Source organism: Oryctolagus cuniculus, chromosome 18 (assembly GCF_051225735.1).
Source record: "Oryctolagus cuniculus isolate XC-2025 breed Fujian yellow rabbit chromosome 18, ASM5122573v1, whole genome shotgun sequence".
NCBI lineage: Eukaryota > Metazoa > Chordata > Mammalia > Lagomorpha > Leporidae > Oryctolagus > Oryctolagus cuniculus.
The window spans coordinates 27,193,036-27,314,931 of NC_142884.1; the positions used below are offsets into that span (position 1 = coordinate 27,193,036).

Consider the following 121,896-nt stretch of genomic DNA (forward strand, 5'->3'; position numbering starts at 1 on the left):
GAATCCAACCTGTGCTGCTGCCACGGACGGGAGGTCTGAGGGGAGAACACGTTAGTGGCAGGGACAGAGGTAGAGGGCAGAGATGATGTGATGATGGCGATGGGAGCCAGCGGTAATGACAGGACACGCAGTGGGATTCCCCGAGGACAGACGGTTAAATGTAACAAAAACCCAACTCAGAGACGAGAAGTTGCAGGCCAGGAGTATTCTCTTACTGTAACAATTCTAAGGTATATAGAAAACCATCAGGCTCCTGCAAACTCTGTCAGCGTCTGGGCAGGGCAGGAAGATGTCAGCGCACCGTGGGACATTTCAGGCTGTCTCCCTGCTCTGCTTCAAAACTCAGGATGCCGAAAGGTAATGGGACAACTATCCGTGTAATGGCGACAGAACCCTGGGAACCCACAATGCTGCTAATAAACGTGTGCTTTACAGCAGAGGATGGCTCAAGTTCTTGGCCCCCCGCCACCCCGCTGGGAGACCCAGATGGAGTTCCTGGCCCCTGGCTTCCACTTGGCCCAGACCTGGCCATTTGGAAAGTGAACCAGAAGATGGAAGCTCTCCTCCTCTTTCTGTCTCACCTTCTCTGTGGCACTCTGCCTTTCAAGTATGTTAAATAAATAAAATCTTTTTAAAAATGTATGCTTTGCGGCCGGCACCGCGGCTCAATGGGCTAATCCTCCGCCTAGCGGCGCCGACACACCGGGTTCTAGTCCCGGTCGGGGTGCTGGATTTTGTTCCGGTTGCCCCTCTTCCAGGCCAGCTCTCTGCTGTGGCCAGGGAGTGCAGTGGAAGATGGCCCAGGTGCTTGGGCCCTGCACCCCATGGGAGACCAGGATAAGTACCTGGCTCCTGGCTTCGGATTAGCGCAGTGCACCGGCCGAAGCGCACCAGCTGCGGCGGCCATTGGAGGGTGAACCAACGGTGAAAGGAAAACCTTTGTCTCTCTCTCTCTCTCCCTCACTATCCACTCTGCCTGCCAAAACAAAAATGTATGCTTTAGTTGATGGAATACATATTAAAATAAGAATAAAAACAAGAACTCACCGGGGCCAGCACAGTAGGTAAAGCCACTGCCTGCAGTGCTGGCATCCCATATGGGCACCAATTTGAGTCCTGGCTGCTCCACTTCCCATCCAGTTCTCTGCTATGGCCTGGGAAACCGTAGAAGATGGCCCAAGTTCTTAGGCCCCTGTACCAGTGTTTGAGGCCTGGAAGAAGCTCCTGGCTTTGGATCAGCCTGGCTCCAGCAATTGTGGCCAACTGGGGAGTGAACCCATGGGTGAAAGACTTCTCTCTCTCTTTCTCCCTGCCTCTCTGTAACTCTGCCTTTTGGATAAATAGCTAAATCTTTAAAATAAATTTAAAAAAGAACTTATAAAGATGAAGAAAGAAGTATATGATTTGTCTTGGATGTAAAAAGCAAAATTATTAGGTCTAAATGGCTGGAAATGATGCCCATAAAACCAGAATTTATTCATTATGATGTTATTTTTAGGTCATGAAGTTTATTGCAGAAATGCAGTAGATCACAAGAACTCCACCCAGTGCCAGCAGAAATAAGGGAAGGAGAGAAAGAAAGGAAAATATAGTGGTTTCTTCACTGTTCACATAAGGGGAATCAATAGATACTATTTTATTTTTAAAGCTGGCAAACGTACTTTGACCTCTTCATACCAGCTCCTCACTTTGGATAATCATTAGAAGCGCCTTCTGTAGCCTCTGTATCATTTATCTGCCTATCTGTAACATAACTGAATCTCTGTCCTGTACTCAGCTGTGCCCATGACCTGGCTGGTTTTGAGGCAAGGATGTTGTCTCCTGCTGCGGTGCTCTCCCCACGTGTATTCCCTAGCTTCCCCTCATGCATTTCAAAGCTCTGTTATTTGGTGCATGATGGTACAAGATGGTTCTGTGGAGGCCCCCTTAATCATAGAAAGTAGTACTCTGACTCACTTAACACTTTCTGTCTGGAACTTACATACATGGTGATAACGTTGCTTCTCTTGCTCTTGTTTGTATCAGCCTTGTATATTTTGATGTATCCTTGTATTTAAAAAAAATTTTTTTTGACAGGCAGAGTGGACAGTGAGAGAGAGAGAGACAGAGAGAAAGGTCTTCCTTTGCCGTTGGTTCACCCTCCAATGGCCGCCGCGGCTGGCACGCTGCGGCTGGCGCACCGCGCTGATCCGATAGCAGGAGCCAGGTACTTATCCTGGTCTCCCATGGGGTGCAGGGCCCAAGCACTTGGGCCATCCTCCACTGCACTCCCGGGCCACAGCAGAGAGCTGGCCTGGAAGAGGGGCAACCGGGACAGAATCCGGCGCCCCAACCGGGACTCGAAAGTGGAGGATTAGCCTACTGAGCCACAGCGCCAGCCATATTTTAAATTTGGGTTGTTATTTTGATCATCACATATACACAGCATAGAGTTGGATTTAATTTTTCAATCCTATTTTAGAAGATGTCATTCTATAGATTTAAAAAGTTTTTTATTTACTTATTTTTGTTTTATTTGAAAGGGAGAGAGATCTTCCATAGGTTATTTATTCCATTTTCTTTTTAAAAAATTATTTAAATTATTTATTTGAAAGGCAGAGTTAAAGAAAAAAGAAGAGACAGGGACAGAGATATCTTCCACCCACTAGTTCACTCCCCAGATGGCTACCACAACTTGGGCTGAACCCAGGAGCTTCATCTGGGTCTCTCACATGGGTGGCAAGGGCTCAAACACTTAGGCTACCTTCTGCTGCTTTTCCTAGAGAGCTGGATTAGAAGTGCAGCAACCGGGACACAAACCAGCGCCCATACCGGGTGGCCGGTATTACAGGCAGTGATTTAATCTGCTACACCGCCATGCCAGCCCTGACTTATTCAATTTTCATTTATCATAGCAACCAGTAAGATCAGAGCAACCAATTAATAGGACAGACCAAGAAGCTCTTAAGTAGCCCTAAATATATAAGGTAGTTTATTTTATGAGAAAAGTAGCTTTTCAGAGCCATGTGGTGTTGAAAGACACATACGTTTATTTTTTATTTTTATTTTTTTATTTTTTTGACAGGCAGAGTGGACAGTGAGAGAGAGAGAGACAGAGAGAAAGGTTTTCCTTTTGCCATTGGTCCACCCTCCAATGGCCGACGCAGCCGGTGCGCTGCGGCTGGCACACCACACTGATCCGAAGCCAGGAGCCAGGTGCTTCTCCTGGTCTCCCATGGGGTGCAGGGCCCAAGCACTTGGGCCATCCTCCACTGCACTCCCTGGCCACAGCAGAGAGCTGGCCTGGAAGAGGGGCAACCGGGACAGAATCCGGCGCCCCGACCGGGACTAGAACCCGGTGTGCCAGCACCGCAAGGCAGAGGATTAGCCTATTGAGCCACGGCGCCGGCTGACACACATGTTTAAAAACATAGTTGGGGGAAGCAGGCATTGGTACAGCGGTGTGGGTGCCCTTTGGGATGCCTGCGTCCCATTTCAGAGTGACTGGCTTTCCGTCTCCGCTCTGCTTCAGATCTGGCTTCCTGCTGACACACACCCTGGGAGGAGTAGGTGATGGCTTAAGCGCTTGGGTCACTTCCACCCATATGAGAGAACCAGCTTGAGTTCTGGGCTCTTGGCTTTGGCCTGGCCTAGCCTCTGTCATATGGGCATTTGGGGAGTGAACAAGTGGGTGGAAGTTCTCTGTCTCTATTGCTCTGCCTTTGAGATATAAACAAATAAATAAAACCTTAAAAATTAAATGGAATCCTCATTTTTCTCCCTATACCAAAATAACCTCCAGATTAAAAAAGAAACCAGTGAAATGCAGGAACTGGTGACCAATGGTCAATAAATATAAAACGAGCATACACATTAAAGAAATTCCAGCTGAAGCAATGAGATTGACTTATCTTTCCCACCCAGAGGTCTTGGGCTTTAGACCTTTATTTGTATCTGGTCATCAACAATTAAAATACTGATTACAGCAAGTGTTGGTGAGGGTGGGGGAGCTGAGACCCTCACGTGTTAATCATGGACACAGCACATCAGGATCAGTAATATCAAGTAGTTTTTAAAAGCACGTTTCCAAATCATCAGTAATTTTTTAAAAGTAGAAACCAATTCTACTTTTTTTAAAAAAAGATTTATTTATTTGAAAGGCAGAGTTACAGAGAGGCAGAGGCAGAGAGAGAGAGAGAGAGAGTCTTCCATCCGCTGGCTCACTCCCCAGTTGGCCCCAATGGCCGAAGCCAGGAGCCAGGAGCTTCTTCCGGGTCTCCCGCATGGGTGCAGGGGCCCAAGGACTTGGACCATCTTCTACTGCTTTCCCAGGCTGTAGCAGAGAGCTGGATTGGAAGTGGAGCAGCTGGGACTCCAACCAGCGCCTATATGGGATGCCGGCACTGCAGGTGGTAACTTTACCTGCTATGCCACAGCGCCGGCCCCCACTCCAATTCTGCTTTTGTGATTGTCTTCTATTGACATGATTCAGTCAGGCTCAAGGAACAAGGAAGTTTGTTGAATATCTGCAGTCGCCAAAATTGGGTAAATCTGGAGGCATCGATAGGAGACAGGTTATGTCAGTTATGGCACAGCTACGGTGTTGATGCCCGCAGGATAGAACGCCCCTGGGAGAAGTGTCTTCCAGCCGTGGGGATCTCTAGGGAGGAGCAGAACTGGGATGGGGATGCTTCCACGCGCCTGCTCCTCACTGCACACTGGCTCTGTCTCCCCGCAGGACCACTTTCCGTGAACACGTTGGAGTACCCTCATACGGACAGTGCCTAGCAGCAGTACCGACAGATGGCAGACACTATATAATCGTTACACACAGTCAACACAATTGGAGTGGAAATACAGGCAGTGTCTGTGAGCCTTCCACTTTGTCCCTTTCAGAAGGGTGTGTTGATGGCAGTTAACCCCCACCTGTCCCTTCCTGGCCGGGCAGTAGCTTGGCTCTAGGTTTCCGGGTGTCTGGATGGAGACAGGGCCTCTTTGACCCACCGTAGAGATTCCTGCATTTCACCCAGGGGTCCCTGGCCGGCTGAGTGTGGAAATCCTCGGTGCTATTTGTCAATACTTAGGCTGCTCCTCTCATCCAGGCAAGCTGAAGGTTGCGCTTTCTGGGCGTCGGCCAATGCAGTGTGAGCAGAAGACACTGTATCGCTTGCACTGCAGCCAGTGGTGGGAGACCCTCAAAAGCTGCCTCTCCCTGATACAGAGTTCCGGCAAACCTGCTGGTTGCATAGCAAAGGAGGGGAAATTATTCTTCGCATTGTAAGCCACCAAGACTTTGAGGGTGTTTGTTATAGCCGTGAAATCGAGCCTATCCAGAAGAACAGAAATTGTGCAGGGAAAATGTCACTGCCGTGGAGTCACCTTGCGCTCTGTCTCCCTGTTTCAGGGCCAGAAGCCTTGCTGAAGACCAAAGTGGAATAAGCACGATGCTGCCTGCCAGCAGGTGGTTTACGATTGACTGGTGGATGTCATTTTTTTTATGCTAGAGATTTGCTTCCATTGGACCTGTAAGGGCTCCACTTAGCTATTATTAGAAAATAAATTGGAGTTGACGGCTCTGTAGTGACGGGAATATGAAAGTTGGCAACTTGGTGGCACTTTATTCTGAACCCATTTGGACAGCTCACACTCAGGTCTTACAGCAGAAGGCTTGTAGGAAAAAGATGCGCATGGGGACAGCAGGTATGACAAGTTTCAAATGCTGCTGGCAGAAATCCTTGGAGGGATCCCAGCCCTCTCACTGTCCACTGTGTGATGAGTGGTGAAAGGAGGCACCTGCTTCGTAACATCTGGTCCCCGTGACTTTGTTTGCTTAGAGACTGAAGAAGGGGCCCAAGGAGGTCAATGTTATTAAATCGTTGGGTGCAGATCAGGCCAAGTTCAAAGTCATCAATTTTTATAGTGACTTCTCTTAGCTGTCTCATCAAATGTCTGTTGTCTGCTGTGTTCCACCACCTTAAACGCCTCAGAGTTGCAAGTTGATCCTCTTATTCTGAGGTTTAGGCATTAATCCATTTCCTAAGAGCAGTGGAAAGGTGGGGGGGGGGATGGCGGTGGGGGCAGCACTGCAGATCTCTGTTTTCAGACAACTCTGCTGCACCGTGTGGGTAACGGGGGTGAGTGGGGGGTGAGGGTTGGAGCACAGGCATAGCTGCAGGTGGGTGGAGGCTGCTGTAGGCCCTAGGGGAGAGGCAATGCTGGCTTGCATCAGATTGTGTTCAAGAGGGAGAAGTGGACAGATACCAGGCATGCTGAGTAAGCAAAAACACCTTGTAGGTGCGTTGGCTACTGGGAGCAGGAGAAAGGATAGCAGTGACACAATTATGGGATTTAAAGAAAAATTATTATTTGGGGGCTGGTGTTGAGGTATAATGGGTTAAGCTGCCGCCAATGCCAGCATTCTAAATGGGCACTGGTTTGAGTCCCTGCTGCTCCACTTCTGATCCAGCTCCCTGGTAATGCACCTGGGAAAGCAGCAGAAGATGGACCCACTCATGGGGCCCCTGCACCCACGTGGGAGACCCAAAAGAAGCTATTGGCTCATCCTGGCTTCAGCCTGGCCCCTCTGTGGCCACTGTGGCCATAGTTAGGCCATCATCGGCAGCCTCCAAGGCACGTTAGCAGGAAGCTGGATCAGAGGCAAAGCAGCGTGGATTCAAGCCAGTGCTCCAACATCACAAGCGGTGGCCTAACCTGCTGTGCCACAACACCAGCCCCAGAGATGGGAGAGTTTTGATTGGTACAACGGACGGGGTGAGGTTGTCATTTGCTGAGCCAGACGCAGTAGGTTGAATCTCCCAAAAGATACGTCTATCCCGAACCTGCGAATGTGACCTTATTTGGAGAATAGGTTCTGTGTGGGTATAGTGAAGTTGAGGATATTGAGGTGAAATCATCCTGTGTTATCCGAGTTCTTGTAAAAGAAAGGCACAGGGAGATTTCAGACACGCGGGAGAAGAGACTGAAGTTTGCATCACAAACCAAGCACCAGTAGAGCCAGGCAAAGCTGAAGAGCAAAGACAGGATCGGCCCTGAAACCGAGCCCCCACAGGGACCTGGACTTCTGGTCTCTAGACATCTGAGGATAAATTTCTGTTGGTCTAAGCCATCAAGTTTGTGGCTGTTTGTTACAGTGACCCCAGGGAAGTAATACAGTAGGGAACACAGAAAAAATAAAAGTTTAGTGGTGGGAGTCACGGGATCTGTTTTGGACATGTTGAACTTGAAATGCCTTTGAGACATCGTGAAGAGGTGTGTGGTGGGCTGAGATGCACACAGATCGGGACTGGAGAAATTGGTTTGTGAGCCATGTGCATGTGGGTGGTCCCTGATACGTGTATTGAATACATGTATGTATATGTATATATACATGTTGAAATGTTCCCCAGGAATATGTACAATTTCCATGTGTTGAATGAAAACAACAAAAGTATATTTTTGAAAAGCTGCTTTGATGTGGGCTGACAAGTGATAGACTGTGGTGGAATGAGAAGGCCATGCCAAGATGGCCGCTGATGATGGAGACTGCCTGGCAACAGGCTGTAATTAGTTAGGGCATAAACCGCCTCTTGACCAGATTGGCTGCCTTGGCTATATAAGCTGCTGTACCAACTGAAATAAACAAGTCTGCGGGCTGCTCCCTCTGGCCTGCTTTCATCCGGCTCTGGGGGTCTGTGTAGTGACTCCACCTCTCTTACCCCACCACGTTCCTCCTCTCAGAACGAATCCACAACAACAATAAACAGCACTTTTTTTTTTTTTTTTTGGCAGCCAGAGCATATTCGGACTATTTAATGGAGAAAAATAGAGTAATGTTGGAAGATGAAGACATGTGAGAGTTTACATCAGGCTTTTGCTGACTTGTTTCTGTGGGAAGAGGCCTGAGCCCACTGCAGAGCTGACGGGAAGGAGCCCACTGAACTGAGAGGAGGACTGTGCCCCAAAGGAGGGCTGATCACTTACCTGGGCTTCCTGGGAACAATCAAAACAGGACCAGAGGCACAGGGAGAGGGCGGCACAGGAGACACACGAATGAACGTTCTCAGGCCACGGCTTCTGTCTTTGTCAAACTGCAAGTGGAACGCGGCAGAGGCACTGCTGAGAACCTGTGCTCGTGGTTTCCGTCTGCAACCAACCTGTCCTCTTGAGTGGGGTCTGGAGCCTGGAAACTCACTTCTGCTACAACATGGCGGGGTAACGGGGTGCCACTGCTGCTATTTGGGCGATGTCCCAGGCAGTGGCCTCTGACCTTGGCGCCCTTGGGTGCACCTGCATGTTGAGGACAATGTGCTGCCAGGCTGAGCTGCCCGACAGAGAGGCTCTCGGGGCAAGGAAGCGAGGGCAGCCTCTACTAGCCCTCAAGGTCATTAACACTGCCAGCAGCCATGGGAGCAAGCCGGGAAGAGGCTTCTACCCAAGCTGAGCCTGCAAAAGGGACCTCAGACCCCGCAGACAGCTCACCTGAAACCTAACGAGAGGCCTGGGGCCACAGGCAGCCAGCGGCCCACGCCTGGATTCCTAAACATCAGAAAGTGTGTGATAGTGAGTACAGGTGTGTTTTCAGGCCCTAAGTTCTGGAGTACTGTGCTACCCGACAACAGATGAGTGGGGTCTGGAGTTACACTCCCTGATTGTAACTACTGAGAGTGTGGTTCTCAGGGAGGGTCTGGATGTTCAGAGCAGGGAGAGCATTGGAGGAACCATGTTAAAAGGAGCACCTCTCGCCGGCACCGTGGCTCACTAGGCTAATCCTCCGCCTTGCAGCGCCGGCACACCAGGTTCTAGTCCCGGTCTGGGCGCCGGATTCTGTCCCAGTTGCCCCTCTTCCAGGCCAGCTCTCTGCTGTGGCCAGGGAGTGCAGTGGAGGATGGCCCAAGTCCTTGGGCCCTGCACCTCATGGGAGACCAGGAGAAGCACCTGGCTCCTGCCATCGGATCAGCGCGGTGCGCCGGCCGCGGCAGCCATTGGAGGGTGAACCAACGGCAAAGGAAGACCTTTCTCTCTGTCTCTCTCTCTCACTGTCCACTCTGCCTGTCAAAAAAAAAAAAAAAAAAAAAGAGGAGCACCTCTCTGCCTCTCTGAGCTTCGCCATCTCGGCTTTGTAGTAGAACGTAACCGCACTGTGCCGGTCCAAGGGACACGGTGCAGCCACACCCGCGCCTTTGCTCACGGGCAGCTTCACTCTATTGTTCTTTGATCAGCTGTGGGACACACAGCCCTCCTGGGCAGTCTTTGCCCGACATCTTCCAGGAAGCAAGTTCATCCAGCACATCTCCTGAGGGTCTAGTAAGGGCCAGTCCAGCCATTACCAAGTGTTTATTGTGTGTCTAGTTGGTGTCAGGTGCTCGAGACAGTGGGGACACAAGGCTCGTGTTCCAGTGGGGAACGTGGGACATCAGCAGGCAAGGTGGCAACGTTCGCTAGAAAGAACAGGAAACCAGGGTGAACAGAGGCGGGTGCTGTCTTGCCCAGGGAGGCCGGGGCAGCCCAATGACCATGGGTTCTGGAAGCAGAAGATAGAGCCAGGCGGAAGATAAAGTTGTCGCCTTTGAAACTCAATGCAGTCATGGGTGCTGGTAGACAACACAAAACTGAGTTAGGGTGACTAAAGCAGGTCTCTCTTGGAAGGCAATATTGGAACAGAGAGGTTGAATTGAGGAGAAGGCAGTGAGAGGTGGGGGGCAGGGGTTGCCATGAGCACCTGCTCTCGCAGTGGCCGCCAAAGCTCTGTGAAGTCTGAATTGCCTTTTTTTTTTTTTTTTTTTTTTTTTTGCTGATGGCACAAAGTGTTGCAAAATAGGCAGGGAGTAGGGGAGGGCAGGGGCAGGTCTAGTTTAGCCGCATCCAGGGTAAACATTTTCTACCAGAGGGTAAAAGCAATCATTACACAAGCCAAAACTCCCTTTTAGGAAGTGTCAGAATTGTGCTGATAATAGCAATAAATATTTATTAGGTGCTCACTCCGTGCCCAGCGCCGTTCTGAGAGCTTTAAATTATTAACCAGTTTAATCCTTTCCAAAAGCCTATGGGTTAAGCCTATTGATTTAATCTATTTACAGGTCAGGAAGCTGAGACAGATAAAGTGCCCAAGGTCACACACCCGTGGTCAGTGGCAATGGTAGGGCAGAACCCTCACGCTGGCAGGGGAAGATACTAGAAACTCCTGTACATTGCCACTTGGGTTTCATGGAGTGAACTGTATGTGTGAAGGGAAAATTAATTTCACATATCTTAGTCCTAAGTACCATTAGATGTTTTGATAGCAAGATAGAAGGCAGCTTCAATGTACAGAGGACTCGCTAATTGTTTTTTGTGTGACAATCAAACTATCACGCAGCGAGTGGGCGTGTTAATCTACAACATCACAGGAATATCAGCGGGTTATGATTTATGTTGGATTCTCAGCTGCTAATATGCTCCGTCCTTTAAAACACTGTCAATCCAGACAAACCCAAGTAGGATCATGAAGAGCAGTTATTCTTTCTGTTTTATAGTGTTTTTATAAAGACCACAATACTCTGCATTTTATTATTATTTGATTTATCTGAAAGGCTTAGAGAAGACAGAGATGGAGAGAGCAAGCTTCCATCTGCTGGTTCACGCCCCAAATGCCCACCACAGCCAGGCAGGGCTGGGTCAGGCTAAAGCCAGGAGCCTGGAACTTAATCTGAGTCTTCCACGTGGTTGGCATGGACGCAGGCACTTGAGCCATTACTGCCACCGCCCAAGGTGTGTGCTAGCAGGAAGTTGGAATCGGAAGTGGAGCTTGGACCAAATCCAGGCGCTCTGATATGGGATGTGACTGTCTAAACGCGGTATCTTAGCCAGTGCACCACTAAGGGCCTGCCCCTGTATTTTATATTCTTTGTTAGTTTTAAGGTCTGTAAATTAACACTTTTCATTTAATTAACTTTAAAAAATTGACTTTTTGTAGAAGTGTTAAATTGACAGCAAAATTGAGAGGCAGGTATAGAGACTCCTCATTTACCCCCTGCCTACACGCGTGCACAGCCTCCCCCGTTGCCAACACCTCACACGAGAGTGGTGCCGTGGTTAAAATGTTGAGCCTCCACTGACACATCGTGGTCGCCACAAGCCCTCAGTTCACACGCGGGGTTCACCCTTGGTGCCGGGCAGTCTCTGAGTTTAGACAAAGGTGTGATGACGTGTGGCCGTCGTTATAGTAGGATTTTGCACTGCCCTAAAAGCTCTCTGCCCCCTGCCCTTGAGTCCTTCCCTCCCCTGCAGCAACCCTGATCTTTTTACTATCTCCGAGACAGCTTTTGCCGAAATGCCTACGGAGCACGGAGCTGGCACACTGGCTTTCCCCGCCTGGTAACTTAGACTTAAGATTAGATCCCCAGCGCGGTGTGCCGGCCGCAGCGCACCGGCCGCGGCGGCCATTGGAGGGTGAACCAACGGCAAAGGAAGACCTTTCTCTCTGTCTCTCTCTCTCACTGTCCACTCTGCCTGTCAAAAAAAAAAAAAAAATTAGATCCCTCCATGTGTCTTCACCCCTCCAATGCTCAATTTTTAGTGCTGAATAATATTCCATTTTCTGGAGGTACGCTCGCGTATTTATTCCCACGGAAACATTGTTGTTGTTGTTATTTCGAAGTTTTGGCACTTATGAGTAAAGCTTCTGTAAGTATCTATGTGCGAGTTTTAGCGTAGATTTGAGTTTTCAGCTCACTTGGGAAAATATCAAGGGGCTAGACTGTACGGTGAGGGCAGACCTAGCCTTAAAGAAGCTGCCGCATCGCCGTCCCCGGTAGCTGTCGCATTCTGCAGTCCCCAGTGATGAAGGAGAATTCCTGTGCTCCACATCCTCACCAGCAGGTGGCGGTGTCAGCGTTTTGTATTTTTGACATTCCCACAGGCACGCAGTGGTAGCTCCTTGTTTTACTTTGTAATTCCGCGATGACAGATAATTAAAATTTTCTGGAGCTTATGACCACTCACTTGAGTCCAAGGATAAAAGGTTGTCTGACACGAGCTAGACTCTAGACTCTGGAGGGGAGGGGAGTGCTTGAGGAGATGGGACAGGTAACATTAGCAGAAGGTGACTTTTTTCTCTCTATGCATCCACACTATGGTGCACCCAGGGGCTGCTTGGCTTGTCTCTATGATAGAAAGCATTTTGGCCAAGTTGTCAGTTCAACAAGCTAGAATTCGCCTGTGTAATCTGGTGACTTTATTCGACCTCAGCATATTCTTCAGTTAGGTCTTCAGGCAATTATCTTTCATGGTTAAAAAAAAATGCTCAACAAACCAGGAGTAACAGAAAATGCCTCAACCTTATATAAGAAATTTATGAAAAAAAAATAACAGCTAACATAATTCTTAGTGGTTAAAGACTGAATGCATTCTCCCCTAAGATCAGGAAAAAAAAAAGTCAAGAAGGTCTGCTTTTGCCTTTTTCTTTAACATTGTACTAGAGGAGTCCGGTGCTGTGGTGCAGTAAGTTAGGCCATTGCTTGTGACGCTGACATCCCAAGCAGCAGCCGATGCTCCGCTTCTGCTCCAGTTCCCAGCTGATGCTCCGGGGACTGTGATGATGGGCCAAGTGCTTGGGCCTCTGCCACCCACTTGAGAGGCTCTGATGAAAGTCCTGACCCAATCCTAGTTGTTGGAGCCATCAGGGGAGGAGCCAGCAGATGGAAGATTGGGGTGTTTCTCTTTCTCCCCTCTTTGCCTTTCTCTGTCACTCTGCCTTTTGAATAAATAAATCCTTATAAAAAATTTTTGCCCTAGAGGTTCTGGCCAAGGAAATAAGGGGAAAAAAAAAAAGAATGACAAATCATCTGTATTAGAAAGAAGTGAAACCATATTTGCAAATGGCGTGATCATTTATTTGTAAAATCCTAAGGAATCCACTAAAACAACTATTAGAATGGACAAGAACTAACCAGACTTCATCAAACATGCAGGCAGCAAGGAAAATACAAAAATACCATTAGTATTACTGTATCCTAGCAATGAAAGTTCTGAAAATGAAGTGAATACAATTCCCTTTAGAATAGTATCAAAAAGATGAAAATACAGGTGTGTAATCATTGCTTCATGCTGTTACCTGTGAAGTCTGATAGGAGGCAAAGAGTTGTACCTTTGTAGGACACAGAGATACTTTTATTCTATATATTGACTTATGTAGTTATATTTCAAGTGGTCCTCAATTCTCCTTGTGGATTTGAGTTACTGTGTTCTTTCATTCTAGCTTGAAGGGCTCGCTTTAGTGTTTATTTTGTAGGGAAGGTCTGCTGGCAATGAATTCAGTGAGTTTTTGTTTCTTTGGGAATGTTTCAGTTTCTCCATATTTTGAAGATAGTTTTGCTGGATGTAGAATTCTTGTTTTGTTTTGTTTTGTTTAACACTTTAAATGTCAGCCCACTGCTTCTGGTCACTATTGTTTCTGATGCGAGGTCAGCTGTTAATCCTGCTGGGGTTCATTTCTGTGAATCAAGTAGTTTTTGTCATTGTCTTCATCCTTCAGTGTTTTTACTCTACTGTGTCTCTGTGTGGATTTCTTTGTGTTTAACCTACCTGGAATTTGTGAACCTTCTTGGGTGTGAAATGTTCTGTTTAATCAGATTTGGCAAGTTTTCAGCCATTGTTTATTATATCTTTTTTAAAGATTTATTTATTTGTTTCAAAGGCAGAGTTAGAGAGGCAGAGGCAGGGAGAGGTCTTCCATTCACTAGTTCACCCCCCAATCAGCTGCAATGGCTGGAGCTGATCTGAAGCCAGGAGCCAGGAGTTTCCTCTGGGTCTCCCACTTAGGTGCAGGGGCCCAAGGACCTGGGCCATCTTCCACTGCTTTCCCAGGCCATAGCAGAGAGTTGATTTGAACTGGTGCCCATATGGGACACCACAGCACCAACCCCTATTATAAAGTATCTTTTCCTCTCTTTCTCTCTCTCGTTTTTGATTCACCAGTTATGCATAAGTTGGTGTGCTTTAACGGTGCCCCATAGATCCCTAAAGCTCTGTTTATTTTTTCCCTCAGTCCTTCTGGCTGTGTAATCTCTACTGATTTATCTTTGTTGATTCTTTCTTTGGCCAGTTCAGATCTGTTGAACATCTCTAGTTAATATTTTAAAATTTCAGTTTTCACTTTTCAGTTCTGGAAATTTCATCTAGCCCCTTTTAATAACTTCTCTCAACTGATTATTTAATGAGGCACCATCATAATACTTACTTTAATTTTGTTTATTGAGAGGCAGAGAGAGGAGGGGGAGTGAGTGAGCACCCACCCAACCACTGGTTCATTTCTCAAATGCCTGCACTGGCTGGAGCTGGGTGAGGGCTTGAGCCAGGAGCTAGCAATACCACCCATTTCTCCCACATGCAATAGGAACCCGATTATTTGAGCCATCACTGTTGCCTCCCAGGGTCTCCACTGGCAGGAGCCAGGAACTGAACCCAGACTCTCCAATATAGAAATTGGGAATCTAAACCACTAGGTAAAACGCCTACTCCTTTCACCATACTGTTAAACATGATTTTTACTTCTTTGAGCATATTTTAAATGGATGCCTTGAAATCTTCTGATAACTGGGCTATCTCACAACTTCCGTTGCCTGTATTTTTATTTTGTTGACGATTAGACATTTTAGATAACACAGACACTGACTCCCCTCCCAAGGACTGGCGGGACTGTTTGAATGAAGCGGTGGCCCATGGCGGCAGCCTCAGCAGGGCTTCCTTTGACTGCCTCTTTCTAGGATCACACCCATCTATGGGCTCCACTGATTGCTGACGGACCACTCTGTTTTTTTTTTGTTTTTTGTTTTTTTTTTTTGACAGGCAGAGTGGACAGTGAAAGAGAGAGACAGTGAGAAAGGTCTTCCTTTGCCGTTGGTTCACCCTCCAATGGCTGCCGTGGCCGGCGCGCTGCGGCCAGCGCACCGCGCTGATCCAATGGCAGGAGCCAGGAGCCAGGTGCTTTTCCTGGTCTCCCATGGGGTGCAGGGCCCAAGCACCTGGGCCATCCTCCACTAAACTCCCGGGCCACAGCAGAGAGCTGGCCTGGAAGAGGGGCAACCGGGACAGAATCCAGCGCCCCAACCGGGACTAGAACCCGGTGTGCCGGCGCCGCTAGGCGGAGGATTAGCCTAGTGAGCCGCGGCGCCGGCCCACTCTGTTGTTTTCAACAGTGCCCCTGGACACCGGTTGCTCCAGTCTGATCCTGCGGAGGGGTGGTTTATCAGCCCATGCTGGAGGTCAGCTTTGGTCCCAGGAACACTCATTTTTCTTTAATAAAATAAAAAAAAAAATTTGAGAGGTAGAGTTACAGAGAGAGGGAGAGACAGAGAAAAAGGTCTTCCATCTGCTGGTTCACTCCACAAATGCCACAACTCCCCAAACAGATCAGAGCTGGGCCAATCTGAAACCAGGAGCCAGGAGCTTCTTCTGGGTCCCCCACGCAGGTGCAGGGTCCCAAGCCTTTGGGCCCTCTTCCACTGCTTTCCCAGGCTTTTAGCAGAGAGCTGGATCAGAAGAGGAAAAGCCAGTGTTGGGCCTATAGTTCAGCTTGTGTCTCACCAGAAGCCACCAGCTTCCCTTCACCTGTTTACCACCACATCCCTGTTGCTCTTAGACTTAGACATCCCTGCGGCCTCAGAGACTTCTTAGTCTACCTCCGACCCTGGGCATAAGATAAGCACATTGGTGAAGTCAGTAGCGTCTAGTCTTCCCAGTTTGCTTCTCCCGGCACTGAACTAACGAAAAGCCTGGGGTAAGGATTGTTGTGACCGACTGGTGTTGCCCGTGGTGAAGAATTTACCAGAGCAGACAGAGGGAAGAGTTAGATTTACCTAACACACTGCAGGAGGGCAGCAGGCAGGACAGGCAGAAGCTGACTGGTGCTATACACTGCAAGGCAGCGGTGGGCAGGGAAGCCAGTGGCTGTATCTGATACAACATGGACTACAATCCAACAAGCATGCTTCTAACTGCAGTGTCTTTCACTTAGGGCAAGTTTCCCATGGTGCAACAGGCTTGCACAGGATTTGCATGTCTGGGCAGAGAAGGGGAGCCTGTGCCTTCCTTCACTTTGGGACTGTCTCAGTGCCTTGCAATAAGCCTCCACAAGGATGACCAGAGCCCAGTATTCTCAGTGTGAATAGTTAAGAATCTCCATTTTATGTGGGGCGCTGGGTAGCAGAATGGATCCCAAAACTGCTTGGCCAGATTTGCCTGGAATTTAACCTCTGCAACATGTAGTTAGAGTTGGGAGTGGTGAGAAACACTGGTGGCCTGTCCCTCCTGGAAAGATACAATATTCAGTGACTGTTAGCTGGAGGGAGAGAGGGAGTCCTTTATTATGGGCTGCAGGGGGCTGGAGGGTGGGGGTGGTTTCTGTCTGCTGGACTGTGAGGGACAAGGGTGAGAAGGAGTTGTAGTTCCAGTGCCACAGATTCTGACTGTTTTTACTAAGTGTTAGTTGCTTTTCTTGAAAGAATGTTTCTCCGTTTGCTGTTTATACCCTTAGGACAATTTTTAGAGACACCACGACTGTTCCCTGGGTATACTTTTCCCAGTCAAGTTCATTTAATTGAGAAACAGCTCTTCAGAATTCTTCATGCTGCCACTCTAGAATCAGAACATTCCAGAAAGGCTTTCAAAGGCAAATTCAATTTTATTAAGACATAGAGTCCCCCAAACAACCTGATTTAAAAATGGGCAAAGGCTCTGCATTACACTTCTCGAAAAAAGATGCGGAAAAACCCAACAGCTACAGGAAAAGGTGTCTGCCATCACCGATCACCAAGACAATGCAAATCAAAACCACAGTGATCTATGACCTCACACCCGTTTCAGAGTATTATTTATTAAAAGGTCAGAGGTAGCCAGGATTGCTGAGGATGTGAGGGAAATCCGTGTACACTGTTGGCGAGAATGTAAAGGTGCAGCCATCATGGCAAACGGTGCGGCTGTTCCTCAAAAACGGGAAAGTACAACTACCATATACTCAGCGATCCCACTTGTGGTCCTAGGCTCACACGGAACCAGGGACAGGAGTCACCTGTCCATCTGTGTACATTCTCACACTGTTCCTACTGGCTGCCGCTGGTTCACCCTCCAATGGCCGCCGTGGCCGGCACGCTGCAGCTGGTGCACTGCGCTGATCCGATGGCAGGAGCCAGGTGCTTCTCCTGGTCTTCCATGGGGTGCAGGGCCCAAGCACTTGGGCCATCCTCCACTGCACTCCCGGGCCACAGCAGAGAGCTGGTCTGGAAGAGGGGCAACCGGGACAGAATCCGGCGCCCCGACCGGGACTAGAACCCGGGGTGCCGGCGCCTCTAGGCGGAGGATTAGCCTGTTGAGCCGCGGCACTGGCTTTAACTAGCTTCTTAAGGTGGAAGCCTATAGGTGTTTTTTAAAAAAAGTTATTTGAAAGGCAGAGTCAGAGAGAGGGACAGACAGAGATACCTACACAGCGATCTCCCACATCAGCCAGGAGTCCAGAACTCAGGCTGGGTCTCCCACGTGGGTAGCAGGAACCAGCTACTGATCACAGCTCACTGAGTGCCCCTCGGTCTTCTGACCTCACCCGTAGAACCCGTGCCCTAAACCCACATAGCACACTGCACTCTGAGCACCCACTGAGGGCTCTAAGAGGAAAGAGACTCCTGTCCCTAAGGACTTCAGTGCACAGTGAGCAGCACAGAAACACGGGGATACCTCAGCCAGGTCAGGGGCAGGTGTTTGGTTCAGGGGTTAAGTTGCTGCTTGGGAAGCCTGCATCTCACATGGGTGCGCCTGGATTTGAGTCCCAGCTCTGCTTCCAACTCCAGTTTCCTGTTAATGTGCACCCTGGACAGAGCAGGTGCTGACCCAAGGGTTTGGATTCCTGCCACCCACGTGGCATGTTTCTGGCCTTGCCAAACCACAGTTACTGTGGGCTATTCCAGTGGATGGGAGAGCACTCTTCTCTTTCTCTGTCACTCTGCCTTTCAAACAAATCTTTTTTAAAAAAGAAAAGATGCAACAAGGGCCAGTGCTGTGGTTTAGCAAGTAAAGCCACTGCCTGTGGCACTGGCATCCCACAGGGGCAGCAGTTTGAGTCCCGGCTGCTCCACTTCCAGTCTAGCTCCCTGCTGATGGCCTGTAAAAGCAGTAGAAGATGGTCCAAGTGCTTGGGCCCCTGCACCCACGTGGGAGACCTGGAAGAAGCTCCTGGCTCCTGGCTTCATAACAACCCAGCTGTGGCCATTGTGGCCATTTGGGGAGTAAACCAACAAATGGAATCTCTCTCTCTCTCCTTTCAAATACTTTTTTTTTTTTTTTTTTTGAAATGCAGCCAAGAGACGACACAAGGACTGCAGAAGTACAGAGGATCAATGCCCTCCCTGTTACTGGCCCTGAGGCACGGTGACTATGAGCAAGGACCAGAGTCTCAAGGAGCAAAGAATGGAGGCCCTCTGCTGAGAGCAAGCAAAGCGAGAGCCTGAGGCTCCATAAAGCGCCAGGCCACGCTCCACCTGGACTTCCGACCCCAAACCTTAGGACAATGTACCTGCTATGTGCGGCAAGAGAGAACTGGCAAAGCCTCTGTAGACGTATTAGATGACGTCGCTACTCGGCTCATAATCCCATTTAGAAAAAAGGTCAGCCTCTCTAAGGGGGCCTGTGTGGTCCCACTGGTGCACACCCCTCCTGTCTCCCTGCCCAAGAGCCCGGTCTCTTTCTTACTCATGCCAAGCTCCTTGGCCTAGCTGAGCACTTGAGAGCAAGGACCACCCAATCACACTCTGTGACGGCATTTTGCTAATTCTCTTCAAACATCAGGGGCCTCTTATCAGGTGTCTGTTCTCCCGTGGGAACGCAAGCTAGCATAGAACCTGTCTGTCTTGTGCCCTGACGTGTCCCCAGTGCCTATACACGTCAGTGAATATCACTCAGGAGTTCAGTCACAGGGACATTCAATTAAGCCTTACCCGAAGCCTAAGAAACAGTTAAATGTGCTAAAAAGTTCCCATAATGCTTAAAGCTGGCCTGGGTTAGGTTTGCTGTACCTCACAATCGGAAACTTCCTAGCTGGTACCCTGTTGTTTTTCCTTAGAGGTCATCATAACTACTTCTATTTGATGTTAGGATCTGTCGCGCCTTTGTGTCCTAAACATCCTCCTGCGTGGCGCTCATGGCCTCGCCTCGGTTTCCCTGTGGCATGGACCAGGTACCCAGTGCGTGCTCATGGGATCACTGAGCCGGATGACACAGAAAAGCTGTGTTCACGACAGTCGTCAACAGGCTCCTTTGGACACGCGAAGATTCTGAACCATTTCCTTCTATTAGGGCAACAGAAACCAAGCACACAGCCAAGCAACAGCACAGTAGGTCCTCTGCCTGCACTCCACTGTTCCGATCAGCAATCTCCTAAGGACTTTCTTAGCCACAGACAGTAAATCCAGGGAGAGATCCGGTGTTGGAACAAATCATTAACAGTCGGGAGTGCTAAATGAGGACAACTTATGTAAATAATCTTAATAGCAATAATAAGAGAGATAATTGTTCACAGGTGTCACTTTCTGGGGGGGGTGGAATTCCACCTTTTCTAGTAAGAGGAAATGCTAATGGTTTCATTAGATTTATGAGCCTTAATTAGCATACTGCTGCTTTAATGACTGCAGTAGTCCTGAAACACTTCCCTGCTTCCCCTCCTGGAGCAGATTCACAATCAGCCACTTCGACTTCTGTCTGTGTGCATCTCGACAGGGCGTCCACATTCATCATCAACAAGGGTCATGTCTCTTCTTCAACAGTGAACTGGTCTTTGTCCATGGTTCTGCAAACCCCTCCCCACCCATACACACACACACACATTTTCTTGGGATGCAAATATATACCTCAGGAATTGCTAAGTGAGTTTCCTTACAGACTGTTTTGTTAGTCCCTTCTCAATCCTCATTCTTTAAATAAAAAGATACTTTCTACGGAAAAAATAATTCACTTGAAATTACTAAGTACTCATTAGTATCTCACATGTGAGTTTGCTTTCTTTTTCCCGTTCTAATTCTGGTGATATCCTGCAGCTTCTACCCACTGTACTGATCACAGGCCTGCCTGATCCCTACTGGGATCCACCCCTTAAATGTCACCTCATTCAATCTGCACAGAAACCCTGTATATAGATTACTCCACTTTCACTGCAAAAGAAGCATAAGGCTACAAGTCGTGTTGTGGTTTGAATGTGTTGAATGACAGTGTGACGAGGTGGGGCCCTAAGAGGTGATTAGGCAGTGAGGGCTCTGCTCTCAAGAATGGATCAATGCTGTTCCTATAGGGGTGGGTTCCTTCTGAGAAGACGGTCTCTCCCCTCCCCCCCCCCCCCCACGCCTCCCCTCCCTCCACCCTTGATGATTTTCACCATTAGATGCAGCAGGAAGGACCTGTTCAGTGCCGGCACCTTGATTTTGGACTTCCCAGCCTCTTAAACTGTGAGGGTTCATGTTCACTGTCACCCACCCAGTCTCAAATGCTCTGACAGCTGCACAAAATGGACGAAGGCACAGAGCTTGCCCAGAGTCGTGAGCGCCCATTCTTCTTGTGGGGTTTCAGTTACACCTACAGGATACAGTGAGATGGTCTAAAACACGCTCCATGCTTTCTCCTTGGTTTCTTATCTACTCTCGATCTGGGTGCTTTAGATATTTTCTTTTAAGCTATTATCCAGTTGAAAAATTCTCTCTTCAGCTGTGTCTGATTTGCTGTTATCCACATTGAGAATTTAATTTGTTGCACTTTTTGGTTCTAGTCTTTCCATTTTTTAAAAATAGTTTTCAGTTATTCATTTAAATTCTCTACCTTGCCACTTAATTTCCTGAACAGAATTAGCAAATTACACGAAAGTCTATGCTTTAGACTCTAATCGGATTCACCTATGGCTCTATTTCAAACACAATTTTGTTTGTCTTATTTTTAAAAAATTCCTATTTTTATTCGGATGCTAAACAGTGCTGTGAGTCCCAGCTGCTACACTTCTGATCCAACCTCCTGCTGATGCACTCAGCAGGCAGCAGATAATGAACCTGCATCTTTCAGTCCCTGACACCCAGATTGAGTTCCAGGCTCCTGGTCTCAGCCTGCTCCAGCCCTGGCTGCTGTGGGCATTCGGTGAGTGAACTAACAGATGTAAGACCTAGCTCCTGTTGTCTCTCTGCATTTCAATAAACTGGAAAAAAAATTCTAAATGTAGAGATAATTTGAGGTCGTGGGCCAGATTACCATTCTTCACAGCAGACTTACACTTGCTCCCGGCAGGTAATCTGGATAACAATAACAGTCTCTGCGTGCAGGATGAGAGGCACCCTTCCTAGGGTTTCGCTTGGATGACCAGGAGATTCACCATGGTCTTCCCTCTGGTCGGGGCCCACTTCCACTGCCTCAGCAACTTAGCTCTGTTCAACTTCCTGCTACTCACCAGATGTTCTCTGCTTAACTGTACCTTGCAAGTTAGGAATTAGCCAAGGATTCAACAGGAAATTTCTCAGGTTTCTACTGGTTGCATATCTTTTTAGTGCCCTGCTCCTTGAACCCCTGACAAATCCCAGCTGCTCCAGTAGCCATGAAATCGTTTCCTCCAGTCAATCTGCCAAATCCTGTTTGAGCTCCATGTTCCTTGTGCCACAGTTTGGGAAACACTCTAAGGGAGACAGCCAGTGTGAATACTGGCACTTGGCTTGTGGATTTCCCTTGAGTTTACTGCCCTGTGGTAACTGCTGCCATATTTTAAACCTCTGTAGGAGAAAGAATTCTAAGATGGCCCCCAAGATTCCCACCCCATGTACAAACTCCTCCATCTGAATATGAGTGGGAGCAGAGAGCATGACACACATCATTCTCCTGGTTAGGTTATGCTCTATGGCAATGGTGAATGGACTTAGAGATGCCATTCAGGTCCGAAAGCAGTTGACTTTTAATTCACAAAAATGGAGATTATCCTGGATGGGCCTGACTTAATCAAGTACACGCTCTTAAATGAGGAACTGGATCTTTCCTACAGGTTTCTGCTGGCCTTGAAGAGACACAAGACTGGTGGCCTCTAGGAGCTAATGGCCTCAACCCTGCAAGTGTAAGTAAATGAATTCTGCCACCAGGTTGTACGACCTTGGAAGAGGTCTCCAGACTTCAAGGAGAGTGCAACCCAGCTGACATCTCAACTGTACCTTGTAAGACCTGGAAGAGCAGCCAGGTAAGCTGTACTCACCTGACCCAGTACATTCTGAGATAATACACATTTGCTGTTCTGAGCTACTGAGTTTGTGATGACCTGTTGTTATGCAGTCACAGAAAACTAATGTACTATTTGTGTGGTTTTGGCGGTAAAACGGACTAGTTTCCCGAACAAACCTGACAGCTTTCCTTATTGTTCTAGGGCTGACACTAAACAAACTTGGAGTCATTCCTTCTTAAATAGTTAGAAATACTGGGTTGTATACCATTCCTGTCCAAAGGTCCTCTGCAAGCCTCCAAACCCCCTTTCCAAATGTTCTATGATTCTTTTCAAAATTTATTTTTTAAAGATTTATTTTATTTATTTGAAAGAGAGAGAGAGAGGCAGAGACAGAGAGAAAGGTCTTCCATCTGCTGATTCACTCCCCAGATGGCCAAAAAGGCTGGAGCTGCGCCGATAAGAAGCCAGGAGCTTCTTCCCAGTCTCCCATCTGGGTGCAGGGGCCCAAGGACTTGGCCCATCTTCTACTGATTTCCTAGGCCATAGCAGAGAGCTGGACTGGAAGAAGGGCAGCTGGGACTAGAACTGGAGCCCATATGGGATGCTGGCACTGCAGGCCGGGCCTTTAACCTGCTGTGCCACAGCACCAGCCCCTTAGATTTATTTTTTTTTAAAGATTTATTTATTTCAGAAGCAGATTTATAGACAGAGAGGGAAAAGAGAGAGAGAGAGAGAGAGGTCTTCCATTCACTGGTTCACTCCCCAAATAGCTGCAATGGCCAAATCTGGGTCCATCTGAAGCCAGGAGCTAGGAACTTCTTCCAGGTCTGCCACGTGGGTGCAGGGGCCCAAGCACTTGGGCCACCTTCCACTGCTTTCCCAGACCATTAGCAGAGACCTGGATGGGAAGAGGAGTGGCCTGGACAGGAACTGGTGCCCATATGGGATGCTGGTGCCACAGGCATAGGTTTAACCTATTTGCCACAGCACTGGCCCCTATTTTATTTTCTAAAGATTTATTTGAAAGGCAGAGTTACAGAAAGAGGGAGACAGAGACCTTCTATCCTTAAGTTCACTCCCTAAATGAACAGTGTCCGGGACTGGATCAGGCCAAAGCCAGGAGCCTGAAACCCCACCCACATCTCCCATGGGTGACAGGGGTGCACACACTTGGGCCACCTCCTGCTGCCCTCGCATGCCCATCAGCAGGGAGCTGGACTGGAAGTGGAGGAGCTGGGACTCAGACCTGTGCTTATATGGGATGCCGGAGTCACAGGCAGCGGCCTAACCTGCTGCGCCACAGTGCCGGTCCCATTATGGTCCTTGTTTATTCAAGTTTTCCAGTTCTACTGGGGACCATCTTGACAATTTTTTAGGAGATCATCCATTTCATGTAGTTTTCCAATTTACTTTTGTATAAAATTGTAGACATTAATTTTCATCATTCCTGATTCTAGGATTATGTCTTCTTTCATATTCCAAATATTTTGTATCTTTGCTCTTTTTTCTTAATCAGATTTATAAGGCATTTATACACTTTGTTAACAGTCTTTTAAAAAGAAGTAGATTCTGGATTTATTTATCCTATTTCTCTAATAGACTCACTTCAGCTTCTGCCTTCTAAGTTTTACCTCCCTAGTTTTTTATTTATTGGTTTTCTTTTTTCATTATGAAACATTTAACACTAGCTTAAATTATGTCATTCATCTATTTCATCTAGATGCTCCACAAAATGATTTTGATGAAAACCCTGGAATACAGTTTTATGTGAGTACTTCTGTATGTATTTTATCAGATAAGGACTTTTAAAAAACCTAACCAGATGTGCACTCACATCTAAAACTGTAACAGCCCTGTAGTATCACTGTGTTCACAGTCCCGCTAGAGTGAGTCCAGGACAAGCAGCGGGACAAATGCATGGCTCCCTCTCGGAACTCCCCAGGCTGCAGGGCTGTGAGCCACAGCTCCTGAACTCTGACTGCAAGTCAGAGTAAGAACTGCATTCTGTATTGTGCCCCGGGACACTAGCACCTACGTGTGTAAGTGAAACCAACCATCCACGAGAGCGCACCTGCCTTTACCTCCTGCCCTGCCTTTCTTCCCTTCAGACGCTGGCTGCGGCCCACTAGACGGAGTTCACACTCTGCTGGAGCTCTCTTATTTGCTTTCTGGGAAACAGTCCTATAAAGCCAGCTTCTGAACGTTAAATTAACAGGCGGTGGGGCGTTCCTCGGTGGTGAAGGTGCTGCTTGGGAGGCCTGTATCTCACACTGGAGCGCCTGGGTTTGAGTCCCTGCTCTGATCGGACTCCAGCTTCCGGGTATTGCACGCCCAGGTTCAAGTCGTTGGCTCTCGGCCGGCGTTCCCAGCTCCTGGATTCAGCTCGGCCAGGTCCTGGCTGCCGCAGGCATACGGGGAGTGAGACAGCAGGTGGGAGCTTTCCTTTTCAATAAAATAATAATTCAATATCAACAGGGGAGGTTTATGAAGGCGAGTTTCAGAAACCTTGTCTGAAAGGAGGGGCAGCAGAGTGTTTCACCTGCCCAGCGCCTGGTGTCCTGCACGAACCCATTCCCCGTCTGGTTCCTTCTCATCCCGAGACCCTCACACACCTTCACTGCCTGCGGTTCTGACTGTGCCGGACGCTGTCTGAGGGCCCGGAGTGCGCGGCGGCCCACCGCCCGCATCTGCTTGTCTTTCTGATGATTTCTGCCTGGAATTTCAACTTCTCTTTTCAACACAACAGTGGAACACGTTTGTTATCTACACTCTCTTAGCAAAACTGGGGAGTGAAGCAGCGGATGGAAGATCTCTGTAACTCTGACTTCACGTGAATAAATAAATCTTTTAAAAATTACCTCATAAATGAAAATGAAATTTAAAAATGATAGACATCATCTTGTGGAATTTAAAAGAGCTTTATTTAGTATATAATCTCCATACAATTCAGTACAACAAGTTATAAAAGCTCTTTGTAAGATTTCAACCCTAGGATGTTAAAAACAGAAAAATCAATTCCAACAAGAAAGTCTCTCTCATCTTCAAAGCTTTGTTCTTAGACAAGCACTCTCTCCTAGGCCAAAAAGTTATCATGGATAAAGCAAGATGTATAATCTGAGATTTTATATATCCTAGTAATTCCAAAGTTTTAAAATTAAATATCTCTGTTAATTCAGGTAGATTCTGGCCAAAGATGAGCTAAAACTTTTACAACTTAGAGAAAGTTATTGTGGAGTGAAAATAAACTTTTTTTTAGTTAACAGTGAAGTAAAAATGCAGACTGGATGTAATATCTACACGTGCCCTGTCACCTGGCAACAGCCACCCACACGCACACGCACACGCAGACACAGGCCAGGCCGGATTCACACGGCAGGAGAATCGTCTTCAGAGACCACAACTGGCCTCGATAGTGTCCTCCTCCGTTCCCGGAAATGAATCTCTCCTTCCAAAGGCTGGAATACAGTGACTGGGCTGCTTCAGCTCGCGGGATCTCTATTAGCCACTGTGATCAGTGTCAGTAGTGGGTCATTTAATGAAGTTAAGTGGGCTAAGGGAGGGACATGTCACCTGAAATGTATAACTCTACGTCCATCTGCTAACTTCCGACCTGAAGCCAAGGACTATCTGCCTCAGGACGCAATGATCACCGTTCTACTTCTGTGTGACACCAGTGACGTGATTTGCGTACCTTCTAACACCTTCCCACTGGCTTAGATTTTTCTTAAAGATGGAATGAGTACTTAGATAAATCCGTGAAGCACAACTCAAAAATCTTCTTGACTTCTTTTCTCCCTAGTATTTTACAATTTTCTCAATCACTCCTCATTTCAAAGTAATTTTTATTAGTTTCTCAAAGCATTCAAGTTAATTTTTACAGAAATAATGTTCTTTTTAAAATCATATTCCCTAAGTTTCCATAAATGGTTAACTGAGATGTGTACTTACAACATAAGTAGAACCTGCACAGAGAAGCTTGGTGGGGGTGGGAGCACAGGTGCCAGGTGCAGCCGCCGGCTGTGCAGGGCAGGCAGCTCCTAGAGGGTGGAGGCTGCAGGGCTCTGAGGAGTCCAGTAAGAGCACTTCTGTTGGACTGAGAGGTTCTTTTGACTGCTGAGAAGCAAAAATCAAGTGGTTTTCCTATTGATAAAAACCAGAGCCATGCTTGAGGTTACTACCAAATGTTAAGACAGCCACTAAGGCCTGTGTGGTGGGGAGCTTAAGCCACAAGTCTCTTGCTTTGGCTGGGTGGGCCGGACACCAGAGCCAGGTGTCAGGCGCTCGTCCTCTCTCTCTCTGCCTGCATACTCCAAGGAGAAGGTCATGGAAGAAAATACTGATGAGTGCACGAATCCACTGAGGGATTTGGTCATCAGGAAATAGAAACTTCTACTGTACATGGTCACAGTGTCTTGGGAAGAGTTGATGTATGGACTCTGGCTTGCAAAGATTTTTTTTTGGCACTTTGTATTTTTCACTAAAAACTGAACAATAAATATTTTTGGCAACACTGGCACCTAAACTGTAAAAAAAAAAAAAAAAAAATTCACTGTAGGCCATCAATGCAGCGATGATAAGCATAAAAACTTCAGTGGGTGTTCCTTGGATAAGGAGCCTTCATATACCCAAATGCTTAGACTAATACATATTTAAAATAAATTTAAATATATCCCAAAAAGCAACAGAGGATTTTTAAAATCAAAACCACATCATCTGACTGACTGTACCTTACATGTGCGTGGTTTCAAATAGAGTCAGGCACTCGCTGAAGGCTGTACCGACCCGTGCTGTCAGCCAACAGACACGCATCATTACTGGCTTAATTAAAGTTTTAGTGCTGATTGAAATGTTTTATTATTTTATTATCCTAAACTGCAGTGGTCTCCAACCTTATTAAGGGATACAGGAAATATATAACCTAGGCGGTTTCAGTTACATAATTCAATAACCCAGTTACTGTCAATTTTTATTTTAAACGAGTTTTGATTAAAAACTGAGTATCCTGGGTTCTGACGTGACAGTGTAAAAATCTTCTGAACGCTCATTAGTAAGCAGTCACTGCGTACAAAATCGTGCGAGCACGTGACGGGTCTGTCTTGACGCCTATAGTAATTTACTTCAACACAACTGCGAGGAGAAACGTCTAAATCATTGCCCACTGGTAAGGGGAGGAGAGAAAGTTAATTTCATTAGCCATCTTGACTTAATTAAATGGACACTATGCTTTTATCAGCAACTTTTACATGTCCCCATCATTAGAAATGAGTTATAAAAGCAATTATCAAAAAATTTTGAGCAGGTTCACATGATCCTCTTCATTGTTTACAAACGAGCAGGGCTTAGAGGCACTTGGTTACCTTCTAGCAAGGAAAAGAAAGGCCCCAGGGCCCTCGCAGTGAAGACGGGAGACCACGGCAAGCTTGGTATGCAAATGCTGTCTGCCAAAAATCAGATACAACATTTAAAAAAGTTTCAGACTTTGCAAGGGTCTAGGCTGTAAAAAATACAAAGGCTAAAAACACAAAAAGGTTACAAAATTTTGCAAACCTAGTAAATTGAAATGAGTAAGAAAGCAAAGTTGCTTGCAGGAGAAGATTACAGAGTATCAGGTTTTTTAAAATGTAACACTGAACAGTAACAAATTCCACTTGACTACATACCTTTCTGTCCCTTTAAGGACTCACAACATGAACTTGTAATGGTTTTCTGTGCCCATTACTAAAAGACACACACACACAGTTAATACACGACAGGTAATACTGAACGCTATACCTTACATCTTAGACGCAGCATGACAAAATGCTTAAGATATATACAAAGACTTTGCATGATGTGGGGTTTTTTGGGGGGTGGGAATTAATGTTAAAAGCATGATGACTGAAAAACATCATAAAATTTCAAGGTGAAACAGGATAATAAAGAGCTTTGTAAAAAAGCCACCAGTGAGATACTACTAAATAACTTAATGCTGCGTCCTCGCTGCGCCACACAACCACTGTGGCAGTCTTGGTCAACTGAAAATGTGAAGGATCCCGGGTCTTGATCACACTCTCATTTCCCGTCTTTTTCCGTGGCTGTCCAGACCATCCACAGAACACACAATTATCTTCTCAAAACAAACAAACAAACAAAAGCAGACAAGACTCCTGCTCACTCCGAACGCTGTGAACACAGCGCTGAAGCACATACATGGAAAGGACAAACGAGACGTCAGCCTGAAGAGGAAGCGTTCAAAGGTGGCGACGCGCGTGTAAACATATGCAGAACTCACGCATCACAGCTTTAAGGTGCGGCAGCCTATTACAGAGGACACGTCACCTACTGAGTTTGATTACGACGCGGTCTCGCTGCACCAAAACCTGCTACTTATTTCTGGACAGCTTGTAGACGTGGAAGGTCTTGTTCTGGAACACTCGGGTGAAGTGGGCCACATAGGAGGGCAGGTTCCTTTTGATCTCCTCACAGAAGCGAGGGTGGTCCGCGGGTTTCAGGTCGGGATCGTTCTCTCCTGGGCCGTCCATCGTCTACAAGGCAGGTGCAGAGGACAGTTATGCATCTCAAATCCTGTACAGTCAAACCTCCCCCACCCCAGGATTCAGGCTAGGTTGGTCATTTTGTCCCTTTAACTCACAAATATCTGTCATTTCAACACTGGCACACCTCTAAAGTGTGAAGATCTTTTTGCTCTATTTGAGACCTGGCACAGATCCAAGATCTACTCCTGAGAAGAGAGGAGACGGCACTGCTGTTCTGATCTGGAGTGCAGGCTTGGCTGCAGAAAGCCACCTTGGGGGTCGTGTGCACCGAGAGGCAGCAGGAATCTACCACCGCACCTTGGAGGGGACGGTGGCCCTGCTGACGGTCGCTCAGGGATGACACAGAACACTCTGAGATTTTGTTTTTAGCAGCAAAATCTTTTTTAAAAATAAACTTTAGGCAGAGCCCCATCATACAACTAGCCAGAGGCAGGGCTGCTCTGCTTGATGTGAATCTGGGGACCTGGAGCGCCCCCATTCTTCTCCAGCCCCTGTGGTGGTCACTAAAGTGAAAATGGGAAGGAAGCGGGGAGACCATTAGGATGGCGAAGAGAAAGGACCTGCACCCACCTCAGCCAGAAAGTTCCAGAACAATGAAGGAAGTCATGTGAGCAGGTGGTAAACACCTATCTTAGGAGGAAGCAAGCAGCTGCGTTGCTACCACAAGTCCTCAGAGACATAAAGGCACTTGCCAGGGAAGACAGCCGGCCCCTGGAACCCTGCAGCTGCAAGAGTTCTGGGCACAAGCCCGAGGGCTACACTTGCCAACCTGTGCCCTCATGAAGCTCCCCAAGGCTTCTTGGGGCTGCCTGCCAGCAGCAGGCTATACATACTCTCCTTCTGCTGTTCAAACAGGGTACGCGGGGCCAGAACATAAACCCTAGCATCACCCTGCATGCCCTGTGGAAACTGGGGTCAGTTCCCTCTACTCTGGAACCAGTACCTGCTGCTGCTGGTGCTATAACCCCTGCAGGACCTTGCACTTACCTGTGGTATCCAGAAGGATCTGCCTACATCTCTCTGCCTCAAGCTGGTGACTGCCACTCCACAATCTCCAACATAACTGGCACTAACAGTGTGTGACGTGGACAAGGACCCCACTGTATCCTGCAGATCCAGGACTGTGACTGTTAGCACTACATTCCCCAGTCACTGGAACATTGCCTGAAGGACCTAGGAAAAAACCTACTTGCATTTCAGATCTCCAGACCCACACCTGCCGGTGCACTATCATCGGTATAACCTGTATTCACTCTGTGGGGCTGGCATAAGGTTCCCTTAGCATTCCCCAATGCTGGGACTAGGGATCTCGTTATTCTAAGAAGCCCCGAGCCCCAGCATTAGCCACGCCCGCACAGCAGGGCTGGAGAAGCTCCTATCCGTATCATACAGTCCAAGGGCCGAGCCACGGGTGCCAGCAGCCCTGGCACCTCTCATGCTTGCCTGCTGGGACAAGGGGACTTCTCTCTCTGCCCCAGAGCACCAGAAACACGGTTACAGAACCAAAACCCTAGTGTGACTGACACCCAGCCCTCGGGGGACTAAAGACACACACGTTCGGAAGCTCACATCCACTGCAAAGTCACACCACTGCCTCCACAAACTACTGCAGACACTGCTGACTCAGATTAGCACTGTAGAAATTACTCAGAGGTTACATTTCTGGGCTCCCCTAGAACCAAAGACTAATCAACAACCCAGGTGTCAGTTCATATTCAAGCTAAACAACTTTTCCAGCAGAACCTAGTCCATTAAAAGGAAAATAAACTATTACACCAGATGCACAAATGTCAATGTAGGGAGACAGCAAACAGGAAGAAGCAAAGGAACACAACAGTTTCCAGACATAGATCCTAGATCCTAACAGGAAGGAAATCTACGACATGCCTGGAAAATATTCACAGTAATGATCCCAAGGGAACTCCATGAGATGCAGGGAATATAAAGACGTGAGGAAAACAACAGATGATATGAGAAATCCAGTAGAGACAGAAATCACTTACAAGAGCCAAATTCTGGCTCTGAAAACGTCCATCAACAAAATAAAAGGTACAGCTGAGGGAGCTTCAACAACAGAACAGACCAAGTGGAGGAAAGAATTTGGAAATAACCCAGTCAGACAAAAAGAAAAAGAATGAAAAAGCATGCAGACAGCCTTTGCGACACATGGGCTGTCATTAAGAGGACAAATATTTGTATTATAGAGACACCTGACGGAGAAGGAAAAGGGCACTGAAGACCTACTGAATGAAGTAACAGTTCAAACTTCCCAAGTCTTGACAGAAATATGTACATCTGAAAAAGGAAGCCCAGAGGACCCCAAAAAGATTCAACCAAAAAACATCTCCTCCAGGGCACATTATAGTTAAACTGTCAAAGTTAAGGAAAAGGAGATACTCAAGACAGAGAAAAACATCAAATTACACATAAAGGGAAATGAATCAGATTAAGATCAGACTTCTCAGCAGAAACCCTTCAGGCCATAAGAGAGTAGAATGATCTATTCAAGGTCTTGCAAGAAAAAACAAACAAAACCAAGAATACTATATCCAGCAAAGACAGATATGCTTTAGAAGTGAAGGAGAAGCAAAGTATTTTGAAAGTTCTTATTTATTGTTACTAACCTTGAATGTAAATGGATTAAATTCCCCAGTCAAAAAATATAGGTTGGCAATTTCTTTTGGATTAAAAAGAAAATAAGACCCAACTATATGCTGCCTACAAGAAACTCACTTCAGGGCCAGCAGTATGGTATAGTGGGTAAAGCAGTTTTGGCATCCCATGTGGGCACTGGTTTGAGTCCCGGCTGCTCCAATTCCGATCCAGCTCCACGCTAATGCACCTAGGAAAGCAGTGGAAGATGGCCCAAGTCCTTGGGCCCCTGCACCTACATGGGAAACCTGGAAGAAGCTCCTGGCTTTGGATCGGAACAGCCCTGGCTGTTGCAGCCATTTGGGGAGTAAACCAGCGGATGGAAGATCTCTCACTCTCTCATTATTACTCTACCTTTTAAATAAGTAAAACTTAAAAAAAAATCATTTCACAAAAAAGATACCCACAAACTGAAGGGCTAGAAAAAGATATACTGTTGCAGATGAAAACCAAAACCAACTGGGAATAGCTACAGTCACATCAGACAAAACCTACTTTAAATCAAAAACTACAAAAAGAGACAAAGAAGGACATTATATATTGATAAAGAATCTATTGAGTAAGAAGATAAAACAATCATAAATTACCCAACACAAGATCACCTAGATATATACAGCAAACAGACCTAAAGGGAGACACAGACTTTAACACAATACTAGTGGGGACTTCACCACTCCACTGTCATCAATCATCCAGAGAAACTCAACAAAGACACTTCAGAGGTAAACCACACCACTGAGCAATTTACAGAACATTTCACCCAACAGCTACAGAATATACATTCTTCTCGTCAGCACATGGAATATCTTCTAGGACAGACTATATATTAGGCCACGAATCAAGTCTCAGTCAATTTCAACACACTGAAATCATACCATGTATCATCTCAGATCACAAAAGCAAAAAACTAGAAACCAACAACAAGAACAAAAACTCAGGAATATATGGAAATTAAACAACATGCTACTGAATGACCAAGGGGTCATTGAAGAAATCAAAAAGGAAATAAACTTGCTTGAGACAAGTGAAAATGAAAACATATTAAAACCTGTAGAATACAGCAAAAGCAATATTAAGAGAGAAGTTTATAATAAGTGCTTATATTAGAAAAAAATAGGAAGCTCTTAAATAACCTATCTAGTGATTCATTTCAGACATAGAAAAAAAAGAATTTGGGGTTAAAGTCCAAATTAGCAGGAGGTAAGAAATAAGAATCAGAATAGAAATAAATTAAATTGAAACTTAAATATGACAGTTTAACAAAATAGGGAACTGGATTTTTTAAAGAAAATTAATAAGCCTTTAGCCAAACTAACAAAAAAAAACCCTCAAAATTAGAGATGAAAAAGGAGATATTACAGTTAAAACCACAGAAATAAAAAGGATCAGAAGAAACTATTATGAACAACCACATGCTAACAATTTAGAAAAACATGAAAAAATAAACTGGATATATATAACCTACAAAGGGTAAACCAGTAAGACAAAATCTAAATAGGTCCTTAATAAGCAACAAGATTGAATCAAAAATTGAAAGTCTTCCATCAAAGTTCAGGAACTGATGGCTTTTAAAAAAAAAGACATTTAAAGGAAAACCAACTCTCAAGATTTTTCAATCTATTCCAAAATACTGAAAAAGATGGAACTCTGACAAACTCTTTTTTTTTTTATTTTTTATTTTTTTGACAGGCAGAGTGGACAGTGAGAGAGAGAGAGACAGAGAGAAAGGTCTTCCTTTGCCGTTGGTTCACCCTCCAATGGCCGCAGCAGCCGGCACACCACGCTAATCCGATGGCAGGAGCCAGGTGCTTCTGGTCTCCCATGGGGTGCAGGGCCCAAGCACTTGGCCCATCCTCCACTGCACTCCCTGGCCACATCAGAGAGCTGGCCTGGAAGAGGGGCAACTGGGACAGAATCCGGCGCCCCAACCTGGACTAGAACCTGGGGTGCCGGCGCCGCAAGGCGGAGGATTAGCCTAGTGAGCCGCGGCGCTGGCCTCTGACAAACTCTTTAGGAGGTCAGAATCACTGATACCAAAGGTACCAAAACCAAAAATACAACACAGAAAGAAAACTTTTGACCTATATCCTTGATGAACATAGATGCAAAAACATTAGCAAGTCAAACCCAGCATTACATCACAAATGATCATGCATCACAATCAAGTGGGATTTATCCCTGATATGCAAGGATGGTTCAACATTTGCAATTCAATAAATGTCATAAATAATATCAAGAGAATGAAGAACAAAAACTGTAAGATCATCTCAATGCATGCAGAGAAAGTATTCACTGAGATTAAACATCCCTTCTTGATACAAACCTTCAATGAATTAGGTATAGAAGAACGATACCTCAAAATTAGGTGATCTATGACAAACCAATGCTAATCTCATACTGAATGGGGAAATGCTTTCAGCTTTCCCCCTCAGATCTGGAATAAGACAGGGCTATCCACTTTCATACTCACATTCAATACAGTATTGGAAGCATTAGCAAGAGTAATTAGGCAGGAGAAAAAGGGCATTGAAACTGGAAAGGAGAAAGTCAAAATATCCATGTTTGTTGGTGGCATAATGTTGCAACAAGAAAAACCCTAAATACTCCACCAAAAAACTGTTAGAACTGATAAACCAATTCAGTAAAGTTGCAGGATAAAAAAAATCAATAGACAAAAAGTAGTATTTTCATCCACTAACAATGGTCTTGCTGAAAGATAAATCAGAAAAGAAATCCCATTAACAATAGCTGCAAAAAAATCAAATATTTGTATAGAATAAATTTAAGAAGGATTTCTACAATGAAAATTGTAAAATAGTGATGAAACAAAAAATGGAAAGATACTCTTTGCTTGTGGATTGTGAAGAATATTGTTAAAATGTCTATACGACACTAAGCAGTCTACATGTTCAATGCAATTCTAGCAAAGTACTAAGGACACTGTTTACAGAATTTTTTTGGAAAAATCTTAAAATTCAAAAGACCCAGAATAGCCAAAGTGATGGGAGGAGGGGGGGAAATCAAGCTGCAGGCATCATAATACCTGATTACAAAGAACACTACAGGTGCCAGCGCTGTGGTATAGCAGGTAAAGCTGCCGCCTGCAGTGCCAGCATCCTATATGGGTGCTGGTTCGAGTCCCAGCTGCTCCACTTCTGATCCAGCTCTCTGCTATCGCCTGGGAAAGCAGTGGAAGATGGCCCAAGTCCTCGGGCCCCTGCACCTGTGTGGGAGACCTGGAAGCTCCTGGCTTCGGATCAGCCCAGCTCTGGCCATTGCAGCCATTTGGGGAGTGAATCAACGGATGGAAGACCTCTTTCTCTCTCTCTCTCTCTCTCTCTCTCTCAGCCTCTCTTTCTCTCTCTGTGTAACTCTGACTTTCAAGTAAATAAATAAATCTTTTTCTAAAAAAAAATACTACAAAGCTATAGCAATTATAACACTATGGGGCTGGAGCTGTGGCATAGCAGATGAGGATGCAGCTTGAGACGTAGACACTGATGCCACTAGCATTCCAAATGGGTGCTGATTAGAAACTTGGCTGCTCCACTTTCAGTCCAGCTCCCTGCTAATGTGCCTGGGAAAGCAGTGGAAGATGGCCCAAGTGCTTCTGCCCCTGCACCCCCATGGGAGTCCCAAATGAAGCTCCTGACTCCTGGCTTTGGCCTGGCCCAGCTGTGGCCATTTTGGCCATTTGGGGAGTGAATCAGCTGATGGAATACTTCTTCTCTCTCTCTTTCTCCCTCCCCCTCTCCTCCTCCCTGTCTCCCTTCCTCCCTCTCTCTTCCTCCCTCCCTCCCTCTTTCTCTCTCTCTCTTCCTCCTTCCCTTCCTCTCTCTCTCTCCTTCCCTCCCACCTTCCCTCCCTCTCTTCCCATTTAACTCTTTCAAATAGATAAGTAAATCTTTAAAAGAAAAAAAAAAAGAGCTGGCGCCGTGGCTCAATAGGCTAATCCTCCACCTTGCGGCGCCGGCACACCGGGTTCTAGTCCCAGTCGGGGCGCCGGATTCTGTCCCGGTTGCCCCTCTTCCAGGCCAGCTCTCTGCTATGGCCAGGGAGTGCAGTGGAGGATGGCCCAGGTGCTTGGGCCCTGCACCCCATGGGAGACCAGGAAAAAGCACCTGGATCCTGGCTCCTGCCATCGGATCAGCGCGGTGCGCCGGCTGCAGCGGCGGCCATTGGAGGGTGAACCAACGGCAAGGGAAGACCTTTCTCTCTGTCTCTCTCTCTCACTGTCCACTCTGCCTATCAAAAAAAAAAAAAAAAACAAAAACAAAACACCACCATGATACTGGCACAAAATCCAGTGCAGATTAACAGAATACAGAAATCTGAAATTAATCAACATATATAGAGCCAACTGATTTTGCCAAAGGTGCCAAGAACACACTGGACAAAGCATAGTCTTCAACAAATAGTGCTGGAAAAACTGGACATATATAAGTAGAAGAATGAAATTAGATCCCGACCTCTCACTATATACAAAAATCAACCCAAGACAGATCAAATATCTAAATGTGAGGCCAGCAACTATGAAATGTGTAGAAGAAACCATAGGGGAAATACTTCGAGACGTCAGTGTAGGTGATGATTCTCGGATAAGGCACTAGACGCACGGATCGAAGGGGCTGGAGGTGGTGCGCGTTAGGCTGCTGCCTGTGACTGCAGCACTGCAAATGGGAGTGCTGGCTGCTGTGCTTCTGAAACCGCTCCCGGCTAATGAGCCTAGGAAAGCAGTGGATGAGAGCCCAAGTACCTGGGCCCCTCCGTCCACATGGAGACTTGGGTGGAGTTCCAGGCTCCTGGCTTCAGCCTGAACCAGACCCAGCCACTGTGGCCATGTAGGGGAGTGAACCAGGGTATGGAAGATATCTCTTTCCTCTCCCCTCCTCTTCTCTCTGCCTTTCAAATAAAAAAATAAATAAAATAAGCTTAAAAAAAAAAAAAAGTGGGGCTGGCACTGTGGTGCAGCAGGTTAAAGCCCAGCCTGCAGCACTGGCATCACACATGGGCACCAGTCGAGTCCAGGCTGCTCCACTTCTGATCCAGCTCCCTGCTAATGTGCAGGCCCAAGTATTTGGGCTCGTGCACCCACATGGGAGATCTGGAAGAAACTCCTATCTCCTGGCTTCAGATTAGCTCAGTTCCAGCCACTGCGGTTATTTGGGGAGTGAACCAGAGGATGGAAAACCTCTCTCTGTCTCTATCTCTAAATTCTTTAAAAAAAAAAAATGCACAGCTAGATAAATGGGATTATATCAAACTCAGAAGCTTCTGTACACCAAAAGACAACAGCAGATGTCTAACACAATAGGAGAAAATATTTTCAAGCTACTTAATATTAATGTCCAGAATATGTCAATAATCAAAATATTCAACAGGAGCAACCACTCCAGTTAAGAAATGGGCAGAGGACTTGGACAGACAGGTCTCAAAAAAAAAAAAAAAAAAAAAAATACAATGGCCAACAAATGTATGAAACAAGGCTCAGAATCACTAGCCATAAGGAAAACACATATCAAAACCACACTGAGATATCACTCATCCCTGTCAGAACTGCTATTATCAAAACCAAAGCAACAAGGGCTGGCGAAGTTGTAGAGAAGGGGGAGCCTTCACACACTGCTGGTGGGAATGTAAATTAGTGCAGCCATGGGAAACAGCACGGAGATTCCTTAGTAACTATTAGTAGAGCTGCCGCCTGATCCAGCAATCCCACTAAGTGGGTGTACCCCCGGAAAACAAGAACATGCTGTGTGCAGGAGACAGCTGCTCTACTGAGTGGATAGCAGCACTGCTCACAGCAGTCACAAGACGGAATCAACCAAGGTGTCCACTGCCAGGTGAACGGATGAAGCAACTGGGATACATACACAAAGGGAGTATTATTCAGCTATAAGGAAGAGTGAGATTCCACCATTTGCAGCAAGTGAAATAAACCAGAAAGAAATTTACTCATGTTCTCTCCTACATGTGGGAGCTAAAATTAAACAAACAAACAAAAACTAAACAAACCCTCAATCTGAACACAGAATGTTGACTACTAGAGGCTGGAGCGGTTGGGAGGGACAGAACGTTTTTGGATAAAGAATAAAATGGAGGAGGCTGAGTGTGGTTTTTTAATTGTGACAGATACTGGTATGAGATGTTAATAGGGAAAATGGGGTGAGGGCTGTATGGGAACTCTGTATTATACCACGTGATTGCATTTTGTAAACTTAAAACTACTCTGAAATAAAGTGTTAAGGTGCAAAGGTACAGAGTTCTGCAGACTCTGAGAGAGAGTGAACACTCGATTCGTAATCGGATTCTTGTAAAGTATGAAAAGGTGACTTAGGAGCCCAGCAGGAAGCCCACCCGCCCAGAGCAAGAGGTCACGCTCACGTGTCCGTTGGCGACATCCAGCAGGTCCCGGAGCCGGCAGCCCCGGTGGTGCCTTCGCTCATAGCAGATGCTGTCTTCCAGGATTACGTAGTCAGTGCCGAAGGACCTCAGGAGGGCGTGCACTTCCTCTGGGGACCTCTTTGCATATATCTGGTAGACCTGCAAAAAGAGAGAAAAATGGTATAGGACAAAATAGCTCTAAACTGCTGGGCAGCGGATTCAGGAACATGTACGGTGGGACCTCCAGATGGGCTGAACTGAACCAAAACACCCAGGTGTCCTCCTCCCCTGCCCAGGCCACTGTCGTACGCCCTCATCTGCATTCCTGGAGCCTATGTAGGGCAGTGTCCAAAAGAACCTAACAACTACTTAGCCTTGGGAAGAGAAGGAGTGGGGCATGCCGAATACATGCGGCTTCAGAATTACGGACACGACCGTCAGTCAGTGCCAGTTCTAGGAAAGCTCCTCCCAGGCAGGCACACGGCTGAGGGGCGGGCATCTGTCCAAGCAGCAGGGACTCCCGTCTCCTCAGCCAGAGCCTGGCTCTGGGTTCCGGCTCCATTCCTGGTTCCGGTTTCCCACGGGTGCGTACCCTGGGTGACGCTCAAGTGGTTGGGCTCCTGCTACCAAGATGCGAGACCTGGACTGCATTCCTGGCTTGCAGCTCTGATCCCAGCCCAGCCCCAGCCATGTGGGGAATGAACGAGCAGATAGGAGTTCTCTTTCTCTGTGTCTCAAAGAAATTAATGAATTCAAAAGAAAACTGAGTACGACATAGTCTCCTCCTCGGACTAAAATGATCCACAGGGGTGATGGTCCAGTCTGGGGAGAGAGACACAACTGCTGGTAATGTCATGGGGGAGCGGATCCCTGTAGGGCCCTGGTCCTGAGCTGGGGCACCACAGGTTGCTTCATCGCTGCTCTGCTGCAGCTCCCCTGATCAGGAGACCCGAGACCTCATCTCTACCTCTCATTCTTCCTTCCAGCAAGAGCAACTTGCTGCACCAGCACCTTCCACCTGGATAGATGCAGACACTGGGTGTCCCACATTCCGGGACCCCGCACTGGGGAGAGCGTGCACACACGCGTGTGGTGAATGAAGTACTGCTTCCTTGCCTGCCCCCTGACTTCTAATGACAGGCTCCTGTGAAAGGGACTGGGTGTGAGGACCTAATTCAGTGTAATATGGTAGGGACGTGAGCTGCTTCTCCTGCAGAAACTGAAGTCAACAAGACCTCAGACTGAAAGCATTCCAAGGACTCGGAGATGTCAGTGTTAGGGCATAGCAGTGGGGACCTGGACAGGACTGAATCTCGGAGAGCGGGGTGCACAGGGCTCTCTCTGCACTTGATCTGTCCTATCTGCAGCTCTCTGTAGGGAGCACAGGCCACCTCCTCGTGCCTGGGGAGCCAGGGACACTGTCACCACTTGCCTTGATCCTTGTAGTTAGAGCTGAGACACGTGGGTCGGTCAATCAAAAAATCCACATTTTAGCAGGTCTCATCATTCTCATGAATTACTGGGTATTTGATACAAATCATTTGCTTTAAGGCTCATCAAACCCCACCTCAAAAAAGACTGTCTCAACAACTTTTCAACTACCTGCATTAAGAAGTGACAAGATGAAACCTTCACAAGTTTGAAACCTTGCTGGAGAGGAGCAGGGGAACAGTTACTCTCCTGCAATGGCAACAAGAACATGAACTGACAAGACATGTGCAGAGGGACTTGAGACAAATGCCTGCACCCTCTCACCCAGCGATTCCACACCCAGGAATCTGAAGCACAGATACAGACTGTGCTGAGAAAGAATGCTACAGACAGATACACAAGTTTAACATCTGGAGTACGTCTATAGAATTGCATAGACAGGAAATAGCCTGAACAGTTAAATAAAACGCACTACAATATCATAAAGCTTTAGAAATAAGAAGGGGAGGGGGACTTGGCATAGCAGTTAAGATGCCACTTGGGATACCTACATCAACTTCAGAGTACCTGCTCCGCCTCTGCTTCTGATCCAGCTTCTGCTAATGTGCACCATGGAAGGCAGCCTGGGCCGCTGCAAACCGCATGGGGGACCTAGACTCAGATCTGGGCTCCTGGCCATCACAGGCATTTGGGGAGTGAACCAGTGGATGGAGGAACCTCTATATCTTTTGAATAAAATGAAAATACATAAAAATAACAAATGCGCAATATTGCAGCATCATGTATCACAGTGCCAGTTTGAATCTTGGCTGCTTTGCTTCCTGTCCAGCTCCCTGCTAATGTGCCTGGGAAAGCAGCAGAGGATGACTCAACTACTTGGGCCCCTGCACCCGCATGGAGACCTGGATGAAACTGCAGGCTCCTGGCTTCAGCCTGGCCCAGCCCCAGCCATCATGGCTGTTTTCTCTCTCTCTCTCTCTTTTTTTTTTTTTTTTTTTTGACAGACAGCGTGGACAGTGAGAGAGAGAGAGAGAGAGAGAAAGGTCTTCCTTTACCATTGATTCACCCTCCAATGGCTGCTGCGGCCAGTGCGCTGTGGCCGGCGCACCGCGCTGATCCGAAGCCAAGAGCCAGCTGCTTCTCCTGGTCTCCCAAGGGGTGCAGGGCCCAAGGACTTGGGCCATCCTCCACTGCACTCCCGGGCCACAGCAGAGAGCTGGCCTGGAAGAGGGGCAACCGGGACAGAATCCAGCGCCCCGACCAGGACTAGAACCCGGTGTGCCGGTGCGGCAGGTAGAGGATTAGCCTAGTGAGCCGCGGCGCTGGCCCATCATGGCTGTTTGGGAAGTGAAGCAGCACATGGCAGATCTCTATCACTCTGCCTTTCAAACAAAATCTCATTTTAAAAATAACAAATATGCTATTAGTGTACTGATATAAAATGAACTAAAAAAACTAAGTATGTTGTAGTACGTTCCTTTCTGTGTTCTGGATGTAAGCCTGTTCCCTAAAGTTCCCTGTCTGGGGAACATGGTCCTCAGCATGGTGTCATGAAAGCTCATGGAACCCCGTAGAGGTAAGGTGGTGGGAAGACCACGCACTGGGGCTGCCGCAGAAGGGAGCACCGTCTCCTGGAGCTGAGCTTCCCAAGAGCAGGTTGTTGTAAAAGCCTGAGTCTGACCCCGACTCTCGCTGGCTTCCTGTTTCAAGACATGGCTTCTCCTCTGACATGTGCTGTGTCAGCTACAGTGGGGCCTTGGCCAGAGTCACGCTATATGGACTTCAAGCCTCTACACCTCTTCTTTTATTTTATTTTAAAGATTTATTTATTTGAGAGGTAGAGTTACAGATGGTGAAAGGGAGAGATAGAGAGAAAGGTCTTCCGTCTGTTGGTTCACTCCCCAGATGGCCGCAACGACCAGAGCTGTGCCAATCCAAAACCAGGAGCCAGGTGCTTCTTTCCAATCTGCCATGCGGGTGCAGGGGCTCAAGCACTTGGCTATTTTCTACTGCTTTCCCAGGCCACAGCAGGGAGCTGGGTTGGAAGAGGAGCAGCCGGGTGTCAAACCGGTGCCCATATGGGATGTCGGCGCCGCAGGCAGAAGATTAACCTACTGCGCCACAGAGCCAGCCCCTAAACCTCTTTATAAAGTTAGTCTGCCTCAGGGATTTAGTTATGGCAACAAAAAAAGACTAATACATTATGACTTCTGTTATTAAAAACAAAAGGTGGGGGCTGGCGCTGTGGCGTAGCAGGGTAAAGCCGCCGCCTGCAGTGCTGGCATCCCATGTGGGTGCTGGTTGGAGTCCCGGCTGCTCCACTTCTGATCCAGCTCTCTGCTATGGCCTGGGAAAGCAGTAGAAGGTGGCCCAAGCCCTTGGGACCCTGTGCCTGCATGGAAGACCTGGAAGAAGCTCCTGGCTCTTGATCAGTGCAGCTCTGGCCATTGCGGCCAGTTGGGGAGTAAATCAGCGGATGAAAGACATCTCTCTCTCTCTCTCTCTCTGCCTCTCCTTCTGTGTAACTCTTTCAAATAAATAAATAAAACTTAAAAAAAATTATCTGTCTCTTGGGAGGAAACCAGTAGCTGGAATAATATAGGATTGGGGGAGGACACTTTTCACTATATTCCTTTTTGCATGTTCTTAATTTGAACTTTGTGGCTGTATTATCTATTTTTTTAAAAGACATTTATTTGAAAAACAGAGTGACAGAGGTGAGCAAGCAAGCAAGAGCTCTTCCATCTACTGGTTCGCTCCCCAAATGGACACAACAGTTGGGGCTGGCCAGGTTGAAGACTGAAGGCTAAAGCCAGGAGTCAGGAACTCCATCTGGTTTCCCACCTGGTTGGCAGGGGCCCAAGCAGTTGGGCCATCATGGGCTGCTTTCCCAGGCACATTAGCAGGTAGCTGCATCAGAAGCGGAGTTGCTGGGACTCAAACGTGACACTCAGATATGGGATACCAGTGCTCCAAGCTGCAGCTGTGTCACGATGCCTGCCCTGAATTATCTATATTATCTATAGTTATCTAACAACAGAGCATATTAGAAATGGTCTATTACAAACGTGAGCAGTATGGCTTGACTCCCTTTCCTTCCCTCTCCAGTCAACAGCTCTGTAGGCCTGGTTCCCAAATGCTCTCTTTTGTACATCTCAAGGCTTCTACTGCTTTCCCAGGCCACAGCAGGGAGCTGGGTTGGAAGAGGAGCAGCCGGGTGTCAAACTGGTACCCATATGGGATGTCGGCGCCGCAGGCAGAAGATTAACCTACTGCGCCACAGAGCCAGCCCCTAAACCTCTTCTCTTTATAAAGTTAGTCTGCTAAACTAACTAAACTAAACTAACTAAACTAACTAACTAAACTAAACTAAAGTTAGTTTATCTTCTGTTTTTTCTCGAAGTCAGGGGAAGGTGTGTGGTGTAAGCAGCAAGCCCTTACTAGTGGGGGCAGCCTGAAATCCAGAAGCAGGAGACACAAACCCTGTGCAGTGACAAGCATGAAGCCCATTTCTGCCAAACTCAGAGCGGCCTACGAGAAGTGGGGAAAGGCGCCCGGGGCCCTCACCGCTCTGGTCCGCTCTCTCAGGCTGTTGTCCTCGTAGTGCGGGTGGTTGGTCAAGGTCCGTCCCGTGCACAGCTTCACTCCGGCCAGCAACTGCATGCTTCCAGCAAACACAGCCTTTCTTGGGGTGTTAGATCTAAAAGATTTTAGACTGAATTAACCCCACAACTAAGGGTTCCTCAAAGACATCAAAAAAGACAGTATCTCCCTTTCAGAATTACCCAGCCACGTTAGGGAACAGTAAGAGCTGCAAAACAAAACAAAGAGGTTGCTCGGGTCCTGATGTGCACGCAAACTACTTGACAACATTTTTGTGTCTGTTTCCAATCGGTCACCAGAGCAGCAGTCGGGAAGCTTCTATAGCAGTGACTGTGATGGGTCTGCTTCTCTAATGAACTTCTTAGGAGGCCTGCAGCACAGCCCCTAGGGTTCCCAGGCTGAGCCCACAATCCGTTCTCACTGTTGTCCACGGAGGAACAGATTCTAACAGAAAGAGTCAAAAACTGCTGCTGCTTCTTTGTATTAAACGTAAATAAAAGGGTGCCCAGGCGGATTCTGTCCCGGTAGCCCCTCTTCCAGGCCAGCTCTCTGCTATGGCCAGGGTGTGCAGTGGAGGATGGCCCAGGTGCTTGGGCCCTGCACCCCATGGGAGACCAGGAAAAGCACCTGGCTCCTGGCTCCTGCCATCGGATCAGCGCGGTGCGCCGGCTGCAGCGGCGGCCATTGGAGGGTGAACCAACGGCAAAGGAAGACCTTTCTCTCTCTGTCTCTCTCTCTCACTGTCCACTCTGCCTGTCAAAAAAAAAAAAAAAAAAAAAAAAAAAAAAGGGTGCCCAGGGTAAAGTGTAACAAATGATAAAGCCAGAAACTACAGGTGATCTTAATTCCAGGATTTTTGTTTAGGTCAGACCCCCCACCCCCACCAGATACCACCATAAATGACTTTAAAGGAAAACAGAATCAAAACAAAACGTGGAAAGAAGATGCTGCCACAATAAGTATCTTACTACTGAGTATGGAGACACTCAGGATTTCTGATATACAAACATACTTCACACATCCCTCTTCTTTAGTCCTGGATCATGAAAACCTGTATCATGTGGTTTATGGAATACAGGGCATCCTAGTATCAAATCATGTCTCACTTTCCAGCTACCACTAAGGTAGGATTCTCTGCCTTTGATGGAGAACCAACCAAAGGCTTCCAAAATGCAGTCAAAGCATCTGTCCTTCTCCCCCTCTGGAAAAAAGAATCCCAGTCACAAGTTTATTGCCCTGCAGGAGGTGTTATTTTGGCATGGAGAATGCAACAGCTCTTCCAGTAATTCTCCTCAATGCTAGGTCCATTGGTAATATTGTGAGATTAAGTGTTTAGCCTTGGGTTCAGAAAGAGGACTCTGCTGGGCTGAGCTAAACGACGCAGACAGCTGTGACGACTGCATCTGAGAGCAACAAAACCCAACGCCCTCTGCAGACAAAGCGGGGGCTGCTGCCTTCCTGTCTCTGCGGAGAACGAGGCAGGCACTCGCTCTGGTGCGGGGGACCCTGAGAAGCCGCGCCACGTGCATGCAGCCCACCGCGACGTTCTAGCCATTCCAACTGGACGGTGAGGCCACAGTGCGAACGCTCTTCAGTGGAGGCCTCCGGATGTCTATGAGCAGACAATTTAAGCTGTGATGCTTACAAGGAATTGACTTCTGAAAAATTCAAAGTTCTCTTCTACAATGACACTCTTGTTTGCTCATGTTCCAACAAGCCTTTGTAAGGGAGGAACAGAGTGGACGGAATGACAGAGCGCAGGGGCCTGCACCCTCCCTTGCCCAGGTCGGGTCTGGGATGTGGACTCAGTGGAGCAAGGCTCTGCCTGAGCGTGGCTGCACTTGCCAGGCTGGCGTCATTCCGACAATGAGGCCCAGGGGCACAAGAACAGACGTTTGCTCTGTCCCTCTTACATTACCACCTCTACCACAAATCTAACATTGGTCCCACCTTGTCAGAGAAACAGCAGGGTTTCCATGAAAACATGTGAAGGTGCACAGAGCTCCTTGGTGGAAGAGTTTATAGAAATTTTGTTAATTCAAATAACGTTGTCTCTGGGCCTTTATATACTGTGCTACCATCATTTACAGTGTACTGTTAGGTGCTAAAGAGAGTCAATCTGAACAAACGGGAATGAAACAAAGTGCCATCATTTCCCGAAGTCACTGTCCTATATGTTCCCAACTGGCACCAAGCACTCCACTGTAACAAATGATACAGTGATATCGCACATTAGTGCCAAAAAATGGCTGTCTCTGGGTCCTCTCAACTAGACATATTTGGACAGATTTAGAAGGTAGGCAGCAAATGAGTCTGGTTGCCCTGCCTGGCACTGTGGGAGCTCACGGGGCGCCTGATCCTGGCTCGAGTCTTTTTACGGCTTTAAGATGCCAAGCTGCTCTTTCCACACAAAAGACAAACCCAGCAGCTGGGCACACAACATCCATTCAAATCACAAGCCCGTCTTGGCATCGCTGCTTTGAATGCCCAACAGGAATCAGCACCAAGATGCACAGAGCTGCTCAAAGTGTGCATTTTACAATGACAGCAGCAGTGGCTGATGAAAGGCCTTGCTGTCTGTTCGCTGCCACAGACCAAGGCTGCAGCCTGCTTCCTGGGCTGTAAGTGTAACACCCGATGGACTGCAGGGGTCATGAAGGCTTCAGTGTCCAAAGTCCTGAGCTGCTCAGGGAGACTTACAAAGTTCTGTTACAAATATGACTTACAAAGTTATATTATGGAGGGACTACTATGTTAGGTGAGCAAACATGGTGGGATAACCTGTCTTCAAGAAGCTTACCAGTTAACAGCCAGACTCAGCTCCTGTTATAGGCAAATCCTTCAAAATACACCAGTAATGAGCCTATTGCATCTTACTAATGCTTGCTGTGGGCCTTTAGCTGTTCTGGAAATGAACAGAGCAGGCATTAGGATGCTCTCTCTTCAATACACTCCAAGAGCACTTCAGGGGCTCCTACCTCTAACCCCTTGGCAGGCATACCCCCAACACCAGCAGTGGAGCCACTGGCAGGTGGTGGGAGGTGCTATGCCATGTGAATGCTCAGAGAAAGTTAGGAAAACTGGAATTTATTAATTTTTCTTCTCAGCAAAAAACTCGGAAAGTTTAAAAAAATACTAATCCGTTTAAAGTGTTAGTGCAATAACCTTTTGGATTGTTAACATACTCTTTTCACTAAGACTCCTGGTTTAATTTGAAAGCAATAAAATCCGAGTTCCTTAACGTCTGTAAAATGAATTAGAAATAATACTTCTTTGAAAATTGTGGACTTCCGCAGATAGCACGGATGACGTCGACTCTGTTGGACCTGCTTTTACATCCTGGCCTCGTGGTGAATCTGGGCTATCACACTGCTACTTTAAATATTTAAATCTAGAGCAAAGCAAATGCAAAAGACAAAACCACAGCAAAGTGGAACAAAATGGAAAGCAGTCATGTATCTCTCTAAACTCTGGAAAACCTATATAAACTGTATGTTATGCTTTCTGCAGTGAACTTCACAGGCTAACTGAGAAGGGAGTCTGTCCTTAGCTTCCAAGGTGCACAATGACAGAACGCTGGGCATTCTTCCTCCACAGACACTTTCGCCACAGCTTGGGCTCCGTCTCTAAGGCGGCTAATGTGCTTTTAACCATTGAATGACACTTCTCTATTATGGGAAAACAAAGCAATTTTTACAAATGTTTGAATAAATGATGTATAAAATGAAAGGATAATTTGTTTTCATAGCTCTCTGCCAAGCTCCATAGCAGGCTGCCCAACCTGCAAACAATTTATTCTGCAGGAAATGTCACTAAAGGATGACAAGGACTCACAGGTCAAACGGATTTACATTATATAATTTAAATGTCATTCCAGGAAGACCTGATGGCATTTTGGACAAATAATCTCATTTATTTTTGAAGCTCTAAGCTTCAACAAGTTAATTACTGTTGAACTAATGGGTAAACTGAGCATTATAATGTTATTTGTGAACATTTGCTTTATCTACACTTCAAAAATATACACAATTATGCAAGTGCTACAAAATGATTCATTAACTATAAAAGAGGTTTAAAGGCATTGAAGGTCTGAACTTAGCTGCCATCATGTTTTAAATATACAATAATTCCTTCTGCCTTGAGTAGGAAATGTGAAAGAAATCTGGCACATTGGTTCTCAGTCCCACTGAGGAAACGCTGCACATGTGGCTTTGCTCCTGGAGGAAGCTACTTCTAGTGAAAAAAATCCCTGGACGTCAAGGAGTCAGAATATCAGACCTCAAAACACTCGAATCCGCAGACCTAGCTTTAACCGCGTAATGTCAAAGAAAATTTTCAGGAACCCAAAATGAAGTGCTCGAGGACACAAGGGAATGAGGGGTGTACCAGACTGTAGGCACGCTTGGCCTCGCGGAGCCAGTGTGCTCTCCAATCACACCTCAGCCCTGAGAGTGTGCTGCGCAGTCCACGGAAACACACCTGAGTCCTGACCTCTGACTCCAGGAAACATGACCAGCAAAGGGGAGGTATGACCTCAGGGAGGCTCGCGGGACCTCAGTGCACTGTGCAAAGCAGGCAGCCTGGCAAGCCTGGGCCAGCAGCATGGGAGGCACCTGGCTTCTCACAGGAGGGGCAGCTGGGGCGACCACATCCTGGGAGCCTGATTTCAACAAAATATTCTTGTAGATCAAAATGTCATTAATTGAAGAGTCAAAAATGTCCTTGTAAAAAAGAAAAAAATTAATTCCTAAAAATCCTTGGTTTTATACTTAAATCTCTGTGCCTTTAAGGAAGGCAGAAAACAGTATTTTGTATGACTAAAAAATTAGAACCCTAAAAAAATTTCCCACTAAACCTGTTAAGCCTCTGGAAATCTTAATCCACTGGAGACAAGAATACAGAAGAAAAGAATGAAGCCAGCAGCAACTGAGATGAGGCTCGATGTTGACGCTAATGAAGAGGCACTTACATTAGCTCGCTACCACAAGTTTACATGTTTAACATAGTGCCCCACATATACAATATGCAATAAATATATATGCAATAAATACCTATTGAACTATATTAAGTACAGGACTTCAGGGGCCGGTGCTGTGGTGCAGCAGGTTACGCTGACATGTGCAGTGCCAGTATCCCATATGGGCACTGGTTCGAATCCTGGCTGCTCCACTTCCAATCCAGCTCCCTGCTAATGTACCTGGGAAAGCTGCAGAAGATGGCCCAAGTGCTTGGGTCCCTGCATCCATGTGGGAGACCCAGAAGAAGCTCCTGGCTCCTGGCTTTGGCCTGGCCCAGCTGTGGCCATTGTGGCCCTTTGGGGAGTGAACCAGCAGATGGAAGATCTCTCTCTCTGTCTCTCTTCTCTGTCTCTCCTCTCTCTCTCTGTAATAAATAAATTTCTTTCAAATAAATAAATCTTTCAAAAAAAAGTACAGGACTTCAGAAGTAAACAGCTTCATATAACACAGCTTCAACGTTGTCACAGAAATTCAAATTCCACGGCTATGACCTCAGATTAATGTTGCCACCCTAAAGCGGTGCCCTTGATTTCTCCCTCGGGCCTATAAAAGATCACACTGGGCCCACAACAGGGAAAGAAAAGCACTAATTCTGGCTGAGGCTATGGCATCCTTCAATCTGCCCTGGAGGCAGAGAAGCCCTTGGTGACTACGTAGAAAGCCTGAATCTCCAAACAGAAGCCCAGCGTCCCTGGAGTACAACCGTGCTGCCTAATGCAGGTGTGAGGTTTGATCAAGTCCATGAAGCAGAGACTGGGAAGTGACAGATAATCTTCCAGTGCCTCACATCACAGTTGTCCTGGGGTTCCCACAGTTACTACTTCTCCAGTACAGTCCCCACCCTGACCCCTGTCCCGACCCCTGTCCCAACAGATGCCATCATGACTACTAGGTCGGAAGACAGACGGCTATGTGCACTTTGGCTGTCTGAGAGCAGAGTGGGCAGGATGCAGACACCTGAGATGTCCCAACTGGCAGTGCTGGGTCCCCGGTGGGGGTCTCGTGGCTGCTGTCAGACACACGCCTCAGCTTTTCCCCAGGCACAGATCAACCGCCCTAGCAGCATGCGCACTGTGCTACCAATCAAAGCAGCAAAGTCAAAGTTGAGGGTTGTATTCCATGTTTCAGAAACAGAAGAAATCATGGTGGGTGAGAAGAGTATTAAGTGCATTCACTTGTGTTTGGAACCGGAGCCAGACCAGAGCTGATTTAAATGTTGATTTAAACAAACATATTTTGTGTCTAAATAGACACTCTTTTGGCATACATTCATCATCACTTAAGCTTATTTCACAAACATGCCTAGCAGCTATTTTTACAAAAATGGCAATTTACATCTGAAGAACTTTAGGGGAAAACAGGCGAGACCAGAGTACAATGGAAGAAATTTGGGGAGTGCCTAAAAGGAACCGAGTCGGAGGAGGAGCTGAGGAACCAAGACCCCTTCCCAAGAGAGGAGCCACAGGCTAACATACTGTCGTCCTCACACGTGGAATAATCTCTCACCCGCAGTCTTTCGCAGCCAGACACATCACTCCTGGTACTTCCCTCTGAGGGACAGCACGGGAACAACGACACCGCAGCCGAGGACAACCTGCGGTCTGCTAGAATCCCTTCTTCACAACTCCAGTGAACTGCTCAAGGCTGTGGGTGCTCGCAGTGCGCATCCAGGTAGATCTGGAGGACCCGCTGCCTCCAGGATGCCCTCAGAAAGTGGGGGTCCCCCGGCATTAATTTCAGTCATATGCACACTTGCATCATATTAAAAACAGAAAATGCCCGCCTCCCCTGCAGGTGCACTTGTCATAAATCTCCAGCTGACTGTGGTTAATGCAAAAGTAATTAGCTCTCCTTCACACGAGTAACTTTCCTATATACAATACATACTGAAGGAATTATTTATTCTGTATAACTGTCTGCCATGATTTAAAATTAAATAAATAAATAAAGACAAAAAGCACAGCTTAGCAATTCTCAGTGCTGGAAATATGTGAAAAATTATTCTCATTGCATTCTGTCCAACTGGGTCCAACATTGGGACCAATGCCACATATATATTTTAGACATAAATCTCTATAAAATCTTGTGTATTGCACTCAAGAGACCTACGCTATCAAACATTTACCATCTCTTACTACACAAGCAGTGCTAAACTGTACTGGTTAGTAAACATTAGTCATAAACAAGTGCCAATAAGGCCACTAAAACTCTAAGGGATGGAGACAATGCAGCCACTGCTTCCAGATTCTGTCGCCCAAGATTTGCAACATCTATTTACACGTAAATAATTACACTGCTGCTATTTGGCTGTAAAGCAGGAAAAGACAGTAGTGCAGGGCATGGGAGGGCTGTTTGGGTAGAAAAGTTAATTTTTGCTGGTGGGAGGCAGGTTTCACAAACAAAGCTTTGGAACTTGTGAGTCTCATTCCAATGCTGAATGCTGAGGCACAGCAAGGGGGTGTAGGCAGAAATAAGAACAACAGGATACTAACCAAAGGGAAAGCTCCAGTTTTTGTATCTCAGACTTTCTAGGCCTCGGCTTGGGCAATGATCAGTTAAAGTGAAATCTGCACTCAGCTCTTCTGTCTCTGGTTAACTGTGCTTTCCAATGTGATTTTAAAATAGTTGACAAGGAAAGAAGACTTTCAAGTGTCAGCATTAACAGAAAATGTGAGTGGCATTAAAAAGAAAACAATACACATAAAATTGGGAGGGAGTAAGTAACTTTACCACAGGTGCTAAATAACATTTTATTTCCATTTCTGTCCAAATTCTATTCCCTGATCCTGTTTGCATCTCTAAATGAGTATTTTCTTCATGAGATGTTCTTGGAAAGAATTATTTTTGAATAGAAATGTTATTTCCAAATACAGTTTGTTAAAGAAAAATTCAATAAAAATGAATATTTCTTCACAGTTAGATTCAGGAAAAAACAAAAACAAAAAACCCCCGAAAAACAAGTAAGGTCTACAGTGACTCTTAAAAGGCACTTAAAATTTTAAAGATTAAAAAAAAAATCCTCTTACTTAATCCAGTTCATCAGCTCCACTGTATCTGGGTCATAGAATTCTCTCAACTCGGAGAGTTCATCCATCATTCCTGGCCAGAACTGAAATTAAAAACAAAACAAAAACAAAATCCACCCCTATACCCACAACTATCACTAAGAGTAAATGAAAACAAAAGAGAGAAACTGCATTTAACTTGTGAGCTAAATAAACATGGCAACTGCAATGTAAAACTACTTCACTCTGTGGTCAACTCTCCTAGCACAATGGGCTAGAATTCTGAGTAAAGTTCCTGAAATTATCTTGAGCTGAAGCTAATTAGGACTAGAGGTGTTGTCAACTTTTAAAAATGAGCTTTATTTTACTCTAATAAAAATCCTATTGCATGGGGGTTAATATCTAGTAGAACATGACTCTGCTTTGACAAGAGTACCAGCCACTGGAAAGCCCACGGTGTGTAATTAGCTAAAACTGTGCAATCTACCCTTAAATGCAGAAAGTACCCCACAGGAGACAGTACCATTTTTATAGCTGCAAAAATGCTTCTGAACACAGGATCTCATTCTGTCCTCAGGCAGCGCCATGGGGACTGGCTTCTCATTTTACAAGTTATAGAGGCCGGCTCAGACAGTGAGGTAACTTGGCCAGGTCACAGCACTAGGAACTAGACCTGACTCTAAACCCAGCCCCCCTTTCAATACACAACGTCACAATCACACTTTTTGCACTAGACATCTGGTCAAACGGTTTGGCATACATAAATGTGACTGCGGAACAACAGGAGAAGAAGTTCTGAGAGCAGGACTCCCTGATAGCTGCTGCTCTGATCACTGTGTTCACAACACTGCTCCTTCCTGCTCACTTTGACTTCCTTAAGGCCACGGAGATACAATATGAAAATTACTCTGAGTCCACTACTCAGCCAACGTAACTTAACTCTGTGTAATCCAACAGTTAATTCTTAAACAAGTCTATCAAATGAGAGTTGAACTGTTCAACTATCTACATCCCAGGTTCACTGTGGAATTCATTCCACCTACTGGCACACAAGACCAATGAGAATGTACCCATGCTTCACTGGTGTAGAAAATCCAATCATTTAATTGACGAACCACTAAGCAGAACCAAAGTAACAATGACTGGTTTGTGGCTGGGATTTGGCCTGACAACTTTCCTAGCCTGTCCACTCATGTCTGGCTGATTTTTACTGCTCCTTCACATCTTGTTTCCTAGGCAGGTGAATCAGAGAACTGCTGGGGATGGACTCAGGTGGCAGCCCTTCTGGTTCTAGTTTTTGGAAGAGATCAAATAAAGATTTCTGATTAGCTGATAGCTTTGTAATGTTTCAATAGTCCATTTCCCCTATGAATTTGAAAAATCAATAGAATACCAGCTTTATAATAAAATGCTCTAATTCTTGTAGGATAAAACATTTGAAATCTGTGAATTCAATGAATATTAGATACTTTTACAGTTTGAAAGTTGCTGGCATTAATTTTGACAATGTTAAAACCTATTAACAGTGCTGTGGCAAACTCTTTAAATGATGTGAAAGTAAGTGCTAGATTAACTAAATGCTGTTTTCAAGCAATCAGCAGTGTATGTGGGATTTTAGCAATCCAAAGAATTAAGGCCAGAATAATAATTTCATTAAACTCTTGACTCCAGAGAGGAGACCAGTACATGCTTTTCCTTTTTAATAGGATTACCCTAAAGAGAGATACAGCAAAATTGGCATTATGAACAAGAAATCTGGAAACTCCCATCACAAATGCTATGTAAAACTCAAATCAGGCTTTGAAATGAATTCACTTTACTTACATATAAATCAGTAAGAACTGGAATAGCTAAAAAGCAGATTTGGTTTCAGGGTAACCCTTAATACCCATGACATCCTTATTTTCTCTGAAATTTTCTATTTCACAGGTTTTGAGGAGATTTGCACTGTTTTATGTAGTGAAAACTGCAAACACTCGAGTCTCTCCTGAAGCCCGACGCTACGCTGAGGCAGATGAGGGTCCCATCCTTTGGAGGTTTCTTTAAAACACGAACTCCCCAACGAAGGGAAAATCTACAAGGACTTCCTAGACCTGATGGGCCTGAGTGCTATCCCTGGTCCATCTCTACAGCAGTCGTTCTCAAAATGAATGAGGGGAGGGCTTCTGTGCCTCTCAACCCCACCCCAACAGCACCCCGCCCCAGACCCTGGGGGATGGCTGGCAATGTCTGGAGACTTCGTGGCTGTGGCACCAGGCAGTATTATTGGCATCTACCGGGTAGAAGGTGGGGATGCTGCCAAACATCCTGCTACACACCGGGCAGCGCCCTGTCAAATGTCCACAGGGCAGTGCTGTGTCGCCCTGTCCACACTACAGTGGGGGCCTTAACCCTGACGGGGCATCAACATCCCTGGGAGGCCTGGTTCTAACCCGAACGTCTGCACTGTTTTTGGAGCTTCTGATTCGGCAGGCCTGGAGCAGGCCCTAAATGTGTGGCTCTAACTGGCCCTCAGGGGATGCCAATGCTGCTGGTCAGGGGCCATACTGCACTACACAGTCTGCTTCTTGGTCAGCGTCTTCCTCACTCTCATCCAGGAAAGAGACCTAAGTCCTAAGATAGACAGCTTTCAAGAAAATCAAGGCAGTTTCAATAAACAGCTGAGACATGAAAGAACTCGGCCTCCAGAGCTACAGACGATGACAAAGGCTGTTGCAGTTCACATGGAAGAGTTGTCTTTCCTGTGAGGGTGTCTGAGCCCTTAAAACCAATGTGTAGGGGTGCCTTGCTCCTAAACATAACCCTTTGACAGCTAAGTTGCTTTCCAGATGATTTCAGAAGTTTTGTTTTGAAATGACACTAGAGCAACACAATTCCCAGCTGCAGGGAGGTAGAGATCAATTTCCATGTTTTCCCACCTCTGAGAGTTACCAGGGAGCGCTATACAAGTAACTGTTTGGATACAACATGATTTTTTGAAATATCTACAATGTGGGGCCGGCGCTATGGCTCAGCTGGTTAATGCCCTGGCCTGAAGCACTAGCACCCCATATGGACGCCAGTTCTAGTCCCAGCTGCTCCACTTCCAATTCAGCTCTCTGCTATGGCCTGGGAAAGCAGTAGAAGATGGCCCAAGTGCTTGGGCCCCTGCACCCACATGGGAGACCCAGAGGAAGCTCCTGGCTCCTGGCTTCGGATTGGCACAGCTCTGGCCGTTGCAGCAATCTGGGGAGTGACCCAGCAGATGGAAGACCTCTCTGTCTCTGCCTCTCCTCTCTCTGTGTAACTGACTTTCAAATAAATAAATAAATCTTTAAAAAAAAAATCTACAATGTGATCATTACCAAACATTTCTTTTTAACCTAAAACCTTCCATTCACAAAATCTTACATGAAAATATGCCCAAATGAAACCAAAAGCTGAGCAGCTACAGCTGACCCTGACCCTTGCTCTGTTAGCCCTCATAGGCTAACCCCTCCCAAACCAGGGCCTTCTCAAGGTCAAGTTTAAAATCAGATTAAAAAAAAAAAAAACAAACTTAAAAAATTTTTTTTTCTTAGAAAGAGCAAGCACTCAGGTAGAACAATCTGTGCTACCTGCCCAGGTGGTAACTCAGGCTCTAAATCTCAAAGACATGACACAAGTCACAAATCAGTCAACTTGATCAGTGACCACTGTCCCTGACGGAGCAGTCTCAGCTGAAGCAGCTAATGCTGCTTTGGAAATCAGTCAGCTGAGAATACGAAGACTCTGTTACTTCCCACTGGAAGTGGAAGAACAGACAAAAAGGCCTAACCTTAGACTGTATTAATGTGTGTGCAGTTTTCTCACAAAGATAACATCTAATAAACTACAGAGTAAAGTAAGACACATTTTAAAATCTCCTTTACGATTATACAGATTGGGTAATGGAGGCAATAATTTTCCTACTTTATTTATTTCAAGGTAGGTATGAAAACACTGTATTTTCAGAATTTTCATTAGCTGAAAATTAAAGGTCAAAGCCAAAACTAATTAGAATGACTGAATAGTCGTTGCTGTTATAGACTTTTTACTTAAAAACTATTTGCGGAACATATCAGTTTTCTTTCCACTGTCAATTGCAACAAGAAGCTAAAGAGAGGTTCATAAACTCCACAAGCCACTCTCTTTGCCAAATAATACACAAAATACATGAATCACAGCAGCTATTCTGCTAAACAGATGAATGACAAGAATGAGGAAAAGCGGTCTTACCTTATAGCACAGATACAGCAGTATTAATATCGGTACTGAATATCGCATTATATATATCTATATGTAAGAAAGACATTATTTAGATTTCAAGTATTTTTTAACTCTTTTGGCTTACGGTTTCACTTTATAAACATAGGGCTCTCTCTTTCTTTTTTAAGCAACAGAAATACAATTTAGCGGAGCATGAGTCTCCACTGTGTAAAACAACTGACAGACACTTGTAGCTTCTACCATATCGCCACCTAGTGAATCTACAGGGCAGAACAACTCAAAACTGCATTTAGCTACTAAACATTATCATGCACTTATTAACAATTATTTTTAGGAAAGCATATTATAATAGAAAGTTGTAATTCCAAAAAAATGGACCAAGGGTGATTTTTAATTTTCCTTCTTGTCTTTTAAAATTCTGTATAAGGAACATATCTTATTTATGGTCCAGATAAAAATATTTTTAAAGTTATTTAAAAAATATTTATTTAAAAATATCGTAAATATTTAAATACTTAAATATTTAAAATAATTTAAATAAAATAATTTAAGTATTTAAATTATTTAAAATAATTATTTTAAAAACTTATTTAAAAATAATTCCTTATAAAATTTCAATGAATCAGTTATCTAGTTTTAGCTTCAAATTTTACTATCCATTTTGTTGAGACTGATATATGACTAACTATGGAAAACCAGAGAATTAGTACAAGAAATGTTAAAAATCATAAAAATTAGGGGCTGGTGAATAGTCAGTGAAGTCACTGCCTACAATGCTGGCATCCCATATGAGTACGTTTGTGTTCCAGCAGCTCCAATTCCAATCCAGCTCCTGCTAAAGTGCGTGGGAAAGTAGTGGAGCATGTCCCAAGTACTTGGGTCCCTGCATCCACATGGGAGACCTAGATAGAGTTCCTGGCTCCTGGCTTCAGCCTGGTTCAGTCCTGACCCACTGCACCCATTTGGGAGTGAATCAGCAGGCAGAAGATAGATCTCTTACTCTAACTCTGCCTTTCAAATAAATAAATTTTTTTTTTTAATTTAGAAGAAAAAGGAATAGCACTGACCCTCTTTGGGTTGTAAAGATGGACTGACTTTAAAAGTAACTCCCATATCTCGGGGCTGCACAAGCCAAAGGAGGCGAATACACACATGTGTGACGTCCAGAGGTACTTCATTCTGCAAGGACAGAGACAAGAGTGCATCAACCCAGTGTCGGGAACGCTGCAAAGCCAGCCTTACGAAACCTCACTTAACATCATACAGAGAGCATTCATCAAAGGGTTCACTATTACTTCCACTGCCTACTGGGATCTATCACATAAGTAAGAGATAGGGGAACTGGGGCCAGCGCCATAGCATGCCAATGAGCACCGGTTCTAGTCCCGGCTGCTCCTCTTCCAATCCAGCTCTCTGCTATGGCCTGGGAAAGCAGTGAAAGATGGCCCAAGTCCCCGGGCTTCTGCACCCACTTGGGAAGAAGCATCTAGCTCCTGGCTTCAGACTGGGGCAGCTCTGGCCATGGCAGCCATTTGGGGAGTGAACCGGAAGACCTTTCTCTCTGTCTCTCTCACTGTCTGTAACTCTACCTCTCGAATAAATAAATAAAAATCTTAAAAAAAAAAAAAAAAGAGGAACATCTGTAACTGGGGAAAAAAACTAACTGCAGGTAATATTTTTCAGTTGGAGAAGATAGTATAAGACAATTTTATAGGGGCCATAATATTTAAGAAAATGATTGTTTCCAAATTTTACTGCTAACTAATATCAAGTAAAGAGTGGTGGAATTAAAAAGTAAATCAAATAAAAGGATATGACAAAAATACCTCATTGTACTCAATGCCAAGAATCCAAACAGAATGGTATGGATTAAATTGTATGCAGTTTCTGGTTTCAGGTCCACTGTGCATTTTCCCGTTTTACCCATGGATTGCTGGTTTGTAGAATCACTGAAATACAAACATATAAAATTAAAGCTGTATAAATAATCTTTTTTTTTTTTTTGACAGGCAGAGTGGACAGTGAGAGAGAGAGACAGAGAGAAAGGTCTTCCTTTTGCCATTGGTTCACCCTCCAATGGCTGCCGTGGCCGGCGCACCGCGCTGATCCGATGGCAGGAGCCAGGTGCTTCTCCTGGTCTCCCATGGGGTGCAGGGCCCAAGCACTTGGGCCATCCTCCACTGCACTCCCGGGCCACAGCAGAGAGCTGGACTGGAAGAGGGGCAACCGGGACAGAATCCGGCACCCCGACCGGGACTAGAACCCGGGGTGCCGGCGCCACAAGGTGGAGGATTAGCCTAGTGAGCCACGGCGCCGGCTGTATAAATAATCTTAATTCAGCTAAATCTCTTTTAAAAAGAAGATATAAGAAAATTTATGCCTTATTGAAGAATGTATTATTTACTTAAGATGAAATTAAGCAGCCTTCATAGTGAATTTATGAGGCTTTGTGTCACAATATACTAGTAACTAGCATAATAAAAATTCAGATTTTCATTACATGTAAGTGTTTCAGTTCTTTAAATTAAGAAATAGCCGAAAGATCCTTTTGAAATCAGTGACACCTAAGAGATCTTTAAAGATGTTTTACAAGTTATTATCAGTATTTGCAAATTTTTTACAAAGAACCACAAACTTTTAACTTACCAATAATCTCTACAAACTGTATGTTCCACAGATGACTTTTATTAAAAGACAGCTACATTAAAGTTATTACAGCCAATAAAACTGACATGAATTCTTCCATGACCCCAACACCAGTGCACGCTGTGTTCCCTGCTGGCAGCACATGGGATCTCTGGGTGGCCTCTCGGACTCCAGGTCCACAGCTCGCACACGATGTGGCATTCATGGAGCTCTTTAAATTCCCTCCAAGTTAGAAGACGTGAACAGTTTGAGGGAACATAAACACCTGACCCGTAGTTCCCCTTCTGGATTCAGCTGTCTCCTTACAGTGGTGGTAACACACTCCTCCACTTCCATGTCCTTCTTGTAAACTTGTAATTGGATTGCAAAGTTGCTTAGAGTCAAGTTCATTTTTCTTTTTCTGCAAGAGCAGTTCATGGGGATCTGATCTACTCTAAGGTAGCACATTGGGAAGCACATGCTGGCTGGCTGGCTCCATGTTAGTGACAAGACCGATGAGCGAGCTCAGATGCTGCATCATTTGTTGTGGAGGGGAAAATAAAACAGTAAGGGCTGCAAGTTTAAGAGAAAAAGAATGTTTTCCTAAGGATCTATTCATCCCTCATACACTCAACAGGACTGGGTATGTGTGATGCTTCTCTGGGTAACTGGAGAACTTCTATTTCTCAGAAACCCTCCTTTCAATCACTGTAGATTCACAAAGAAAGTAAAATGATACTCTAAAGGCAATTCTCACCGTTGGCAGTAACCCTTACTTATCTGTTAACTATCACAACCTGAACACTGGCTTCTATACTGACACTACAAGATCACTCCAGACAGACACACATGCTCTTGCCTCCCCTTGACACCTGGCAGGATCCTGCAGAAGCTCCCTCCTCCCCAGCCAAGACAGGAGGTTTTTATTAATCCCACAAATATGAATCATGTTACTCCTATTAGTTCATCCTTCACACTAATGCTGTTGTATGCACCTAACAGTATCATCCTTCTGAGTACTAGACAGGCAGAGATACTTTAAATATTTGGCACTAACAAAATGTCCTTCAAATTACTTAAAACTTAATTCACAGTTTGATACTACAGTTCTTTAATGTAGTGTATTTCCTCTAAGAAGTCCTAATACCCCTACCTGGTGAGGAAGCTGCTCTGAAATCTTTACCTCTAATTCTACACAAGTCAGCTTCCAGGGATGGCTGATTCACCACCCTGAGCAGGGCAGAGACTTCACACAGACACCGCGGGCCAACTGAGCTTCCTGCTTCCCAGGCACTCCGGAGCGCTGTCGACACCTGGGGCGTCTGGAACACCAGTAAATTATGCTGTCTAGAGTAATTTCCATCCATTTTCACAGGCCTAAGTTTTATCTTGGCTTAGGTATAAAAGAACACTGCCGAAAGATACTAAAATAGTTTATAGTCAGTGAAATATTTTCATGGTTCAGTGTTGCTTCATTCTTCATAATCATAAAACACCTCAAGTGATTGGGACTCATTTTAGCGACAGCTCTCTCGTGGCTGTGAATCATGGTTCACCAGCACCTTAACTGGCAAGCAACCGATACAGAAGGGGTTCCTTGTGAGCTTCATTAAGTTTTCACAAATGATGGTAGCTTCAACTTCTTACACTTAATTTTCTTTCAATTTAACATGGATAGTAAATGCAAAACACCCCATCAGCTTGATGGGTAGGCATTCTACGAGTTTTAAGAAAGCCTTTCTATTCTGATTTTTTTTTTTTTTAACTAGACTGGCAGACATGTGGTTTACAAATTGGGAGTTATTAATTAAAACTTTTATTAGATAGTAATATTTATGGTCCATTCCAATGTTATGACCCTGAAACAAAATGCAAGAAAACAAATGAACACTAATTAACTCTTGATCATGAGATATAAAAAAGGCAGCTAGAGGAAGGTAGAAAACCACAGGAAAGGCCTAATGGAAACAAAATAGAAGCTCAAGGGTCAACAGCAACACTAGCTAAGGACAGCTAACATCTGTAAAATATCCCAGGCATGAGACCCTTTTGTGAGTATGTTATGTTGGTCAATTTATTTTTACTTCTCAGAAGAGGCTAGAATAAATACTTTTAGGATTCTCAATCTACAGAGAAGGAAAAGGAAATCCCAAAAGGTAACACAACTGGCTCAAAGATCACATTGTTGCCAAGAGTACAAGCCAATGCTTAAGCCAGACAAGTGTGTGTGGTGGTCACTGCTCTTGGCTGTCTCTTAGCTACTGAGAGCAGAGTCTTCCCTCTCAGATAAACAACACTTCTCCGCTCAGTGTTTGATATTTTGCTTTTCAGCTTCAAAAAAAATCTCCATCATATGAAAAGTTCATTAAAGTGGGTGTTAAATTTCTGAAATATGCCATACCTGAGATTATGAAAGGCAACAATCAATGCTGCAATCACCGTGATGGACAGAACAAATATGTAGGCATAAAAAAGCAGAGTATCGGAAAGCCTTTCGAATGTATTCAAAGGCAGGAGGCCAAAGGCTTCTTCACACAGATACAGATTTGCATCGAAATCCCTAGGAACACAGGGAAGGCAAAATCGTAAATTCACACAAGGCGTGGAAGCTACACTGTATTTTCCCCCAAAACGAGTCTTCAACTAATAGTTGAAGGCACAATGACGACTTAAGCTTTAAAATCCCTGCTGATTTAATATCCAACAGCAAGCAGATGTTCAATTCAGTCATACCTTGTTGCTCCAAACCCAAATTTTGCCTTCAGAAATTTAAATATATGTTCATCTGACCTCAGATTAAGGATTTTCTATAGAAGGGAGAGAAAAAAAAAAGCCATTAGTGCCTTCGGCACAGTTTCCTGGTAATTTCCCATTGAGTACGTACGTTCAGTGTCCAGTTTCAGGGGTGTGGGTACAGGGAACAAGTGCACAGCAGTGCTCAGGACTGAAGAATTCTAAAGCAGGGACTTTCAAATCCCCTCTTCCTTCATCCCCGTTCTAAAAGCACAACCCTCTATTCAAGCTCTTCTGCATTTATTCAATATGCAAAACAGGTAAAAGATGAGCCTTTTTGGCTTCTGGGACAGAGAGAAAACCTACACTACTCTGACCTGAAATGGGAATGGGAATGGAGCCCCCTCAGCCTTGTTTGGCTTTGGAGATTTGGGTCTACAGATAAAACCGGTGGCTGTTTCACTCAAAGACAGTTCAAGACAGCAGCAGTAGCCCTCTAAGAGGTGAACAAATGCCAGTGCTCGGTAGTGATTATAATTTTAATTAATACAATTTTAAATGTAGAGCTTATAGCAATCCATTAGGTCAGCCATGGAAAGAAATTACATTGGAAGAAAATGAAGACAAAAAAAAAAAAAAAAGATGAAGCCAGAACTGAGGCTAATACACAAAATATGCTTATTAAAGATGGGCCACAAATCTGTTCTTATGCATTCCACAAGCAAATGCAAAGAGGGAAACAAAAGAATTTATGTTACTCATAGGGTTGTAAGAGTCAAACAAACCAGTGGCTCTGAGGATATCCTCAGTTCTAGAACTGGGACTCAAGAAATGTTTCCTGTGGCTACAGTAAAAACAGTAAGGCATTTCATTTTTTCTAATTCCTCTCATGGCAGGTCACCGGCAAAACATCAAATGAAATCCAACAGATGTTGTTTGTGGAGTCAGAAATAGGTGGTCCACACAGCAGCCTTCCACTGGTTTAACCCAAGAACAGATCACTGAAATACAATGTCAGGTGGGCAGAAGGAGGCCCTGCACAGGTTTGTACAGAGGGGAACGGAGTGCAAGGATGCAGGTGTGGCTGGCTGAGGGAGGGGTCTTCCCATCTTTGATGGCTATGATCAGAACAGGGACCGACACTCTCTTAGTCTCAGGTCAGTACTGAGGGGAACAGAGTGTAAGAATGCAGGCGTGGCTGGCTGAGGGAGGGGTCTTCCCAGCTTCCACGGCTATGATCAGAACAGGGACCGACACTCTCTTAGGGAGAAGGAGTCTGCTTTGCCGATGACTGCCATCCTGACCCCAGTCTTCCAGAAGGGGCAAAATCATCTGAAAAATTTGTTGTAGTTTTGCTCCAGCATAAAAATAAATGGGGGCCGGCGCTGCGGCTCAATAGGCTAATCCTCCACCTAGCGGCGCCGGCACACTGGGTTCTAGTCCCGGTCGGGGCACTGGATTCTGTCCCGGTTGCCCCTCTTCCAGGCCAGCTCTCTGCTGTGGCCCGGGAGTGCAGTGGAGGATGGCCCAAGTGCTTGGGCCCTGCACCCCATGGGAGACCAGGAGAAGCACCTGGCTCCCAGCTTCGGATCAGCGCAGTGCGCTGGCCGCGGCGGCCATTGGAGGGTGAACCAATGGCAAAAGGAAGACCTTTCTCTCTGTCTCTCTCTCTCACTGTCCACTTTGCCTGTCAAAAACAAAACAAAACAAAACAAAACAAAAAAAAAAACAAAAAACACACACACACACAAATGGGACTCCACAGTTCAAGACCTATATACCCTAAGGAAGGTCTATTATTTAAAAGAAAAAAAAAAGCCAGTGAAAACATCAGAAAGCATGTTCAAACTAAACTCTCCAGCAGGGCACTTCCAGCAGAGCTATGGGATATATAAGCTGTGACCACAAGTGTTACTCTGCTGGACGGGCACCACTCTTCGGTCAGTTAAATGTTGAAGAACTCCCGAGAATGACCATGGTGCTTTCCACAGCAGAAATCAGATGGGAAGGCCAGTTACTCATCAACTGAGCCCAAGAACCATGCCATCTGCTTTTTTAGCACCATAGCGGGAAAGCTATTTCTAGAAGTAAAATATTCAAAATTTAGTGATATCTTTACTTGATGCTTCTAAAGTTGAGCTCTTAAAAAGTTGAACTTAAAAGGTGAGTTCAAGGCAGAACATACTAAAGAAGAATCAACAGAAATCAGTGAATGAAATGAACAGATTAACCCTTTTTATCAACACAAAGTTAAAACTGAGCCTGTTCAGCAAAACTGGTAACTGTTAAGTAATGCTATGTGCTGTATAAAGCAAAAATTCCTTTAAAATTTAAAGTTTCAAAACCTATCTCCAAGGCTCTAAGTAAGTTTAAAAACATATTAAAAATTTTAAAATTAATATATTAAAATGCCGATTTGTTAACTTACCTTAATAATGTTGTTGAGAAAAAGTGTTAAGCATAAAACTATAAATAAATGTAACAAAAGTTTCCCAATCCTATTAAGGAAGCTTCCAGTTTTCAGGTTTTTCTAGAAATTAAAAGAGCTGTTTTAATTCTTAAATTTTTTGTATAACTTCATAAACAAAATGAAATTGCCTGAGGATTTTAAGCACTGGATCACACAATATACAGGAAATACGTATATGGAAAACATAACCTTCTATTCGTTAGTCTTAATATTAGTAATTCTCCAGGATTAAATGAATCCCTTAATGTTGAGCTCAATAAGATGAGGAAATGTGTCCTACTCTTTTTCTTTTATATTTATTTTTTAAAGATTCATTTATTTATTAGAAAAGCAGAGTTACAGAGAGGCAGAGGCAGAAAGAGAGAGGGAGTGAGAAAGAGAAATCCTCCATCCGATAGTTTACTCCCCAGATGGTTGCAAATGTCTGAGCTGGGCCAAAGTCAGGAGCCTGGAGCTTCCTACAGGTCTCCCACATGGGTGCAGGGGCCCAAACACTTGAGCCATCCTCCACTGCTTTCCCAGGCACATTAGCAGGGAGCTGGATCAGAAGTGGAGCAGCCAGGACACAAACTGGCGCCCATATGGGATGCTGGTGCCACAAGCAGCAGCTTAACACACTGTGCCACAGCGCTTCTAAAAAGACCTTCGTGACCAGGTATTGGGGTCTACCGCTTGGAAGGTATGAGGTGTGCGAACTGAGCAGATCAGTATAGCGTTTATCCACTACATCACAGATCACAGACATAGCTATAATTCAAATAAAAGATCTATCAGCACAAAAAGTAAACTGTGCCCTTTCTATACCTACTCAATATAACATCAAAAGCATCCAAGTTTGAGAGGTATTTATTTATAACTAAGGTTAAAAGGATGAATAAGAACTGTTGTTCTTAATAGACGACTAAAAGCCTGGTTTTCAAAAATATCTTTGTTACAGTGTGTCCACAGCACTGCTCTCTCAAAAGACTAATAAAGGGCAGGTGCTGTGTGTGTGTCTGACACACAGAGAGAGAGAGAGAGAGAGAGAAAGAGAGAGAGAGAACAGCCCAGCAGCATAAAATTCTTTCTCTGTCTCTCTGTCCCTTTGTCTTTCAAACCATAAACCAGGCAAATGAATGAATGAATAAATAAACAAATAAATCTTTTAAAAAAGGGATTTCTTCTCGAAGAAAAAAACACAATGGCTTAAGACAGAAATACTTACAGCATGTGCAAAAGAAAATGGGCTTTGTGACAATGTTAAGGAGAAACAAACTCTCAAATCTCATGTAAATTTAAGAAATGTAATTATATAGTAAAACCAAAAGATCAGTTCAGTATTTTCACAGGGCTTTACAATACCTTAGGAAATGTGCAATTATTTCTGAAGGTTTTAAGACGTTAACTCAAAACAGAGGGAATGTTCAGTAACAGTATGGAAGGCTGGGGAAGAACAGTGGCACTGCATCCAAGAACAGCAGGTGCACAGCTGGAGCTGCGCACACACTCCTGCAGGCAGCAGGCTCTGCTCAATCTTGAGTTCACACACAGAAAAGCACAGTTCCCTTTACTTCAACTTTAAATCAATGACATCTGACCAGGCAGCTTTGCCTAATAATTGAATTAAATAAAGGTTCCAACTCTTTAAGAAATAATGAATTTCATCCCAAACAAAGGCTGAGGGAATTCATTACCACCAGTGTCCTGTCTTAAGAGAAATGCTAAAGGGAGTTCTGGGCACTGGAGGAGAAGTCGTGTGTGTAATACAAAAACCTGGGAAGGTTTAAAACCTATAAGTAAACAAGTATCCAGAAAAAAACAGAATACTCTAATACTGTAATCGTGGAGGGTATAAACTACTTATATCTTAAGTTAGAAGGTTAAAAGACAAAAATAGTAACAGCTACAATAACTTCTTAAGTGATAAACAATATAAAAAGGTGTAAACTGTGACATCGAAAGTTCAAAATGCAGAGGAGACTGGAGTTAAAGTGCAGAATGTTTTTCTTCTTTCTCTGTGATAAACATTATCAGCTTTAAAATAATTCATTATAACTAAAACAAGGTAAACCTCATGGTAACCACAAAGCAAAAACCTCAAATAGATACACTAAAAATAAAAAGCAAGGAATCAAAGCAGACTGCCAGAGAAAATCACTTAACCACAAAGGAAGACAGAAGAAAAAAAAAAAAGCAGCAGAGGATCTGCAAAACAACTAGAAAACAAAACAAAAAAATGGGAATACTAATGATGTGGGCAGGTGAGCAGCTAAGAGAAGAGGAACTGAGGTTCAATCGCCCCAGCCTATCTGTGTGGCGCACAGTCTGCAATGTGATAGTTCCAAACAGCCTAGGCAGAAGCCCTGGCTAGCAGGTGTGTCGGCTGCAGCCAGCCCAGCTACCCACGACGAGTCTGCACCACCCAAACCTCCATTTCTGTGCACTGCCTACACTGTACCAAGCCCCCCATTGCCATGCAGCAGAAACTGCAAGTTCGATAATGCTGCAAACTTAGAACTAGTGCCATCTGGAAATACTCAATATGGCTTCAGGTTATGTCTCCATGATGACATTTAGGTCATCAAAATAAAATTACCACGGCCAGCTCTCCCACTCCCATCATGCACCTGACACCATGACACGTCCAAGATCTCCAAAAAGGGCACGGAAATCGGCAGAATTCATACCCCATCCCAAACTCTGCCCTTCTGAATAGTCAATTAAGTCCCACCCTAGACACTACCCTCTATGCCTACTGACAGTAAAAAAGGATGGCCCAAACCTTTTTTTTTTTTTCTTGGTGTTTTTTGTTCACTTACTCTCTTTGTCGCTCTTGCTTGTCCACACTAACATACTGAGCATGTAATATTCCTTTGCTTAACAAAACTCTTGCTTTCCTGTACAACTTTGTCTCCTACCTGAAATCCTGTGCAGAGACAAGAACCAGAACCAAGCCTAGCCAGGGGTCAACTCCACAACACTATGACTTTGCCTATCAGTAATTACTTTGCATGTGAATGGATTAAATTCTCCAATTAAAAGACACAGAGTAGCTGAACAGATGAAAAAATAAGACCCAAGTATATGCTTACCTATGAGATAATCACTTCACTTACAAGGACATACACAGACTGAGAGTGGACAGAAAAAGAAATCCCATACCAATAGAGACAAAAAAGAGCAGGAGTAGCTATATTTATGTCTGATAAAATAGACTTAAAGTCAAACATTATAAAAAGACAAAAATAAAGTTCTTACACCCTTCTAAAGAGATACAACAAGATCAATTATAAATATAATGTGTGCATGCAAATCAGAACACCTAAATACATAAAGTGAACATGAATAGATCTAAAAGGAGAGACACTGCAGTATAGTGACAGTAGGAGATATGAACTCCTCTCCTCCAGACAGAAAACCAACAAAGAAACACTGGATTTTAACTGCATTCTAGAGCAAATGGACCTCAGAGACATTCAAAGAACATTTCATCCAATAGCTGAAGAATATACTTTCTTTTCAACTACACTTGGAACATTCTCTAAGATATATCACAGGTTAGGCCACAAAAGTCATCAATGAAAGTAAAAAAAAACCCTCATGTCAAGTATCTTTTCTGACCACAGTGGAATAAAACCAGAAATCAACGACAGGAAGAATTTTGGAAATTGTATAAATATATGGAAATTAAACAACAAGCTCCTGAAGAACCAATAGGTCAATAAAGAAATTAAAGGAGAAATTAAAAAATATCAAGACAAATGAAAATGAAAGCAGTTCTAAGAGAGAAGCAATAAATACCTACTTCAGAAAAGGAGAAAGATCTCAAACAACCTAATGATGCATCTCAAGAAACTAGAGAAAAAAACAATCCCCAAGTTAGATAGAAAGAAATAATAAATATCTGAGTAGAAACAAATAAAAGATTTAAAAAACAAACCCAAAAGGTCAATAAAACAAAGAGCTGGTTTTTGAATAGAAAAAAAAAATCAACAAATCTTTAGATAGACTAAGAAAAAAAAGAAATATAATCAGAGATGAAAGTGGAGACATAATAACTGGCACCATGAACATATAAAGCATCATAAAAGACTACTATGAACAACTGTATACCAATTCATTGAAAAATTTAGGGAAATAGATAAATTTCTGGACACACACAACCTACCAAAATTGCATAATTCAGAAACAGAAAACCTGGATAGACATATAATAAGCAGCATGCCTGAATTGGTAGTAAAGTCTCTCTTCAAAGAACATCCTGGACCAGATGGCTTCACTGCTGCCTTCTACCAAGCATTTAAGAACTAACACCAACTCTTAAACTACTCCAGAAACTGAAGAGGAAAGAATTCTTCCAAACTCACTCTACAAGGTCAGCATCACCCTGATGCCAAGACTGGAGAAAGAACACAAAAAAGGAATACAGATGTAAAAATCCTCAACGCAATATTTGCAAATCATGTTACATGGCAAATTAAAAAGACCATTCACTTTGATCAAGTGGGATTCATCCTAGAGATGCAAAGATAGCTCAACATATGCCAGTCAATAAATATAATACATCGCAGAAACAGAATCAAAGACAAAAATTATAAGCTCATAGATACAGAAAAGGCAGTTGATAAAATTCAACATCCTTTCAAGAAAAACTCTCTACAAGTTAGGAATATAAGAACATACCTCAACACAATAAAGAATGCATATGGCAAACCCTCAGCTAATTATCATACCGAATGGGGAAAAGTTGAAAGTTCTTCCTCTAAGATAAGGAATAAGACAAGGATGCCCACATTGACCATTTTTATTCAACACAGTCTAGGAGATGCAGCTAAAGCACTTAGTCAACGGAAAGAGGTAAAACGCATCCAAACTGGAAGGGAGGAAGTCAAACTCCTTGTTTGCAGACAACATGCTCTCTTACACAGAAACTCAGTGGGTTAACCCACCAGAAACTACTAGAAGAAACCCTAGGGTAAATGCTACAAGGTACTGGTCAGGGAAAAGCTTTTTTTAAAGATAAAATCTCAAATCACAGGCAATAAAACACACAAATAGACAAATAGGATTAAAACAAACTAAAGAGCTTTTGCAGAGCAAAACAGTGAAGAGACAATCTCTCCAGAGTTGGTGAGGAACTCAAGCAACTCGATGGCCAAAAACTCAAATAATTCAATTAAAAAATAGACTAAAGACCAGAACAGATTTTTCTCAAAATAAGACACATAAGGGTAGGCAGTTGGCAGAGCAGTTAAGATGCTACTTGGGGGCTGGCGCTGTGGCATAGCGGGTAAAGCTACCGCCAGCAGTGCCAGCATCCCATATGGGTGCCGGTTCGAGTCCTGGCTGCTCCACTTCTGATCCAGCTCTCTCTATGGCCTAGGAAAGCAGTAGAAGATGGCCCAAGTCCTTGGGCCCCTGTACCCACTTGGGAGACCCAGAAGAAGTTCCTGGCTCCTGGCTTTGGATCAGCTCACCTCAGCTGTTGCAGCCATTTGTAGAGTAAACCACAGGATGGAAGACATCTCTCTCTAACTTTGCCTCTCTGTAACTCTGCCTTTACAATAAATAAATCTTAAAAACAAAAAACAAAACAAAACAAATGCTGCTTGGGACTCCTGCAACCCATCCAGGAATACCAGGGTTTGAATCCTGACTCCACTTCTGATGCTAGCTTCCTGCCAATGTGCACCATTGCTCAAGTACTTTAGTCCCTGCTACTCAGGTGGGAGACTTGGAATGAGTTCCAGGCTCCTGGTTTAAGTCTGGCCCAGCCCTGGCTATTGCACACACATGGGAAATAAATCTGCAGATGAAAGATCTCTGTCTCTGTCTTTCAAAATATATTAAAAATACATTTAAAAAGACATAAAAATGAAAGTTAATTGAAAATAGATCTTAGTAAAAAATAAGAATGGGAAGAGGAGAGAGAGGAGGAAGAAGGGTGGGAGTGCAGGTGGGAAGGTTAGGGTGGGAAGAATCACTGTTCCTAAATTTGTATATATGAAATGCATGAAGTTTATCTTAAATAAAAGGTTTCTAGGTAAAGATAAATAAAAAATAAAAAGAAAAAAAAAACACATACCAATGGCTAATAGATGGATTAAAAAGTGCTCAATAGCACTAATCATCAGAGAAATGCAAAGTGAATGCACAAGGAGACATCACCTAACCCCAGGGATAATGGCTGTTATTAAAAAGCAAAAAATTCCACACACAGGCAGTGACGTAGAGAAAGGGGAACTCTCAGGAACTGTTGGCAGGAATGCCCATTAGGACAGCTACTGGGGAAAACAGTATGGAGGCTCCTCAAGAAAATGGAATGAAGAATTAGTAAGCTCACAACTGGGCATACAGCCACAGGACAGGAAATCAGTCTATAGAAAAGAGAACTGCATCCCCATGTTTACTGCAGCTCTGGTCAAAACAGCCAAGATATGGAACCAACCTAAATGTCCATCAATGGATGATAAAAACTTTCACGATAAAAACTCTCTATAAATTAGGCATAATAGGAACATACCTCAACATGATAAAGGTTGCATATGGCAAACCCTCAGCTAATTATCATATTGAATGGGGAAACGTTGGAAGTTCTTCCTCTAAGATATGGAATACGACAAGGATACTCACATTTACTTTTATTCAACATAGTCCTACGAGATCCAGAGAATGTGCCATATATACATAATGGAATACTATCTGGCCAACAGTGGATGAAATCCTGTAATTTGTGACAACATGGATGGACCAGGAGACTATCTTAACTAAAATAAGCCAGGCAGAAAAGTATTGCATGATCTCACTCATATGTGAAAGGTAAAAATAATTAGATCACAAAGAAGTTGAGAGTAGAATGGGGGCTACCACAGGGTGGGGAGGGGAGAGGCTGGTCAACAGGCGTACAAAGGTAGTCACAAGAGGAATAAGATCTGGTCTTTTATTGCACAGTGGAGTGACTACAGTCAGCAATACTGCATTTTATATTTTAAAACAGGTAAAAGAGAGCATTTTAATGTTCTCATTTCAGAGAAATGATGAATACAAATATTGATGGATATACTAATTACCCTGATTTGGTCATTATACTATGTATTCATGAACCAAAACATTATGTTGTACCCCATAAAAATGTAGTTGCATGTCCATCAACAAAACCTATCAGCACAATTTTATAATCAATAGCAATTGCTTAATAAATGTCAGCCATCAAAATAAAGAAATAATAAATGTCAAAACAGTAGGATGACCTGTGACTTCAGAAAGCATCAAACAGGAATGTTATAACATGCACTTGAAAAAAACAAAAAAAGAACAAATCAAATGATGCTACTTGTGTTTTTAGTGGGAATTTGGTCATAAATTCTCCTTTGTATGTTGCATAAAAATAAGGTCCAATGAACCATACAATTTAAAAAAAGAAGTCTACTTTTAGTAATACTAAGGACAAAAAGAATGTCCTACCTGAAGTTTTCTTGCAATTAACACCGAAAGGTTAAAACTGATAAGCAATGATCCAAGAATCATGGAATTAAAAAACTGGAGAATGCAGACCAAGAGTAAACTTGCTATCTGTATACCATACAGCCATGTTGCCTGCAATGACCAAAGATTAAATAGTTACACAGCTTGTATTGGGAGATTACCCCATGGTGACACGCTGGATAAATCTCAGTTTGCAAATAATGCAGAAAACACACACACAACTTCAAGAAACACAAATCTAAAAACTAATCATATACATACCAACTGCTTATTTACCTTTTGATGACAACATTTTAAATTTTAAATTTTTTGGTTAAAAGGCAAATGAAAAGTGTTTATATAAAGTAAAAGCAGCAAATAATGGTATATACCAATGTATTCTTGGAATTAGCAAGTGCAGTTTATAATCTTCAATATTCCCTTAAAATCTTTGATATTTACTATCTTCTTCCAACAATCAGTACTTTATCTTATTCTTCCCTATTTCTCCATACTATGCCCACTGGACAGGGTCATACACTGCTTCATGCTGTCTGAGTGTGGGCTTGATCCCAGAATGACTGACAGCTCCTTCTGCAGTTCTCACAGGTTCACAACAGCATGGAGCAGTGGCCGAGATCAGGAGCCCTGAAGACCACAGTACCTGTACTGTAGTCCTGAATCTGGCATGACCCAGCTGTGTGACCTACGGTGCCAGAACTGGCAAGAGCCTGATAAAAGGACAAAAGGCGATTGTGCATGAGAATGCCTGGTTACAATAAACACTCGCGAGAGATAACCCCTGACTGACACTGAAAGAAGCAAGACATAACCAACTGAACACAAAAATAATGTCACAAAGAAAGAAAAATAGATCCTAATAAGAGCAGATACTTTTTCTGTTAGTTTTCCTATTTTCTTTGAAATCAGACAATTCCATCCCCATGCTGACACACACAAAAATGTTTTACTCTGCAGCAAACTGGATTTTCCCTATGGCTTGGTTCTCTTAATTTCAAAGGAAACAAACCTACACCATGCATTTCAAAGGCCTGCAACAGTCCAGTGCTTTGGCTTAATGTTCATGGAAACTCAAGGGGATAGATGCTGATAGTTTTTAGGATTATAACGATAATGTACCTTACTGCAAATTTCGAAGCCAGGAGAACATTAACAGAAGGTGGGCTCTGGAGTCAAACCCAACACCATTACGTTCACATGAGTGGGTGCTGCTTCACAGGCAGCACTTTATACACTGTGTTACAGCACAGTTTGCTCACATCACTGACTGCTCTGTGAAAACTTACGTTTTAAATGGCGATTACAACATTCCTCTACATGCCAGAATTTGGCTGCCACCAGGTCACTCAGGTGTTTCTAGTGTTTCAATATTACCAAAGTCACATTATGAATATCACTTTAAAAATCTTCACACTTGGGGCCAGCACTGTGCCTTAGTGGATAAAGCCTCCACCTGCAGTGCTGACATCCCATATGGGCGCCAGTTCGAGTCTCAGCTGCTCCACTTCCAATCCAGATCCCTGATAATGCACCTGGGAAAGCAGTGGAAAAATGGCCCAAGTCCCTGTGCCCCTGCACCCACATGGGAGACCTGGATGAAACCCCTGTCTCCTGGCTTTGGCCTGGCTCAGCCGCCCTGGCTGTTGCAGCCATTCGGGGAATGAACCAGTGGATGGAAGATCTCGATCTCTCTCTGCTCAGCCTCTCCTTCACTGTAATGCTTTCAAATAATAAATAAATCTTAAAAAAAAAACTTCAAACCCTAATATCTGATTACTTATTTTATTCATTGTTATATACCCAGTAGTTCAAAAGATGCCCACTAGAACAGTGTCATTCAATAAATATTGGAGGAATGAATGAACCTATTTCTTTGGGATAAACTCCTAAAAGTAGAACTATTGGTCAGAGAGGGCGTTTTTTCTTTTCCTTTGTAAGAACTTTATTAAGATGTAATTCACATACCATCAAAGTCTTCCACTTCAAGTGTACAGTTTGTATATTCAGTGAGTTGTACAACTATTGCCACAGTCTCATTTTAAAGATATTTTCATTACTTCAAAAGAGACCTCGTGCCCATTAGATGTCACTCCTCATTTTCCCCTCCCCCAGCCCTGGCATCTACTGACATTCTTACCTCTGGATTTGCATAATGGAATTATAATGCAATGTAAACAACAGAATGGATACTCCACATAAATGGAAAAGTATAACATAGAGAGAGATGTGACTGGCTTCTTTTATTTGGAACAGTACTATCCAGCTTCACATTAGTACCTCCCTCCTCTGTATCACTGATATTATGTACTGTATGGCTACCTTACACTCTGCTTATCCACTCTTTGGTTGATGGGTATTTGGGTGGCTTTTGCCTTTGGAGCATGAATTATTCTTCTAAGAATATTCACATACACATATTTTAATGAGCTTTCATTTCTTTTGGGTAGTTATCTGGGAGTGAAATTCCTGGATCACGCGGTAACCCTATGTTTAAAATTTGAAGAAATGCTGCTTTCCACCAAGCAACTGCACCATTGTACAGTCCCACCAGCAGTATACGAGAGGGCCAGCTCCTCCACATCCTTTGCAGCATCTGCTGTTTTTCTAAATTTAGCCACACAGGTGGGTTTAAAGTGGTATCTCACTGTGGGTTTGAATTGTATTTCTTTGATAGCTAATGATGTCAAGCATCTTTTTATGTGTTTATTGGACATTTATATATCTTACTTGCAGAAATGTTTACCCAAATCCTTTGACCTTACTTTATTGCTGAATGCGTTGTGTAAGAGTTCTTCATATATTCTGGAAGTTTCTCATCAGATATATGATTTGCAAATATGAGGCTTTTTCAGGAAGTCTTGGAGAAAATGGAACTAAAAGCATGCATTTGTTTCAGTGCAAACAAAATTTCTGAAACCCATGCGTAGCTTCTTTCATAATATACACTTTCTACATATTATGGCAAAAACATTTTCCATCTACTTTTTAAAAAATCACTGTGCTTTTGATGTTGCATATAAGAAGGTATAGACTGTTCAAAGGTCATGAAGAGTTATTTCTGTTTTTCCTAAAAGCTGTATAGTTTTAGCTCTTATATCCAGGTCTATGAGCCATTTAAAGGTTAATTATTATGTACAGTGTGAGAGGAAGAGGTCCAACTTCATTCTTTTGCATGTGGATATCAAGTTATTCCAGTACCATTTGTTGAAAAGTGTGGGGAGCAACCCGGACTGGACTGAGTTACTGGAATTAAGACTTATTCTATGCATCTGCTCTCCCACAATATGGTGCTGGGAGAGGAGAAAACAGCTTCTACGCAGCTGCCTCTTGCCAACTTGAGTGATGACCTCCAGGAGCTGATCCTGCTCCTGATTGGAGGAGAGCAGCGTACTCGGCGTGTGGGCAGCCGAGTTAGGATTGGCGGAGGAGGACTATAAAGGAGGAGAGAGACGGCATGCACCAGGAACATCTAAGGGGAACACCTGTGCAGCCCCCGAGAGAGCCGGCCGGCGGTGTGCCGCTCCCCCGCGGAAGTGGGGAATGTGGCAGGGGGAACCGCCCTTCCACGGAGGTGGAGGGACGGCAGCCAACCCGGGAAGAACCAGCAGCAAACCCGGGGAGGGCCGAGCAGACGAAAGAACAGCGCAGGGTCCTGTGTCGTTCCTCCACGAAGAGGGGGAGCGACAGAAAAGATTATTCTTTTTCTATTTATCTTGGCACACTTGTAGAAAATCAACTCTTTCTGGTGAGAGTTTATTTCTGGTCTCTTAATTCTATTCCATTGATTTATGTTTATCTTACTGCCAGCACCATACTATTCTGACGTTGCAGCTCTGTTGATTTTTCCAACTTTGGTCTTCTTTTTCAAGATTTTTTGGGTTATTCTGGGTCATCTGAGTTTTCATATGAATTTTGGAATCAGCTTTTCAATTTCTGTAAAAAAAAGAAAAAATCCACCTAGGATTCAGAAAGGGATTGTGTTGGGTGAATTTTGAGGATGTACCGCCATGTCAACAATGTCGTCTTCTTCTTCTTCTTTTTTTTTTTTTTTACAGCCAGAGTGGACAGTGAGAGAGAGAGACAGAGAGAAAGGTCTTCCTTTGCTGTTGGTTCACCCTCCAGTGGCCACCGCAGCCGGCGCACCGTGTTGATCCGAAAGCAGGAGCCAGGCGCTTATCCTGGTCTCCCATGGGGTGCAGGGTCCAAGCACTTGGGCCATCCTCCACTGCACTCCCTGGCCACAGCAGAGAGCTGGCCTGGAAGAGGGGCAACCGGGACAGAATCCGGCGCCTTGACCAGGACTAGAACCCGGTGTGCCAGCGCCGCTAGGTGGAGGATTAGCCTATTGAGCCACGGCGCCGGCCAACAACGTCTTCTGATCAATGAATATGGGATATTGTTCCATTTTAATTAGCTCTTTTAACATCTTATATTTTGTCGTTTTCAGAGTACATGTTCACATTTCTTGCTAAACTTACACCTGAGTATTTAATTCTTTATTTGTTCTCATATTTGTATACTGCACTCCCTTTTCTCATTGACTTGTAAATGTTTTTACTCATTTCTCAAAAAAAATGTTTGTTTGCTTTTATTTGGGTTATGTTTTTCATGCCAGCAGTTCTTCTTTATATCAAGTGGGCACACTTCTAGAAAAAACATAGCTTGTTTAGTAACAAGTGTAGAATTTTATACACATAGTAATATCCTAGGTTCAAATGAGACACTGCTGGTGGGCAGCCAGGAATGCAGGGTTGAGCAGTACTGCATGTTAGAAGGCCTGGGTCAACAGTGGTCCCGCTGATGTTCCTTCACAGGTTCTTTTACAGAACTGTATAGAAACAAGGCAGCAAAAGCAGACTGCTTCTGTATGGAGTAAGCGAAATTTTCTTCACTGGCTCATGCTCATGTGCCTCATCACCACCACAGTGAACATTTAACAATTTAAAAATATCAGGCGGTGTTCAAAAGGACACAGCTGTATTAATTAAGTCAAACTTAGGAGTTTGTGTTCTTAACCACTATGCTATCCTGGCCAGAATACAGGTAGTGCACAGAGACTCAGAACTTTGGTCTCACAGTATGCTCAAACGGAAAATTTTAACACCACCAGGCAATCATAGAGTCTTGCAGGTGGTGTGTAATTTTATCCATCTCTTCAAAGAACAAGATTTTTCATTCATTGATTCTACCCTTTTATCTTCAATTCCATTGATTCTTGCTTTTTATTATTTCCTTCCTTCTACTTGCACTGGGTTTATCTCACTCTGCTTTTTCTATTTGTTTTCTTTTCCAATTATTTGAGAAGAACATAGAGAAAGACATGGAGATAGAGAGGGAGATACAGAGAGAGACAAAGATAGAGTACAAGGTCACATCTGCTGGTTCATTCCCCAAATGCATGCAACAGCCAGGGCTGAGCCACGCCAAAGCAGGAGTCAGGAACTCAAACCAACTCCACCATGTGGGTGGCAGGGACCTAAACCCACAGCCATCAACTGCTTCCTCCAGGGTTCACATTAGCAGGAAGTCAGAATGAGGATTGAAGCCAGGATACAAACCAAGGACTCCTATAAGGGAAGTGGACATCCCAAGTGGCATCTCAACCAGTAGGCCACATATGCACCCATTTCTTAAGGTGAGAGCTTAGATTTCTGATTTCAGACTTTTCCTCTCTCCTAATGTAAGCACTTTTTAAAAAAATTTATTTGAAAGGCAGAGTTACAGAGAGGCAGAGAGAGAGAAAGAAGTCTTCCATCCGCCAGTGCACTCCCCAAATGGCCACAACAGCCGGAGCTGGGCCAATCCGCAGCGAGGAGCCAGGAGCTTCTTATGGGTCTCCCACACCAGGTGCAGGGGCTGAAGGACTTGGGCCGTCTTCTACTGCTTTCCCAGGCCATAGCAGAGAGCTGGATTGGAAGTGTAGCAACTGGGACTTGAACCTATACCCATATGGGATACAGCATTGCAGGTGGCAGCTTTACCCACCGTGCCACAGTGCTGGTCCATAATATAAGCATTTAATGTTAGATATTTCCTTCTTAGCACTGCTTTAGATGTGCCCCACAATTTTTTTTTTTAAGATTTATTTATTTGAAAGAGTTAGAGAGAAAGGTTTTCCATCTGCAGGTTCACTCCCCAATGGCTGCCAGAGCCAAGCTGATCTGAAGCCAGGAGCTTCTTCTGGGTCTCCCATGTAGGTTCAAGGGCCCAAGGACTTGGGCCATCCTCCGCTGTTTTCCAGGCACATTAGCAGAGAGCTGGATCAGAAGTGGAGCAGCCAGGACTTGAACCAGCACCCATATGGGATGCCGGTGCTGCAGGCCAGGGCTTTAACCCACTGTTCCACAGCGCTGGCCTCATGCCCCCACAAATTCTGACATGCTCTAATTTTCATTTTCATTGAGTTCAATGTTCTCCAAGGCTTCCTTTTTGACCCATAGGATTATTTAGTAGCGGTGACGTTTAATTTCCTATTATTGAATATTTTCCTGCTATTCTATATTGATTTCTAACTTGAAATCAATCATTGTGGGGAAAGAATACATGTAATTTCAATGATGTTAATTCTTTTGTATTTGTTGTTGTTTCGTGGTCCAGGATATAATCTGTGCTGGTGAATAATGTTGTAGAGTTCTAGATAGCTGATGATTTTGTTTAGCACTCCATCAACCGTTGAGAGAATGGTTCCATCAACTGCTAGAGGAGGGTGTGAGTCCCCACCCACAACTGCGGAGTCGTCTGCTTCTCCTGCCAGGTCCGTCAGCGTCTGCTTCACACTGAGCACGCTGCAGTGCTGCTGACTGGTGCACACGGATCGAGGGTCGCTCCGTCTCACTGGTGCAATGACCAGCTTGTTACTGCACGATGTCCTGATCCGACAGTTTTCTCTGCCTAACCTCCACTTTATCTGCTATTATTACAGTCACTCCTACCTTCCTTGGGTTGATGTTTGCACAGTGCCCTTCTCCTTCCTTTACTCCGAACTGATCTCTCCTGTTAAATTTGAAGTGAGTTTCTTATAACACTTGGGTTACACTATTCACTCTGCTCATCTTTTCTTAATTAGTGAATTTAGATCTTTTACTGTAATGTAATTACCAATATGTTGGGTCTTAAATTGGCCATTGTACTGGGTTTTGTTACTGTTGTTCATTGGCTGTTAATGCATTTCTCTCTTCTTTTTCCTATGAGTTACTTGAACATTTTCATAATTCCATTATTGTTTATGTGTAGTGTTTGTATTTCCTCATGCAGATTTTTTAGTGGTTCTTCTGAGTGTTGTATTATGCATTTATAACCTATTATATGTAGTCTACTCATATGGTCATTTTACTATTCTTAGCAAAACACAGAAAACTTACCTCTTAAGTCCTTTTGCCTTTCCCACTTATAATACATTGTCTTAAATCTACACACACTGAGAGCCATGTCACACATTTTATAATTTTGCCTCGGCCATTAAATTTAGAAAACTCAAGAGAACGAAAGCTTGTTACATCTATTCATGTTTACTTTTCTTCACTGCCTTTGCTTTCTTCTTAGTATATAAAAATTCCTTTTTGTTTCATCTCATTTTTGTTTGAAAAACTTACTCATCACTTCCTTCCTGTCTCAGTCACTTCCTCTCATGGTTCTTCCACAGGGCAGGTCTGTTTCTGACAGCTTCTGAGAGTTTGGTTCCACTGAGGATGCTCTAATTTCCCCTTCACTCCTGAAGCAGTTTCATTGTGGATAGGATTCTGGGATGACAGTTTTTTTTTTTTTAATTCAGCACCTGGAAAAATATTGTGCCACTCCCTTCTAGTCTCCATGATTTGTGTGTGTGTGTGTGTGTGTGTGTGTAACTACAGCCTACTGCTACTGACTTGAGTCATTTTCAGATTTCCTTATTTTAACACAACTGAAAGGAACACGGTTGGTAATTTCCTTGGCATAGATTTCCAGAGGTGGAAGTGCTGGTGAAAGGCTTCTGATACCTACTGTCAAGCTACACTGCAGACAAGGATTTATATTTCACCAGCAGTCTGTGGATGGCCAGTGCCTCACACCTGCAGAAACATTAATAAAATGTGCAAAACTCACCGTATCTACTTCCGTATCTATTTTACTGACCTATCCTGCCGTGTCACACTCGACCCAATTTCTGCTCTCCTCCTTTGTGGCCCAGTTCTAGTCTCTCCGCTCCTGGAAATCTTTTTTGCCTAAAAAGAACTTCTCTTCTAGACTTCTAGCCCTTATCATTACTACAAGTTGACAGCTATAATTTCTCTAGTTGTTCTAGTTGTCAATATCTATTTTCCAACCTGGATAGTGAATTCCCTGTAGATGGGGCAATTTCTTACACAGACTGGCATGTTCTATAGTACCTATGCTAATCTTGTGACTCAGTGGACAAGGTATATTTGGTAACTGAGTTTAATGTTTCTTAATTCAGTCTCAGTTTTCAAAGTTTATTGCATCTCCTATGATATGGAATAGCTGACTGTAATTCTATGTTGGGCTATCTTGCTGCCTTATGTTTAGAGATAATATTTTATTTTACTTAGAAAATACCTAAGTTACCGCTACTATAGAATATTATGTATGGGCATTTTTAAAATGTACACAACACAGTAAAATACATTTCTGCAAATAAAACAAACCCATGTGATTAAATGACAGCAGCACACACTGGGAGACAGATGGGGGTTTCCTTATTTCCCGTGTGACCTTTGCCTAGTCAATAGGATTCACATCCCATATTGGTTAAATGTTACTATGAAACTTTTATAAAGTACTATACCAAGAATGCTATATACCCACTGAGCTCCCTGAAGAAAAGGCAATTGTAGCCACACATTTACATTTAAAGCACATTTATGTTTTAAAATTTAAACCATCTCAATAAAGACAATTGATCTGGATTTACGCCTCAAACAAATCCATTTTTTAAGCACAATAAAAGTCAAGACTGTCAAGCTGCATTGCACAAATAACTCAGTCTCAACTGACAACAGCATATTTACGTTAGAGCTAAGGAAGAGCTTTATCCTTTAGTATCGGCACACTTTCATCACATTCTGCGACATTAACCAATGGAATTCTCAAAATGAGAAAAGAAAGCAAAGCTTACCTTCACTGCCGGCAGCATGTCCAAGGAGTCCAGTATGAACAGCACTAATGCTTGCATCAGCATCATAAATTGATTAAATTGCCATGTCAGACTAAAGAGAAAAGTTGATATGAAAATGGCAAGAAGCGTCCGCCTCTGTAGAGAGAAAACCTTTATATAACGCGCGTGCCTCTAGTAATAAAAAATCTTGCCGACAAGTTTGCTCAAGAGCAGCCTATATCTCTATAAACCAAATAAAGAAACCGTAAACTGTTGCTCTGAAAACCCTTGCATTTGTTATTTAAGCTCTAAATATCCTTCAGTGACACTTTGCATATAAATGCTCACATACGGTATGTGTATTCCACACTATTATGGAGGCGATAATGCACTAAGTCACATCTCAAGAGCAATGGCTTAAAAATTCTGACAGTTTTGCAGAAATTGTGTGTGGGTTTGCTGCAACTATTTAAGGGCAGATTATGTTAGAGTACATTTTTAACATCAAAAAATGAAAACATTTTCTTTGCAAAGTAGGCTAGAGCTCAGAAGAAAAAAAATTTAACTCGAGTTAAAAAGTTGGTCATAGAATAAGAACTATTTGCATGTATTGGGACACTAGGCATACATTTTTTTCCAGTTTCTTATATAAACCTGGGAAATTGGAAAATATATGAAGTGTTATAAAAACTTACTTCAGAAAGAGGCTGTAAGTTTGGTCTCAGGAAATAGGTAACTGCTGCTATCTGAATTGCAAAGAATGGCAGTGCCCAGTTCTCCCTCAGCGGGATGGTAAACTCAACTCTTGTGGTATCTATTCTGCACAAAAGAAAACACAGATAGACAAAAGGATAACTTTCATAATTGCCTCAAAGGCTTCCTAAAGTGAAAGAAATTATACATTAAGTTTGCAGATACTTCAAAAAAAATCATGGGAAGATGCGTCTGAACGGAAAATACCACACATGGATTTCAAAACATTTTTTGTACCAAAATAAAGCCATTCTTAAATTACATTTTCCCATGAAGTTTTGAAGTACCCCACAAAAGGATACTCAGAATCTGGCCACTGGCTCTCAATAACTAAAACTGCCCTTATCATCATCTCCATAATACAAGGTTGACAGTGGGAAAATCTGAGTGATCCGGATACGCATTTCGCTAAGTGGCAGAACTGACTGTTCAAGCCCATGTCAGCCCGACTCCCAGACCCATGAATGTACCAGGCCAAACTGCTTGCTATTTTTATTTCTAACTTCATTGATATCACAAGGCAGTGTTGTGTATTCTCCCCCTCTACATTTCTTTAGTGCTTTATATTTGAGTCTTAAATTTACCATTGGAAATAATTTTCAAAGACTTCTTGCCTCTTTGGAATGTAAAGCCCCGGGCAGCAAGTATAGTTTTTATCTTTGTATGCTCAGTGCCGAGAATCAACCCTGCACACATTAGGCAGCAGGAATGCAGCAAACACAGACACATACACACACCACAAGGGATCTTCAAAAAATTCATGGAAATGTATATGATGAAAAAAACTATTCATGGATTTCAATTTTTTTAATAAAGACATATTCATTTATTTGAAAGGCAGATTTAGAGAGGGAAGAAGGGAGGGAGGGAGAGATCGATCAGTTGAGCAATCTTGCATGTACTGGTTTATTCCCTAAATGGCCACAATGGCTAGGTGAAAGCTAGGAGCCCACAACTCCATCTTATCTCCCACAGGGGTGGCAGGGTCGTCTTCCACTGCTTTCCCAGGCATGTTAGCAGGGAGCTGGATCCAGCGTGCACATGGATACAGGTGTCTCCGGCAGTGGCTTATCCCTCTGCACCATACGAACAGCCCGGATTCCAAATTGTTTTACACCAAAATCAATTTACCTTTTACTTCCCTTTTCCAACAAAATTTCTGAAGTTCTCATATACGTACAATGTAATCGCTTAAAAGTCAACTCTCTAATCTCCAAAAGGGGGATAATAATATCTACCCTATAGGGTTATCAAAAGAATACATCTAAAACATTTTGTAAAATGCTTGGCACATAGTAAATACTCAGTAAGATTATAAAAAAAAAAAGCCAATTTGTTCAGGATTACAAAATAAAATCTGTACTAGAACTTATGTTCAAGTTTTAAGCATCTTACCAAATATTGGTGTTACCATTGCAGGTCAGATAATTCAATACACCTTGAATACGTTTTTGAGAATTCCATTTCATAAGGCTCCAATATTTATGAATAGTAGATATTAATTAATGTAAGAATTTCTGTGTTATTTTCTTAGTACTTTATGCCTTGCTATTTAAGAGTGGCACACATCTCTTTGGTGAAGATATTCTTTTTTTTTTTAAAGATGTATTTATTTATTTGAAAGTCAGTTACAGGCCGGCGCCACGGCTCACTAGACTAATCCTCCGCCTTGCGGCGCCGGCACACCGGGTTCTAGTCCCGGTCGGGGCACCGGATTCTGTCCCAGTTGCCTCTCTTCCAGGCCAGCTCTCTGCTGTGGCCAGGGAGTGCAGTGGAAGATGGCCCAAGTGCTTGGGCCCTGTACCCCATGGGAGACCAGGATAAGTGCCTGGCTCCTGCCTTCGGATCAACGCAGTACGCCAGCCGCAGCGCGCTGGCCGCGGCGGCCATTGGAGGGTGAACCAACGGCAAAGGAAGACCTTTCTCTCTGTCTCTCTCTCTCACTGTCCACTCTGCCTGTCAAAAGAAAAAAAAAAAAAAAAAAGAAAGTCAGTTACACAGACAGAGAAGGAGAGAGAGAGAGAGGTCTTCCATCCGCTGGTTCACTCCCCAGTTGGCTGCAATGGCCGGAGCTGCGCCGATCCAAAGCCAGGAGCCAGGAGCTTCTTCTGGGTCTCCTATGTGGGTGCAGGGGCCCAAGGACTTGGACCATCTTGTACTGCTTTCCCAGGCCATAGCAGAGAGCTGGATTGGAAGTGGAGCAGCTGAGACTTGAACCAGCACCCATATGGGATGTCGGCACTGCAGGCGGTGGCTTTACCCATTACGCCACAGCGCTGGCCCCAAAGATATTCTTAAAGCCCTTCAGGATACAATGTGAGAGTACTTAAAAAAACTCATAAAAAAAAAAAAGACATATTTATGGTGGGAGTTAGATGCAGTGCTTAAGATGCTGCTTGGGAAGCCCACATCCCATATCCAAGTGCCTGGGTTCTTGCTGGCTCTGCTCCCAATTCTAGTTTCCCACTAATGTGCACTGTGGAAGGCAGCAGGTGATGGCTCCAGTACTTGGGTCCCTACCACCCACGTGGACACCAACTGAGCTTTGGGCTCCTGGGCTTTTGCCTGGCCCAGCCCTGGTTATTAAGGGCATTTGGGGAGTGAACCAGTGGATGGATGATCTCTTGTCTGTCACTCTCTCTTTCTGTCTTTCAAATAAAGCAAATAAAATATTTTTTAAAAAATTAATCTAGGCCGGCGCCGCGGCTCACTAGGCTAATCCTCCGCCTTGTGGCGCTGGCACACCAGGTTCTAGTCCCGGTCGGGGCGCCGGATTCTGTCCCGGTTGCCCCTCTTCCAGGCCAGCTCTCTGCTGTGGCCAGGGAGTGCAGTGGAGGATGGCCCAAGTGCTTGGGCCCTGCACCCCATGGGAGACCAGGAGAAGCACCTGGCTCCTGCCATTGGATCAGCGCGGTGCGCCAGCCGCGGTGGCCACTGGAAGGTGAACCAATGGCAAAGGAAGACCTTTTTCTCTCTCTCTCTCAGTGTCTACTCTGCCTGTCAAAAAAATTAATCTATTTTTGCACCAAAAAAGTTGAAATTCATGGCATTTTCTGTTAACTTTTTGAAGACCCTCATAAACACGGCTTTCAGAATTTTCTGCATCTGCATAAACTCTTTTTGAGAGGTATAGTCACAGAGAGAGAGAGAGAGAAAAAGAGAGAGAGAGAGAGGATCTTCCATCTGCTGGTTCACTTCCCAAATGGCTGCAGGAGCTGGGCTGATAAGAAGCCAGGAGCCAGGAGTTTCTTCTGGGTCTCCCATGTCGGTGCAGGGGCCCAAGCACGTAGGCCATCTTCTATTGCTTTCCCAGGCCAGAGCAGAGAGCCTGATTGGAAGAGAAGCAGCTGGGGCCCCCGTATAAACTTTTTTAAATACCAGCATATGTGGCATGCAGAGAATTACTGGTTGGACTGAGCTGGGATTACTACTGAGGACTGTCCCAATCTGCAATTTACTGTTCCTCAGATGGAAATATGCAAGTGGGACTTTCACCTTACCAAGTAAGAAACATTTAACTCTCAGGCAAACCAAAGAGAAATGCTCCTGTCCACGCAAGTGGCAGAGGAAATGCCTCTGAACTGGAAACGAAGCTAACTTCAGGCTCGCCCACATTCTGGACAGACAGAGGGGCAGACTGCCTCTACTCACCTGTTTGCGACGTACCAGAGGGCTGCTAACAGTCCTGAGAGCCAGGTACCACTAAGGAGCCAGCTGGTGACATAAAGAGCTGTCACGTAGATTGCCTGCAGCCCAAATAAGGTATAAATATAAAAATAAACTGGCTCTAAATATTTCTGTAGAAGGGAAAAAGAAAAAGTACTTGTCAGGGAAGCTGCAACTCTCCTTGCTGCCATGTTAAAAACAAAAAACAAACAAAACCATGACAGTAGCAATGCGAAGCTCAGACGCTGGCTGTTCACTCCCAGCTGTGAGCCCACACCGCCCCTCCATCTGCACGAGCACCTGCTGCTCTTCCTCCCTACCAACAGGTGCACAGGAAGGGAAGTCCCTGAGGGTTCCAGCTCCATTCTTCAGCCAAGTTGCACTTAACTTAGTCCAATTTTATCTCATCCACATGAGTACTGGTCACTGCAATTTGCTAACTTAACAAATTATCTTTTTTATCTCAAAGATAAACCCAGAGTGATTACACATTTCCAAATGAAAGGATTTATCAAAGTCTAGGCTGCTCACATATATTATAAACCAGGAAACATCTCTATATAAAAACCTTTGAAAAGAGAAACATATAAATAAAAAGCACAATTCACAATATACATGAAGAAAATCAGGGTACTGCTGATTTGCTTCTGAGCCAGAAAACATCAAAAGAACATATAAGAGACTTTCAGCTCAAAGTGGCAGATTTTTCTTTCATTTGATATTAACAATTCAGTGTCACAGAATGCAACTTACCTGTATGGGTAGAACTCTATACAAAATACTGAGAAAAACCTCTTGGTAAATATTCATTCGTTGAAGGAGGTTAATTGTCCGCATGGATTCAGTTTTATTATCATATATTAAGCCATGAAAACCTAAGATTAATATTTGAGAAATCAGGGGGAAAAAGTTAAAAGTATTCATTCAAATTATTGACTCTTTAGGATGTGTCAGAGACTGCAGTAGGCAGTGGAGATAGAACAGTAAGCAAAAACCTCCAGGCCTACTCTCAAAGAGCTTTCCACATGGATCAGATGGACACTACTGGAGTGTTTGCACAAACATAGGTCCACAAAACCTTAATGACTGCAATGACAAAGAAAAACACACTGGTTCTTGTGCAGACACTGGGTGAGAGGACTTGACATCCCCCACACTGCCACCTCGCCGGGCAGTCCTCCGCAGAGTGCTCACAGCCTTCCCACTCCCTGGGACACTGACCCATGGCACGTGAGTGGATGGGAAGCACACCACACGTGGGGTTTTCAGAGAGGACACGTTTCTACCAATGTCACTCTTTGCCTCTGCCATGACGCTGGCATGTTCCGAACAGGGGCTAGTGTAAGAGGACATGGCAGGCAGGGCCGCTGCTGCCTCGCAGCAGACGTGACGAGAGAGACTTAAACCTGTTGTCACAGAAACCCACTGTCACACCGGGGTCATGTGCTGCTGTAACTAAGCCGACAATATGAGGTACAGCTGGCTAGTTCATGGAATAAAATGTGCACAGTTGTCCTCGGGCGTAGGAAAAGACACTCAACCTCACTCCCACAGACAGTGCAAATTAGAACTGCACTGAGATACCATTTCTCATCCATCACCTTGGCTAAAATCAAGTTAGTGAGGTTGTGAGGAAGTCGACTCTCACGCAGTGCAGCTGGGAATGCAAAATGGCATCATCCCTATGGAAGAATTCGGCACCACCCAGCCGAATCGTGTGCACCGGCCCGCTGATCTGAAAAGGCCAGCTCCGACCTAAAGCACTGCCAAAGGCAGTCTGGCCAGAGCACAGCAGGCACGAGGTCATTTACACAGGGTCGTTCAACAGGGAAAGATCAGCAACAACCCCAACATCCCTCAGTGGGAGGAGACGCGGGCGGAACTCGAGTTCCTGTGCTGACGTCCTAGCCTCCCTGCATCTGAAGATCCATCAAGGGCGAGAGGTGTCTCGGTCTGACAGGACTGATGTCCGCGTCAGAAGAGGAACAGATAAGAGCTGTGCTGCTGCTCTTCCTCCTCCTGCCACTTGCACAGAGAAAAGGCTGCGTGAGGACACCAAGGGCAGGGGGTGTCTACAGGACAGGAAGAGAGGCCGCACCAGAAACCAGCCCTGGCAGCACCTTGCCCTCGGAGAGAAAACAAGTGTCTGTTGTTGAAGCTGCCCACTTGCACTATGCGGGCACGGCAGCCCTAGAAGAGCAACATGGGGCTGGGAGGGACTGGATGTTTGTGTCCCTGCCCCTCCAGCCCGGGACGAGACTCCACAGAGCTTGCCTGCTGTCTCTGCCACTCGAGGACACAGCAAAAACACGGCTGTCTGTAAGTCACGGAGAGGGCTGTCATCAGAACCCGATCAGGTGGGCCTCCTCACCTCAACCTCTGCCTCCAGAGACACGTGGAAACAGGTTTCTATTGCCTAAGCCACGCAGTCTACAGCATTTTGTGCAGCAGCCCGAGCAAGCTATTAAGGGGCCTCCCCTGATGGTCACCTGTGGTCATCACACCAAGGAGTGCTACATACTTGCAAAAAGGAATGAGAGCCACCCTCATGCCCCACCAGAGTGATCCCCAAGACTTTTTGCTAAGTGGAAAAAACAAAGTAGAGAACAGTGTATATGGCAAGCAGTTTTCCTCTGATAAAAGGGGAAATGTGAATGAAGTTCTTGCTTATAGTTAAACTACTAACAGCGTAAGAATAAACCAAAAACTAATAAAAATGGTTACCTAAAGAGCTGGGAAGGAAACGGAAGGAGGCCCCTTCTGGGTGCTTTCTGTTTCATAGTTTTGATTTTGGGAACATGTAAACATTTTCTATAAGTATAAAACAAGGTAAATAAAAAATTTTACAACACAATGCCTGAAAACCAAAAGCAGGATAAAGAAGTAAACCTACTGAGTGGTGGCTCAGTCTCAGAGAAAGAATGCTTTCCAGTGACCTGAAAACCCAGGGAAGTGACCATGTGTGGCCCCAGATGAGATAAGGAGGAAAGAGCTGCAGAGACAGCTTCTCGGGTAGTTAACACTGCAAGCAGCAATGCTATTACTGTTACTTTGAAAGCATTACAGATATAAAATAGCATAGAAATAACACTAATATTATTAAGAATCAGTTTTCAACTTTAAAAAAAATACAAATTTAAAACCAAAAAAGTAAAAAGTAAAATCCATGTTACCTCAACTTGGAAGTGAAATTGGTTATATGCATACTTTCTTTTGTGGGGGAGCACAGCTCCAAGTTCTACTTGGAAACAATGTCCCTGCTGCCCGAATGCACTAGAGCTCCTTGGAGAAAGGGTGGATTCTAGGAAATACACCATTGGCCTGAAAGATCTTTGTCCAAAAAGGAACGGGGTCTTCAGAGGCCACCAGGGTCAGGTCAAAAAGTAAGTAGTCAGAAGGGCACCCCTCAGGGCAAAACATCAACTCCTGAAACACACTGATGTGTTCACAGAACAATCTGCTGGCAGCTGGAGTTGTGGCATAACGGGTTAAAGCTGCTACCTGCAATGCCAGCACCCTATATGGGTGCCAATTCGAGTCCCGGCTGCTCCACTTCCGATCCAGCTCTCAGCTAATGCACCTGGGAAAGCAGTGGAAGATGGCCCAAGTCCTTGGGCTCCTTTACCTGCAGGGGAGACCTGGATGGAGCTCCTGGCTCCTGGCTTCAGACAGGTCCAGCCCTGACATTGCTGCCATGGAGGGAGTGAAGCAGAGGATGGAAGAGTTATCTATTGCTCTGTCTCTCCTTCTGTAATACTTTCAAATAAATAAATCTTAAAAAAAGAAAAATATTTTGTCTTGGATTTAGTCCAAAATACAGGTTTTGGGCAGGGGAAGGAGAACACAAGACTGGTCAGGAGTTCGTAACTGTTCTGGCTGTGTAACGGGCATGTGGAAACACACTCTCCACCTTTTTATGTGCTTCAGTCTTCCAAAAAAACACTTAATGAATGACAAATGAATCCCAGTAAGTAGACCACTGCGTCCACAGTGACCCTCACAGCAGTCGTCCAGCCATTTCTTGACCTCAGGACTACTGACTGACACTGGGGTGGACCTGTGTGTTGGAGGACATCAGGTAGCAACGCTGGCTTCCACCCACTGGATTCCAGTAGGACCCCCAGCCTGGAGGTGTGATAGTCCACAATGTCTCCAGACATTCCAAATGTCCCCTTGGGGCACAGTCCCCATCCCAGTCCTCCCTCCACCATTACCCGTGAGAATCACTGTCTTAGAGAATGCTAGAGAAGCAACGTGAGAACTGGCAAACAGCATCAACTCTCAGTATTCAGAGTGGTGATGTTCTACACAGTCACAGTAGAAAGGGAATTAGCGAATACTATTAGGAATTAAAGGGTTAGGTCCCTGCGACCTTATGGTAATGGATTTTGGTCAAGTGACCTACACGCATCCTTGTTTAATGTGGGATTCTGTTTAAAGACAGTTTCTTTAATATTTACTGATTTGTTAACATTTAACTAACTAATGGTCAACAGCACCATGGCTCATGCTTGAATGGCGCTTATCTAACACATATTTCCTCTGTAATGCATTGCACAGCCTTCTTGCACTTAGGAGCACGAGACAGCACTTTCCACACGCTTGCGGGCCATTTTCAACTGCAAGACCACCAACAAACAGCAGAAAAAGGTGGAAACGTGGCAGTAAGTAAGACTGCAGAAAGGGCACTGGAGTATGAGGACAGAAACAGGCAGAGTGACACCTTGTTCAGTCTCTGCTGGGAGCAAGCACGTGGATGACTGGAACTTTCCACAGCTTGGGACGTATCCATGAATGACTGTGAAAGCATCATGAATGCTGATTTGGGGGAGGGGGGGGTGGCCAGAGATTCATTTTTGTGAGTACATGATTATGCAAATACAGAACACGTGAACAGCGATGACTGACTGTTTGGGTCGGGGTGGGATCAAGCATTATTCTGCCTTTTTTGTAGAAATGGTACCTCAGGGCGACCTCACAATTGATGAGGAAAGGCTTTCTATATCACAGAGCTCCAGCCAGTAAACACAGGAACAGTGATGCAATTAGAATGTCACAGTGCACAGTGGCAATCATCAACGGCTGCTAAAAACACGAAGTTATAGGACAGTGGGCTAATTATCCTCATCGTGGATAAATCAAGCTATCAACTCGAGATCCCAATAATTTTTCTGGAAAAATAACCAAAACTTCATGTCTCATACTTTGGTAAAATGAGAAGTACAAAACATCACCTGGAAAGAATTCTTTCCAAAAACATTCTAATTGAATCCAAGTAAAGCCTAGACAAGGGCAATTCTGTCACATGGGCCCACTCAGTCACGTCAAAGGCACAGTAAGTAGAAGAGATCCTTTTGGAGCTTCCATTAGCAGGGACTGATGGTGGAGAGCGTGGGCTCGAAACCACTTAGGAAAAGTGAAAATGCAGGGAAGTGGCCATTGCAAAGGAAAGGAATGATTGGGGGCCACCAGAGACAAGAAGAACAGCTACAATTTGCATTACCAAATCTATCTCCTGTTTTTTGACAATCAATACTCATTTCACTGGTAAAACTTTTTCTAAAATAATCATGAAGGGTTTGCATTTGGTACTGGGGTTAAAGATGGCATTTGGAATGCCTGTTACCCCTAGTTCAAGTCCTGGCTACTATGCTTCCGATCCAGTTTCCTGCTAATGTGCACTGCGGGCGGCAGCAGCAGATGATGGAGTTCAAGCACTCGGGTTCCTGCCAGCCATGAGGGAGACCTGGATGGCGTTTTGAGCTCCTGGCTTTGCCCTTGTCCAGCCCTCGAGGGGCATTTGGGGAGTAAACTGGCAGAGGGAAGACTTATCTTTCAAATAAAGTGAAAACAAAAAAATAAAATAAAAGGATTATGACAAAAATCAGCAACAAAATCAAGAAAGTACAAAGAGACTACTTTTAGAACAGAGAGGGGCTGGAAAGCAAGAAGGGGAGTTATATAAAATATGTATAAAAATTATGTAACTTCTTACAGAGCATATTTTTCAGGAAATTATTAGATGTTAACAAGAAAGAACTATTCACGCTCCTCAAAGCATTTAAACTGTTTTAGTGCAAAGAATGTTTTGGCTAAAAAGAAACTTTTTTTTTTAACATTTATGTATGTATTTATTTGAAAGGTAGAGTTAGGGATAGACACAGAGATCCTGCATCTGCTGATTCAGTCCCCAAATGGCAGCAACAGCCAAGGCTGGGCCAGGTTGAAGCCAGGAGCCAGGAGCTCCATCTGGGTCTCCCATGCAGTTGGCAGGGGCCTAAGCACTTGGGCCATTTTCTGTGAGTTTCCCAGGCACCTTAGAAGGGAGCTGGATTGGAAGTGGAGCCACCAGGACTCGAACTAGCAGCCATATGGGATGCCCATGTTGCAGGCCACGGTTTAACCCACTATGCCACAATGTTGGCCCAAGACGTGGGCCTCCTAACGCTAGCCTAAAGGCCTGCTCCCATTTTGACTAAAACATTGAAATGAACGCAGCAGACCCCAAATGAAACTACTTGGCTTGTGATTACCTTGTACAAGGGTTGGCGCCTGTAGCATTTGCTTGTAGTAGGAGTAATACAGTCCACATTCCGTCCTGAATGAGATTTCTCGCTCCACTTCCTGAAACAAAGTTAGATCTACTGGTTTTGCTTAAATATATATTGTCACTGTAGAAACAGGACATGAATTGTAACTTAGGAGAGAAAAAAACTCCGAAAATACAGTCTCAAGAAAGTTTGCACACACGGACAGGAGAAGGCTGGCAATTGCTGGAGCTGGGGGCTTATCCCACACTTCTGTCCACCCTGGATGCTGGACCTTATCCATAACAAACCTCCGTAACCAATAGAGACAGCTGGTTCCATTTAAACTGTCATTTCCCAGTTAATGTTTTCCTTTTCTATCAGGACATATTAAAACTAAATTTCAAAAATTAACAAAAAAAAAAGTCACCATTCTAATATAATATCAGTGAAAAACAAAACAAGGTCATTATAAAAAGAAAAGAAAATCTCCCAATGAAGAGGACTATAATCACACTAAATACCTATCTAGCACTAATTATTTAAGATCAAGGACTTTCTTTTTAACCTAAAAATGTAAGGTATTCTTCGTCAAATACAGCACACCCTTTACATACGAATTTTATTCTGACAACTGTAATCCTGGAATGAAGCTTGTGCAGGCAAATAGATACGTGAAATATTGAAACTGCTTTTAGGCAAGTGCTCAATCTTAGAAAATCTGAAACTGTAAAGTAATAGCATTAGTCAATTTAGCGGCAAGATGCTCTTACCAAATTTAAAATTTAAATCATTAACGCAAAATATGGAGGCAATGGGGAATGAGGATGAGGAAGCCTTTCTGGAAAAATCCTAGTAATACTCAGATTGTGTATTTCATGTATGTGTCAAAGTAACAATGAGTGGAAAGTTACAATCCACATCATCACAGATTCTTTTACCCCCCATGTTCAAAAAGCCAGGTCCTAGAGTGTGCCACACGTCTAAAGTGTAACACTCTCTCCACATCCCACAGACCCAGCTGGACTGAGGAACCCAGAATTCTGCACTTCCTGCCCAGGAACCACTCCACACACCTCCAGCTGTTCTTCAAATAGTAATAAACATTTCATTAGAAGAACTCCTTGTGCTATTTATCTTCAGACCTGGAAGTTATTTACTCTATTTCCTCTATCCTTGAAATATTTCTCTGATCCTTTAGAAAAAAAAGTATTATAAATCAGTTCATGGATAAAGCATTGATGAAATACTATCTTAATTACCAAAGAGTGTAAACTATCCAATTACTGACTCCAAAAACCAAACTGTTATATCATTGTTAACTAAGTCTTTTTTTTTTTTTCAAAAACAACAACAACAACAACAAAAAACCAGAAAGTGGGTAGCCAGTCTGCCTATATACTGAACTTCCTTTCACAGCAAACAAATTTCTCAGGTGAAAATCAAGCACGGAGGAAAGGTCCATCAGGTACGAAAATGTAATTTCACATGGGCTGGCACCGTGGCTCACTTGGTAAATCCTCTGCCTGCGGCACCAGCATCCCATATGAGCGCCGGGTTCTAGTCCCGGTTGCTCCTCTTCCAGTCCAGCTCTCTGCTGTGGCCCAGGAGGGCAGTGGAGGATGGCCCAAGTGCTTGGGCCCCTGTACATGCATGGGAGACCATGAGGAAGCACCTGGCTCCTGATTGGCACAGCGCTGGCCGTGGTGGCCATTTGGGGAGTGAACCAAGTAAAGGAAGACCTTTCTCTCTCTCTCTCACTCACTGTCTATAACTCTACCTGTCAAATAAAAAAAAAAAAAATGTAATTTCACTAGCCCCACCTCAGGGGTGGGGAACCTTTTTTCTGTCAATGGCAATTTGGATATTTATAACATCATTTGCAGGCCATACCAAATTATTGACTTAAAAATCAGCCTGCTGTAGATTTACTGAGTTTCAGTAAATTTCAGGGTCAGACCAGCTGAAGGCCCACGGGTCTGACATTCCCTACTCCTGCTTTATATGATGGGCAATATATAACAATACATTTTTTTTATTTATTTATTTAAAAGGCAGAATTAGAGAGAGAGGGAAGGAAGAGAGAGAGAGAGAGAGAGAGAGAGAATGAATCTTCCATCTGCTGGTTTACTCCCCAAATGGCCGCAACAGCTAGGGCTGGGCCAGTCCAAAGCCCAAAACCCAGGGCTTCTTCTAGGTCTCTCATGTGGGTGCAGAGGGCCAAGCACTTGGGCCACCATCTGCTGCCTTCCCAGGCACATTCTCAGGGAGCTGGATCAGAAGCCTTGAACTGGGGCCCATATGGGATGCTAATTAACCTATGACACAGCACTGGCCCCCAGAATACAGCTGCTTAAGCTTTCTTAGCTGCTACTGAGTTGTGCTGTCTTTCATAGCAGTACAAGCAACACTTTTTAGTAGTTATGTCAACCCACTCATCTTTAATTTGAGAAACCGGTATCATTTGTTTCTACAATGTTGAAACTCCTGGGGCTGGCATTGTGGCACAGTGGGTTAAGCTGCTGCCTGTGATGCCAGTACCACTGAGTGCCAGTGTGAGTCCTGGCAGCTCCACTTGCGATCCAGCTTCCTGCTAATGTACTTGGGGAAGGCAGCAGCAGGTGGCCCCAGTATTGCCACCCTCGTGGGAGGCCCGGACAGAGCTCCTGGCTCCTGGGTTTGGCCTGTTCCAGTCCTGGCCATAGCAGCCATTTGGGGAGTGAACCAGCAGACTGGAGATCTCTCTTTTCCCTTTTCTGTAACTCTGACTTTCAAATTAATTAATTAATTAAAAAAAAACCCACAATGTTCAAACTCCTAATTGGTTAGACAAGCACAGAGGCTATGAATTGATGTTAACTGAACAAATACTGGCTTTTGTCCATGCAAATAAGAAAGGAAAACATTAAGTTTAATTACATTCCTTTTCTTCTCTCCAGCTGTCCTAAAGTGTTCCAAGTAGTAACCATTACTTTCAGTGTAAGATCCTAACGGCAAACCAACCTCCCCAAATCAGACTGCAGAGCTAAATCAGTAATCCGCATCCATGGGCTTCATTTCCTATACGGCTCCAAGAATGAAAGAATGGCCTTGTAACCACAGAAAGAAACAAATGTTGCTCAAAGCATTCAAAGTGAAAAGCTTTTGTGCTCCGCCCCTCTCTTTAAAATACCCCAAACAGTAAAGAACAGAGGGGGACCTAATTAGTAAAAATGCGTTCAAACGTGATTAATCGGTAATCTTGGCACCAGCTGTATAGAACCAAATGCTATACTTTATTAGACAGACACTTGCAAGTTTTACATCTGCTTCATGCTAAGAGAACATCTGCTTTATTCATTCAAACACTTTTCCAGTTTTACAGCAATTTATACTTTGCCTGGTGGATCACGCCAGTGAAAATGTACACCAACAGAAGTCACCCTCTAAAGAATGCAAAACGAACAAATACTCCATGTTCTAATTTGCATAGATTCCACAGGGAAAGCAATGTTTGTGGAGGGAATGAAAACATCTTTTGCGAAGATAATGACAGGAAGAAGTGGGAAGACAAAAAGAACTGCACTTTTTAAAAGAACTGTGCAGCTCAAACTAAGTCGTTTCTCGAGTAATTTAATAGGAGAAAGCAGCGAGGAAAATAAAATGACGGTTCTCAGTGAATGATCTGTATGCCCCACAGGCCTTGAGGCAAGTTGCTAGCAATGCACAAAAGGTTAAAGACCCCTTTTAGACAAATGACACCAGATTTGGAAAGAGAACAGATCAAATTAGTTTTTAAGCCTCGTGTACATAAATTTTGCTTGTATAAACTGTCCCCTCCCCCCAGAATAATTAGAATGTGGGTAGTAGGGGAGAAGCCATTGACAGATTAACTTTATGAATGTAATCTGTTTCAGAATTAGGTTAACAAATCATCTCACCAAGAAACGAGCTCGCGATAGGACAGCTGTTCTTAAAAATTCTGCACTGGGAACCATGCCCTCCGCAAACACATTTATGGCACATACATGGTTTATTGTCTGGTTAAATTCATGTCCATCTGTTACAATGGAATGGTTCTTGCCCTCGAGTTGACGAGAGCTGAGGCACGTGAGAGCTGCCAAGCAGTGCCTGTGAGGCAGTCAGACCGCTGCTGAGGTGACAGTGTGCCCACGGGGCCACACTGAGAGACGAGTGTGCCCAGCGCCACGGACTAACCCTCTTTATTCTAAGGACTCCTTGCTTTGCACAAGGACTCAATGGGAAGATATGCCAAGTTCTGCAATATCAGATAAATGACAAAGCAACAGTAAAAAATGTTAGCAGAAGGGGGGAAAAAAAAGACTGAAAGATGCATGGCCCAAGTGTGTTCAACCAAATGAGAATTATCATTTCCCATCACTGATTTGCTGGGGAAACACGAAAGTCTCAGCATTCCGTCCTTGATCAATGCAGTTAATGTTTCGATGAGAAAGAACACATTGTAAGTAAAGGAAAAAGGCTATCAAGGAAACAGTGGGAAGAAAGAGCAGCCCTGTGCCTCCACTGTTCAACCAGCTTCCCCGCCAGATCCCGTGCTCCTACCTGGCCTTTTTCCCCTCCAACCCATCATTCTCTTCATTCATTCAACATTCATTCATTCAATCATGCTTTTTGTATTCTTATAAGCCTAGTGTCAGGAATAAATGAATGGATGGATGTATAAATTTGTACTGCTTCCCCAATTCTTTATTTGAGGGACAAAGAGACAGTAAGCTCCCAGTTTGCTGGTTCTCTCCCCAAATACCTGCAAAGTTTATGGTGGGACTGGGCTGGGGTCAAAGTCAGAGGCCTGGAATGCAATCGGGTCTCCCATGTGCCTGGCAGGAATCCAAGCACTTAACTCATCACAGCTTGCACTGGCGAGCAGCTGGAGTCTGGAGCCAGAGTTGGGATGTAAACCCAGGCACCCTGACGTGGGATACAGTAGTTTTTTTTTTTGACAGGCAGAGTGGACAGTGAGAGAGAGAGAGAAAAGTCCTCCTTTTCCGTTGGTTCACCCACCAATGGCCGCTATCTTAACCACTAGGCCAAACACCTGCCATGACAAGCATATTTTCTGGAGGGAGATCAGCAGAGAATAAAACAGACAAAAAAATGTCTGGATTTGTGAAGTTTATAATCTAGAGTAGAAGAGAGAAGAACACACAGAATCTGGGGAGCAGGTGTCATGATGCAGTGGGTTAAGCCGCCACGTGGGACTCCTGCACCCACACTGGAGTGCCTGATTCCAGGCCGGGTACTCCGTGCTTCTGATCCAGTTTCCTGCTAATGCAGCTGGGAGGCAGTGGATGATGACTCAAACACTTAGGTTCCTGCCACGCTGTTTGGAAATGTGGGTTCAGTCCCTGGCTCCTAGCTCCAGTCTAACCTCAACTTGGCTGTTGAGAGTCTTTGGGGGAGCGAACTAGTGGATGAAAGATATTTATCACTCTTTCAAGTAAATAAATAAATCTTTTTTAAAAAATATTTTTTAAACATTAAAAAAATTATTTGAAAGGCAGGATTATAGAGAGTGGGGAAGAGAGAGAGAGAGAGAGAGAGAGAGAGAGAGAGAGAGAGACCCATCTTCTATCCACTGGTTCACTCCCCAGATGGCCCGGGCTGGACCAGGCTGAAGCCAGGAACCAGGAGCTTCTTCTTGGTCTCTATGTGGGTGGCAGGCCCTAAACACTTGGGCCATCTTCTGCTGCTTTTCCCAGGCCATTAGCAGGGAGCTGAATTAGAAGTGGAGCAGCTGGGCCATTTGGGATGCCAGGTTGCACGTGGAGGCTTAACCTCTGTGCCACAATGCCAGCTCCTAAATAAATCTTTAAAAGAATCAGTAAATTGCACAATGCAAGAATATAAATGCTATGCAAAATGTCAACCCGGGAAGGGAGAGAAGGGGAGGGGTGTGAGGGGTGTGATTTTAAAGGTAGGCAGGTAGGGCTTCACTGGCACAGTGCCACCTGGACAGAAACCTAAAGAGGTGAGGCTCTGAGCCAGCAGGTATCTGAGGGAAGAGCCTATCTGTCACAGGCACCCTGAGGGACAGTGGCCTGGGTGGGAGGGAGCAAAGGAGGGCAGTGAATAAGGTCAGGAGGGTAATGGGCAGGAAGAGTCGGAGAGGTAGCAGGGCTGGGACGCTGGGGCTAGGAGGTGCAAGTGTGGGTCCGGGGCGGGGGGAGAAGGTGAGGAGTTTGGTTTAGGATATGCTCAGTTTGGGTGAGGAGGGCTTTGAGCGGGAGTATGTGCTGGTTTATATTTTTAGAGCTGCTGAGTTCAGACTGGACAAGGAGGTGAAGACAAGGCAGGGAAATCAAAGAGGGAGCTGCATCGTGACCCAGCTGGATGCCAAGGCAGAGGCTGCAGGAGACCTGATCCTGGAGGCCATGAGAGCACAGCAGACTGGCTCTGCTTAAGAGAGCTAACGTGAGATGTGCACCGCTAAAGGACCTGAAGGACGAGGTTGCAATCTGTAGAGCTGGAAAAGACTGGGGAGAAGTGCCCAACAACTGGCCAGATGTTTGGTTCTGGACTGGTTAAGCCTGAAGCACCTACTGGACATCCACACGAAGATGGCCTGCAGGGGATGGCTGTGCGGAGGGGAGCCATCGACAGACAGGTGACAGCCAGAGCTGCAGACAAGACAGCAACAGTGGACAACAACTCAAGGGCCAAGTCCCAGGTTCCCTGCCTGTCAGAGGTCAGGAGGCTGAGCAGACTGCAAGGGCGTCACGTATCTGCTGACGATGCCTGGGTAAATCCAGAACGGCGCCAGCAGGCCACGAAAACCGTGCTAATGAGTCAAGGAAAATGAGGCACAACGACCACTCAGCGGAGTGTCTTGGAGGTCACTGGCGATTTCCACGGGAACATTTTTAAAGCAGCATCAGGGTAAAAGCCCAACTGGTATGGGTTCAAGTGAGAAAACAGGAAGAACGAACAGGCTGCCCAACTTCTGAGGGGCAGTTTTGGTGTTATAAGTGAGCAGAAAAATGAGACAGAAGTTCAAGGTCAGAGAAGGCTTCTCCCACAGGATGGAAGAGCGAGAGAGACAGAATCGACTGATCGACTGTCCCAACAGCGTGTGTCAGCAGAAGGGAGGGGGATGGGTCTCCTACACCAGGGCGAGAAAAGCCAGTACAAATGGGCAGAGATCCAGACAGATGCAGCCAGCTTGCTTCTACCTAGCGCTATCAGGAGCAGTATCATGAGCTGAGGATAAAGACGTGGGAAGAAGGTGCAGCGAAGGGCTGAGGGAAGAAAAGGTTATCAGGAGAGCCCGGAAAGCTGGGCATAAGCGGATAAGGCAGCGTCACAGGAATGCCAGGCAACTCTAAAAGGCCTATCTGAGTTCCTCCTTCTCTGGTAGTTCCAATTTGACAAATTTTAAAGTAAAATATTTTGGTTTCTGGGTATTTAATTTCATACCCTGCTCACTTCTGCATTTTCTTGCCTGTGAGATACTTTTTTCCAGCTCATTCTCCCGGAATTTCCAGGTATACAGTCACATCATCTGCAAATAATGATTTTATCTCCTTCTTCCCCATGTTTGTGCTTTCTTACTTTGATTACTTTGGGTGACTGGCACTTCCTAAGCAATGTTAAGTAACAGCAGTGACAAGAAAGAGCTCTGGCGTGGAGATACACTTCTAATGGGGCGCTGTCCAATTCATTAGCCTCTAACCGGATATGCCTACTTAAGTGTGATGGAAATAGAAAAGCCAGTTCCTGGATTCCTGGACACACTTGGCTAGCAGCTATAGCACTCGACAGCACAGCACTGATGAAGACCTTCCCATGGTCACAGAGAGTTCTTTTGGAGAACTGTTTCTCTGCTGGGCAAGGTCTTACTTAGCACTGAGTCTGCGATGTGTGCAAGCTGTATTAAACAACAACAAAGCATTAATTCTTTTTTAACAGCTTAAGACTGAATTCACAAACCATACAACTCACCTATTTAAAGTGTACGGCTCAACAGCTCTTACTACTGCATGTATCGCATGTATCTTCCAATCAATCTTAGAACATCTGCATTTCCCAAAAAGAAACCCGCACCACTGAACTGTCGCTCTGTCAACGGTCACGCCCGCCAAGCCCTAGACAAACTTCTGACTCTCCAGCTCGACCTGCTCTGGACATCTCATGTACATGAGATCATGTGATAGGCAGCCCTTCCTGCCTGGCTTCTTTCATTTGGCATATTTTCGAAATTCACCTGTGTTGTGGCACATACTGGCAATCAATTTCAAAACTGTCAAATAACCTATTGTATGGAATAAGCTACTTTTATCTATTCATTCATCAGCTGGACTCTTGGGTTGTTTGTACTTTTTGACTAGCACAACCATGCTGCTAGAAACCAGCGTGTACAACCTTAGGGTGGACATGTTTTCATCTTCCCTGGGATACAGTTGGCAGCAGAACAGCTAAGATTATACAGAAACCCTGTATTTAACTTGAGGAATGGCTAGACTACTTTCCACAGCAGCTGCATCATTTAAAATTCCCACCACCCACATGGAGCGATTCTAATTTCTCCAAACTTTTATCTACATTTGTTACCTTTTTAAAAAATATACATATATTTATTTACCTACTGAAAGTTACAGAGAGAGAGAGAGAGATTGATCCTCCATCTGCTGGTTCACTCCACAGATGGCTTTAACGGCCAGGACTGGGCCAGACCAAAGCCAGAAGCTTCTTCCAGGTCTCCCAAGTGGGTGGCAGGGACTAAGTTTTATGCTTCCTTTTTTTTTTTTTTTTTTAAGATTTATTTGAAAGTCAGAGTTACACAGAGAGAGCAGAGGCAGAGAAGGAGAGGCAGAGAGAGAGAGGTCTTCCATTCAATGGTTCACTCCCCAGATGGCTGCAACGGCCAGAGCTGTGCTGATCCGAAGCTAGGAGCCAGGAGCTTCTTCTGGGTCTCCCATGTGGGTGCAGGGGCCCAAGGAGTTGGGCCATCCTCTACTGCTTTCCTAGACCATAGCAGAGAGCTAGACATCCAGTGTTTCAGGCCAGGGCATTAACCCGCTGCGCCACAGTGCCGGCCCCAATGCTGCTTTTGTTAAATCTGATTCCTAAGTATTTTATTCTTTTTATTGGTACTGTACATGAAACTATTCTCTTAATTTCATTTTTGACTTGTTCATTGCCATTACATGTAATTAACTTTTAAATATTGATTTTGTATCCTGCACTTTGCTGAATTAGTTTATTGGCTTTGCTAGTTTTTTAGTGGGCTGTATAAATAAGATTATGCCATATATATAGTTTTACTTCTTCCTTTTCAGTTTGGAGGACTTCCATTTTTATTTTCTTGCCTAAATTCTCTGACTAGACTGTCCAATAAAAATGCTAAGCACAGGTGGCAAAAGTAGACATCCTTGTCTTGTTCCCAACCTTAGGGGAAAGCTTCCAGTCTTCATCATGTATTTTGTATTAGCTGTTGTTAGCAAATGCCCTCTGTGAGGCTCAAGTTCACTTCTGTCCTAGGTGGTTGAGTGTTTTTACACTTTTTACAATACAACAACCCCCATGTTGAAATCTATCAAATGCTTTCGTCATTTGAGAAAAAAGGATGGGTTTTGTCCTTCATCTTATTGACGTGGTAGGTTCATCGGCTCTGTTCATGTTTCAAGTTGTACATGCTATGAGGAAATGTCTGATTTTTTTTTTCACATGTTTTCTGCATCTTTTGCAGTACTGACAACAACAAACAAATATACCAACAGATCTCTCAATAATATCTTTGGTATTCCTGGCATAAAAATGATTTGTTCCTAGTGTGTGACACATTTAATGTGCTATTTTCTTTCCTAGTGTTAGGACTTTCATTTCACTGTACTATATAAGTAGGACTAGTCACTGAGTTTCATTTTCCAACATTACCTGGGTTGCAAACAGTTCATCCTCATTGTTCACTGATTCCTTACTTGTAATTTTTTCTTCTCTATTTGTAATGACTTCAATCAGTACTTGCAGCACTTCTGCAGTCATTTCAGACAGGGTTGGGGAATATCTGGATATTTATATATATATAACATATATAATATTTATATATATTTATAATATTTGGATACTTACAGCATCGGCAGGCCATACAAAATTATCAACTTATACTGAACTATACTGAATCTGTTCTTTTTGTATCAATATCACACTGACATGAGAATTGGTGAGAAAATTATCTTAAACTGACATCAAAAAAGAATAAACAAGTTCTCAAGTGGTTTTTAAAAATTAGCCTTCTACAGATTTGAATTTTCAGTCCCATCTGTGGTTCCTTGGCAAACTAAGTGATTTTGCAGGTATTACACGGCCTGCAGGCTGGACGTTCCCTGTCCCAGTTTAGGTCATAAATAGAATGGTGAAACACTGCAGTTGCCCGATATGTGTGCTTCCCAGCTGTGGTCAGCCTTTTGGTTCAGCTCTCACACACAGAGGAGCAGAGGATGGAGACAGCAGGGGTCAGTGCAGGACGCTCCAGCTCGGGGACTAGGTGGATGGGATTTGAATTTTAGCTCTGTCATGGATGCTGGGGGAGTCTCAGGCAAGTCACTTAACATTTCTGAGTCCAACTTCATATCTTGTAAAACAAAGAGAGCAGAACATAGCAGGATGTTTTCAGGATTAAAAATTTTAATCTATGTGCACAATGTACATATATATGTACACACTCATCTTTCCCCTGGAAACAATGGTTCAGTATTTGCCTGGTTCAGCATGCTCAGCCACTGTATCGATTTTGGAAAAAAACAAAAACTATCTAGGATGCAACGCAGAGAGGCAGAGGGGCTGCTTCACCTCCAATCCAACTGTCTGCTAAGGCCCAGGAAAGCAATAGAAGATGGCCCAAATCCTTGGGCCCCTGCACCTGCGTGGGAGACCCAGAAGAAGCTCCTGGCTCCTGGCTCTGGATCAGCGTAGCACTGGCCATTATGGCCAATTGGGAGTGAACCATCAGATGGAAGATCTCTCTCTCTCCCTGCCTCTCCTCCTCTGTGTAACTCTTTCAAATAAATAAATAAATATTTAAAAAAAAAAGCTCAATGCCCCAAAACTTGGAATTGGAATTCATGCAGCTTTTGCATAATAAGGTCCAAGAACTCTTTGAATACTCTTCATTTGCATAGATTTCAAATTTATCTTTTAATTCCACTGTCCACCTACTTTTTGAAGTTTCCTGTACACTACACCTATTTCTCGACTTATCAATTTTAAATGAAAATTTTTTACTTCTACCTATGAAAGATGAAGAAATCAAATTGTCTCCATAATCTTTTACCTTCTCATTCCTCTTCTAACTCAGGTTGTTATTGTTATTACATTATATAACATTACAAATTATTACTACATTGTTTATATAATTTTGTTTTATAATTTTTTTTGACAGGCAGTGGATAGTGAGAGAGAGAGACAGAGAGAAAGGTCTTCCTTTTCCGTTGGTTCACCCCCCAATGGCCGCTGCGGCCGGCGCACCGCGCTGATCCGATGGCAGGAGCCAGGTGCTTCTCCTGGTCTCCCATGGGGTGCAGGGCCCAAGCACTTGGGCCATCCTCCACTGCACTCCCGGGCCACAGCAGAGAGCTGGCCTGGAAGAGGGGCAACCGGGATAGAATCTGGCACTCCGACCGGGACTAGAACCCAGTGTGCTGGCGCCGCAAGGTGGAGGATTAGCCTAGTGAGCCGCGGCGCCGGCCTCAATTGTATCTTTAAGCTTCTTTTTTCTGTCTCACTGTTTTAGTTGTCTCCTTTTGGGTTGGGATATACATCATGCATGCCCACAGCTGGCACTCTGTCCCCGACATTTTAAGGTTACTAATACATCTGCTTGTTTTCATCATTCTGTCAACGTTTCTCTCTGAGCTTTCTGCAGATTCAGGTCTTGATTTTATCTTGGTTATCATGGTTTTATCTTCTAGTGCTGTTTCTTGTCCATGCTCTGCCAGCTCATGTTCATTTTGTTGCCTTCCTAAACCTCCTTGAAAAAGGTGTATACCTTCTCATCTCTCTGAATTCATCTACACGTGGTGTCTACGAGGATACTTCAAACAGCTTGTGGGACATGTAACTAAAAGTTTCGGGCAGGTATGTAGCTTCATTGTTAAGACACCCACATCCTACCCTGGAGTGCCCGGGGTTCAATATCCGGCTAATGTGCATCCCGGAAGGCAGTAGGTGATGGCTCCAGAGACCTGGACGGAGTTCCCAGCTCCTGGTTTCAGCCCCACCCAACCAGCCACTGTGGGAATCTGGGGAATTATCCAACACATGGCAGCTCTATCTATCCATCTCTCAAAACAAAAGTTTACTATGATGCAAAAATTTTGAAATTCACACATACATGGAATCTTCCAAAAGTTCATGAAAAATGTGTATTATAAAAAACCTATGCACAGATTTCCAAACTGATTCACATAAAATAAAATTTTTTAAAATATTTATTTTAATGGCAAAGTTACAGAGGGATAGACAGAGAGATCAAGGTAGAGATCGAGATCTTCCATTTACTGGTTCACTCCCCAAATGGCTGCAATGGCCAAGGCTGGGCCAGGCCAAAGCCAGGAGCCTGAACTCCATGAAGGTCTCCCATGTGGGCAACAGAGGCCCAGGTACTTGGGCTGTCTCCTGCTGCTTTCTCAGGCACGTTAGCAAGGAGCTGGATCAGAAGTGGAGCAGCCAGGACTTGAACTGGTGCTCATATGGGATGCCGGTGTTGCAGGCAATAACTTAACGCACTGCACCACAACGCCAGCCCCATAAACTTATCTTCTAATTTCATCTTTTTCCATGAACACTCTTAACACTTCCTTCATGCTTTATTATGCATTTTTTAACGTGACAATATTGCTATAAAATTTTTCTGGTGCGTTCTTCATCGATCATTTGTTTTCGTTTCTCTCTCCCTTTTTTTCCTCATGGTATCACTATACAGATCTTTGGACAGTTGCTTCCTGATTCTTGGGCCTTTCTGAATGTGGCAAGTTCTCATCAGACCAGCTCCTGATGGGAAATTCATGTTGGGGAGAGGCCAGGGGCATGGAATATCAGTTAGGATGCACGATGGTTTACAAGAGTGGGTCCTTCCCTCCATTTCTCCAGGTGTTCAGAATGAAAGCTGTCTCTCTCTACTCCCCTTTCTACTGACCCGTGTTGTCTCTGCAATTCTGTCTGTCAGTACTCTTGCTTGCTTTCTTCCAGGAAAGCTTCTAGCATTTCTCCTGACACCTGTGCCCATGTCCCTTCAGGACAGTGTCGCCAGACACACAGGAAAACTCTGCTCTCACATGCTCATCTGAAACACGTGGCTGTGAGAGTCCTCTCTCAGCATCCTTGTACACTCCTTCATGTCCCACCAGATCTCGTGGCCCTCTGGATTAGAGACCTCTGCGCTTTCTTCACAGACAGAACGGGGCTGGTTTTCATTGTCCTTGGTAAGAAAAGGAGGGCCTGACCTCTCTAGGTGGCAACTTTAAAATGAGAAGCAATTTCAGCAGCTTAACCCAAAATGAGGAACAATGTAAACTATCCAAAACTGGGAAGTACAGAAATGGTAAAATAACTGAGGATAAAGACTTCAAAAATATTAAGTGATGTAACCCATAATCAATTACATAACAAGTATGAAAGTCTCATGAAAATATGTAAAATGGGAAAATACAGAAAAAGCGTGAGCTTTAATATCAGATAAAGCAGATTATATAAACTGTATATTGGGGTCATACACAAGTAAAAGACACACATACGGGGTGAAGAATGAAGGGGGAAGTGAAAGGTTCTGTTAAGGGTAGAGAGTACTGGGGAATGTTTTTCACTGTAAAAATCTGTTACTGTCACAGTAGTTCCACAACTAAAAAATTATATATATGTGCTTAAAAAATAAAAAGAGGGAAGACTGCTGTTACCATGTCCAGTAAACACGAGTCATTAAAAATGCCTACTTGGCTCTCCTACTTGCTGGCACTAATGATCTCCTCCCCCAGAGCTGAGCTCCATAAAGCACATCCTCCTGTCTAGTTCCAAGCCAGATCTCTCACAGCGGCCAGCAGCCTCCCCTTCACCACTGCCTACCCCACCGCCTGCAACACCAGAGGCTGGACTCCCCTGCAATGAGACTGATACTTAACACTGACAACCGGCCAGGCACCATGAAGGCAAGTCTGAACATAGGCTGTGCCCTTTGTTTTGTGGATAAGAAAGGGCAGCAAAAAAGTAGTTGGCACTCAAAGGACAATTTAAAGTGACCAGGCTCTGGAGACAGCCAGATTAAATGAAATATATACAAATGCATCTAAAACAGTACCAAAACAAATTCAATAGAGGCCAGCATTGTGGCGCAGGGGATCTAGCCACTGTCTGCAACACCAGCATCCCATGTGGGTACAGAGGTTCAAGTCCTGGTTTCTCTACTTCCAATTCAGCTCCCTGCAAAGGTGCCCGAGAAACCAGTAGAAGACAGCTGAAGTGCTTGGGCCCCTGCCTCGGGTGTGAGAGACCCAGGTAGAATTCCTGGCTCCTGGCTTCCACCTGGGCCAGCCCTGGGGGCTATTGCAGCCATTTGGGGAGTGAATCAGAGGATGGAAGATCTCTCCCCTTCTCTGTACCCCTGCCTTTCAAACAAATAAGTCTAAAAATTTCTAATTTTTTAAAAAATTTTAAAAATTTTAAATTTTTAAAAAAATTTCTAAGGAAAATTTAACACAATGGCTGTGGGGAGCAACTCGGACTAGACTAAGTTACTGGAATTAAGACTTATTCTATGCATCTGCTCTCCCACAATATGGTGCTGGGAGAGGAGTAAACAACTTCTACACAGCTGCCTCTCGCCAATTTGATTGACTGAGCTGCAGGAGCTGATCCTGCTCCTGATTGGAGGAGAGCAGCGTGCTCGGCGTGTGGGTAGCAGAGTTGGGATTGGAGGAAGAGGACTATAAAGGAGGAGAGAGACAACATGCACCAGGAACATCCGGATAACATCTGAGCAGCCCCCGAGAGAGCCAGCCAGCGGTGTGCCGCTCCCCCGCGGAAGTGGGGAAAGTGGCAGGGGGAGCCGCCCTTCCACGGAGGTGGAAGGGTCGGTAGCCAACCCGGGAAGAACCAGCAGCAAACCCGGGAAGGGCCGAGCAGACGAAAGAACAGCGCAGGGTCTAGGGGAGAGCGACAAATGGCTAAGGTAGTAAGAAAGTAACTTTTTAATATAAAAAAATTCTGAGAAAGCACATGATCACTTAAAATCAGTACCTGTTCCTTCGACTTTCAAGTTACTGTTTCAGGTTTCCTATTTTTCAAATACTAAGAAACTATTTAAGAAGTAATTTTAAAAGCATAAACTCACAGTGTACTTGTCTGTTTTCAAGATTTTTTTTATCTCTGAATAAATATAACTAATTAAAAGTATTTAACAATTTTAAAAAGTACTTTCATTAAAAACTAGTCCAGCAATTTTGATGAGGGTAAGTTATAACCCACGGACACAAAACAGAAGCCAATTTGCCCTTCTCAACTATTCCCTATCTCGCAATGTGAAACTGGAGTGAGTTGTAAGAGCACATTTCTGATGGCATAATACACTGGCATCATAACGCTCTGGTGTATTATGGTGCACAAGATCTCCTCCATCCGGAGAGCTCTATGGGACAGAGCTGACCCAGATAGCCCAGGCAGAAATGGAAACCGTGTGCTTGAGAGATGGTCACGCTACCCAAGGACTCCTCTTGTGACAAAGGGGGAAAAAGCCTGTGGTATGAGAAGTTAAAGGGAAAATGCAGCAACACACTGAGCGCAGCCCTAAGTCTCAGGGGACACGGGTGGCGGGAGCGGAGAAACCGCGGGGGGAGTGCTTGTGTCACAGCTTCCCAGATGGCATGTGAGGCGCAAACAGGAACTGGCCGGGCTTCTCTTTCTCCTTCTCCTCTCTTCTGAAACAAGCTCGCCCACACATCCCCCGAGCTGGCAATATGAAAACGTCCGTTTCCAACGCAGATGGGACGCCTGCCTTGGGACCCAGAGCTCCAGCCTGCTTCGCTCCGTAGCTCTCCTGGGCCGGGCACAGCCAACCCTGAACTCATCATTTCCTGTCTTGCTTCCGCCGGACGGCAGACTTGGCTGCTCCGGCTGCTCCGCATCCCTGCTCTAGCCAGATAGCCTCTGCATGCATGGAGTTTCCGAGTGTTGAGTGTTTCTGTCTCCCTGCTGTTGACGGTGGATCCCCCAGACCGTGTCTCAGTTTGCGCTAACAGGTGACTCGGGGTGGCCCTGGTTTGTGTCAGGAGGGGAGTGTGGACTGATCCCAGGGAGAAAGGATGCCAGAAGCTCCATATTTGGGACCCCTTTGCAGATCTTGGCCCGAGCATTTCTCTCCCTATAAAACTATGACCACGAGGACAGCCCCTTCCTGAGTCCCGGGAGCTGGTCCAGTGCATTACTGAACCCGAGCAGGTGGTGGGAGCCTGAGAGCTGGTAACCAGCTGAACCAGAACAGGGTCACTGATGGACCCCCAGACTTGTAGCAGGTGCCTGCAGGGAGGCAAGTTCGGAGGAGGACAGCACCCTCAACCCGTGAAGCATGGCCTGCCTCGGGGTAGCTGGGCGTCAGAAGCCACTGCACCTTCGGATCTGCTCCTCCCACTGTGTCCACTGTCTCAGTGAGTGGCACGTCCACACCCACCTATCCAGCTGCTGGGACAGAGCAGGGCAGGTCAGGCGGACAACTCCTCCCTCTCAACAGCCTTTCGCACAACGAGTCAAGACTCGTCCTTCCAAGCCTGCTTCCTCAAAGCTCTGGACTATTTGTCATTTCTCCCCAACTCCTTCCAGCTAATAAAACCAGACACGGTCTGATCTTCTGTCCTGTACCAGTCGCCTCACTGCTCATAAAATCCTGCCCACAGGTACCTTCTCTGATATGGTCCTTGTCGGATTTACTCCAACCTCAGAGGGTGTTTGCTTGCTGTTCCCTATGCTTTGAATGCTTTGACACAGGGGTGAGCATTGTGGCACAGTGGATTAAGCTGCTGTCCACAACACCAGCATCCCATATCAGAGGGCCAGTTCAAATCCTGGTTGCTGCTACTGATCCAGCTCCCTGCCAGGGAAGGCAGCGGATGATAGCTCAAGTGCTAGGGTCCCTGCTGCCCACATGGGAGACCTGGATATGGTCCTAGGCTTCCAGGCTGTTTGCAGACATATGGGGAGTGAACCAGTGAATAGAAGATCCCTCTGTCCCTCTGCTTATCAAATAAATTAAAAAAACAAACGTTCTGACAGATCTTGACTTGGCTGGTTCCCTCTTTGCATCTAAACCTTGGTTGGCACGCCTTGTCCCAAAGTGGTCTGCTTAACTTCCCCATCACAAGTAGCCGCCTAGTCATCCAGTTGACTTCTACCGTATGATTTATCTTTATTCTCTTTCTGAAATCTTTCCCTGCACATCAGAATTGAGCTCCGTATCATACTCAGAGCTGTAGTTACTCATTTATTACATATGTTAATTAGACATTCAGTTACTGATGAATCCACTAAATTGGATTATCTCAGCAGTTTGTATGATTTCAGCTTTGTCCTTCTCAGCTCTGTTCCCCACACTACAGTCCAAGCCATCCTTCTAAAATCCTAACAGACGACAACACTGCCCCATTACACCAGGGCTCATGACCACATGCAGAGACGGCTTGAGCTCTGAGACACAGACGACAGGTCTCCGCAGTTCCCCACTCCCAGTGCAGCCCCCCTCCCCGTCTGTGCTCCCGCAATGCCCACCACTTCCAAGGCTCTCATCTTGAATTTCCTTCACGTGTTTCTCCCTCATGACACTCACCTTTCCTCTCCAGGCTGCCTCACTAACTCTTACCCACCCCGCAGGTCTTGTTAACCATCACTCCCTCTAGCAAACTTCCCGACCTTCCCTGACCTTCCCAGCAGGGGTTCTGGTGACCCTCTGATCTGCTCTCAGAACTGTCTCTCTTTGCATCAGAGCACTATGACTTTGCACATCCTATCATTGTCCAAGTACTTGCCTGTAACCTTCTCCAGAGTGCTAGGTACTCAATACATATTTACTGAGGGGCCAGGGCTGTGGCGCAGTGGGTTAAAGCCCCTTCCTGCAATACCAGCATCCCATTTGGGCACAGGTTTGAGTCCTGGCTGCTCCACTTCCCATCCAGCTCCCTGTTAATGCGCTGGGGAAAGCCGTGGAGGATGGTCCAAGTCCTTGGGCTCCTGCAACCACATGAAGACCAGGAAGAAGCTCCTGGTTCCGGACTTCGGATCGGTTCAGCTCTGGTCATTGTGGCCATCTGGGGAGTAAACCAGCAGATGGAAGACCTCTCTCTCTGTCTCTACCTCTCTCTGTAACACTGTCTTTCAAATAAATAAAAGTAAGTCTTTATTTTTCTTTCTTTTTTTTTTTTTTAATTTATTTGACAGGTAGAGTTATAGACAGTGAGAAAGATAGAGAGAAAGGTCTGCCTTCCGTTGGTTCACTCCCCAAATGGCTGCTACGGCCGGCGCTGCACCAATCCAAAGCCAGGAGCCAGGCGCTTCCTCCTGGGCCATCCTCCACTGCCCTCCCAGGCCACAGGAGAAAGCTGGACTGGAAGAGGAGCAACCAGGACTAGAACCTGGTGCCCATGTGGGATGCCGGCGCTGAAGGCAAAGGATTAACCAAGTGAGCCATGGCGCTGGCCCCCAATAATCAGTCTTAAAAAAAAAGAAATATACTGGGATTCCACATAGATTGGTCTTAAAATATATATTTTACTGAACACATTTATTATGCTGGAAAATCTGTTGCCAGATCCAGGAATCTGTTATTCATTCCAGGTTCCCCAGTGTTTAATTCAATGTTATCCACAGAGCATGTACTCAGTAAAGACAAGGTGAAAATGTGACAGCTTCCTTAACCCAGTGCAAGTAAAGAAGGGAATCAAAGATGCTCAGGTTTCTTGAGGATGTGTTATATTTACGTAAGCACACTAGCAAGGCCACCAGTAAGCTTTAAGCTAAAGAGTTAAACTCATAGTTTATCAAGCTGGAGTTATGGTGGCAATGGGTTAAGCTGCTGCTTGCCATGCCAGCAGCCCGTATCAGAGTGCCTGTGTGAGTCCCAGCTACTGTGCGTAGGAAGGCAACAGAAGATGGCTCAAGTATGGGCCCCTGCTGCCCACACAGGAGATCCATATGAAGCTCTGGGCTCCTGGTTTCGGGCTGGCCAAGCCCCAGCTGTTGTGGCCATTTGGGGAGTGAACCAATGAATGAAAGATCTCTGGGTCTCTCTCCCTTTCTGTCACTTTGCCTTTCAAATAATAAATAAATCTTTAAAAATTAACTTGTAGTTTACAACGGTTACATAATCTCTTCCACGTGCCTTCTTGCCATGCAGTTATTTGTGTTTAATTGTGGCTCTACACCCACACAGGGATGGTTCAGCCCTTATTCAAGATGCCTATGTTAGTAAACAAGCACCACACTGCTTAATTCTAGGGAATCTGAAGTACTAAAGAGATGTGAGTAAAATTTTTCTTGATAAGACTACCAACTATTACCCAACAATAAGAATTATTATCCTCTGATGCCTTGATAACATGTAAATATATACACATAGACACATGCTATACTCATAAGGTGATATGACAGATTTTAAAAATAAACACATGAGGGGGAGGGCTAAAGCATAGTGGGTGAAGCCGCCGCCTGCAGTGCCAGCATCCCATATGGGCACTGGTTCAAGTCCCAGCTGCTCCACTTCCAATCCAGCTCTCTGTTGTGGCCTGGGAAAGCAGTAGAAGATGGCCCAAGTCCTTGGGCCCCTGCACCCACATGGGAGACCCTTAAGAAGCCCCTGGCTTTGGATCCGCACAGCTCTGACCCTTATGGCCAATTGGGGAGCAAACCAACAGATGGAAGACCTCTGTCTCTATCTGCCTTTCTTCTCTCTGTGTAACTCTGACTTTCAAATAAATAAATAAATCTTTAAAAAAAAATAACACAAGGGGCAGGCATTTAGCGCAGCTTAGACACCATCTGGACACCCACATCCCAATCAGAGTGCCTGGGCTCCAAGTCTCAGCTTCACTACTGATACCAGATTCCTGGCATGCTCACCCTGGGAGGCAGCAGGTGATGGTTCAAGAAATTGGGTCCCTGTCACCATGTGGGATACTTGGAATGAGTCCCTGTCCCAGCTGTTGTGGGCATTTAGGGAGTGAACCAGAGAATAAAAGATCTCTCCATTTCTCTCTCTGCTTTTCAAATAGTAAATAAAATCATACTTGAAGTTATTCATAGAAATTATACATCATTCAAAGAGGTTTCCTTTGAAGAATCATTCCAATAACAGGACCAAAGCTCAAGAGGTTGCAGAAAACTTTCCCTGGGAAATGCCTTTATTTTTTTATTTTTGACAGGCAGAGTTAGACAGTGAGAGAGAGAGAGAGACAGAGAGAAAGGTCCTCCTTTTTCCGTTGGTTCACCCTCCAAGTGGCCGCTATGGCTGGCACGTTGCGGCCAGCGCTGCGCTGATCTGAAGCCAGGAGCCAGGTGCTTCTCCTGGTCTCCCATGGGGTGCAGGGCCCAAGCACTTGGGCCATCCTCCATTGCACTCCCGGGCCACTCTCTGCCACAGCAGAGCTGGACTGGAAGAGGAGCAACCAGGACAGAATCCAGCACCCCAACCGGGACTAGAACCCGGGGTGTCAGCGCTGCAGGAGGAGGATTAGCCTCGTGAGCCATGGCGCTGGCCGGGAAATGCCTTTAGATACTGCATCAATTCCTTTTATTTCCTTCTTTTTAAAACTGTATTTACTTATTTGAGAAAGAGATAGAGAGTTCCCTCCTACTGGTTGACTCCCAAAATGCCCTCAATGGCCAGGGCTGGGCTGGTGCCAAAGTCAGGAACTCAATCCAGGTCTCCCATGTAAGTGACAAGGACGCAACCATTTGAGCCATCACCACTGCCTCCCAGGGTCTGCATTAGCAGGAAAATGGAGTCAGGAGCCAGAGCTTGCCATCAGACCAGGCACCCCAATGTGGGAATACAGTCACCTTTAAACGCTAGGTCAAACGCCTGTCCTTCAATCAGCGCTCCTGAAGAGTCTCATAATAGATGATAAATCTTGGGCTTTGAAAGTAAGTATTGACTTTTGCAACCAACTGATCATTAGAAGCCATGTAAATGAGGTAAGAGATCATGAAACATGAGGGTACTTCAACAGGTTCATGGAAAATGCAATTAAAAAGTTCATTTTGGTACAAAAAATTTAAAAAGCCATGCACAAGTGGGATCTCCAAAAAGTTCACAGAAAATGGCTAACATTGTCGGCGCCATGGCTCAATAGGCTAATCCTCCGCCTTGCGGCGCCGGCACACCGGGTTCTAGTCCCAGTCAGGGCACCGGATTCTGTCCCGGTTGCCCCTCTTCCAGGCCAGCTCTCTGCTGTGGCCCGGGAGTGCAGTGGAGGATGGCCCAAGTACTTGGGCCCTGCACCCGCATGGGAGACCAGGAGAAGCACCTGGCTCCTGCCATCGGATCAGCGCGGTACGCCGGCCGCAGCGCGCCGGCCGCGGCGGCCATTGGAGGGTAAACCAATGGCAAAGGAAGACCTTTCTCTCTGTCTCTCTCTCTCTCACTGCCCACTCTGCCTGTCAAAAATAAAAAAAAAAAAGAAAAAGAAGAAAATGGCTAACATGAAAAAGCTATGCATCAAAACAAGCTGACTTATTTGTTTACTTATATTTTGAGAGGTGGCGAGACAGTAAGGGGGGGATAGAGACAGAAAGAGCAATCCCATTTTATGGTTCACTGCATTTTCCAGCTTTGGTTATTGTAGGCATTCAGGAAGAGAACTAGTAGATGGAAGATCTGTGTTCATCTCTCCCCTTTTTCTGTCACTCTGCCTTTCAAATCAATCAATCTTAAAAAAAAAAAAAAAACAAAAAAACCACAGTTTAAAGTACTGGCTTTTGATTTTTTTTTTTTTTTTCTTCCCCCTATTATAACCAACAGAAAAAAAACTTCTGTTGGGGCTCAGTTTGTACATGCATAAATGCAATTACAAGGTCACAAAACAATTCTCAACTCTGATATATAACAGCATCATTTTCTGATTTCATTAAAAAATGTTACTGCACCAATTTCATAATCCACTGTGGAAAAAAATACTGTAGTTTAGAGGAACTGTTATATAATCAGAATTAAGTTTATGAAAAGGAAAAGTCACTTGATTATAAAAATTCTGATATGTTATTTTAAAACAGGAACGACCAAAGCCTTGAGATTAGATTGTTCATAGCAAAACCGCACTGCTGTAGTCATTCACCTACATGGCTCACTACTGGCAACACTGATGAGTACATCATACAATAGTCATAGAAACCGCATACCTTAATATTAGAAAACCACAAATCATTCTCATGTAACGTGGCAAGGTAGACAGACGTGAGAAGTCCCATGCAAAGGGCAACGGTTCCACCAACTGTAAATGATACAATCTTCCATAATCTTCTACTGGTACAACCTTTACAAAACACAAAACAGGTAATATCTGGGTTAATAAAGAATTCACCATTTCCACCTGCCCGTCACTGGTGAGACCTCCCCTGTCACCTGCAATCTGAGGCTCCTTTGGTGATTCCACAAACTTGCTTTTGCTCTTGTATTACAGTTTCTACTCCACTGTACCTCACTGTCCAGGCTTCCTTTTTGCCAACTGGAATGTGAATATCTCAAGGACAAGTACGTGACTTTATTTATGCCTATATCCAGCATCGATGAACAACTATCATTTAATTATGAAGACTGTTAAATGAGGAAAGAATGCATTACACATCTAGGATGTAAGCAACCTTTCAGATGATCTACTTACAATGTGTGGTTTACTCATTAAAAGCTGACAAAAAACTTGATTACTTAAAATCTTCAGAAAGTCCACAGGAAAACATAATCCACAATAACTCAAAGAACATATAAAACAGGAAAAATATTTGTAGCCCATGAATATCTTTACTATAAAACAAATACTTCAAGATAATTTAAAAAAGGAACATTCCAGTAGCAAACAGATTCAGGATAGGCACATGAAAGACAAAATGGCCAACAGAGAATCAATGTTTAAATTCATTTCAATTCAGCAGTGTCAAAGAAATGCAAATCAAAACAACAAGCTATACTTTAAAAACATCTTGGGGTAGGTGCTATGGCGCAGCAGGTAGGGCTGCCTGCTCCACTTCTGATCCAGATCCCTGCTATGGCCTGGGAAGGCAGCAGAGGATGGCCCAGGTCCTTGAGTCCCTGCACCTGCATGGGAGACCCAGAGCAAACTCCTGGCTCCTGGCTCCTAGCCTCAGATGGGCGCAACTCTGGCCATTGTGGCCACTTAGGGAGTGAACTAGAGGATAGAAGACCCCTCACCCCCATCTTTCCTTTTCTCTCTGTGTAACTCTATGACTTTTAAATAAATAAATATTTAAAAAATAAATCTTGGCTGATTTGATAGCATTTGCTACATGTATGGAAAACAGACATCTTCGAACACTGCTGTAGAGGAACAAACTGGCACCTCTCTGCAATGACAACAGGGAGTAAAAGCCACCGAGTCAGGCACACCATCTGACCAGGAATCCCACCTCTAGGCATTTACTAGAGGAAATTATGAAAGTCTTGGCCACTGGGCCACAGAGATACTTACCACATTTCTGGTGATTACCATCCCATCTTAACAAGGAATTCAACAAGGAATTAGTTAAGTTCTGCTGCAGCTACACAATGGTAGACTATACAGAGACATTATTTTTTAAATAAACTGACTCATGCTCATAATAAAAGTAACGATTTACAGAACAGTATGAAGATCTCTGCTTTGCAAAACTAAAAATGAATGTTCGTGGGGACGCGTGTGCAGACAACACTAAGACAACAAGAAAAAGCCTCAATGGGGGCGGGCTCAGGATGGGTGCTTAGTGGGAGTATCTTTTCCTTCTTTTTCACTTTTCTTTTACTTTTCAGGATTCTTAAAATTTCTGACATGAGTAAATATTTCTTGGGTAAAGTGAACAATCCCCCAAATTATGTTTTAATTTAAAAGGAAGACAAACTTGAACTTCCACTGCATCGGGTGTTCAAAAAGTACTTGGGGGCCGACACTGTGGCACAGTGCGTTGTCTCTGCCTGCAGCACCAGCATCCTAGACAGGCACCAGTTCATGGCCCAGCTTTTCTCCTTCCTATCCAGCTCCCCGCTAGTGGCCTGGGAAAGCAGTGGAAGAAGGCCCAAGTGACAGGGTCCCTGCACCCACCTGGGAGACCCAGAAGCTCCTGGCTCCGGATCAGCCCAGCTCAGGCTGTTGCAGCCATATGGGAAGTGAAATCAGTGGATGGAAGACCTCCCTCTCTGTTTCTCCCTCTCTCTGTAACTCTGCCTCTCAAATAAATAAAATCTTCTAAATAAATAAGTAAATTGCTGGGCCCTCCCTCCAGAGTTAAAAAAAAAAAAAAAAAGTACTTTTGAAAATACTTTGCCCACAATCCAGTAGCTGCTGGTAGCATATCCTCCCAGTACAGATCATTTTTATTTAATTAAATTGTTTCCTCAAGCTATTTTACTAGCTCTGGCAGTTAAGAATTAACATGGCTACAAAGAACATAAATTCTTTGAGATATCCAAAGTGGCCAATGAAACGTTTCATGTTTTCTTTTCAAATCTTGACTATGCTTATTTATGAAAGTAACTCAGAGGCGAAAAGATGCTCATGAATGCCATCTGATACATCTCTTCTCAAATCCTCAGCATTATACAAACAATTTACCAAGTTATGATCACTCCCTTCCTCTTCTCCTCTCAAAAACAGAAAAGTTCAGGAATCTCATAGAAAATAAACAAAACATTTTAAATTTTTAAAAAAGATTTATTTTATTTGAAAGGCAGAGTTACAGAGAAGCAGAGGCAGAGAGAGGTCTTCCATTCACTGGCTGACTCCTCAAATGGCCACAATGGCCAGAGCTGGGTCAATCAAAGCCAGGAGTCTCTTTTGGGTCTCCCATGTGGGTGCAAGGGCCCAAGCACTTGGGCCATCTTCCACTGCTTTCCCATGCCATAGCAGAGAGCTGGATCAGAAGTGGAGCAGCTGGGATTAGAACTGGTGCCCATGTGGGATGCCAGCACTGCAGGCAGCAGCTTTACCCACTACACCACAGTGCTGGCCTCTCACCTTTCAATATTTTTTTAAAAATATTTATTTATTTTACTTGAAAGTCACAGTTACACAGAGGAGATGAAGAGAGAGAGAGAGAGAGGTCCTCCTTCCACTGGTTCACTCTCCAGATGGCTGCAATGGCTGGAGCTGCGCCAATCCGAAGCCAGGAGCCAGTCTCCTCCGGGTCTCCCATGCAGGTGCAGGGGTCCAAGGACTTGGGCCATCCTCAACTGCTCTCCCAGGCCATAGCAGAGAGCTTGATCGGAAGTGGAGCAGCCGAGTCTCAAACCGGCGCCCATATGGGATGCAGGCAGTGCAAGCGGCCGCTTCACCCGCTATGCCACAGCACCGGCCCCCATTTTTCAATATTTTAAATAAGGAAAATAGCTGAGAAGGTCAGGGTGACTAGGTGAACACACACACAAGACAAAAAAATTAGGAATATTCTAAAATCTGGCAGGGACAAGCATTGCTTTAGAGAGTCAAAGAATCAGATTTTATATGACCGGAAGCTAACGAACAAAGCAACACACCAGCTTTCATCAAAGCTCTGGAAAGCCAAGATAATCAGACTGCAATCAGAGTCATCAGGGTACCAGAACATATTCATTCAACTGGTAGGTCTATCTAATTTTTGCCCTATTGGAGAATATCTTAATTTACAGGAATAAAAGCAATCCAAAATACTGCTTAAGTTTAAATCACCTACCAGATGGCACTTTATTTTCCAACTTCACATTTTCTTCTTGTACTGGAAAATGCTCAGAAACTTCTGTGGTTTTTATTTCTTTTCTCTGCCGGATGGATATCATCATGTCAAAGACTCACACGCATTGTTCTTCCAAGCACTCCTACAAACAATACAGACATGAATGGCCCATCCACGTGTCATCACCGTCTCTTCCCACACACTCTATACCCATCCATGCTCCCCAAGTCCACTTGGGCCACTTTCCCATCCAAATCAGTCTTCAAGGCTACGCAGGTGACAACAGGAATACACACGTAACCACATTCATGAAGCACCTGCTGTCCGGCGGGCATGGCCAGGAGCCAGGACGGGGACAAGCCTCTGCCCTTCTTCCAGGAAGCTCCAATTCCCTGCGGATCTTTTCCCTCCCTGAGCCAGGGCAGTTACCATGCAATTTGTCACATAACTAGACAGTTTTATATAACTTCGCACTGCTCAGAGCTGACCACGTGGGAGGTATTCAAGAGTAAATTTGTTGACAGGCAGGCTCAGAAGAGCTGAAATATTTTGTCTTGGGTATCCGAATGTTCTCTAAAACAATTCACACTGCCAGCCTCGGGGATATGCCTCAGTGGTGCTGCGGGCGGGGGTGTGCCAATCAGGGCAGCTGCTCTGCCGGGGAGCACCAGTGGGAGGACGGCAGGGAGCCGGAGCCTGGTTTTGGAAGCTGCGAGTGGGAGGCGGGGGTGTGCTGGCAGTGAGTAAGCGGCTGCCAGTCCCCGGGAACACCTGGCTTCACTCCCCGCAGGGACGAATAGCATCTTCCTCATCATTTATGAAATACAACCAGTAAGCCTGACATGTTTGTTTCAGCAGTTTATTAATTGCTACAGGTAGAGAGCATTCGCCCGATAGGACAGGACGGACCAACAGGATACAACTCATTCATTCACGGCAGGCAGACTTAATTTTAAACGCTGGAAACCGAGAGGCTGGAACACTGCGGGGTGGGGGTGCGGGGACACCTGGGAGGTGACTCGAACCTCAAGTCACGCCCTCTATAAAGGGGGCAGCTGTTTAAATTCCACCATTGCTACCTTCTAACAAGGGGAGACAGAAAATCAACAACTACGATTGGGCCAATTACGTGTCAGGCACCGCCAGGGTCCCAGGAACTGTGAAACAAAGTTGCCCCGTTAAATGAACAGGAAAGCTCATTAAGCGCTTGAAAAGGGACTGGCAAGCAGTTCTCTGTCCCTAACAGTGACCACACCAGGCCGCGCACCCCCGGGCGCCGCGGGGCCCCGGACCCGCGCACCTGCGCTCCGCTCGCGCGCAGCACCCAGCATCCCCACACCTGGGTGCCCGAGAAGTTCCGCCCCTGCTCCGGGGCTCCCGGGACAGAGCGCGGCCGCGCACGTCCGAGCCCGGGCCCTCGCCCCGCCCCGCGGCCAACTGCGGAGAAGTCGCCCCGCAAACTTCCTCACTCGCGACTCCCAGGCCCGGACCCCGCCTCTCGCGCGGACGCGGGCGCTCCGGGTCCCTCCGGGACGCCCCGAGCCGCCGCGGCCGCGCCTCCCCGAGCGACTCCCGCGACGGTGCAGCCGGCTCCCGCCCACCCCGCGGGACCCTCGGGGCCCGCCGCGGCAGCCTGGCGACTGCGCGGCCCCTCGCGGCCCGACACGCAGCCACAGACCTGCGGCCTCAGCCGTCCTCACGCGCGGCTCCGGACGGGGAAGGAGGTCGGCCGGGCGAGGCGGCGCCGAGGGCCTCGGGGGCGGGGCCGCACGACGGGCCGCAGCGCGCCGCGAGGACAGGGAGGAGCAGGCAGCGGCGGAGCTTTGTGCTACACCCTGCAAATGGGGGGCTGGAGGGGCGTCGACCGCCCCGGGGAAGGGGCGCGCCGGGGAAAGGCCGGGCCGCCGCGGCCGCATCCATAGGCCCGAAGAGCCGTCCGTCAATGCGAGTCCCCGCCCCCTCCCGCGGCGCCCCGCCCAGTCTCGTGCGGCGCCGGCCGGAAGGAAGCGGCGCACTTCCGCCCGCTGTGCCCGCCCCTTATTCCCGGCTGAGCTGTCCGGCCGCCTCTGTGGTCAGCAGGACGAGAAACTTTCGTTTGGCTACGCGGGCGCCCGTCACCCCTGACCAAGGCGAGAGGTGTGGCTCTGGCGAGCAGCGTCCCAGCTGCCCCGGGGAAGGGGCGCCGCAGGTCGGCGAGCGGTTGGGAGCAGCCGCCCCGTCCAGAGCCCCCGGGACGAAGGCTTCACAGCGGGCCATTCTTTTGGAAACCTATGCCCGCCGGCTGGCCGGGTCCTCAGCCCGCAGGACTCGCGGTGAGGCCGCCGGCCCTGTCCCAGCTTCCCGGGTTGTGGGAGAGTTCCTGCTGCGGTCTCCCCTTCGTCTCTTCCTGGAGAAATATGGCTTTTCTGGGTTCTGTCTCAGCATAGGCCCTCTCTGCGTTTTATTCCTGGGTCTCTTAATTACACCGCGAAAAACAATAGGTGAAACCTTCTGCTTGTCAACACAGGCTCAAAGAGCAGGCTAGCTCATTTTTTTTTTTTTTATTATTATTTTCTTCAATCGAGAGCGGCCCTCTGGGACCTGTGGGCTGTGCAAAGGCTTCGTGTGGGGATGCTTCCTCCAGGAAGCCTTCCCAATTGTGACCCTGCTGGAGATCTTTCGCCTTCTCTGTGTGTCTGTTTTAATAACAAGCAGACATTCTGCAGGGACCGTGTGAGGTGCCTGCTGCGTGGCCGTAATAAAAATGCCAGCTGGCTCTTCAGATGGCACTTGGGTTTCAACGTGGTTGTTGGTTTCTTCTCACGTGGACACGAGGGCGGGGACTGTATCTCTCTCACGTGAAGGTGCCTCACACACAGTAGGTTTGTGTGTGTGATAAGTGCATACGTGAGTTGATTCCTCCTTAAATAAGAGTTCTCCCTCTTCCTACGTAGGGTTTTTCTACTTAAATTGGGGGAGATATGACTGTTGTGATAGGTGCAGCCCTTTGAATACAGGAAAGAGTTCTCATGGAATGGCTTTACCAAGCAAGAAAAAGATGGACTTTAGATAAGAGGCGGGCACCTACTGCTGACCTTCTTGGCAAGGAGTCCTGAGTTCTGATACAGTATCGCCGGGGGTGTTGGATAAATGGGTATAGGCCCTTGTCCCAACTTCTTCCCGTGTGCCAAGGAGTCAGGAAGGCAGGCTAAAGGGCAGGAACTGTGACCTCGGTGGTCTGCAGGTCCTTGCGTTATGTCTGGAGGCCCAGGTGGCTTCCTCGGCCTTTGCTGGAGCCAGCAAGAGTGGAGTGGTACAGCACGAGAAGCCTGGTCTGAGGGAGACGCAGCATCAACAGCACCATGACCAGGGGGCGTGTAAGAAATGCTGGTTACCAGGCCCTCTCCCAGACCTACGAATCAGAATCAAAGTTCAGTTGATTCTCTGCTCAGTAGAGTTTGCTACTCAGAGTGTGGTCTGTGACCTGTCACGGCCATCTTCTGGCACCTTCTGAGACACGAAGACTCTTAGGCCGTACCCTTGACCTGGTAAGCCAGGGGCTGAAGTTGAAGTGCTGCCCAGGTGACTTCTGTGCCCAGCACATCTTCAGAAGTGCCGTGCCGGAAGTCATGAGGGCTTTTCATCACATCCTTCGCATAGCAGTATCTATGGTTACAAAGGGTGAGAGCTCTCCCATTCTATTGGCTTATCTGAGGCCACGTGTTTGGAATTTTATTGATTTTAAAGGCAGAATTACAGAGAGGAAGAGAGATTTTCCTTCTGCTGGTTCTCTCCCCAAATGGCTGCAACGGCCATAGCTGGGCCAGGCTGAAGTCAGGAGCCCAGAGGTTCACCCAGGCCTCCCACGTGAGTGCAGGGGCCCAACCACTTGGACCGTTTTCTGCTGCTTTTCCCAAGGCATTAGCAGGGAAAGGATGGGAAGTGGAGTAGCCAGGACTCGAATCTGTGCCCATATGGGATGCCAGCGTCGCAGGCGGAGGCTTAACCTGCTATGCCACGGCACCGGCGCCCAGTGTTCAGTTGTATAAATTCCTTGGCTTAGTATTATGAACACTTTAAATCAATCCTGCCTTCTGTGACAAGACTCTTGGGAGTTTCTTCTCTCTACCTTTATGGAATTCCTTTTCAGTCTTTTGCAGCTCCCCTTCCTCTTTCTTTCTTTCTTTCTTTCTTTCTTTCTTTCTTTCTTTCTTTCTTTCTTTCTTTCTTTCTTTCTTTCTTTTTTTTTTTTTTTTTTTTTTGACAGGCAGAGTGGACAGTGAGAGAGAGAGACAGAGAGAAAGGTCTTCCTTTGCCTTTGGTTCACCCTCCAATGGCCGCCGTGGCTGGTGCCCTGCGGCCGGCGCACCGCGCTGAACCGATGGCAGGAGCCAGGTGCTTCTCCTGGTCTCCCATGGGGTGCAGGGCCCAAGCACTTGAGCCATCCTCCACTGCACTCCCTGGCCACAGCAGAGAGCTGGCCTGGAAGAGGGGCAACTGGGACTAGAACCCCATGTGCCGGCGCCGCAGGTGGAGGATTAGCATATTGAGCCGCTGCGCTGGCCTCCCCTTCCTCTTAAAATCAGTGATTTTTTTGGCTTATGATTCCAATTTCCACTAATCTGATAACTGCTAAGACTTTATGTCCAGGCGTACCTCGTGACCTCCGGGTGCTGAATGTCCACTGCCTACTGGACATTTCCATGTGTGCAAACACCGCAGGCTCAACAGGTTAAAAAATCGATTTTTTCCTTATCCCCACATCTGCTTTTCCTTCGATGGGCTTCATTTGCATAACTGCCCAAGTGAAAAACCTAGGCGCCAGCCCTGATTCCTTCCTTCCCAGTTGTGTAATCCAACCAAACACTGAGTCCTATTGAGTTTATCTCTTAGTTACCTCAGAACTTGCCATCTTTTCTACATCTCAACTGTCACTAATCCAAGTTACCATTTCTTGTCTGGATTGTTTTGGTCACCTCCTAACTGATTTTCTTACCTTCAGTCCTGTTTGCTGCTCCCAATCCTTCAATCTGCCCTGCATGTAATAAACACAGTGATCTAACAATCTATCCTCCAGTGCCTTATTGCTTTTATTATTAAGCTCCCTAACACAGCTTGCAAGTCCTGCCATGAGGCAGGCTCTGCTGAGCTGCCTGGCCTCATCTTCACTTCCTACTCATCCAAAGCTCAGGGTGTTCTTCTCATACTCTGTTTACCTGACTAGCTGCTGTTTGGCTTTTAGATGCCAGCTGCTGCTGCTGCTGCTGCTGCTGCTGCTGCTGCTGCTGCTGCTTCTTCTTCTTCTTCTTCTTCTTCTTCTTCTTCTTCTTCTTCTTCTTCTTCTTTTTGACAGGTAGAGTGGACAGTGAGAGAAAGAGAGAGACAGAGAGGAAGGTCTTCCTTTACTGTTGATTCACCCTCCAATGGCCGCTGCGGCTGGCGCGCTGTGGCCAGTGTACCGCGCTGATCCAAAGCCAGGAGCCAGGTGCTTCTCCTGGTCTCCCATGCGGGTGCAGGGCCCAAGGACTTGGGCCATCCTCCACTGCACTCCCAGGCCACAGCAGAGAGCTGGCCTGGAAGAGGGGCAACCGGGACAGAATCCGGTGCCCCGACCGGGACAAGAACCCGGTGTGCCGGCGCCACAGGCAGAGGACTAGCC

At 45.1% G+C, this 121,896-nt stretch overlaps 1 protein-coding gene across 14 annotated transcripts; it reads right to left on the reverse strand.

The window, feature by feature from the left end:
• Positions 1-25,076: 25,076 nt before the first annotated feature.
• DPY19L3 (dpy-19 like C-mannosyltransferase 3) lies at positions 25,077-118,097 on the reverse strand. 14 transcript variants are annotated; one of them, XM_002721136.6, is made up of 19 exons: positions 117,937-118,097; positions 116,259-116,400; positions 112,743-112,876; positions 90,366-90,456; positions 84,586-84,707; positions 83,818-83,963; positions 80,109-80,232; positions 79,435-79,569; positions 70,302-70,433; positions 62,817-62,918; positions 60,389-60,462; positions 60,057-60,215; positions 56,857-56,979; positions 56,098-56,209; positions 55,040-55,096; positions 50,825-50,907; positions 42,745-42,877; positions 37,747-37,905; positions 25,077-28,698 (listed from the first exon to the last, which is right to left on the reverse strand). In XM_002721136.6, exons 2-19 carry the CDS (start codon positions 116,362-116,364, stop codon positions 28,537-28,539), a joined length of 2,154 nt encoding a protein of 717 aa, XP_002721182.2. In that variant the 5' UTR covers positions 116,365-116,400; positions 117,937-118,097; the 3' UTR covers positions 25,077-28,536. The 14 variants fall into 14 exon arrangements, 12 of the variants coding, with proteins under 12 accessions (XP_002721182.2, XP_089174856.1, XP_008272802.1 ...); XM_089318730.1 differs by having other exon boundaries at positions 80,109-80,227; positions 117,937-117,989; XR_016224486.1 differs by lacking the exon at positions 50,825-50,907.
• Between the last annotated feature and the right edge of the window lie 3,799 nt (positions 118,098-121,896).

Bases quoted from the DNA above. Each gene is read 5' to 3' on its own strand.
- DPY19L3 (XM_002721136.6), bottom strand. From the start codon at position 116,364: ATGATGATATCCATCCGGCAGAGAAAAGAAATAAAAACCACAGAAGTT. The intron at 60,216-60,388 runs GTATGACTGAAT...CTGTGTTCCTAG, and splicing joins TTTGGGTTTGGAGCAACAAG to GGATTTCGATGCAAATCTGT. The intron at 56,980-60,056 runs GTATGGCATATT...TTTGTATTTCAG, and splicing joins GTTGCCTTTCATAATCTCAG to TGATTCTACAAACCAGCAAT.